Genomic DNA, 123,197 nt, shown 5'->3' on the forward strand with positions numbered 1-123,197 from the left:
AGTCACCATCATATCTAAACCTCTTTTTTTTTTCTTCCATGAGAAAAAGTTCTCATGGTCTATCAAAAAAGTTCTCATGGTCGAATGTACGTCCTATATTTGTCTCCACTAAACCCAAGGTCCAACAAGAGTCAGAACTGGTTGCTTCACCTCACCAAAATTTAGGGATACACCCACCACACCTTCTTTTACAAGGTGGGGTGAGTGTATCCTTTCTTTGTTTTTGTAGGACAGAAGGGTGTTGTGATCCTCTAATCGGTTCTACCCTTTTTGGAGCTGTAGGAAGACCCAAGACGTCAGGGAAGATAGATTGCAGAAGACATGATCTGGACCCTTCTTCAGAGAGATCATCTTTCGTAATACGTATGCCCTGGGTGAGTTACTTTGTGCCCTATATTTATGCATAGCTTCTAACAGATTGACGACTCATCTCCACCCCTGCCATGTTGGATAGTATTCATCTCAGGGGTTCTGCAGACAACCGGTAATTTGGCTTAATGTTGTGGCTGAGTGTTTGCCATTGTCATGGTCTTGCCTGACTCTTGAAGAAGAGGGATTAGGATTCTTCTCAAGAGTAAGACCATCTATAATAAGCTTCTGGATGGTGGACCTGGCTTCTCTATTGAAATTACCATGCAGAAAACCCCTATTGTAAGACGCTACAATCTTATGAATCTTAGCTCGGTCTTCAAAAATATCCACTTCCAATTCGCTCATTTATTAAACATGTTTTTCACTAATCTCTCTGCATCGTATATCTCCGAGGACTCCGGTGGGATAATTGTATTCAGAATTACGGGAATTTAATCCTCAATTAGGAAAAGAACAATGCGATTTACGGCTTCAAACACCTTAGGCTGCATAGACGTAAGAACGTAGAATATAATCTGGTCAATGAACTCGGGGCAACCTCAACTAAGTCTACTATTTTGGACAATGCCTTTAGAAAAACTATCATTCTCATTTCTTGACAGATGGGGCTAAAATAACCTGAATTTTAGACTTGGTGGTTAACGTTTAATGTGCATTTTGGGTAAAGTTTTTGAAATACTTTGAACCAGTTCTTCTTTGATATCCTACGTTGACTTCTACAAACCCTACAGTGTGGTAGACGTGTTGAATTTGGTGAGGATTTGTTTGACTTACACGGAGATGATATCCAAGGAATAAGTGCTGGGAATGTGGTTGGACCCATCACAGAGGACATTGTCGATGGTGCAATTGCAGGATGCTGGACACTTCCATCTCGGAGGTCTCTTTGCTCTCATCAAACATGAGGGAACGATTCCCAAGAAGAATATGAGGCCAACCGACAGGCAGATTGATAGTCTCATTGTTGGCTGGGTGTTCTGTGTGTCTTCCTTATGATCACATTGTATCTTCTCGCTATTAAGGCGTTTCTACCTTAGGTCCCATCTACTGTAGCATCCCACCTTCCATTGTCCGCTCTTATTTACATGCACGTCCCATAGTTTTGTGGTTCTGATTCTGTATATTTAGAAAACAGAAATGTTAAGTTACAAGATAAAATAGATGGTTATATAAGACCCTTTAGATGTAATGGCCCAGTAGGTGAACTGTATGATCAGGTCTCCTTACAAGAGACCAATGAGTAATGAGAGGTAACATGTAACAACGTGTAACATAATCTACTATATAATTGTCTAAGGGTCACTTCCGTCTGTCTGTCTGTCACGGAAATCCCGCGTCGCTGATTGGTCGCGGCCTGAGGCCCCTGCAGTCAGTTCCCCCTCCCTACTCCCCCCCCCAGTCAGCGCCCACATAGCGTTAACTGGACTGCCTTACACCGTGGCACCGTCACCAACTTTTTACTATTGATGCTGCCTATGCAGCATCAATAGTAAAAATATCTAATGTTAAAAATAATAAAAAAATAAAAAAATCATTAAATACTCACCCTTCGACGGTCCCTGGATCCAGCCCAGGCCTTTCCCGCTCCTCGCGCGCCGCTCCGGTCCCCAGAATGCATTGCGGCAATGACCGGAGATGACGTAGCGGTCTCGCGAGACATCATCACGTGTTATTGCCGTTTGGGACCGGAGCGGCGTGCGAGGAACGGGAAAGGCCTGGGCTGGATCCGGGGGCCGTTGGAGGGTGAGTATATTACTATTTTTTATTTTAATTCTTTTTTTTTTTTTTTTTTACAGGGATATGGTGCCCACATTGCTATATACTACGTGGGCTGTGTTATATACTACGTGGGCTGTGTTATATACTACGTGGGTAGTGTTATATACTGCGTGAGCTCTGCAATATACTGTGTGGGCCCTGCAATATAGTGCATCGGCTCTGTAATATACTGCGTCGGCTCTGCAATATTCTACATGGCTGTGCTATATACTACATGGGCTGTGCTATATACTACGTGGACTGTGCAATATACTACGTGGACTGTGCAATATACTACGCGGCTGTGCTATATACTACGTGGCTGTGCAATATACTACTTGGCTGTGCAATATACTACGTGGGACTACGTGGGCTGTGTTATATACTACGTCACTGTGCTATATACTACGTCGGCTGTGCAATATACTACATGGGCTGTGTAATATATTACGTGGCTGTAATATACTGCGTGGGCTGTACAATATACTACGTGGGCTGTGCTATATACTACGTGGCTGTGCAATATACTACTTGACTGCTATATACTACATGGACTGCAATATACTACGTGGACTGTGCAATATACTACGTGGCTGTGCAATATACTACTTGGCTGTGCTATATACTATGTGGGACTACGTGGCTGTGTTATATACTGCATGGGCTGTGTAAGGCCAGGATCTCACTGCATTAACAGCAGCCCGTTCAACACATGCTTTAACGGGCTGCTGTTAACGCAAGTGCCCGACTTGTCATACCACTAGCGCAGATAGAGCTAGCAGATGCTCTATCTGCGCTAGCAGTGACGGACCAGGAAATGCTGCAGCCCGCGTCCCAGGGTCCGTCACTCAATGACGGCACATCGCTAGCGCACGCCCACAATGGGCGTGCACTAGCGATGCATCCGACATTGAACTAAATGGTGGCGTTAACGGACTACGTTACACCGCATTATGCCACGGTGTAACGTAGTCCATCTAATGGATGACTAAAACGTAATGTGAACCTGGCCTTATATACTACATCGCTGTGCTTTATACTACGTGGGCTGTGTAATATACTACATTGCTGTGTAATATACTGTGTGGGCTGTGCTATATACTACGTGGGCTGTGTTATATACTACGTGGCTGTGTTATACACTACGTGGGCTGTGCTGTATACTACGTGGGCTGTGTAATATACTACGTGGCTGTGTAGTATACTGCGTGGGCTGTGCAATATACTATGTGGCTGTGCTATATACTATGTGGCTGTGCTATATACTATGTGGCTGTGCAATATACTATGTGGCTGTGCAATATACTATGTGGCTGTGCAATATACTACGTGGGCTGTGCAATATAATACGTGGCTGTGCAATTTACTGCGTGGGCTGTGCAATATACTATGTGGGCTGTGCAATTTACTACGTGGGCTGTGCAATATACTATGTGGGCTGTGCAATATGCTATGTGGGCTGTGCAATATACTACGTGGGCTGTTGTGAATTCTGTTTTTGGGCTCCCTCTGGTGGTTACTGGTGGTACTGGTTGACTGGTGTCTTGTTTTTTCCAGTGCACCTGTTTCCATTTGGAAATTGGGAGTCTCCTATTTAGTCTGGCTTCCCAGTCATTGCAGTGCCGGCAATCAATGTTATCAGAGCACCTTGTTGCTTGCTTCCTGCTCCAAGTCTGCAAGTCAGCTAAGTTGAATCTTTGGCTTTTGTGTTTGTTTTGTCCAGCATGCATTTTCATATCTCGTGCGGCTGGAAGCTCTAGTGATCTGGAATTGCTACTCCGGTGTCATGAGTTGACAACGGAGTTAAGGTAATTCCAGGATGGCTGTTCAGGGTTTTGAGGTGACCGCGAAGTCCTCTTTGGTATATTCCGCTATCTAGTCAGAGGGCCTCGCTTTGCTGAATCTATATTCATACTGCGTTTGTGTTTTCCTCTTACCTAACCGTTATTATATGTGAGGGGCTACTATAACCTTTGGGGTTTCCCTGGAGGCAAGTCAGGTCTGTGTATTCCTCTATTAGGGGTAGTTAGTTCTCCGGCTGGCGCGAGGTGTCTAGAGACAACGTAGGCACACCCCCTGGCTATTTTTAGTTGCGTGTTAGGTTCAGTATCGCGGTTACCTAAGATACCATCCTTCCTAGAGCTTGTCTGTTTTTTGCCTAAGTCCCTGCCATTGGGAATCATGACAGTATTGCCGGCCTAATGTATTAAGAGTATTGGCTGAAGAAAGAGAGTAAAAAGAAGTTTCTGACACTTTTTTTTTTTTTTTTGCTCAGAAGTTCTCCTAGCCATAATTGCAGTCTGCTGTTTTTTGTTTTTTTTTCTCTCCTCTTAACCCCTGAATGGCTCAGATCTCTGCTGTTGAAAAATGGATATCCAGAGTTTAGCTTCAAACCTAAATGCTCTCGCTTCTAAGGTTCAAAATATCCAAGAATATGTTATGCATGCTCCTGTGTCTGAACCCAAGATTCCTATACCTGAGTTCTTTTCTGGAGATAGATCTCGTTTTTTGAATTTTAAGCACAATTGTAAATTGTATCTTTCTCTGAGATCTCGCTCCGCTGGAGATTCCGCTCAGCAGGTTAAAATTATTATTTCCTTGTTGCGGGGTGACCCCCAGAATTGGGCATTTGCATTGGCACCAGGGGATCCTGTGCTGCTCAGTGTGGATGCGTTTTTTCTGGCACTGGGGTTGCTCTATGAGGAACCTAATTTGGAGATTCAGGCTGAAAAGGCCTTAATAGCCCTCTCTCAAGGGCATGATGAAGCTGAAATATATTGTCAAAAATTTCGAAAATGGTCTGTGCTTACTCAGTGGAATGAGTGCGCCCTGGCAGCGAATTTCAGAGAAGGTCTCTCTGACGCCGTTAAAGATGTCATGGTGGGGTTTCCTACGCCCACAGGTCTGAATGAATCCATGACTATGGCTATTCAGATTGATCGGCGTTTACGGGAGCGCAAACCTGTGCACCATTTGGCGGTGTCTTCTGAGCAGGCACCAGAGATTATGCAATGTGATAGAATTCTGTCCAGAGGTGAACGGCAGAATTATAGGCGCAAAAATGGGTTGTGCTTCTACTGTGGTGATTCTGCTCATGTTATATCAGCATGCTCTAAACGCACAAAAAAGGTTGATAAGTCTTTTTCAATTGGCACCTTACAATCTAAGTTTATTTTGTCTGTAACTTTGATTTGTTCATTGTCATCTATCACTGTGAATGCCTATGTGGATTCTGGCGCTTCCTTGAGTCTTATGGATTGGTCCTTTGCCAGACGTTGTGGGTTTAGCCTAGAGCCTTTGGAAGTTCCTATCCCTCTGAAGGGTATCGACTCCACACCTTTGGCTAGGAATAAACCACAATTCTGGACACAAGTGACTATGTGTATGACTCCTGACCATCGGGAGGTGATTCGCTTCCTTGTGTTGCATAACTTGCATGATGTCTTAGTGCTTGGATTGCCATGGTTGCAAACTCATAATCCAGTCCTTGACTGGAAAACAATGTCTGTGTTAAGCTGGGGATGTTGGGGGGCTCATGGGGAAGTACCTTTGGTTTCCATTGCTTCATCTACTCCCTCTGAAATTCCGGCATTTTTGTCTGATTTTTGTGATGTTTTTGAGGAGCCTAAACTTGGTTCTCTTCCCCCTCACCGGGATTGTGATTGCGCTATAGAATTGATTCCTGGCAGCAAGTTTCCCAAGGGTCGTTTGTTCAATCTGTCTGTGCCTGAGCATGCTGCTATGCGAGAGTATATTAAGGAGTCCTTGGAAAAGGGACATATCCGTCCATCCTCATCCCCTTTAGGAGCAGGTTTTTTTTTCGTGGGTAAAAAAGATGGCTCCCTGAGGCCCTGTATTGATTATCGCTTGTTGAATAAGATTACAGTCAAATATCAGTATCCTTTGCCACTATTGACTGATTTATTTGCTCGTATTAAAGGGGCAAAGTGGTTCTCTAAGGTTGATCTTCGGGGTGCGTATAATTTGGTGCGGATTAAGCAGGGAGATGAGTGGAAAACTGCATTTAATACGCCCGAGGGCCATTTTGAGTATTTGGTAATGCCTTTTGGTCTTTCTAATGCTCCTTCAGTTTTTCAGTCCTTTATGCACGATATTTTCCATAAATACCTGGATAAATTTATGATTGTGTATTTGTATGATATTTTGATTTTTTCGGATGACTGGGAGTCGCATGTTCAACAGGTTAGGAAGGTTTTTCAGGTTTTGCGGTCCAATTCTTTGTTTGTAAAGGGTTCAAAGTGCATTTTTGGGGTTCAGAAGATCTCCTTTTTGGGGTATATTTTTTCCCCTTCTTCTGTTGAGATGGATCCTGTCAAGGTTCGGGCTATTTGTGATTGGACGCAGCCTACTTCCCTGAAGAGTCTTCAGAAGTTCTTGGGCTTTGCTAATTTCTATCGTCGATTTATAACTGGGTTTTCAAGTGTGGTTAGACCTCTGACTGATTTGACTAAGAAGGGTGCTGATGTTGCCAATTGGTCCTCTGCGGCTGTGGAGGCCTTTCGGGAGCTTAAGCGCCGCTTTTCTTCTGCCCCTGTGTTGCGTCAGCCTGATGTTTCGCTCCCTTTTCAGGTTGAGGTTGATGCTTCCGAGATTGGAGCAGGGGCGGTTTTGTTGCAGAAAGGTCCCGATTGCTCAGTGATGAGACCATGTGCATTCTTCTCTCGAAAATTTTCGCCCGCCGAGCGAAATTATGATGTCGGTAATCGGGAGCTCTTGGCTATGAAGTGGGCATTTGAGGAGTGGCGTCATTGGCTTGAGGGTGCTAGACATCAGGTGGTGGTCTTGACTGATCACAAGAATCTGATTTACCTTGAGTCTGCCAGGCGTCTGAATCCTAGACAGGCGCGCTGGTCTTTGTTTTTCTCCCGGTTTAATTTTGTGGTTTCATACTTGCCGGGCTCGAAAAATGTGAAGGCAGATGCTCTTTCTAGGAGTTTTGAGCCTGACTCCTCTGGTGATTCTGAACCTACGGGTATCCTTAAGGATGGAGTGATTTTGTCTGCTGTCTCCCCAGACTTGCGGCGTGCTTTGCAGGAGTTTCAGACTGATAGGCCTGATCGTTGTCCGCCTGGGAGATTGTTCGTTCCAGATGAGTGGACCAGTAGAGTCATCTCAGAGGTTCATTCTTCTGTGTTGGCAGGCCACCCTGGAATTTTTGGTACCAGAGATTTGGTGGCCAGATCCTTCTGGTGGCCTTCCTTGTCTCGGGATGTGCGTACCTTTGTGCAGTCTTGTGATGTTTGTGCTCGGGCCAAGCCTTGCTGTTCTCGGGCTAGTGGATTATTGTTGTCCTTGCCTATTCCGAAGAGGCCGTGGACGCACATCTCTATGGACTTTATCTCGGATCTCCTGGTTTCTCAGAAAATGTCTGTCATTTGGGTGGTGTGTGACCGTTTTTCTAAGATGGTTCATTTGGTACCCTTGCCCAAATTGCCTTCTTCATCGGAGTTGGTTCCTTTGTTTTTTCAGAATGTGGTTCGTTTACATGGTATCCCGGAAAACATCGTTTCTGACAGGGGATCTCAATTTGTGTCCAGGTTCTGGCGAGCGTTCTGTGCCAGGATGGGCATTGATTTGTCTTTTTCATCTGCGTTCCATCCCCAGACTAATGGCCAGACGGAGCGAACTAATCAGACCTTGGAGACTTATTTGAGGTGTTTTGTGTCTGCTGATCAGGATGATTGGGTCGCCTTTTTGCCGTTGGCAGAGTTTGCCCTCAATAATCGGGCCAGTTCTGCCACTCTGGTTTCTCCTTTCTTTTGCAATTCAGGGTTTCACCCTCGTTTTTCATCTGGCCAGGTGGAATCTTCGGATTGTCCTGGAGTGGACACTGTGGTGGATAGACTGCACCAGATTTGGAGTCATGTGGTGGACAATTTGAAGCTGTCTCAGGAGAAGACTCAGCAGTTTGCTAATCGTCATCGTCGTGTGGGTCATCATCTCCGTGTTGGGGACTTGGTGTGGTTGTCTTCTCGTTTTGTCCCTATGAAGGTCTCCTCTCCTAAGTTTAAGCCTCGGTTTATAGGTCCTTATAAGATTTTGGAGATTCTTAATCCTGTATCTTTTCGTTTGGATCTACCAGCATCTTTCACCATTCATAATGTCTTCCATCAGTCGTTGTTGCGGAGGTACGAGGTACCGGTTGTTCCTTCTGTTGAGCCTCCTGCTCCTGTGCTGGTGGAGGGTGAATTGGAGTATGTTGTGGAGAAGATTTTGGACTCTCGCATTTCCAGACGGAGACTTCAGTATTTGGTTAAATGGAAGGGATACGGTCAGGAGGATAATTCTTGGGTGACTGCCTCTGATGTTCATGCTTCGGATTTGGTTCGCGCCTTTCATAGGGCGCATCCAGATCGCCCTGGTGGTTCTCATGAGGGTTCGGTGCCCCCTCCTTAAGGGGGGGGTACTGTTGTGAATTCTGTTTTTGGGCTCCCTCTGGTGGTTACTGGTGGTACTGGTTGACTGATGTCTTGTTTTTTTCCAGTGCACCTGTTTCCATTTGGAAATTGGGAGTCTCCTATTTAGTCTGGCTTCCCAGTCATTGCAGTGCCGGCAATCAATGTTATCAGAGCACCTTGTTGCTTGCTTCCTGCTCCAAGTCTGCAAGTCAGCTAAGTTGAATCTTTGGCTTTTGTGTTTGTTTTGTCCAGCATGCATTTTCATATCTCGTGCGGCTGGAAGCTCTAGTGATCTGGAATTGCTACTCCGGTGTCATGAGTTGACAACGGAGTTAAGGTAATTCCAGGATGGCTGTTCAGGGTTTTGAGGTGACTGCGAAGTCCTCTTTGGTATATTCCGCTATCTAGTCAGAGGGCCTCGCTTTGCTGAATCTATATTCATACTGCGTTTGTGTTTTCCTCTTACCTAACCGTTATTATATGTGGGGGGCTACTATAACCTTTGGGGTTTCCCTGGAGGCAAGTCAGGTCTGTGTATTCCTCTATTAGGGGTAGTTAGTTCTCCGGCTGGCGCGAGGTGTCTAGAGACAATGTAGGCACACCCCCTGGCTATTTTTAGTTGCGTGTTAGGTTCAGTATCGCGGTTACCTAAGATACCATCCTTCCTAGAGCTTGTCCGTTTTTTGCCTAAGTCCCTGCCATTGGGAATCATGACAGTGGGCTGTGCAATATACTATGTGGGCTGTGCAATATACTACGTGGGCTGTGCAATATACTATGTGGGCTGTGCTACATACTAAGTGGCTGTGCAATATACTATGTAGGCTGTGTTATACACTACGTGGGCTATGTTATATACTGCGTTGGCTGTGTTATATACTACGTGGCTGTGTTATATGCTATGTGGGCTGTTATATACTACGTGAGCTGTGTTATATACTATGTGGCTGTATTATATGCTATGTGGGCTGCTATATACTACGTAGCTTTGCTATATACTACGTGGCTGTGCTATATACTATGTGGCTGTGCTATATACTACGTGGCTGTGCTATATACTACGTGGCTGTGCTATATACTACGTGGCTCTGCTATATACTATGTGGCTGTATTATATGCTATGTGGGCTGCTATATACTACGTGGCTGTGCCATATATTACATTGCTGTGCTATATACTACGTGGCCGGCTGTGAACAATCAGCGACAGGCGCACTCCGGCCGCAAATTGGCGTGGGATTTGAACCATGCTTCGCTAGTTGGTCGCGCCCGGCCAGCCAAATTGTGTATTCATTGCATTATTCTAAAATCTTCATAAATAAATTACATATATATTCTAGAATACCCGGTGAGTTAGAATCGGGCCACCATCTAGTATACATATATTGTCCATAAATAGAAAATGGCAGCACTTGCCGCTCCTGGTGCAATCTTCTATTCAATAACGTACAGTCATGGCAGTGGGATACATGCGCGTGAACAAATGCGGACAACGGCTATTTCATGCTGTGTGACTTTCTACGGGTCCAAAGGTCACACACATATATGTATTTGTAAAGATTGCTGGCTGATGACTATCAATGTTGGGGAAAGATTACTGTTTTTCCAAAAACAGCACCACCCCAGCTACAGGTTGTGTGTGGTATTGCAGCTTAGTCGCTTTCAGTTCAATAGAGCAAAAATGAAATACCACTAACAGAGTCTGGAGGACAAAAGGGGTCTAGAGTGAAGAGGGGTCTGGAGGACAGAGGTGGGCGAAGGGCGAGTGGGTCTGGAGGACTGAGGAGGATGGAGGAGTCTTGAGGACAGAGGTGGGCGAAGGGTCTGGAGGATGGAGGAGGGCGAGTGGGTCTGGAGGACTGAGGAGGATGGAGGTGTCTTGAGGACAGAGGTGGGCCAAGGGTGGGGGGGATCTGGAGGACAGAGGGGTCTGGAGGATGGAGAAGGGCGAGTGGGTCTGGAGGACTGAAGAGGATGGAGGTGTCTTGAGGACAGAGGAGGGCCAAGGGTGGGGGATCTGGAGGACAGAGGGGTCTGGAGGATGGAGAAGGATGGAGGTGTCTTGACGACAGAGGAGGGCGAAGGGTGGGGGGATCTGGAGGACAGAGGGGTCTGGAGGATGGAAAAGGGCCAGTGGGTCTGGAGGACTGAGGAGGATGGAGGTGTCTTGAGGACAGAGGTGGGCCAAGGGGTCTGGATAACAGAGGAGGTGGGATCTGGAGGACAGAGGGGTCTGGAGAACAAAGGAGGGTGAGTGGGTCTGTGGGAAGGCGAAGGGGTCTGGCGGAGGGGTCTGGAGGACGGAGAAGGGTGGAGGCGTCTGGAGGACGGAGGGGTCAATTAATTTCAATTCAGTGGAGAAGATGCAATACCACTAGTAACCTGTGGACAGTTGTGGCGCTGTTTTGTTTTTTCGGCAAGAATGCAATCGTATTTTCGTAATCATTATAAACTTCTTACGACTGTATAGAGGAAAGGATCAGATCACACCTGGCCAAGACCACAACTTCAGTAATGGGACAGAGAACTCCACAGGAATGAAGTGAGTCACGCTTTATACACTTGGTATGGCCAGCCTCAGGCAGAAAGTGATAGACGTGCAGGTGGTTGGCAAGGTTTAATGAAAGCGACGGACTAAAATATCCAGGGACAGTCTTCAAACAAGTTTAAAAAAGAAAAACAAAGTTTGACTTTTTAACTCTGAATCCATCAGTCAGACCGGGTCTTAGGGCAATAGTCAGAACTCTCCCGCAAGGGGCCATAATTGAGATTTACTGCTCATGTGTGTTGAGTGATACCTAAAGCTCAAGAGCCATGAAAATAATCAGAACGTAAAGTGGTCGATTCAACAAAAGAGTGAAAATTGAGCTAACGTCAAATAACGCCTTAAATGTCAATAATAGAAAACAAAGAGAAATAGGAGAAATTGTTGAAATAGTCAAATAAAATTCTGCACAATTTTTGGTCATATACCGAGTATTGTCACATGTATCGATGGAAGTTTTCCAACATGTCCATTACTTCTTTGATAACTTCTTAAGGATTAGAACAATTGGAACAGTATCAAAAATTTCCAAAGAATCTCACTTACCACAAATGATGGGTCTGATCTTGTCTTAAACGTTCTCCGTCTTTCTTGGCATCTCTATCACATCTTCTGTTTCTTGAGAAGTCTCCTTGGTGGTTCTTCTCCTTCCCCCATATGTCCGCCGCCCTCCCTCTTTCGGGCCGTGCCCTTCCCTCCTTATATCTGGACTATTTTCGCACTTTTCCCCCTCGTCTATAGAGTGTTGGTGTCTTGCAGCCGCTGACACAATGTGTTGTTTGACAGATTCCTTGGGACGGCTCGGAAGGACGGGCCAGATGATGTGCGTTTGGAACATACTTGTGCCAATTTGCTCTTCTGTTTGTCGAAGCTTGTGGTTATATTGTTGTTGTTAATAACTGTTGAGTATGACGATTTGTCATAGTTCTGGAATTACTGCAAAAAAAAATAGAAATTTATAGTTATAATGTTTCCAGGATTAGAAATACACGTCTGCTTTCTTCCAAAAACACCAGGATGAACATCTAAGGGTTGTCCTCCCCGTTATCCTTATCTTTAATGAGGTCCTTGACTACTCAACGTGACCACAATCTCTTCTGGTGTACTGCTGATGACAGTGATTGGCTGCAGTGGTCATGTAGGTGGTCGGGGACATCATCGTGGAGAGCAGCGGAATGGAAATGCAACAACCTCAAAAAGACCATGCTGGTTGTGTGACGTCTTGGGTGAGCCACGTTTTGTCCCTCTTGGAAGGGTACACGGGGATGGAGCCAAAGCGATGGGGAAGACCTAGCCGTAGAATGTGCACCCTGGTACCAAAGGGGGGCTAAAGTCGCTTGTGCTACATACGAATACCCCCAATAACATAATCCATAGGATAAGGGGCTTTTTACAGATGTTGGTTACCACTCTCTATATATTTGTTTGCCCCTCGGCCACATTGTGTCCTGGGTGCCTAGAAGAGGAAGAGATAGGAGGACTTCTCTAATATCTTGTGGCTAGGAGAACGATCGTGGATTCAGAGGTCGTGACAGGCCTGTGCGGTCAACGCCAGTGCTTCCATCAGCTGGATGTGCACCCGAGGACGCACGTTCAGCTGAAGTGTATTGTGGAGCAGAGACCCGCCGACTCCCTGCACTGCAATACATGCCGGCAGCCAATCAGAGGCCAGCAGCTGATGTCAGCGTGCCTGTCACGAGTGGAGGAGCATGGCAGTGATGTCATGCACGGCCTATGGCTGCCATGCCGAAGTCAGCTGCAGGCTACAGAAGAGGACGCCACACGTTGTAGAAATGGAGTTAGGTAAGAAGAATCGTTTTATGTTTTTGTTTGTTATGTGTTGGAATAGAGCGGCAGAATGGACATTATACCAGGAAGGGGCCAGGATGGAGGACATTGTAAGAGGATGGGGGACATTATACTAGGAAAAGGTCAGGATGGAGGACATGGTAAGAGGATGGGGGATATAATACCAGAAAAGGCCCAGGATGGAGGACATTATACCAGGAAAGGTCCCAGGATGGGGGACTGTATACCATGATGCAGGACATTGTTATAGGATGGGGGATATTATACCAGAAAAGGCCCAGGATGGAGGACATAGTAAGAGGATAGGGATATAATACCAGAAAAGACCCAGAATGGAGGACATTAGTCTACGTTCACATTAGCGTTCGGCGCCGCAGCGTCGGGCGCCGCAGCGTCGCCGCATGCGTCATGCGCCCCTATATTTAACATGGGGGCGCATGGACATGCGTTGTGCTGCGTTTTGCGAAGCATGCGTTTTTTTGGCCGCAAGCATTCGGCGCAGAGAACGCAGCAAGTTGCATTTTTTTTGCGTCCAACTTTCGGCGAAAAAGGACGCATGCGTCGCAAAACGCAGTGTTTTAGCATGCGTTTTGTTGCGTTTTTGTTTGCGTTGTGCGTTGCGTCGCCGATGCAGCGGCGCACAACGCAAATGTGAACGTAGCCTAAGAGGATGGGGGCATTATACCAGGAAGGGGTCCAGGAAGGGGGACTGTATACTGTGATGTGGGACATTGTTATAAGATGGGGGATATTATACCAGAAAAGGCCCAGGATGGAGGTAATTTAAAGAGGGTGGAGGACAAGGTAAGAGGATGGGGGGACATTATATCATGAAGGAGCCCAGGATGGAGGAAAATGTAAGAACATGGAGGACATTATACCAGGAAGGAGCACAGGATGGAGGACATTGAAAGAGGATGGAGGACATGGTAAGAGGATGGGGGTCATTATACCAGGAAGGGGCCAGAATGGAGAATATTGTAAGAGGATGGGGATATTATACCAGGAAGGACCCAGAATAGGGGACATTGTTATAGGATCAGGGGGACATTATACCAGGAAGGGGCCCAGAATGGAGGATATTGTAAGAGGATGGGGGATATTATACCAGGAAGGACCCAGAATAGGGGACATTGTTATAGGATCAGGGGGACATTATACCAGGAAGGGGCCCAGAATGGAGGATATTGTAAGAGGATGGGGGATATTATACCAGGTAGGGGCCTAGGATGGGGACATTGTAAGAGGATGGGATACAATACACCAGGAAGGGCTCAGAATAGGGGATATTGTTATAGGATCTGGGACATTATACCAGGAAGAGCCCAGGATGGGGGACATTATAACAGGACGGAGCCTAGGATGAGACACATAATTACATAATGAGGTACATTATTACAGAAACAAGCCAGGATGGTGAACATTATTACAAGAAGGAGCCAGGACAGAGGTCATTATTACAAGAAGGAGCCAGGATGGGGGCATTATTATATACAGCAGAGGTGTCAAACTGCATTCCTCGAGGGCCGCAAACAGGTCATGTTTTCAGGATTTCCTTGTATTGCACAGGTGATAATTTAATCACCTGCACAGAATGATTCCAGCACCTTGTGGAATGCTAAGGAAATCTTGAAAACACTCATGGTTTGAGGCCCTCGAGGAATGCAGTTTGACACCTTTGATATACAGGATGAACACATATGTCTTTATAGGATCTAGATCACTACAAAGGCCTGTACCTCTGATCAACTGGGTGGAGGCCCAGGTACAAATTTTGCATGGAACCCCATTAGACTCTAGTTATGCCATTGCTTGTGGCTAGGTCTCGCATATAGGACAGCAGGATCTGGGGGTAGGGTCTTAAGGGGGAGAGGTAATCGTTAATTTCCGACTAACATGAAGAAACCTGGAACACCAAGCTGGAAAGTACCGAATACATCTGGCTGCTTGGAAGCCTCATCCGAGGAGATCACAGTGGAAGATGACCTGTGAAGACTTGTCACTTTAAAAGGAAATACTTTACGGACAATGGGGAATAAAATTACAAATTTGGAACAACAAAGTTACTTTTTTAGAACTTTTTGATGTTAAAAACTAATTAGAGGGAAAAGGATAAAAGGGAATAAAGTTGGAAAAAAGTTTCAAAAACTTCTGAGACATTTATAAAATACATCTCTATTGGGGGGGTCATAAAATTGTAAAAGTTGTGATAGGGTTAACAGAACTTTCCGAGGCACCGCCCCTTCCATTTTGCTCTATTCTTTAATCACATAAAGTGTCTCTTTGTTCCTGATCCATCTCTGCTCTGATCGGGTCAGCCATGGCCCCGGGCCAAGCTACGCTCCATCTAACGGCCTTTTCTTGTGCCCAAAACAAGTCGTCAGAGGAGGGAGAACATACACTGGGCTTTGTGTGCGATGGGCTCGCACAGCGAAGGGGTTAATGGTGCCAAGAGGGCGACATAGGAGGGAGGAGTGCAGAGACTTGGGGAAATTGGGGCATCGGGATTACTTAGGAGAAACTATCTTTTAAAGAAAAATTTTGGGAAATCTTGAGGTTTTGTCCACACCACAAATAATTCTTCCCCGTTGTAAAATAATAGGAAAACTGACAGCAGCGGGGGATGAGAGTGCTGAACTTGTGGCGGGCAGTGACCGGTCCTCATGTGTCATTATTGTATGTGACACAGGCAACAATGTGAAGAGATGAGGAGGACACAACTCTGAGCTAAACATTGGGCAGATCTGGGTCTCCAGCAGGACAGAGTATGTAGGAGGGGAGCGAGTCGTAAGACCTGTCCAATCCGGATGGTGTTAACAAGGGCAGAGTTGAGTTGGACACAAGGTGACGGAGGCTGAAAAGAAAGAAGATTGTGGCCTGATTGTTGCATAATGGAAGGTGCAGGATCTATAAGGCTATGTGCACACGTTCAGGATTTCTTGCAGAAATTTCCTGAGCAAAACCGAACATTTTCTGCAAGAAATCCGCATGCGTTTTTTTCGTGTTTTTGATGTGTTTTTTTTCCGGAGCTTTCCCAATGCATTAAATAGCTGGAAAAATGAACATGCTGCGTTATTTACCGCGATGCGTTTTTTTCTGCGAGAAAAAAACGCATCATGTGCACAAAAATTGCGGAATGCATTCTAAATGATGGGATGCTTATGAATGCGTTTTTTATGCATTTTTATAGCGTTGTTATAGCAAAAAACACAAAAAAATGCAAAAAACAGCCTAACAGCGCAGAGTATTTAAGGATAGGGGTATTCTGATCTCCTTGGAGAAGAGACCTCTCCACCAATGTGCTTATGTTGGCTGTTATGATCCAGTGACCCTGGAGCCGCATGAGACTATCTCTGGAGTAGGTGGTACCTGTACTGACCGCAATCCTAATACTGACACCGCAACTAGAAGTAGCCGTGGGATGTACCTAACCAGGCCTAGACACCTCGACACAGCCGGAGGACTAAATACCCCTAAAGATGGAAATGGGAAATCCTATCTTGCCTCAGAGCAGAGCCCCAAAGGATAGGCAGCCCCCCACAAATATTGACTGTGAGTTTAAGAGGAAATACGTACACAGGCAGAAAAAACAGAGTTTAGCAAAAGAGGCCCTTCTAGCTAGATAGAAAGGATAGGACAGAGTTCTAAGCGGTCAGTATTAAAACACTAGAAAATTCCACAGCAGAAAATACTATATACTACATCTAACTAAAGACATAGGATGTATATCTGCATCTCCAGAGAAACCAGCATGACAGAAAAATCCAAACAAGTCAAGCTGGACAAAAAACACAATAGATTGCACTGCACATAAAAGCACACTGCATGCATGCTACAGAGAACCAAAACAAGGCACTTATCTTAGCTGAAATGACAGCAGGGCAGTGGAGCCAGACAGATGCAATCCCTCCAAGATACAATGGACAACTGGCAGGGATTGATGGATCCTACAAACCTAAATACCTAATAGAGCTGCAATAAGCAGAAACACCTGCCCTGGCCAATAATCCAGAGACCACTGCACTACCACTAACAACCACCGGAGGGAGCCCAAGAGCAGAATTCACAACAGTTGGTAAAGGTCAAGACTGTGTTTGACAAGATGTAAACAAAAAAGGCCCCATTAGATAGCTCTCGCTCCTGACACCCCCATACACTTGGCCGAATGCTCCAGTGTCCTTTACGTGAGAGGCACTGCCAGATTCCTCAAGACCCCTCCGTCCTGATTCCTGACCCCTCCATCCTCCAGACTCTAGACTCCTCTTCATCCTTCTCTTCCAGACTCTTCTGTCCTCCAGACCCCTCAGTGAATCTCTTCCAGACTCTAGCCCCCTGCGTCTTCCTCCTCTTCCAGACTTTAGACCCTTCTGTCCTCCCCCAGACTGTAAATCCCTCCATCCTCCTTCAGACTTTAGACCTCTCCATCCTCCTCCTCAAGACAGTAGATCCCCTCCATCCTCCTCCAGATTCTAGATACTTCATCCTCCTCCAGACCCCTCTGTCTTCCAGACTCCTCTGTCCTCCTCCAGACCCCTCTGTCCTCCTCACCCAGTTCCCTTTGTCCTCCACCTCCAGTCCCCTCTCTGTCCTCCCACTCCAGTCCACTTTGTCCTCCTACTCCAATCTCCTCTTCCAGTGTGTAGACCCATTTGTCCTTCTCCTTCAGACCCCTTTGTCCTCCTCCTCCAGTGTCAAGACCCCTCTGTCGTCGTCCTCCAGTCTTCAGACCCTTCTCTGTCCTCCTCCGGTACCGTCTGACCTCCTCCTCCAGTCTCCAGACCCCTCTGTCCTCCAGAATCCCTCTGTTGTCCTCCACTAGACCAGTTCCTTCTCTTCCCAGACATCTTCTGTTGGTGGAGAGTCAGGAGTCTCCCATTCTCTTTACACTGATGGTCGAGCTCGACGTTGTCAGCAGGTTCAGTCCACTTTAGCCTAATGTGTATGGGGGCCTTATTGGAGGCTAAAAGGAAATCCTAGATTGATAGTTGCATAATGAGAACTTCAGGCCCATGGCAACACAGAGTATTTCAGTGGTGACATATGTTCATTGGGTAAGTGGTAGAGGTTCTCCAGAAGCACAGAGTATTTCAGAAAACCACATTGATGGGTACAGACTGGTACTTACATGATGAGATGATCGGGTTCTCCAGCAGCACCAAGAGTGTCCAGCAATGCAGAGTATTTCAGGAGAGCTTAGTAAAGCTTCTACTGGACCAAGCCTGGTTCACTATTGGTCTTCTTGGTGATGAAAATTAGGTTCTGTAGGACAGCTTTCATTCTGCAAAAAACTGAAATCTAATCATATATGCTAATTAGGCTGCTGGTGCACCCTGGGTGTGGCCAAGAGGTTCAGTGCATTGGTTTGGCAGGTCTCCCCTTCCTTCAGGAGTGAGTAGAGCCAGCTTTCTCTGTAGACATTGCACTAAACGAGCGCAGCGTCAATTATCAGTGAGGGGGACATGCAAAACGATCAATGTAATACTTCCCTGAGGCTTGTGGTCACCCCCAGGGGGTGCACCGAGCAGCCTATCTAACATATATGATTCAACTTCTCATGTATTTTGCCAATTTGTCAGGCACACCTTTATGAACACTTTTTCTAAAAAAAAATTGGCGTAACTGGTCTAAAAAAATTGCATGATTTTTGCACAACTTTGAGCAGTTTTAAGTAAAAAAAAAATAGTGAAAAAAAATCTTGATGGTTTGGGGCCTAAAGGTGAGATCTATAGCTCTTTAGCTGAGCGCCAGCTATGGAAATACCAATGTATGGCCTCCAGGGGGAGCTTGGATCTGCAATCCACAGTGCAGCAGTTCTCGCCATCACGCGTGGATCCGCATCGGCATCTCATCACACAACTTTCCTATAGTTTAGCTCTCCTCCATTCTACCCTTTCCACCTGTGCATCATCTGACATACAGGAACCCAGGAAAGCTGGATGGAACATTTATCAGCCATTTCTTTCCAAGATGCCTTTTATGATCTTCAGTGCATATAATCTCGGTACCAGGAGGTCCCTGTTCAACACAAGACTTTACATGGAATTCAGCATTTTTTTCTTAACCCTCATCCGATTATAATAAATAGATTAGCATTTAATCCTCAGAAAAATGTGGTTTCAACACGTTTTAGGAATCGGATAAATATACTCCGACCACGGACTCGAACAAAGGATTGAAGGAGAAAGAAGTCCTAGCGATAACCAAAGAGTTTACACTGTATTATAATAGGATTTTAAAAAGGGTGGCGCTGTCCCTTTAAATCTATCATCTGGGGTTATTTTGCAAATTTAGGAAAGTATATTTAAATATACCCCATTGCAAAAAGTTTTCACACCCCCAATAGTCACTAGCTCATTGGAAGCTGCATGATAGCGGGGACTGGTGTGCACAATGCCGAGGGTCAGCTAGAGAAGGGTAAAGCCACCGACACTGGTCCCTGGAGCTATGGAAGGAGTTCTCAGTCTGGGGCCACAACTACAATTACATGTAAGGTTTTACAAATATCACTATCTTTGCCAAATTATTGTAAAGGCCTGTAGAATTATTGGTTATATCCCTGGTGTCCTAGAGTAGTGAAGGGATAACTGGGCTCAGTACTGGTAGTCAGGGGTAGTAATGGAATTTCCTACATTGATACAACTGCTGAATATATACCTGTTGGACTAGGCTAAGTCAATTCCTAGTTTCACCCGAGTAGATTGCCCAGGGAGACTAAACTAGGTTATTACTCTGGTCATCTAGGCTTGGTTACTTCACTGGAGGACTGGAGTAAGTTACTGGCCTGGTAATTTATAGGAGTTTATGTCCCTGCTGGTCTAGGCTTAATTATTTATCTGCTGACTTATAACAGGATCTTTCCCTTCTTGACTATGCTACGCTATCTCCTTGGGATCTAAAATTGGATTTTATCCCAGTGGACTAGGCTAGGTTATTTCACTGGTAGATTAGGGTAGGTTTTGTCCCTGGAGGACTAGGCTAGGTTTTCTTTCCCTGGGAGATTAGGCTAGGCTTTCTTTCCCTGGGGGACTAGGCTAGGTTTTCTTTCCCTGGGGGACTAGGCTAGGTTTTCTTTCCCTGGGGGACTAGGCTATGTTTTCTTTCCCTGGGGGACTAGGCTAGGTTTTCTTTTCCTGGGGGACTAGGCTAGGTTTTCTTTCCCTGGGGGACTAGGCTAGGTTTTCTTTCCCTGGGGGACTAGGCTAGGTTTGGTCCGGGAAGGACTAGGCAAAATTTTGTAGAAAGGGGGGGAACAGGCTAGTTTTCTTTCCCTCTACTGGGCTAGGTTATGTCTCTGGTGATGTAGGTTTTCTTTTTATCCCACTGATCTAGACTAGCTTTTGACCCTAACTGACTTGACTAGTTTTTTTCCTGGTGGACTAAGTTAGGTTATTACTTTTGTGATCTAGGCTTGTCTATTTTCCTGGTGGACTAGGTTAGGTTTTTACCCTGGAGAACTAGGCTTGGTTTTGTCCATGGGGGACTAGGCTAGGCTATTTTTTTTTTTAATCTAGGCTGGCTTTTTATCCTAGTGATCTGGGCTAGGCTCTTTCATTGGTGGGCTAGGCTAGGATATTTCCCTGGAAGACATATATAGCCATGGTGGTTTATATTAGTCTATTTCTCTAATGGTCTAGATTAGTTTATTTCCATAGCGCAGGTCTTCTCCCTGGTGGACTAGTGTAGGTTATTTGTCCATTAGTAGATGTTTGGAAACTTCTCTGTTAATACAATGTGGATGATATACTTGGTGGTCTAGGATAGGTAATGTCCATGGTGTCCTACAGTAGATGTTTTCCTGGCGGTCTGTTGTAGAGTGTAATGGACATCTGGCGATCAGTTGGTTTCTCATCTCTACAGAGGACTGGATCCCTGACTGGGAGATCACGTGAGGTCGGCGCCGGCTGTATGGACTCCATTGCTTGTCAGAACTTAGTTTCACAACACATAGTCCTTGAAGGAGGAGGGTCCATGTCCATGTCATGTTCATGCTTGTTCTGTACATGGGATACATTGTTCGCTTGTTGTGTACTCTGAATAGAACGATACAAATATTTTCTAGTAACCTTCCACTGATAATGACAGGAATGAAGAACAATCCGAGTATTCTCAGGTTGCCATGGTAATGCGGAATCTTTGCAGTGAAGGCTGCGCTACACATTTATGCTCATTATATTTTTCTTCACCTAAAGTTCGAATGGAGACAAAAAAAAAATCTTCCATCAACTACAATACACGACCCAAACCTCATTCACTACAGCAAGGAACAAAAACATGTAGGAAATCTAAATTATAGACTGAATCATATCAAGCAGGTCACAAATACAATACACAGCGATGTCAATGTACATTAAAGATGAAGCTCATCTGCTGCAAAACATGAAAAAACACAATGCAGGAAAGTCTCATTAATATCGGTGATCTCCACGAGCGACAGCATAAAAGGACACCAGTGTAAGTTACATGAAGTCTCCATCAATACACCAAAATCTAACACCCTTATACGATTACGATACAGCAGTATAACTTCAAGAAAAAATACTATAATACTGTCCCTACATACTGTAATATGCTCTAACTACAATATCATGCATCTTACGCCCAAGAATATAACTACTGTAATACTGCCCCCTGTGTACAAGAATATAACTACTATAATATTGCCCCCTATGTACAACAATATAACTACTATAATACTGCCCCTATGTACAACAATATAACTACAATAATACTGCCCCTATGTACAAGAATATAACAACTATAATACTGCCTCTATGTACAAGAATATAACTACTATATTATTGCTCCTATGTACAAGAATATAACTACTATAATACTGCTCCTATGTACAAGAATATAACTACTATAATACTGCTCCTATGTACAAGAATATAACTACTATAATACTGCTCCTATGTACAAGAATATAACTACTATAATACTGCCCCTATGATGTACAAGAATATAACTACTATAATACTGCTCCTAAGTACAAGAATATAACTACTATAATACTGCTCCTATGTACAAGAATATAACTACTATAATACTGCTCCTATGTACAAGAATATAACTACTATAATACTGCCCCTATGTACAAGAATATAACTACTATAATACTGCTCCTATGTACAAGAATATAACTACTATAGTACTGCTCCTATATACAAGAATATAACTACTATAATACCGCCCCTATGTACAAGAATATAACTACTATAATACCACCCCTATGTACAAGAATATAACTACTATAGTACTGCTCCTATATACAAGAATATAACTGCTATAGCACTTCTCTTATGTACAAGAATATAACTACTATAATACTGCCCCTATGTACAAGAATACAACTACTATAATACTGCCCCTATGTACAAGAATATAACTACTATAATACTGCCCCCTGTGTACAAGAATATAACTACAATAATACTGCCCCTATGTACAAGAATATAACTACTAAAATATTGCTCCTATGTACAAGAATATAACTACTATAATACTGCTCCTATGTACAAGAATATAACTACTATAATACTGCTCCCATGTATAAGAATATAACTACTATAATACTGCCCCCTGTGTACAAGAATATAACTACAATAATACTGCCCCTATGTACAAGAATATAACTACTATAGTACTGCTCCTATATACAAGAATATAACTGCTATAGCACTTCTCTTATGTACAAGAATATAACTACTATAATACTGCCCCTATGTACAAGAATATAACTACTATAATACTGCCCCTATGTACAAGAATATAACTACTATAATACTGCCCCCTGTGTACAAGAATATAACTACAATAATACTGCCCCTATGTACAAGAATATAACTACTAAAATATTGCTCCTATGTACAAGAATATAACTACTATAATACTGCTCCTATGTACAAGAATATAACTACTATAATACTGCTCCCATGTATAAGAATATAACTACTATAATACTGCCCCCTGTGTACAAGAATATAACTACAATAATACTGCCCCTATGTACAAGAATATAACTACGATAATACTGCCTCTATGTACAAGAATATAACTACTATAATATTGCTCCTATGTACAAGAATATAACTACTATAATACTGCTCCTATGTACAAGAATGTAACTACTATAATACTGCTCCTATGTACAAGAATATAACTACTATAATACTGCTCCTATGTACAAGAATATAACTACTATAATACTGCTCCTATGTACAAGAATATAACTACTATAATACTGCTCCTATGTACAAGAATATAACTACTATAATACTGCTCCTATGTACAAGAATATAACTACTATAATACTGCCCCCTGTGTACAAGAATATAACTACAATAATACTGCCCCTATGTACAAGAATATAACAACTATAATACTGCCTCTATGTACAAGAATATAACTACTATATTATTGCTCCTATGTACAAGAATATAACTACTATAATACTGCTCCTATGTACAAGAATATAACTACTATAATACTGCTCCTATGTACAAGAATATAACTACTATAATACTGCTCCTATGTACAAGAATATAACTACTATAATACTGCCCCTATGATGTACAAGAATATAACTACTATAATACTGCTCCTATGTACAAGAATATAACTACTATAATACTGCTCCTATGTACAAGAATATAACTACTATAATACTGTCCCTATGATGTACAAGAATATAACTACTATAATACTGCTCCTAAGTACAAGAATATAACTACTATAATACTGCTCCTATGTACAAGAATATAACTACTATAATACTGCTCCTATGTACAAGAATATAACTACTATAATACTGCCCCTATGTACAAGAATATAACTACTATAATACTGCTCCTATGTACAAGAATATAACTACTATAGTACTGCTCCTATATACAAGAATATAACTACTATAATACCGCCCCTATGTACAAGAATATAACTACTATAATACCACCCCTATGTACAACAATATAACTACTATAATACTGCCCCTTGGGTACAAGAATATAACTGCTATAGCACTTCTCTTATGTACAAGAATATAACTACTATAATACTGCCCCTATGTACAAGAATATAACTACTATAATACTGCCCCTATGTACAAGAATATAACTACTATAATACTGCCCCCTGTGTACAAGAATATAACTACAATAATACTGCCCCTATGTACAAGAATATAACTACTAAAATATTGCTCCTATGTACAAGAATATAACTACTATAATACTGCTCCTATGTACAAGAATATAACTACTATAATACTGCTCCCATGTATAAGAATATAACTACTATAATACTGCCCCCTGTGTACAAGAATATAACTACAATAATACTGCCCCTATGTACAAGAATATAACTACGATAATACTGCCTCTATGTACAAGAATATAACTACTATAATATTGCTCCTATGTACAAGAATATAACTACTATAATACTGCTCCTATGTACAAGAATATAACTACTATAATACTGCTCCTATGTACAAGAATATAACTACTATAATACTGCTCCTATGTACAAGAATATAACTACTATAATACTGCTCCTATGTACAAGAATATAACTACTATAATACTGCTCCTATGTACAAGAATATAACTACTATAATACTGCTCCTATGTACAAGAATATAACTACTATAATACTGCCCCCTGTGTACAAGAATATAACTACAATAATACTGCCCCTATGTACAAGAATATAACAACTATAATACTGCCTCTATGTACAAGAATATAACTACTATATTATTGCTCCTATGTACAAGAATATAACTACTATAATACTGCTCCTATGTACAAGAATATAACTACTATAATACTGCTCCTATGTACAAGAATATAACTACTATAATACTGCTCCTATGTACAAGAATATAACTACTATAATACTGCCCCTATGATGTACAAGAATATAACTACTATAATACTGCTCCTAAGTACAAGAATATAACTACTATAATACTGCTCCTATGTACAAGAATATAACTACTATCATACTGCCCCTATGTACAAGAATATAACTACTATAATACTGCTCCTATGTACAAGAATATAACTACTATAGTACTGCTCCTATATACAAGAATATAACTACTATAATACCGCCCCTATGTACAAGAATATAACTACTATAATACCACCCCTATGTACAACAATATAACTACTATAATACTGCCTCTTGGGTACAAGAATATAACTGCTATAGCACTTCTCTTATGTACAAGAATATAACTACTATAATACTGCCCCTACGTACAAGAATATAACTACTATAATACTGCCCCTATGTACAAGAATATAACTGCTATAATACTGCCCCTATATACAAGAATATAACTACTATTATACTGCTCCTATGTACAGGAATATAACTACTATAATACTGCCCCTATGTACAAGAATATAACTACTATAATAGTGCTCCTATGTGCAAGAATATAACTACTATAATACTGCTCCTATGTACAAGAATATAACTACTATAATACTGCTCCTATGTACAGGAATATAACTACTATACTACTGCTCTTATGTACAAGAATATAACTACGATAATACTGCCCCTCTGTACAAGAATATAATTACTATAATACTGCTCCTATGTATAAGAATATAACTACTATAATACTGCCCCTATGTACAGGAATATAACTACCATAATACTGCCCCTTGGGTACAAGAATATAACTGCTATAGCACTTCTCCTATGTACAGGAATATAACTACTATAATACTGCCCCTTTGTACAGGAATATAACTACTATAATACTGCCCCCTATGTACAAGAATATAACTACTATAATACTGCTCCTATATACAAGAATATAACTACTATAATACTGCTCCTATTTACAAGAATATAACTACTATAATACTGCTCCTATGTACAAGAATATAACTACTATAATACTGCTCCTATGTACAGGAATATGACTTTGTTTCACACATGGGGTTGCATTATTTGATTCCTTTTATTCTCCTTTCTGGGGAGAAGGTATTTGAATACTAGTTTAGGTTTTATGGTTTCTATGTATATGATGTTTTTCCTTCGCTATATTACACATGTCTCTATAGGACGTTATTCTTTTCCGCAGACCGGGTGGAGGACGGATGGTCTTTGTGTGAGTCTGAGAGAGAAGCACCTGACACAATCACATCATCTATATATAGACTTTGGCCACATTTCTGGATCTTTACCAGATATCCAGGAGGGAAATATCAGCTGCAGCCAGGCACATTAAAGGCACATGAGACTGAAATCTCCGCCATAGAGCAGTATAACAGGGGCAGTGCAAGGATGCAGCGTGGCCCCTCACACTCTAGGTCAGTCTCATGGACCCATAGGAGACCCCAGTTACTTGTGATCTTGAAAAAAAGGATTAGAGCAGTACTGCACATCATGGACAGTTCTTTACAAAATGGACATCCCCTTTAAGGGGTTATTACATTTTTTTAATATATCAGGGTTTCAAGGATGTAGAGTTTTCCCACCAAGACATAAATAAAACCTTTCTCCATAATTTGTCTTTCGAATTAATGAATATATTCTCTTCCTTGAATAATAATCCTTTCAATGTGATTCATCCTCCATTATCACAACTCCTCAAACGTCAGCAACCGCGACTAATGACAGAGCCAAATCACGGCAGGTACAAGTCAAAAGCATTGTCTAGTGAGAGGTGGAAGAAAATAACACAACAACTTCATCACCGAGGAATAAAGTGCATCATAAAAAAGCAACACAATATGTGAAGAAAAAGAAAGTCACCAACAACAGCAGCGCTATAGTAGTTATATTCTTGTACATAGGAGCAGTATTATAGTAGTTATATTCTTGTACATAGGAGCAGTATTATAGTAGTTATATTCTTGTACATAGGAGCAGTATTATAGTAGTTATATTCCTGTACATAGGAGCAGTATTATAGTAGTTATATTCCTGTACATAGGAGCAGTATTATAGTAGTTATACTTTTACACACAGGAGCAGTATTATAGTAGTTACATTCTTGTACATAGGATCAGTATTATAGTAGTTATATTCTTGTATATAGGGGGCAGTATTATAGCAGTTATATTCTTGTACATAGGAGCAGTATTATAGTAGTTATATTCTTGTACATAGGGGCAGTATTATAGTAGTTATATTCTTGTACATAGGGAGCAGTATTAGAGTAGTTATATTCTTGTACATAGGGGGCAGTGTTATAGCGGTTATATTCTTGTACATAGGGAGCAGTATTATAGTAGTTATATTCTTGTACATAGGGCATTATTATCGTTGTTATATTCTTGTACATAGGGGCAGTATTATAGTGGATATATCCTTACATATTGGGGGCAGTATTATAGTAGTTATAGTCTTCTACATAGCGTCAGTATTAAAGAAGTTATATTCTTGTACATAGGAGCAGTATTATAGTAGTTATATTCGTGTACATAGGGGCAGTATTATAGTAGTTACATACTTGTTCATAGGGGCAGTATTATAGTAGTTATATTCTTGTACATAGTGGCAGTATTATAGTAGTTATATTCTTGTACATAGTGAGCAGTATTACAGTAGTTATATTCTTACACATAGGGGCAGTATTATAGTAGTCATATTCTTGTACATAGAGGGCAGTATTATAGTAGTTATATTCTTGTACAGAGGGGCAGTATTATAGTAGTTATATTCTTGTACATAGGAGCAATATTATAGTTATATTCTTGTACATAGGAGCAGTATTATAGTAGATATATTCTTGTATATAGGAGCAGTATTATAGTAGTTATATTCTTGTACATAGGGAGCAGTATTATATTAGTTATATTCTTGTACATAGGGAGCAGTATTATAGTAGTTATATTCTTGTACATAGGGAACAGCATACCTGTACCTAGGAGCAGTATTATAGTAGTTATATTCTTGTACATAGGGGCAGAATTATAGCCGTTATATTCTTGTACATAGAAGGCACTATTATAGTAGTTATATTGTTGTACAGAGGGGCAGTATTATAGTAGTTATATTCTTGTACATAGGGAGCAGTATTATAGTAGTTATATTCTTGTACATAGGGGCAGTATTATAGTAGTTATATTCTTGTACATAGAGGGCAGTGTTATAGCGGTTATATTCTTGTACATAGGGAGCAGTATTATAGTAGTTATACTCTTGTACAGAGGGGCAGTATTATTGTAGTTATATTCTTGTACATAGGAGCAGTATTATAATAGTTATATTCTTGTACATAGAGGGCAGTATTATAGTTGTTATATTCTTCTACATGAGGGCAGTATTATAGTAGTTATATTCTTGTACATAGGAGCAGTATTATAGTATTTATTTTCTTGTACATAAGGGCAGTATTATAGTAGTTATATTCTTGTACATAGAGGGCAGTGTTATAGCGGTTATATTCTTGTACATAGGGAGCAGTATTATAGTAGATATATTCTTGTATATAGGAGCAGTATTATAGTAGTTATATTCTTGTACATAGGGAGCAGTATTATATTAGTTATATTCTTGTACATAGGGAGCAGTATTATAGTAGTTATATTCTTGTACATAGGGAACAGCATACCTGTACCTAGGAGCAGTATTATAGTAGTTATATTCTTGTACATAGGGGCAGAATTATAGCAGTTATATTCTTGTACATAGAGGGCACTATTATAGTAGTTATATTGTTGTACAGAGGGGCAGTATTATAGTAGTTATATTCTTGTACATAGGGAGCAGTATTATAGTAGTTATATTCTTGTACATAGGGGCAGTATTATAGTAGTTATATTCTTGTACATAGAGGGCAGTGTTATAGCGGTTATATTCTTGTACATAGGGAGCAGTATTATAGTAGTTATATTCGTGTACATAGAGGGCAGTATTATAGTAGTTATACTCTTGTACAGAGAGGCAGTATTATTGTAGTTATATTCTTGTACATAGGAGCAGTATTATAATAGTTATATTCTTGTACATAGAGGGCAGTATTATAGTTGTTATATTCTTCTACATGAGGGCAGTATTATAGTAGTTATATTCTTGTACATAGGAGCAGTATTATAGTATTTATTTTCTTGTACATAAGGGCAGTATTATATTAGTTATATTCTTGTACATAGAGGGCAGTGTTATAGCGGTTATATTCTTGTACATAGGGAGCAGTATTATAGTAGTTGTATTCTTGCACATAGAGGGCAGTATTATAGTAGTTATATTCTTGTACAGAGGGGCAGTATTATAGTAGTTATATTCTTGTACATAGGAGCAGTATTATAGTAGTTATATTCTTGTACATAGGGGCAGTATTATAGTAGTTATATTCTTGTACATAGGGGCAGTATTATAGTAGTTATATTCTTGTACATAGGAGCAGTATTATAGTAATTATATTCTGGTACATAGGGGTTGTATTATAGTAGTTTTATTCTTGTACATAGGTGCAGTATTATAGTAGTTATATTCTTGTACATAGGGGCAGTATTATAGTAGTTATATTCTTGTACATAGGGAGCAGTTATATTTTCTTGTACATAGGAGCAGTATTATAATAGTTATATTCTTGCACAGAGGGAGCAGTATTAGTTATTTTCTTGTACATAGGAGCAGTGTTATAGTAGTTATATTCTTGCACATAGGGGCAGTATTATAGTAGTTATATACTTGTTCATAGGGGCAGTATTATAGTAGTTATATTCTTGTACATAGAGGGCAGTATTATAGTAGTTATATTCTTGTACAGAGGGGCAGTATTATAGTAGTTATATTCTTGTACATAGGAGCAATATTATAGTTATATTGTTGTACATAGGAGCAGTATTATAGTAGATATATTCTTGTATATAGGAGCAGTATTATAGTAGTTATATTCTTGTACATAGGGAACAGCATACCTGTACCTAGGAGCAGTATTATAGTAGTTATATTCTTGTACATTGGGGCAGAATTATAGCAGTTATATTCTTGTACATAGAGGGCACTATTATAGTAGTTATATTGTTGTACAGAGGGGCAGTATTATAGTAGTTATATTCTTGTACATAGGGAGCAGTATTATAGTAGTTATATTCCTGTACATAGGGGCAGTATTATGGTAGTTAAATTCTTGTACATAGAGGGCAGTGTTATAGCGGTTAGATTCTTGTTCATAGGGAGCAGTATTATAGTAGTTATATTCGTGTACATAGAGGGCAGTATTATAGTAGTTATATTCTTGTACAGAGGGGCAGTATTATAGTAGTTATATTCGTGTACATAGAGGGCAGTATTATAGTAGTTATATTCTTGTACATAGGAGCAGTATTATAGTAGTTATTTTCTTGTACATAGGGGCAGTATTATAGTAGTTATATTCTTGTACATAGAGGGCAGTGTTATAGCGGTTATATTCTTGTACATAGGGAGCAGTATTATAGTAGTTATATTCTTGTACATAGAGGGCAGTATTATAGTAGTTATATTCTTGTACAGAGGGGCAGTATTATAGTAGTTATATTCTTGTACATAGGAGCAGTATTATAGTAGTTATATTCTTGTACATAGGGGGCAGTATTATAGTAGTTATATTCTTGTACATAGGGAGCAGTTTTAGTTATTTTCTTGTACATATGAGCAGTATTATAGTAGTTATATTCATGCACATAGGGGCAGTATTATAGTAGTTATATTCTTGTACATAGGGGGTAGTATTATAGTAGTTATATTCTTGTACATAGGGAGCAGTTTTAGTTATTTTCTTGTACATAGGAGCAGTATTATAGTAGTTATATTCTTGCACATAGGGGCAGTATTATAGTAGTTATATACTTGTACATAGGGGCAATATTATAGTAGTTATATTCTTGCCCATAGAGGCGGTATTATAGTAGTTGTATTCTTGTACATAGGAGCAGTATTATCTACTATATAATTGTCTAAGGGGTACTCCCGTCTTTCTTTCTGTCCTTCTGTCGGCAACTTCCTTCACGGTTATTCATTCGCTGATTGGTCTCGCCAGCTGCCTGTCATGGCTGCCGCGACCAATCAGCGACGGGCACAGTCCGATTAGTCCCTCCCTACTCCCCTGCAGTCAGTGCCGGGCAGCCGCTTCTTACTCCCTGCAGTCACGGCTCACACAGGGTTAATGCCAGCAGTAACGGACCGCGTAATGCCGCGGGTAACTCAGTTGCCGCCGCTATTAACCCTGTGTGACCAAGTTTTTACCATTGACGCTGCCTATGCAGCGTCAATAGTAAAAGGATCTAATGTTAAAAATAATTTAAAAAAATTAAAAATCATTATATACTCACCTTCCGCCGCCTTTCTCGCTCCTCGCCACCCTCCGGTAACCGCTCTGTGCAAGCGGCAGGTTCCGGTAGCAAGGATCGTATGGCAGAAGGACCTGCCATGACGTCTTGGTCATGTGACCGCTACGTCATCAAACCCTGGGACCGGAAGCTGCCGCCTGTACCGCGCACAGGCGACAGAACTACAAGTATGGTGAGTATGTTAGAACTACAAGGGACCCTCGGATCGGAAGGTGAGTATGTTTATTTTTTAACCTGTGACATACGTGGCTGGGCAATCTACTACTTAGCTAGGCAAAATACTACGTGGCTGGGCAATATAGTACGTGGCTGGGCAATATACTACGTGGCTCTGTGCTGTATACTACGTCGCTGTGCAATATACTATGTGGCTCTGTGCTGTATACTACATCACTGGGCAATATACTACGTGGCTCTGTGCTGTATACTACGTCAATGGGCAATATACTATGTCACTGGGTAATATACTACATGGCTGGGCTATATACTACGTGGCTGGGCAATATACTATGTCACTGGGTAATATACTACATGGCTGGGCAATATACTACGTGGCTGGGCTATATACTACGTGGCTGGGCAATATACTACGTAACTGGCCAATATACTACGTGGGCATGCATATTCTAGAATACCCGATGCGTTAGAATCGGGCTACCATCTAGTAGTAGTTATATTCTTGTACATAGGTGCAGTATTATAGTAGTTATATTCTTGTACATAGGAGCAGTATTATAGTAGTTATATTCTTGCACATAGGGGCATTATTACATTAGTTATATTATTGTACATAGGGGGCAGTATTATAGTAGTTATATTCTTGTACATAGGGGCAGTATTATAGTAGTTATATTCTTGTACATAGGAGCAGTATTATAGTAGTTATATTCTTGTATATAGGGGCAGTATTATAGTAGTTTTATTCTTGTACATAGGGGCAGTATTATAGTAGTTATATTCTTGTACATAGGGAGCAGTATTATAGTAGTTATATTCTTATACATGGGGCAGTATTATAGTAGTTATATTCTTGTACATAGGAACAGTATTACAGTAGTTATATTCTTGTACATAGGGGCAGTATTATAGTAGTTATATTCTTGTGCATAAGAGCAGTATTATAGTAGTTATATTCTTGTACATAGGAGCAGTATTATAGTAGTTATATTCTTGTACATAGGGGTAGTATTATAGTAGTTATATTCTTGTACATAGGGGCAGTATTATAGTAGTTATATTTTTGTACATAGGGGCAGTATTATAGCACAGAAATAGTTAAACTTGTCTCTGGCCTCCCCTCCATCCTCTGGTAGCTTCAGTACAAGTGAGAATGGCTCCATGCCTGCATTCAGCAGCTGAGTTGAACTCATGGGTCAGGAGGAGAGTCCAAGGTCGCCCAGTGCAAATATTGGCTGCACTTGATAGAACTTGGAGGTGTGACAGAGCCCTGGTCCTGCAGAGAATCACATGTAGATAATCATTAGCCTTTATCCTTTATTCTCACTTCAAAACTGAGCAAGGACCAAAAATAATGTAAATCGTTGTGCATGTAAAATAGGAAGAAGGAAACATATTTCAAATTGTATCATATTGTCACTAGCAGGAGAAGCTTTGCATTGAATGTTATAGGGTTGTAGGTCTCAATCTGTCTTCACTCAGCGCCACCTAGTGGAAGCATTCGGAACAAGGATCATAATATATACATGTCACTATCAGACAAGAAGGATTTGGATACATCCCGCCATCAGACAGTATCACACATAATAGACTTAGATACACAAACACTATTCTCTCATGATAACACCGAGTATCACACTGGGTGGGCTTAGATACAGCTATATCACAATTTAGGTAATTTCTAGGATACAATGATTTTTTCAAGTGATTGATAGAGATGATCACTTCTTTCTCTACCAAATCTCCCGTCCCTTTGATCTGAGCAAAGAAACTTCTTCTATTCTGTCTTCTCAGCTTGAAATTGAATTTGGTAACAAACCTACAGAAAAGCTTCCAGCTCCTCCCACTACAGGGGTTCGGGCGTCAGGAATTTTAGGGATAATTAAAGCGAGGGAGTGTTGGAATCCTCAAATGTTCACAGAACAAATGGGTCATTTACGAATCGCTTGGAAGCGGCTACAAAACATTTTATTGCCAAAGAACGTTTGCCAGGAATCTATTGTTGTTCTTTCTGATTTTTTTTTTCTTCCATGTTTTGCAGCTGAAGATCATTTAGAGATGGGACTTGGCCCGAGAGTAAGAGGATGAAGACACAAGTAATGTTTTGAGCAGAACAATCCAAGTTGTTAAAGCTGCTATACCGAGTTACATCCTGTATTATACTCCAGAGCTGCGCTCACTATTCTGCTGGTGCAGTCACTGTGTACATACATTACATTACTGATCCTGAGTTACCTCCTGTATTATACTCCAGAGCTGCACTCACTATTCTGCAGGTGCAGTCACTGTGTACATACATTACATTACTGATCCTGAGTTACATCCTGTATTATACCCCAGAGCTGCACTCACTATTCTGCTGGTGCAGTCACTGTGTACATACATTACATTACAGATCCTGCGTTACCTGCTGTATTATACCCCAGAGCTGCACTCAATATTCTGCTGGTGCAGTCACCGTGTACATACATTACATTACTGATCCTGAGTTACATCCTGTATTATACCCCAGAGCTGCACTCACCACTCTGCTTGTGCAGTCACCGTATGCATACATTACATTACTGATATTGAGTTACCTCCTGTATTATACTCCTGAGCTGCACTCACTATTCTGCTGGTGCAGTCACTGTGTACATACATTACATTACTGATCCTGAGTTACATCCTGTATTATACCCCAGAGCTGCACTCACTATTCTGCTGGTGCAGACACTGTGTACATAGATTGCATTACTGATCCTGAGTTACATCCTGTATTATACTCCAGAGCTGCACTCACTATTCCGCTGGTGCAGTCACTGTGCACATACATTACATTACTGATACTGAGTTACCTCCTGTATTATACTCCAGAGCTGCACTCACTATTCTACGGGTGCAGTCACTGTGTGTATACATTACGTTACTGATCCTGAGTTATATCCTGTATTATACTCCAGAGCTGCACTCACTATTCTGCTGGTGCAGTCACTGTGTACATACAGTACATTACTGATCCTGAGTTACATCCTGTATTATACCCCAGAGCTGCACTCACTATTCTGCTGGTGCAGTCACTGTGTACATACATTACATTACTGATCCTGAGTTACATCCTGTATTATACTCCAGAGCTGCACTCGCTATTCTGCTGGTGCAGTCACTGTGTACATACAGTACATTACTGATCCTGAGTTACATCCTGTATTATACCCCATAGCGGCACTCACTATTCTGCTGGTGCAGTCACTGTGTACATACATTACATTACTGATCCTGAGTTACATCCTGTATTATACCCCAGAGCGGCACTCACTATTTTGCTGGTGCAGTCACTGTGTACATACATTACATTACTGATCCTGAGTTACATCCTGTATTATACCCCAGAGCGGCACTCACTATTCTGCTGGTGCAGTCACTGTGCACATACATTACATTACTGATCCTGAGTTACATCCTGTATTATACTCCAGAGCTACACTCACTATTCTGCTGGTGCAGTCACTGTGTACATACATTACATTTCTGATCCTGAGTTGCATCCTGTATTATACTCCAGAGCTGCACTCACTATTCTGCTGGTGCAGTCACTGTGTACATACATTACATTACTGATCCTGAGTTACATCCTGTATTATACTCCAGAGCTGCGCTCACTATTCTGCGGGTGCAGTCACTGTGTGTATACATTACATTACTGATCCTGAGTTACATCCTGTATTATACTCCAGAGCTGCACTCACTATTCTGCTGGTGCAGTCACTGTGTACATACATTACATTACTGATCCTGAGTTACATCCTGTATTATACTCCAGAGCTGCACTCACTATTCTGCTGGTGCAGTCACTGTGTACATACAGTACATTACTGATCCTGAGTTACATCCTGTATTATACTCCAGAGCTGCGCTCACTATTCTGCTGGTGCAGTCGCTGTGTACATGCATTACTGATCCTGAGTTACATCCTGTATTATACCCCAGAGCTGCGCTCACTATTCTGCTGGTGCAGTCACTGCGTACATACATTACATTACTGATCCTGAGTTCCATCCTGTAGATCTTTTATTATAAAAATGAAAAACATAACAACAATAATAGCAGAAAACATAACAAAAATATTAGCCAGAAAATAATCAGTATACTGAACACTGGTCCAGCAGCTCATTCTCTCCTCTCACACATATTATACAGTATATACAGAATAATAACTACTTTGACCTTCTGGTCCGGTCACCAAACAAAATAATAATAATAACAAATAAAATAAACAATGGCAAACAAAAACTATATACATGAACTTTTTTTTTTTTTCAGTTGTAAATAAAATAACCACAAATATATACAAAACTAAGCTATCCTCCATTCCCAACCCCCGCACTGACCTGAGAGCTGGTTCTGCATCTCATGCCTCAGTCCATGTCCAATGTCCATAGGCCAGATCAGGCAGTGCCAGTTTTCCCCCAAACAACCCAGTGTCCCATAGTCCCACAAGATAAACCCACCTCCCCCCCTTTCCCACAACCCAACCTAACACCTACACCCAAATCTATATCCCCATATACAATATGTACAATATATACAGCAGCACACACCACAATAATCACAAATCACGAAGCCCAAGTTCGGCGCCTGCAGCCCTACATCACTGTATAATGATCAAACAAAACAAAAATCTACAGTGTCAGCAGCAGCCCACCACCAGAAAAGGAGATGACCAGACTAGGGCACACTAAAAGAAAAGCCCCTCCAGAGGAGAGCGGCCCTCCGTGTGCCCAGTCTCCCATACTCCAGAGACCGCACCTTCACCAGGTCACCGAGTATGGTCCTAAACACATCGTCCACTGGGAGGATTTTTCGTTGCGTCGATACTAAGCACCGTGCGTTCCATGTGTGATACCTAACCCCTGCGCTAACTAGAAATAAGGTGCAGCGGTCCCGACCACCAAGGTCTCCGAATGCTCCATAGGCCCATTCTGCATAGGAGAGATCGGCCAGCCGAGACCAACCAATGAAGGCGCCCACCCTGTTGTACACCTCTGTGTTGAAGGGACAATGAAGCAGGAAGTGGTCCATGCTTAGCCTTTCCAGCAAGGTACCACAATGCTCCCAAGGACAATTCCTGTCCTCAGAGCTCCTACACTTCAGATTGTCCCTCACACACAGTTTCCCATGGAAGCAGCGCCAAGCCAAGTCCCAAAACTTCAAGGGGATCCTGATAGAATTTAAAAGATGCAAACCGACTCCAAGATCCCGACTCGGGCAGTCCCTGAGCGCCAGAGGCCTCTGGAAATGGGTCAACAGACCCCTATTGTCAAGGAGTTTCCTTGGCAGAGTCCTGATCTCCCACATTCCCAGACCCCACCGACGAATTATCTTCAGAACCAAGGTAGCGTAAGCCGGAAGATGTCCATGCGGTGTGCGAAGATCCTTCACTTGCCCTCCTGTCTCCCATTCCTGGAAGAAAAGCTGAAACCATCCCCTACAGGAGAATACGCATGGAGGAGCCCTCTCTTTCCAGAGGTTTGCAATATTGATCTTAATGAAGGTATCCACAAGGAATACCACAGGGTTGACCATACCCAACCCTCCTAGTCTCCTCGTAAGGTAAGTAACCTCCCTCTTGACCAGGTTCAGTCTGTTCCCCCATAACAGTTGGAAGAACAAACTGTAGACCCGAGTCCAGAGAGATTCCAGCAAGATGCACACACTGCCCGGATAAATCAGTAAAGGGAGCAGGTAAGTTTTGATCAGGTTTACCCTTTTCCTTAGGGTCAAAGACCAACCCTTCCATTGGTTCACCTTCTGAGTGGTGATCTCTAGCCTGCTGTCCCAATTTTGTTTGGGGTAATCCCCCTGGCCAAATTCGATGCCAAGGATTTTTGCAGAGACTTTGGGTCCTGGAAGGGTGTCCGGGAGATCAAAACCAGGATCTCCTCCTCCCAGCCAGAGACTCTCACACTTATCCCGTCAGCCACCCTGCCTCCTCGTGAGAGGAAACAAACACGGTGACATCATCGGCATACGCCACCACCCTCAGAGTGGCCTCTGGTGCTGCCTGGTCCATCCTGATCCCGGCCAGAGGTCCAAGGTCCACCCTCCTAACAAGAGGTTCAATCGCAAACACGTACAGCAGCGGGCTCAAGGGGCAACCCTGGCGAACACCGGACCCAACCTCAAAAGAGCTGCCAATTCAACCATTCACAAGCGGGAAACTCTCTGCCCCACTGTACAAGGTCTTAAGCCAATCAACAAACCCCCCCGGCAGGCCATATCTCAGAAGGACGGACCAGAGGTACTCGTGATTAACCCGATCAAACGCTTTTGCATGGTCCAGTGACAGCATGTACCCCTTCCAGTGACCAGCCCTACCCTGCTCCACTGCCTCTCGGACACAGAGCACAGCACTAAATGTGCTGCGGCCTGGAACAGAGCAATGCTGGGCCTCCGAAAGGCGTCGGGGTGCAAATTTCACCAGCCGATTAAACAGCACCTTTGCCAGAACCTTCCTGTCTGCATTGAGAAGCGCTATGGGACGCCAATTCTCAATGCAAGATGGGTCCTTACTCTTTGACAAGATGATCAGAGCAGACCTCCTCATTGACTTCGGCAGAGTGCCCGAGGAAAGACACTCATTGAATACCTCAGTCAAGAGGGGAACCAAAACGTCCTTAAAGGTCTTATAGAATTCAGATGTTAAGCCATCTGGACCAGGCGATTTTTTTTTGGGCAAGCCCTTCAATCGCCAACTGAACTTCCTCTTCCCTGATCATTTCTGTCAAAACGTCAAGAGAGGGGTCTACCCCTGGTTTGTGGGACGGCTTCAGCCAGGAAAGCTGACATCTCATACCAATCAAGATCCCTCCTCCCCAAGAGGTGCGAGTAGAAGGATCTGACAACCTCCAGGATCCCTGATCTGGATCGCCTCAGGGACCCCGTAGTGTCGACCAGTCCTGTAACTACTTTACTATTCACTGACATCTTGCAGTTTCTGTAAGGGTCGGGCGAGCGGTACTTCCCGTAATCCCTCTCAAAAACCAAAGATACGTGTCTATCGTACTGACACCTCATAAGCAAAGGACTGTCTTATCTCCACTTCTTCCAAGAGAGACGAATTGAGCCTCCAAAAGCCTCTTCCCATCTGGAGGGTCTCTGTAACATTCAGAGAAAACAAAATTAAACAGTGGTCGCAGAACTCCACCTCAACAACAGACACTGCTGAAGAGACAGCTTCCTCCTTTAAATAAAACCTATCTATTCTGGACCTACAGTTACCTCTATGATAGGTGAACCCCTCGTGGCCTGAGGTGTGCCGTATGTGGACATCCACCAGGCGAGCCTCACTAGCTATACTATTAAGGGCGACGCTATCATAAGTCAGCTTGTCTCTGGAACCTCCTCTATCTCGGGGCCTCGTGACAGCATTGAAGTCCCCTCCAAAGACAACCTGCTGACTTGTAAAAAGGTAGGGCTTGATCCTCATAAAGAGACACTTCCGGTCCCACTTAGATTGGGGACCATAGATGTTGATGAGCCGGAGCTCTTGTCCCTTCATGAGGACATCTAAGATCAGGCACCTCCCCATTTCTAACTTAATAACCCGTCGGCATTCCACCGGTGTGGTAAAAAGGACCGCCACTCCGCTATACGGCTCGGCCGCAAGAGACCAATAGGAGGGCCCGAGGCTCCACTCCCTCTTAGCTTTAAACACATCTGCCATGTTTGGCAACCTGGTCTCTTGCAAAAAGAAAATGTCAGCTTCAACCCGGCTGAGAAAATCAAAGGCCGCAAATCTAGCTGTATTTGACTTTATGCTGGCGACATTAATGGACGCCAGCGCCAATGGAGTGGGTTCCGCCATCATTGGTGATTGAGTTAGATGGCTTTCTTTTTCCCACTACCCTTATCCTCTGCCTCAGAGAAGGAATCCTTCCCCCTCTTTAATGACAATGAGGTATCCATTCCCACGTGTTTTTTATTTTTATCATCCTTGTCTCCTGACTCTGGGCCAGTCCCTCCCTCCAAGGATCTTACATTCCCCGAAGAAGGAGACTCGGCATCCCCTGTGAGCCCCGCCGAAGCCAGAAACTCACCCTCAGCTTCCTCCTCAGAGGAAGAGATGTTTTTAAGGGCTTGGAACCGGTTAGAAAGACCAACCAGAGGGGAGTCGGTTTTTCCTTCCTTAGGTACCTTGGTCAGAGCGGGAGAAGATTTTTTATCTCCATTCTTTCTCTTCTTTTTGGTGCCGAGCTTATGCTTGTCCTCTAGCCACTGCCTATTATCCTCATCCATACTTTCATAATGGGAGGACTCTGAGGCAGTGGCACTTTCCCCCCTGTGGATCCTCCTGACCTCCTCATCCAACTCATCATCCCTCGGGGCCTCAGCAGCAAGACTGGCGTCCACAACAGGGGCCAGCCCAGTAGCCCGAGGCTCACCCAGCTCCCTATCCTGTCTGCGCTTGTATAGACGCCTTAGCTGGGCAGTCGTCTTTTTATTGCTTTTCTTCCTTGGCCCCTCAGCTCCCTCACCCCTACTAGTCCCTTACCCAGCAGAATCAGCCTCACGGCTTTCTCCCACCGGGGTCACGACTGTGTTAGCAAAGGAGCGAGGACAACGGCTAAATGGGTGACCTAAATCACCACACGGGTGGCACCTAATCTCCACACAAGATGCAGCAAGATGGCCGATATCCCCACACAATGCACACTTCTGCACAGTGCAGTTTGCGCTGAAGTGTGTGGGGTCGCCGCACTTGTGACAGAGCTTCGGTTGCCCCTGTGTCAGGACTCTGAACATTTTTTACCTTTTGTGCATTACTGCCCTCTTCCAAGATAGCATCTTTGGTCTCATGTGCACTGTGTCTTCCTGCTATAAAACTCCACCCCAGCCTTCAGTCTGTGCTAGAGTATTCTGCCTTGCATCCAGCTCCTGACCTCTGATTACTCCCTGGCTATACACCTGCTCCTGTGAACCTGTGTGGTGATCCTGCTACTCTGCTCGGAGTTCCTGCTGCATACACAAGTTTCCAGTAATCCTCCTTCATCTGCTGCTCGTGTTTACTTCATCTGCATTTGCTGGACATATAAGCTGCTGCTGCTTTGCATTAACCTGAGACTATTAACCAGGCCTCCCTGGTTGAGCTAAGATATGATTTGAACTGCCTATAAGCATATCTATCTGTGTCTGGACTAAGGCAAGGATTTATTCTTGTCAAGTATCCTCAAGAATAACTGTGCTTCATAGACTTTCTGCTTGATTGCATTTTTCTCTGAAGACTGCTAAGCTGCGTTTATTATTTGCACCAAGTGTTGTGGACTTGAGTTTATCTCTGCACCTGTTTGAATCACTGTGTGATAATATAGATTTTACCACTTATAAAACAGTGTCCTGTAGTTGTCTTGTTCCACGCAAAGAGTCTCCTGAGTTATCCCCTATAATTATTACAGGATACTCTAGCCTAAGAAAAAAAAAAGGAGACTGCTGGAACAATGACTGCAGAAAGCAGATTAGAGCAGGTGTTTTCCATAATTAGATCACTGCAGAAAGATGTGGAAGGTCTGCAAAAGAAGTTTGGAAGCTTTGAACTCAATCATCAAGTGTTTGGACATACTTTTTTAGGACTTGAGCAACCGCATGGCAGCCCAGGAAAACAAACTTGCTGGCATAGAGTCCCAGTATAGACGGGCTTTTCAGGATATAAGCATGTAAATAGCTGCACAAGTGACTTTACCCTCTGGGCAACCGCCACCAGCTAGCCCACCTAAGTTGCCCCCATTCAAATTTAATGGTGATCGCGACAAATTTCATGGCTTTGTGAATCAATGTATGCTATATTTTGATGTGCATGCTGACCGTTTTCCTACTGATAGATCCAAAGTATTGTGTGTAATAATGCTACTGACCTCATGAGAGCTCACCAAGGCGAATCCGATGATTGAGTCTCGTGACCCACGGTTAAATGACTTGGATGATTTCTTGGCCGCTATGGCATTAATGTTTGATGACCCTAATCGCCGTGCAACCACTGAATCTGCTTTGTTGTCTTTACACCAGGCTAAACATTCTGTTGTTGAGTATGCCACTGAATTCAGGAGATTGGTGGTAGATATGCAGCGCCCCAGAGTCCTGGTCGTATTGTCGCTCTGCCGCTAAGGGGAGTGATGGTACGTCTGATTGTACTAAAAGAGTTCACCTGACCAGGTATCACAGTCACACATTACACTTCACACTCCGGCCACCAGGGGGAGCAAAAGGTGCTATGTATTAGGCCACTCCTCACACTCTGGTAAAACTGGGGGTTGGATAGGAAGTTAGTGAGAAGCTGACTGGGTTTTGCCCAGGTAACATCTAGTGAGAGGAGAGCATTACTTGGGAAGACCCAGGGGGGTCCCTGTCAGGGGTGGGATCCTGATAGTGGCCTAGCAAGAGACAGATCATTACGGAGCCGCGCCTGCACTTCATTGCGGCGGCATCCTAATAAAGGACAAGAAGCGAAGGATATTGTGGAGAAGTGAGAAATGAGATCACAGCACTAAGGAGATAATACCGGGAGGAGTCGTGCCCTAAGATCGAGGCAACATCCTTCTGAGGCGCATAGCCGGTGGCCGGAACACCGAGGGAGTACTGGCTCTACGCTTTACTTCAATCACGGCAGGGCAGTTGACTTTAGGTTGGCTGTCTCACCTTTTCACCTAAGCAGACAACGGAGGCAATTATGGGAGAGGGGCGTCTCTAGGGTCCCTATAAAATAACTCCAGGCCTACCCCGTCATACGGGTGCGTCCTATGCAAACTGGGGGACGGAGAGAAAGAACATCAGAAACAGATACAAGAGTTGTGAGGATTATCCCGTGGTGCTCAGCAGGGAGGTACTACAACACACAGGCGCAAGTAGGAAGACTACTGATTTCCACCTGCAAAGGGAACTCTGGATGTGCCTTCGGACCGGCCGGTCTCAGCCAGCCCTGTTAGCAGTGCTCTGGATTGTGGATGCTGAAGTCTACAGTAAAAGGTAAAGAGACTGCAACCCTGTGTCCTCGTTATTCATCGCGCCTCGCACCACTCACCATCACCTTTAATTGGACGCCCCTTAGCAGGGCCACGGACCGGGTCTAGCCACCGTGACATCCCCAGAACCGAGACAGAGGGAACCGGTACCGAGTACCCCATTGCCCTGCGTCTGGGGGCGCTCCAGATACCAATTGGGACAGTTATACACAATTGCCTATTTTTAAAAGGGGTCTGTCTAGTATTGTAAAAGATGAACTAGCCCGCTCTGAGTCACCACAAGAGCTAGAGACATTTATACAGCTTTGTGTGCGCATAGACATTCGCTTTACTGAGCGTAGGCAGGAGAAATTTGCTGCATATAACCGTGTTTCTAACTTTTCCCTTCCTTCCAAAGAGCCTGCAGGTAAAACCTCTCGGGAGGTAGAGGAGGTGCCCATGCAACTTGATTCCGTTCAGAGGCGCGAGATCAATGAGCGTCGGGAGCATCGCCTTCGTGAAAGTCTATGATTCTACTGCGGTCAGTCTGACCACTTATTGATCAATTGTCCTAAGTGTCCTAGATGGCCTAACAAGGTGCTAGCAGCAATAGGGGAGTATGACAACTGTGATGATGAATCAGACATCTCTGAATGTAGCCTGCCTTTAAACGCTGTATTCCATTCACTTTCTATGACTTCACCCCCCAAGGAGCTGAAGGAAAAGAACTCTCACTGTTCTCTCCCTATTAAGATCCTGTGTTCAGGACAGTGGATTTCCAGTTCAGCTATGATTGACTCTGGTGCAGGTGGCAATTTCATGGATATCGCATTTGCCAAGGAACATGGTATTAAAATTCAGCAAAGAGCCTCTCCAATTACCATGGAAACAGTGGATGGGTCACCTGTAATCTCTGGGCCTGTGGATCAGGAGACCGTACCCCTTGAAATTTTGTTGGAGCCTAATCATCAGGAGAAACTTTCTTTCTTGCTAATTTCGTCTCCTCATTTTCCTGTGATTTTAGGCATTCCTTGGTTGCGTTCTCAGAACCCAATTATCAACTGGGAGACCAAGGAGATTATCTTCCCAACAAGGAGCAACTCAGCGTTAACAGAAGCTGTCCCTGAGTCCACGACTACGGAACCACATGTACAGGTATTTTCTTTAACTCCAGCTTATAAAGTGTTCTCTGACATCTGTGACAAGAAGAATGCAGATCAGATTCCTCCACACAGGCATTATGACTGTCCCATTGAGCTGCTTCCCAGGGCAGCCATTCCTTTTGGTAACGTATACCCTTTGGCGGCACCTGAGCTTCAAGCCTTAAAAGAGTATATTGATGAAAATCTAGCCAAAGGCTTCATACGTCCTTCTTCCTCACCAGCAGGGGCACCTATCTTTTTTGTAAAGAAGGATGGGACCCTGAGACCCTGTGTTGACTATCGAGAACTCAATAAGGTAACCGTACCAAACCGTTACCCTTTGCCTCTGATTCCCGAATTACTGGAAAGAGTCCGCCATGCTAAGGTGTACTCTAAACTGGATCTTCGTGGGGCTTATAATTTGGTGCGTATTCGTCCAGGGGATGAGTGGAAGACAGCATTCAGATGCCGGTATGGACACTTTGAATCTCTTGTGATGCCCTTCGGGCTTTGTAACGCCCCTGCAACACTTCAACACCTTGCTAATGACATTTTCAGAGATTTGTTGGACCAGTTTGTAGTGATCTATTTGGACGATATGCTAATCTTTTCTGACTCTCTACAGGAACATGAAGAACATGTCAAAACTGTTTTAAGACGTCTGAAAGAGAACCATCTGTATATTAAGCCAGAGAAATGCGAATTCCATCGTTCTGAGATACAGTTCTTAGGTTATATCATCTCTGAACATGGAATCTGGTAAGATTCAGGCTATCCTTGACTGGCCGGTACCCAAGAACGCTAAGGAGGTCCAACGTTTTATTGGTTTTGCAAATTTCTACAGACGCTTCATTCGAAATTTTTCTGATATTGTCCGTCCCATTACTTCCTTGACAAAGAAGGAAAAGCCCTTTAAGTGGTCATCACAGGCTCAAGAAGCTTTTGATCGGCTTAAGATCTGTTTCACATCAGCACCACTGTTGATACACCCAGATCCAACACAACCCTTCATTGTGGAGGTGGACGCTTCTGATAATGCTTTGGGGGCTATTCTCTCCCAAAGAACTGGAGAGAAGGGTCTGCTACATCCTTCTGCTTTCTTTTCCCATAGACTAACCTCAGCAGAGAAGAATTATGACGTGGGAGACAAGGAATTGCTGGCTATTATTGCGGCTTTGAAAGAATGGAGGCATCATCTGCAAGGAGCTGCACAACAGATCATAGTACTAACTGACCATCGCAATTTAGAGTTCCTTAGATCCGCTAGATGTCTTTCTCCTCGTCAGGCTCATTGGAACTTATTTTTAAATCAATTTAACTTTGTTATCTCGTACCGTCCAGGTTCTCGTAATGGGAAGGCTGATGATTTATCCCGAATCCATGCTGCGGATTCCGTACCTGGAGCCCCGTCCAAGACCATTCTATCTGATGCCAATTTCATCGGAGTTATCCACGATCAGGACTTGTGGAAGGAGTGCAGGGAGGCCTATGAAGGTGATGTATTTCTGGCCAACCCACCTGTGGATATTAATCTTGTCTTTAAGGGTGGCATGTGGTTCAGAGATCGACGTACCTACGTCCCAGAGGTCATCCGTCTGCAGATCCTCAAGTTGGTACTTGACTCCAAGTTGGCTGGTCACAGGGGGGTACAGAAGACACAAGAGTTCCTGAGCAGATTCTTCTGGTGGCCAACTTGCCTGAAGGATACCAAGGACTATGTTCTCTCTTGCGAGGTATGTGCCCGTTACAAGACTCCTCATGTGGCACCTACGGGTCTTCTACAACCATTACCTGTTCCGTCCCGCCCTTGGGGGTCTATATCAATGGACTTTATTGTGGAGCTGCCTACATCAGGGGGCATGAATACAATCATGGTGGTAGTTGATCGTCTGACTAAAGCTGCTCATTTTGTTCCGTGCACCGGCCTCCCCTCAGCTAAAGATACAGTGAACTTGGTTATACAGAATGTCTTTCGGTTGCACGGGGTTCCGGATTAGATCATCTCTGACCGTGGAGTACAGTTCACTTCAAGATTCTGGAAGATGTTTTACTCTGCACTCAATATTAATGTCTGTCTCTCTTCTGCTTACCATCCCCAGACAAATGGTCAGACTGAGCGTACCAACCAGACGCTGGAACAATATCTAAGATGCTATGTCAGCCATCTCCAGGATGATTGGTTGGAGTTGTTGCCGTTAGCCGAATTTTCATATAATAATTCTCAGAGCGCCTCCACTAAATTTACACCTTTCTTTGCCAATCTGGGTTATGATCCGTGTATTTTACCTAGGTCTCCAATTAATTCTCCGGTTCCGGCAGTGGAGGAAAGGCTGACTGTGATGAGACAAAATCTGGAGGTTCTGAAGGAATCCCTGACCACAGCTCAAGAACGTTATAAGAGATCGGCTGATAGATTCCGTAAACCTGCACCCATGTTCAAGGTAGGAGATTCCGTGTGGTTAGCAACTAAGAATCTGAAGTTAAACGTTCCTTCACAAAAACTTGGACAGAAATTCATTGACCCTTTCAAGATCAACGGTATTGTGAGCTCTGTGGCCTGCCGGCTGAAGCTGCCTGGGACAATGAAGGTACACCCAGTTTTTCATGTATCTTTACTAAAGCCTGTATCTCCTAATACCTTCCAGGGACGTGTTGTGCCACCTCCACAGCCTGTGGTGATTGATGGGCAAGAACAATTTGTGGTGGAGGAAATTATTGATTCCAGGATTCGCAGGAATCGGCTCCAATATCTGATAAGATGGCAGGGATATCCCCCTGAGGAAGACTCTTGGGAACCTGTGGAAAACATCAATGCCCTACAGAAGATTTCTCATTTTCATCAGAGATTCCCTGAGAAACCAGGTCCAGGATCGTCCTGAGGCTGCTTCTAAGGAGGGAGTAATGTCAGGACTCTGAACATTTTTTACCTTTTGTGCATTACTGCCCTCTTCCAAGATGGCATCTTTGGTCTCATGTGCACTGTGTCTTCCTGCTATAAAACTCCACCCCAGCCTTCAGTCTGTGCTAGAGTATTCTGCCTTGCATCCAGCTCCTGACCTCTGATTACTCCTTGGCTATACACCTGCTCCTGTGAACCTGTATGGTGATCCTGCTACTCTGCTCTGAGTTCCTGCTGCATACACAAGTTTCCAGTAATCCTCCTTCATCTGCTGCTCGTGTTTACTTCATCTGCATTTGCGGGACATGTAAGTTGCTGCTGCTTTGCATTAACCTGAGACTATTAACCAGGCCTCCCTGTTTGAGCTAAGATATGATTTGAACTGCCTATAAAAATATCCATCTGTGTCTGGACTAAGACAAGGATTTATTCGTGTCAAGTATCCTCAAGAATAACTGTGCTTCATAGACTTTCTGCTTGATTGCATTTTTCTCTGAAGACTGCTAAGCTGCGTTTATTATTTGCACCAAGTGTTGTGGACTTGAGTTTCTCTCTGCACCAGTTTGAATCACCGTGTGATAATATAGACTTTACCACTTATAAAACTGTGTCCTGTAGTTGTCTTGTTCCACGCAAAGAGTCTCTTGAGTTATCCCCTATAATTATTACACCCTGGTTGAAGACCAGGATATGATCCCTACCCAGGAAGGCAGATGATGGTATGTGGGCAACCGTACCACCTGAACGCTTAAGTTTTACCATAAACGTCCAGGCCCCTGACCAGATACCAAACGCGTCACGGTTTTTCTTTGGCATTTCTACCACCTCTCCATACCGGCCAAGCCACGTCATGATGTCATAACAAGAAAGCGACTCTTTACAAGTCATCACGGTCACTTTCTTGACTTGATTTTGGCGAGACACCACCTGAACGGCAAAGTCTCGCCAGCCAGGCTCATTTTTTGCCTACTCATAGTTCGACCAGAAGAGCTCAAGCCCCTCCGGCCGAACAAAGCTGACATCAAACTCAGGTGTGGAATAGGGATGTATCAAGGCACAGATGTCAATAGCCCTGAAGCCCATCTTCAGCAGGAGCTCCACAACTTTAGACCTTGGAGGACACGCATCACTGCCCCTCCACCGAAGACAGACCACATTCCTACGCACACTACCAGGCCCAGCTGTTGGGAGGGACCACACTTTATCCCCTCCTCTTTGCTCTCGGAAGGCCCCAAGGCCATGCCTCTCTATCCAGAAGGATAGATCAACCTCTCGACCCTCTACCATTAGTGATCTCTCTCCCTTCTTTAGAGCCTCCAGGAGACGCCGTTGCAACATGCCGTCCCCAGAGTCCAGAGACGAGGAGGATGCCCCGGAGGTGACAGCGGCAAAACTCCTGACAGGTGCTGCCACCACCAGGGGGGCAACCGGACCAGTGACCACATCCACACCAACAGCATCACTATTACCCACCTCCATAACCCCCTCACCCTCCACCAAACCAGCAACCACACCACTAGACAAAGAATTTTCCTCATCCATACCCACCACCACATTCACTCCTGCTGGACCAGTGACAAGGGGTGACATTTTGACCTCCGCATCATCAGGCACAAGGGGCTGAGTCTCCTCCACAGAACTGGAGGCGACCTCACCCCTGGTCTTACGTGTGCCCTCCGCATCATCAGATGATATTTTCCGCTGCTTTACTGTTGATACCAGGCGTCGCTGATCTTTCGCCGCTGTAGGGCGCCGCTGATCCTTTATATCAGCATCTTGTTGACCAGCGGCGCCAACACAGAACAGGACTTTGGTGGGAGGACCGGAACTCCCAGCTCCAGCAACCCCCTCACACTGCCGCCGCTTCTCAACTAAGTGATCAGCGACAACAGCATTTGGGGGCACCGAGGCTACCGGAGCTGCCCCTGACACCAGGCCGCTCCCCCCTCCCACTGAGGAGCGCACCACAGTATCGTGGCCTGACCTTTTGCCCACCACTGGGCCGCCCTCACTGTCCAGCCTCTCGGCTGATGCACCTGCTGCTACATCCTCGCTACTACAAGCAGAGACGGAGCTCTGCGCCTCACTACCGTCCTTTATCTCCCTGCGCCTTTGCACTGGATCCACAGCAGAACCCGGGCTGGGCTGGGCAACGGGGCTTATATAGCGAGCTGACCCTCCTGCGACTCCTGGTGGAGCTTCTCACCCCCGATTGCTCTGATGTGCCGGCTGGTTGCTGGTTCCTTCTGCTCCCTGCCAGCCTGGTCCGGGAAGCAGAAGCCTGGGACTTGGCTCCTTCACTCATCCCAGGAAACCCACTCCCTCCCTGGGTAAGAGAGAGAGCAGGTCCCAGGGTGGAGAGGTGGTGGTTCTCAGGAGCTCAGGAGCAGACAGCAGGTGCAGTGGCGACCACACCCACAATCACCACAATGAGTAGCAGCTGAGCAGAGCTGCACCCACTATTCTGCTGGTGCAGTCACTGTGTACATACATTACTGATCCTGAGTTACCTCCTGTATTATACCCCAGAGCTGCACTCAGTATTCTGCTGGTGCAGTCACTGTGTACATACATTACATTACTGATCCTGAGTTACATCCTGTATTATACCCCAGAGCTGCACTCACTATTCTGCTGGTGCTGTCACTGTGTACATACATTATATTACTGATCATGAGTTATATCCTGTATTATACTCCAGAGCTGCACTCACTATTCTGCTGGTGCAGTCACTGTCTACATACAATACATTACTGATCCTGAGTTACATCCTGTATTATACCCCAGAGCTGCAATCACTATTCTGCTGGTGCAATCACTGTGTACATACATTACATTACTGATCCTGAGTTACCTCCTGTATTATACTGCAGAGGTGCACTCACTATCCTGCTGGTGCAGTCACTGTGTACATACATTACATTACTGATCCTGAGTTACATCCTGTATTATACTCCAGAGCTGCACTCACTATTCTGCTGGTGCAGTCACTGTGTACATACATTACATTACTGATCCTGAGTTACCTCCTGTATTATACCCCAGAGCTGCACTCACTATTCTGCAGGTGCAGTCACTGTGTACATACATTACATTACTGATACTGAGTTGTGATTGGGGCATTTTTTTTTGGGGGGTGCATATAATTGGACACAATCTTTCTTTGTTTGGAGCTGTAGCATGTGATTCCTTTGCTTCGTGTTAGCGGAGAAACACATCCAGGAACTGGAGAGAACGGAATAGAGATGGTAAAAAGGAGAGATAAACAGAAAACGACACGGCTGCGAAACGCAGATAACGCCAAATAGGGCGAAACAGGGACAGACTGACTCCAAAAGGGACAGACAGGCAGCCGGAGGGGCCTAAACCGCACATAAGAGGGGAGAGGGGCAGGGAGGGGATGTAGGGGGATAGAAGGAGGAGTCACAGGGGAGGGGGGAAACTTAGGAAAGTGTAAACAGAATCACTTGTGTGTCTCTTAGGGCAGAGACAGCTCAGGGCTGACAGTCACCCACTGACGCCCACCCAGAGACCACTGGCAGGAGACCCCTGGTGTTAGGCCGCCTCGGTGAGAAACTTATTTTGCAAAAATCTTATTAACGCCTAAGTGCACGGTGCTGGGAACAGAAACTTTGTTTAAACTTTTTCTATTTGTTTGTTTTGAACACGCAACATTGTTGCAAAATGATAAATACAAAGTCTGCAGCCTGCGGGCCATGCTGGGAGTTGTAGTGTCAGATTGCAGATCGCTGCATTGGGATCTGTAGGGTGTAAGATTCCGTCTGGGGGAGTTTTTGAGGGGGTTGTGCGCTATCACTATGGAAATGTTATATCTCGTTCCGTTATATGATACATTGGAGGATTGGGTCACGCGGATGCTGCAGAACTGAATTGGTTATTAATTGCATCTTCTTCTCCAATGTTCTTGAAGAAGAATTTATGGGGTAAAAGTGGACAATTGCATGCAAAATAATTCCCCAAAAAAGCTTTTATTTTCAGGTTGCAGAGCTATGTGGCCCTTTAGTCTGATGGGGCCCCTCTGGCTTACACAATACCCCAGTGATATGAGGGGCAAAGTATTTTAGGGGGCTGCGCAGGAGTTTTTCCATAATGCTCAACTTTTTCCTACTCATTTTTTCCATATGTGCGCAGCAGGTGGGGGAAGGGGTGAGAGTCATTTTAGGGAGCTAAAAACCTACTGTCCAATATTCGGAAGATGTAGCAGAGCTGAGTCTGTGTTTTGCAATATGTAACAGCACTGATTACATCGAGTCAATTATCACCCCTGATACATCCATGTGGTTATTTTTTGGGGCAGATTTTGCAATATTAGACAGAGAAGACATTGATTCATATCTTGACCCCAGGAATAGTGGATTTGCTGTCTGCAACACATCAGAGCTGTGCTGGAACTGATCTTACAGGGGGGAACATTGAGATGTGAGGCCCTGGCACCAGGCCAAGGCAGGAAATACCAGGAGGGGTACCACCTTGGTTAATCTTCACTCCAATCACAGCCAAAGCTGTCCTCATATTTCTGTTGTTTTGGTAAGACTTCATATATATCTGTACTGATGGAGCATATACACAACAGTGTTGAATTTGGAAGATTTACCCCACTCATTGGTGTTTAAATTATTAAAGGGGTGGCTGCATAGTGCAGCAGAATTGTGAGTGCAGCTTTGGATGTGACTGGAGACATGATAGATCAATTCTTCCAGGATTTTATGTGATTTCCAGGGAATGATTGGTTGTGTTTTTTAGGATTACTTAGGAGGTAGGAGAGATCCTTCTCTGGAGGAAGGTGGGCAGGGCAGACATTCTGTACAGGGAGAAGAGGAGATAAATATAAAAAGTGCAGCCACTGCCAATGTCTATATATATGCAGGACAGCCTGTACCAGTGTATCTAAGCCCACCGTGATACCGAGTGTAAAATGAAGTTTATAAAGCTACTATATGTGATACTGTCTGTTGGGTTGGTGTAGCTAAGCTTATCATAAGAGATACGAACAAATCAGATAAGTACCTAAGCCCATTATAAGTGGCACTGTGTATTGAGCATCTGTATCTAATGCTCCCATGTGTGATACGGTCTGCTGAGCTGTGTATCTAATCCTCTCGTGTGTGATACTGTCTGCTGAGCCGTGTATCTAATCCTATCCTGTGTGATACTGTCTACTGCGCCGTGTATCTAATCCTATCCCGTGTGATACTGTCTGCTGAGCCATGTATCTAATCCTATCCTGTGTGATACTGTCTGCTGAGCCGTGTATCTAATCTTATCCTGTGTGATACTGTCTGCTGAGCTGTGCATCTAATCCTCTCCTGTGTGATACTGTCTGCTGAGCCGTCTATCTAATCCTATCCTGTGTGATACTGTCTACTGCGCCGTGTATCTAATCCTATCCCGTGTGATACTGTCTGCTGAGCCATGTATCTAATCCTGTACTGTGTGATACTTTCTGCTGAGCCATGTATCTAATCCTGTACTGTGTGATACTGACTGCTGAGCCATGTATCTAATCCTATCCTGTGTGATACTGTCTGCTGAGCCATGTATCTAATCCTCTCCTGTGTGATACTGTCTGCTGAGCTGTGTATCTAATCCTCTTCTGTGTGATACTGTCTGCTGAGCTGTGTATCTAATACTAACCTGTATGATACTGTCTGCTGAGTTGTGTATCTAATCCTCTCCTGTGTGATACTGACTGCTGAGTTGTGTATCTAATCCTCTCCTGTGTGTTATCATGCAGAGAACAGATCAGCACTCGGATAATCAAGTCTTGGTTGTAAAGTTTGCTACAATTTAATGAAATATAGAGAAACTGCAACATAAATGTCTTTCCTGTTCCTGTTACAATGTATCAGTGCAGATTACAGACAGTCACACAGAAACAATTGTAACAATCCCTCAACTGTGAGATATATCAGGTAATGCAAAAAATACTTTTCTTATCCACTGAGCACAGAATCATTCAGAAAAGTTACAGTGACTAAACTTTCCTGACAATGAACAGAACCCGGATTGTGATATCTGAGGACAAGAGTCTGTGAACCTTTGACTTTAGACAAAGACAAATAAACGACACAACAGGGGAATTCTGGCAAATTACAGAAAACATTTCTACACCACAAAGATCACACACTGTATCCCCAGGGAAGATTAGAGTAAAACTACAGGAGGCCTGACACCGAGATATGAGCAAAAGCTGACACATTACTACCATAAGAGGCCTTATAAATAGCAGGGGGCCGTCTGCAGGCAGCAGCCAGAGTGTGTGAATAACTGCTATAAGAATATCACTGCTATACTACTGCCCCTATGTACAAGAATATAACTACTATAATACTGCCCCTATGTACAAGAATATAACTACTATAATACTGCCTCTATGTACAAGAATATAACTACTATAATACTGCCCCCTATGTACAAGAATATAACTACTATAATACTGCTCCTATGTACAAGAATATAACTACTATAATACTGCCCCTGTGTACAAGAATATAACTACTATAATACTGCCCCTATGTACAAGAATATAACTACTATAATACTGCCCCCTATGTACAAGAATATAACTACTATAATACTGCTCCTATGTACAAGAATATAACTACTATAATACTGCCCCTATGTACAAGAATATAACTACTATAATACTGCCCCTATGTACAAGAATATAACTACTATAATACTGCCTCTATGTACAAGAATACAACTACTATAATACTGCCCCTATGTACAAGAATATAACTACTATAATACTGCCCCTATGTACAAGAATATAACTACTATAATACTGCCCCTATGTACAAGAATATAACTACTATAATACTGCTCCCTATGTACAAGAATATAACTACTATAATACTGCCCCTATATACAAGAATATAACTACTATAATACTGCTCCCTATGTACAAGAATATAACTACTATAATACTGCCCCTATATACAAGAATATAGCTACTATAATACTGCCCCCTATGTACAGGAATATAACTACTATAATACTGCTCCTATGTACAAGAATATAACTACTATAATACTGCACCTATGTATAAGAATATAACTACTATAATACTGCTCCTATGTATAAGAATATAACTACTATAATACTGCCCCTATGTACAAGAATATAACTACTATAATAATGCTCCTATGTACAAGAATATAACTACTATAATACTGCCCCTATGTACAATATAACTACTATAATACTGCCCCTATATACAAGAATATAGCTACTATAATACTGCCCCCTATGTACAGGAATATAACTACTATAATACTGCTCCTATGTACAAGAATATAACTACTATAATACTGCTCCTATGTACAAGAATATAACTACTATAATACTGCCCCTATGTACAATATAACTACTATAATACTGCTCCTATGTACAAGAATATAACTACTATAATACTGCCTCTATGTACAAGAATATAACTACTATAATACTGCTCCTATGTACAAGAATAACACTACTATAATACTGCTCCTATGTACAAGAATACCTACTATAATACTGCCCCCTATGTACAAGAATATCACTGCTATACTACTGCCCCTATGTAAAGAGAATATAACTACTATAATACTGCCCCTATGTACAAGAATATAACTACTATAATACTGCCCCTATATACAAGAATATAACTACTATAATACTGCCACTGTGTACAAGAATATAACTACTATAATACTGCCCCTATGTATAAGAATATAACTACTATAATACTGCCCCTATGTACAAGAATATAACTACTATAATACTGCTCCTATATACAAGAATATAACTACTATAATACTGCCCCTATGTACAAGAATATAACTACTATAATACTGCTCCTATATACAAGAATATAACTACTATAATACTGCCCCTATATACAAGAATATAACTACTATAATACTGCTCCTATGTACAGGAATATAACTTCTATAATACTGCCCCTATCTACAAGAATATAACTACTATAATACTGCTCCTATGTACAGGAATATAACTTCTATAATACTGCCCCTATCTACAAGAATATAACTACCGTGTTTCCCCGATAGTAAGACAGCGTCCTACATTCTTTTACCACTCAAAAGTCCCACTATGTCTTACTTTCGGGGGGGTGTCTTACATTGGGAAAAAACCTGTGTGGTCGCTGGAGAGCTGTCACACAGACAGCTCTCCAGCGACCAACTATGCGAAGTCCCCTGGTAACCAGGGTAAACATCGGGTTACTAAGCTCAGGGCCGCGCTTAGTAACCCGATGTTTACCCTGGTTACCAGTGTAAATGTAAAAAAAAAAAGTGAGGTGTCATATCTTGTTTTTTCCAGAGGTGATTTTGGAGTTTTTGGGCTGTCGGGACAGAATACAGTGGCTCTTCCTTTGCCTTTTGGTGTTTTTAATCCTTCCGAATGATACTGTTGACTTCCATCTCCAAGTTCTAATCGTCGCTTCGCCGGAGGGCGCCCCAGTGCAGGCTGCAGTAGGCCGGCTCTGGCGGCGGGTCCATGCGGGGTTGGGTAGATGAAGCTGGCCGCTGCGTGCTGCTCCGGAGCACACAGTCCGTGCGGGGGATGGTTCACCGGGCCGGGGGAGGACAGGACGTGCAGGTATCTGCCGCCTTCTGCGCCAACCACAGCGCCGCCCCCGGCCACGAGCCCCCCAGAGAAGCTGGAGCATTTGTCGGGGAGCAGCAGCTGGTCGTGCCCGAGGTGGCTTCCCTTTCTCATGGTACGGAGCCGCCGCCTTCTCCGCTCTCCTCTTGAGGCGGATTGTACGGCTGTGTGTGCTCGGGGCCCCAGCTCCGACCTTCGCGCGTAAACCGCATCCCTTCATTCATTGTCCGCTTCCTGGAGCCATTTTTCAGCCGCGGCGGTGGCAGGGAGGTCGGAGCTGAGGCCCGAGCACACACAGCCGTACAATCCGCCTCCATCTGCCTCCCCCGGTGCTCGATAGCCCTCCGATGAGCTCACCTCAGCACCTGCTCTAACTGCAGCCCCGGCTATTTGTAGGGTGCAGGCCGGGCAGTGTGGATTACTGGGGTCACAAGGAGGAGAGCGGAGAAGGCGGCGGCTCCGTACCATGAGAAAGGGAAGCCACCTCGGGCACGACCAGCTGCTGCTCCCCGACAAATGCTCCACTGCTTCTCCGGGGGGTTCGTGGCTGGGGGCGGAGCTGGGGTTGGCGCAGGAGGCGGCGGATACCTGCACGTCCTGTCCTCCCCCGGCCCGGTGCACCATCCCCCGCACGGACTGTGCGCTACGGAGCAGCAAGCAGCGGCCAGCTTCATCTACTCCACCCCGCATGGACCCGCCGCCAGAGCCGGCCTACAGCAGCCTGCACTGGGGCGCCCTCCGGCGAAGCGACGATTAGAACTTGGAGATGGAAGTCAACAGTATCTTTCCGAAGGATTAAAAACACCAAAAGGCAAAGGAAGAGCCACTGTATTCTGTCCCGACAGCCCAAAAACTCCAAAATCACCTCTGGAAAAAACAAGATATGACACCTCACTTTTTTTTTTTTTTTTTAACATTTACACTGGTAACCAGGGTAAACATCGGGTTACTAAGCGCGGCCCTGCGCTTAGTAACCCGATGTTTACCCTGGTTACCAGTGGCTGAATCGTCCGCATCCCGCAGTTAATGCAGCAAAAGGTACCGGTACGGCTTATATTTTTACAACGTACAGTACTATGTCTTACTTTCGGGGGTGCGTCTTACATTAGCCGACCCCGCTAAAACCCCCACTACGTCTTACTATCGAGGGTGTCTTACTATCGGGGAAACACGCTACTATAATACTGCTCCTATGTACAAGAATATAACTACTATAATACTGCTCCTATTTACAGGAATATAACTACTATAATACTTCTATATATAAGAATATAACTGCTATAATACTGCTCCTATGTACAAGAATATAACTACTATAATACTGCTCCTATGTACAAGAATATAAGTACTATAATACTGCTCCTATGTACAAGAATATAACTACTATAATACTTCCCCTATGTACAAGAATATAACTACTATAATACTGCCTCTATGTACAAGAATATAACTACTATAATACTGCTCCTATGTACAAGAATATAACTACTATACTACTGCTCCTATGTACAAGAATATTACTACTATAATACTGCTCCTATGTACAAGAATATAACTACTTTAATACTGCCCCTATGTACAAGAATATAACTACTATAATACTGCTCCTATGTACAAGAATACAACTGCTATAATACTGCCCCTATGTACAAGAATATTACTACTATAATACTGCCCCCTATGTACAGGAATATAACTACTATAATACTGCTCCTATGTACAAGAATATAACTACTATAATACTGCACCTATGTATAAGAATATAACTACTATAATACTGCTCCTATGTATAAGAATATAACTACTATAATACTGCCCCTATGTACAAGAATATAACTACTATAATAATGCTCCTATGTACAAGAATATAACTACTATAATACTGCCCCTATGTACAATATAACTACTATAATACTGCCCCTATATACAAGAATATAGCTACTATAATACTGCCCCCTATGTACAGGAATATAACTACTATAATACTGCTCCTATGTACAAGAATATAACTACTATAATACTGCCCCTATGTACAATATAACTACTATAATACTGCTCCTATGTACAAGAATATAACTACTATAATACTGCCTCTATGTACAAGAATATAACTACTATAATACTGCTCCTATGTACAAGAATAACACTACTATAATACTGCTCCTATGTACAAGAATACCTACTATAATACTGCCCCCTATGTACAAGAATATCACTGCTATACTACTGCCCCTATGTAAAGAGAATATAACTACTATAATACTGCCCCTATGTACAAGAATATAACTACTATAATACTGCCCCTATATACAAGAATATAACTACTATAATACTGCCACTGTGTACAAGAATATAACTACTATAATACTGCCCCTATGTATAAGAATATAACTACTATAATACTGCCCCTATGTACAAGAATATAACTACTATAATACTGCTCCTATATACAAGAATATAACTACTATAATACTGCCCCTATGTACAAGAATATAACTACTATAATACTGCTCCTATATACAAGAATATAACTACTATAATACTGCCCCTATATACAAGAATATAACTACTATAATACTGCTCCTATGTACAGGAATATAACTTCTATAATACTGCCCCTATCTACAAGAATATAACTACTATAATACTGCTCCTATGTACAGGAATATAACTTCTATAATACTGCCCCTATCTACAAGAATATAACTACCGTGTTTCCCCGATAGTAAGACAGCGTCCTACATTCTTTTACCACTCAAAAGTCCCACTATGTCTTACTTTCGGGGGGGTGTCTTACATTGGGAAAAAACCTGTGTGGTCGCTGGAGAGCTGTCACACAGACAGCTCTCCAGCGACCAACTATGCGAAGTCCCCTGGTAACCAGGGTAAACATCGGGTTACTAAGCTCAGGGCCGCGCTTAGTAACCCGATGTTTACCCTGGTTACCAGTGTAAATGTAAAAAAAAAAAGTGAGGTGTCATATCTTGTTTTTTCCAGAGGTGATTTTGGAGTTTTTGGGCTGTCGGGACAGAATACAGTGGCTCTTCCTTTGCCTTTTGGTGTTTTTAATCCTTCCGAATGATACTGTTGACTTCCATCTCCAAGTTCTAATCGTCGCTTCGCCGGAGGGCGCCCCAGTGCAGGCTGCAGTAGGCCGGCTCTGGCGGCGGGTCCATGCGGGGTTGGGTAGATGAAGCTGGCCGCTGCGTGCTGCTCCGGAGCGCACAGTCCGTGCGGGGGATGGTTCACCGGGCCGGGGGAGGACAGGACGTGCAGGTATCTGCCGCCTTCTGCGCCAACCACAGCGCCGCCCCCGGCCACGAGCCCCCCAGAGAAGCTGGAGCATTTGTCAGGGAGCAGCAGCTGGTCGTGCCCGAGGTGGCTTCCCTTTCTCATGGTACGGAGCCGCCGCCTTCTCCGCTCTCCTCTTGAGGCGGATTGTACGGCTGTGTGTGCTCGGGGCCCCAGCTCCGACCTTCGCGCGTAAACCGCATCCCTTCATTCATTGTCCGCTTCCTGGAGCCATTTTTCAGCCGCGGCGGTGGCAGGGAGGTCGGAGCTGAGGCCCGAGCACACACAGCCGTACAATCCGCCTCCATCTGCCTCCCCCGGTGCTCGATAGCCCTCCGACGAGCTCACCTCAGCACCTGCTCTAACTGCAGCCCCGGCTATTTGTAGGGTGCAGGCCGGGCAGTGTGGATTACTGGGGTCACAAGGAGGAGAGCGGAGAAGGCGGCGGCTCCGTACCATGAGAAAGGGAAGCCACCTCGGGCACGACCAGCTGCTGCTCCCCGACAAATGCTCCAGCTTCTCCGGGGGGTTCGTGGCCGGGGGCGGCGCTGTGGTTGGCGCAGGAGGCGGCGGATACCTGCACGTCCTGTCCTCCCCCGGCCCGGTGCACCATCCCCCGCACGGACTGTGCGCTACGGAGCAGCAAGCAGCGGCCAGCTTCATCTACTCCACCCCGCATGGACCCGCCGCCAGAGCCGGCCTACAGCAGCCTGCACTGGGGCGCCCTCCGGCGAAGCGACGATTAGAACTTGGAGATGGAAGTCAACAGTATCTTTCCGAAGGATTAAAAACACCAAAAGGCAAAGGAAGAGCCACTGTATTCTGTCCCGACAGCCCAAAAACTCCAAAATCACCTCTGGAAAAAACAAGATATGACACCTCACTTTTTTTTTTTTTTTTTTTAACATTTACACTGGTAACCAGGGTAAACATCGGGTTACTAAGCGCGGCCCTGCGCTTAGTAACCCGATGTTTACCCTGGTTACCAGTGGCTGAATCGTCCGCATCCCGCAGTTAATGCAGCAAAAGGTACCGGTACGGCTTATATTTTTACAACGTACAGTACTATGTCTTACTTTCGGGGGTGCGTCTTACATTAGCCGACCCCGCTAAAACCCCCACTACGTCTTACTATCGAGGGTGTCTTACTATCGGGGAAACACGCTACTATAATACTGCTCCTATGTACAAGAATATAACTACTATAATACTGCTCCTATTTACAGGAATATAACTACTATAATACTTCTATATATAAGAATATAACTGCTATAATACTGCTCCTATGTACAAGAATATAACTACTATAATACTGCTCCTATGTACAAGAATATAAGTACTATAATACTGCTCCTATGTACAAGAATATAACTACTATAATACTTCCCCTATGTACAAGAATATAACTACTATAATACTGCCTCTATGTACAAGAATATAACTACTATAATACTGCTCCTATGTACAAGAATATAACTACTATACTACTGCTCCTATGTACAAGAATATTACTACTATAATACTGCTCCTATGTACAAGAATATAACTACTTTAATACTGCCCCTATGTACAAGAATATAACTACTATAATACTGCTCCTATGTACAAGAATACAACTGCTATAATACTGCCCCTATGTACAAGAATATTACTACTATAATACTGCTCCTATGTACAAGTATATTACTACTATAATACTGCTCCTATGTACAAGAATACAACTACTATAATACTGCCCCTATGTACAAGAATGTTACTACTATAATACTGCTCCTATGTACAAGAATATAACTACTGTAATACTTCTCCCTATATACAAGAATATAACTACCATAATACTGCCAAGGAGGACTCAATAGAATTCCATCACTGACTGCACTTCCCTTTTCTTTCTACAGGTTATCATGGAGGATTTCCTTTTTCTCTTTTGCTGTTCAGTTGTGATGGCAGCGGCTCTTGGTAAGCATTTTACTCACTTATATAGCGCCTTCATATGTCACAACTTTACACACATTATCATAGCTGTTTCCATGTGGGATCACCAACTTAATTCCCTATCAGTATTGTAGGGTTTCACACTCTCGGGTAAGTAGCATTCTGACAGGCACTGGATTTTTTTTAATCAAAACAATATGGTGTTTATTGCCACAGGTTGCACAGCAAAAAAACAAAACCATGAACACAAAATCCCTAGCCTTGTCCAGGTGCTAACTAAACAAAATAGACCCTGGCTACTCATACACGGCTGATCTAGTTCCAGATTGGTCCGATAAAATATCTATTATCCATATCAACCACTGATATTTGCAGTTTGGTGCACATGGCCCTGTGCAGACTCATTTCAGAGAGACTCTTGTTTGTCTCTCCCCAGATCTAAGGCAACCTACTTTGCTCAGCTTTCCCAGCTGACAAAGAAAGCAAGGTACACACAGGTCCAAGTTCTTAGTCAAAGCTAAACAGGTGCACCTAATCAAGAACTGCAGTGCTAGAATTTTACCAAGTCCTACCTTTCCTACATACCCTCCCCCTCTGCCCAGAGGAACCAAGGTGAACACATGTCCTGGTTTTTAGTCAAAGCTATCCAGGTGCACCCTGGTGCAGTGCTAGAATATCACCCAGTCCTACCTGACTTTCCTACATACCCTCCCCCTCTGCCCAAAGTCGAGTGCTAGGCACTGTCTGCTAACTCAAATTGCCTACAAGGTTTTAAACCGACTTGAGCTGGAGGCTCATGCTTGATCATACGAGTGTGACCTTGCACCTCCACGAACCTGCCACAATTTTGAGTACTCTTTTCCGACTGTGCTAAATCTTACACCTTTTTTGGGAAGGTGTAAGATTTCCTGCTATTTTGACACTCACAAAGTTGGCTTCTGATTGATCCAACCAGAAAGTGGTTTTGAGCTGGTCCCTACAATTCTAAAGTTTTAGTAGGTTGCCATAATATACCTAGAAGGACTTCCTTTTCCGTGGTCTGTGTACTTTAGAGTTGACCTCTCCCACTTTTTCTGCCACCCTATAAATTCCTCGCCACTGGGTAAGGAACATGCCCTCCACTGTGGGCACTAACACCAGTACCCAATCCCCAGGCTTAAATTATTCCACTCGACTAAACCGATTATACCCCCTGGATTTTTCCTTTTTTGCCTTGAGGAGGCGCTCTTTTACCTGACTCTTCACTTTGGTCCCTTGGAGATAGCAGATCATTATGCCTGGCCAATTGCAGAACACAGTTATTGGCTCCGTGCTCCTGGGGAGCACCACATTCATCACACTTACATTTTCCAGAATACCCTTTACTGCTTTGTCATTGATCCAGGAAATCCCAAATTGACCTGGGACACCTCAAGATCAGGGATATTGGCTTCAGGGGATGCTTCCTCATTCTCCTTTCTAGCCAGTACAGTGAAAGGATATCTTCAGTGTGCATCATGTGACCTTGTTACCATAGCCGACTCCTGGTGGCATATCATACTACTGGGTGCTACAGATTGGTGCCATACCAGTCTACTGGGTTCTACAGCTTGGCGCCATACCAGTCTACTGGGTTCTACAGCTTGGTGGCATTTCAGTCTATTGGGTGCTATAGATTTAGCCCACAAGTCCCAGAACAAAGGAAAATCTTGACTGAAAACAATAGCATGCAACAAGGCATTGACCACTCCCACTTTGTGGGACATGGAATGACAGTCATATGTTGACCTAGGCTTGGGATAGTTTTTGGCATCTCCATGAATATACCTTACTCCCATGCCTGTCCCAGGGATTAGCACATGCAGAAGTTTGGCCCTTACCAGGGTCAAACTAGCCAAGGACAGGAGTTCCGTCACTTGAACACTGTTCACAGTCACCTTGGCACGTGAGGTCCCTCGCTAGCATGAGGAACAGCACCACAGGCAAAGTAGGAGTAGCTCCAACCTACAGAGAAGTCCATTGATTCTGATACCAGTGGTCAATGGGCTGATATATGCCTCAGGGCATGACACCTCCAACAGACAATGGTATGAGAACTCGGCTAGGTCTTTGTGCACCCCTCAGACATGAATTTAGATCCCTTCTTTTGGGTATCCCAGAAAGGTGACCTCAGGCTCACTTGACTGCTCATGGTTTTCTCCACAGCCAAGGATCTTTCCACAAAGCTCATCTGTATTCTGGGGATCTCTTTCGGCAACCCAGCTTTGCACTGACTTAGGTAGTGAGTGGATAAATCGGTAGACTACAACTCTTTCCACCATCTTTGCCAGAGAGCTGGTCTACAGCCATTTGGACACCAGGTTTAACAGGTTAATCATTTGGGATGGGGTGGTTTGTCCCTTTGGTAGCACCGAAAGTGTGCCGTAACGTCTAAGTTTGCGTCCAGGAAAGCCTCAACGTTGTCCTCCAGAGACTTTTTCTGCAAAGACTCCCGTACTGTTTGCCGGTCATGGCTTGGCTCCAGATCTCGAGCCGGTGATCTCTGGCCATGGGTCGGCTTCTTTCTCTGTTTGACCACAGCCTGTTTTGTATCTTTCCAACTGCCGATGATGCGCTTGTCTTTGCTTTGCTGTTTTGCTTCTATGAAGGTTTTTTCACTTCCTCTTTTTAATTTGCCCGATCACATCTTGGGAGGGTCTATTTATACTCTCCGGACACATGAAGTCTTTGCTGGCTATTTTCCAAGTTAGATGGATGATTGTAGTCCCAGCTCCCCAGTGCAAGATTATCTTGCTATGGTTTTCGCTGTTGCTTCTCCTGCGGTTTGTTTGCGTATTAATCTTCTCAGCACTTTCCCCATTTTGATACATTCAGGGTCTGGGGGTTTACAGAAGTTCTCTGTGGGTTCTTTTCTTTTCCTTCCATCTTTAACTTACGACTGTGCGAACACGTCTTTACCCGTGTGTCTCAACCTTTGTCTGTCTATGGTTGTGGTTTTGGGTGTACAGTTGAGGGTGCAGTTAAGGACACTCAGAGTCGGATGACATTGAGAGAGGGTGCCATTGCGTAATTTTAGGGTGACAACCTCTGCGGTCAAACAGAGACAAATCATTGTCAGGCTAAAGATTGTCTAGTCTGAATGCAAACCTTTGGTGTGCATGTTTAACATCTCCCCTGGTTCATCCATCACTTTGGTTGGCAAAAAGTGCTGCTTCTGTCAAGACAGACATCTTCTGGTGGTGCTGCTGTTGTAGTTGCTGCTGATGTTAATGTTGCTGATTCTACGGTAAGTGCTGCTTATGTGGCTGCTGCTGTAACTTCTGCTTCTTTAACTCCTGCAGCTGTTGTTGAAACTGCTGGATCAGAAGTTTGTTAGTTTCTTGATGGATCTGCTGTTGCTGCTGCATATTGGCCTGGACCAGCTGCTTAACCAGCTCCTCCATGCTTTCAAGCTATATTTGCAATGCTGTAGCTGCCTTTTCCCAGGACATACAATCTTTACACTGTAATCACCTGTGCCCTTTGGTACACCAGTCGTAGGTATCACACTCAGCCGAAGGTGATAATTAAACAAAACAGACCCTGGCTTTTCACACAAGGCTGCGCTGGTCCCAGTTCGATAAAACAAAATGGCTATTGTCCACAGCAGCCACTGATACTTGCAGTTTGGTGCACATTGCCTTGAGCAGACTCCTTTAAGAGAGACTCTGGTTTGTTTCTCCCTTAGACACAATCCAAGCCATTCTGCTCAACTTCTGCTGATTCAGAGAGCAAGGAGAGCACATGTCCTGGTTCTTAGTCAAGGCTAGCCAGGTGCATCTATTCAAGACCTGCAGTGCTAGGACTTAATCCAGTCCTACTTGGCTTTCCTACAGTATGTTTTTGGATTGTGGGATGAAACCCACGCAAATACAGAGAGAACAGACAAACTCCTTGCAGATGTCCTTGGTGGGATTAGGACCCCAGCTCTGCAAAGACACCCTGCTGTCCAGATAGTACACAGCATTCTGTATGGACAGGTTGTTACTTTGTATCTTCCCAAATTGTTGCGTGACAAAATCTACTAACCATTTCAGATTGACATAGATCCAGAAAAAACTTTGCACAAAATTTGGAAAAAATACTCGACCCTCCTCGTGACCTGGTCGTGATAGATAAATTATAACAAGGGCTAAATACAGGATTCAATATGCAGCAATTAACATCAAGTCCACAGGGGTCGGGATCTGATGAATTCCTGCAGCTTTCTCCTCAATTCCTTTATTTTTTCCTTTCTTTTTGCTTAGAATCCGAGGATACAAGTCAGGAACGTGACCCATTCTATTATGGTAAGATTTCCCATTACTTCTCTGCTTCAATAACATACTTTTTCCATTTTGTTGTGTTATGCATTAAATACAAACGATGATAAGGTATTTTTTAATATTAGTCTATAAAACCACTATAAATTAATCTCTCCTGTAGAGTTTCAAATTATCCATTTTTTTGTTTTAAAAATTAATACTTTTAATTATTATACAATTTTTCTGTACTTATTTTTAGCTGGTTATGCCGGGGTCAGTGATCATTCAGTAAATATCACATCATTCATCTTATAAAATAATCTCCATCTCATGAGACCTGGGAGTCAGAGTTTAATCCACATCTGTAAAATCAGTGCATGGACAGATCTGCCAGAGGCGAATTTTCCAGAAATATAGAAATACATTTTATATATAGAATATTTGAGAAGCTTAAAAAATATCAGATCTGCAGCTTCCACCCCACAACAGAAAAGTTTCATTCAGTAAACAGCAAATACAATTATTACTTGGCTGGTGTTAATCAGCCACAAATTACCATATTGCCCCCTATATACAAAAACATAACTACTATAATAATGCCCCTATGTACAAGAATATAACTACTATAATACTGCCCCTATGTACAAGAATATAACTACTATAATACTGCCCCTATGTATAAGAATATAACTACTATAATACTGCCCCTATGTACAAGAATATAACTACTATAATACTGCTCCTATGTACAAGAATATAACTACTATAATACTGCTCCTATATTCAAGAATATATCTACTATACTACTGCCCCCTATGTACAAGAATATAACTACTATAATACTGCCCCTATGTACAAGACTATAACTACTATAATACTGCTCCTATGTACAGGAATATAGCTACTAAAATACTGCCTCCTATGTACACGAATATATCTACTATAATACTGCTCCCATGTACAAGAATATAACTACTATAATACTGCCCCTATGTACAAGAATATAACTACTATACTATAATACTGCCCCTATATACAAGAATATAACTACTATAATACTGCCTCTATGTACAAGAATATAACTACTATAATACTGCCCCCTATGTACAAAAATATAACTACTATAATACTGCTCCTATGTACAAGAATATAACTACTATAATACTGCCCCTATGTACAAGAATATAACTACTATAATACTGCCTCTATGTACAAGAATATAACTACTATAATACTGCTCCCTATGTACAAGAATATAACTACTATAATACTGCCCCTATGTACAAGAATATAACTACTATAATACTGCTTCTATGTACAAGAATATAACTACTATAATACTGTCCCTATATACAAGAATATAACTACTATAATACTGCCCATTTGTACAAGAATATAACTACTATACTGTCCCCTATGTACAAGACTATAACTACTATAATACTATAATACTGCTCCTATGTACAAGAATATAACTACTGTAATACTGCTCCCTATGCACAAGTATATAACTACTATAATACTGCTCCTATGTACACGAATATAACTACTATAATACTGCCCCCATGTACACGAATATAAGTACTATAATACTGCCTCTATGTACAAGAATATAACTACTATAATACTGTCCCTATGTACAAGAATATAACTAATATAATACTGCGACCTATGTACAAGAATATAACTAATATAATACTGCCCCCTATATACAAGAATAGGACTACTATTATACTGCCCCTATGTACAAGAATATAACTACTATAATACTGTCCCTATGTACAAGAATATAACTACTATCATACTGCGACCTATGTACAAGAATATAACTAATATAATACTGCCCCCTATATACAAGAATATAACTACTATAATACTGCTCCCTATGTACAAGAATATAACTACTATAATACTGCTCCTATGTACAAGAATATAACTACTATAATACTGTCCCCTATGTACAAGACTATAACTACCGTACTATAATACTGCCTCCTATGTACACGAATATAACTACTATAATACTGCCTCCTATGTACACGAATATAACTACTATAATACTGCCCCTATGTACAAGAATATAACTACTATAATACTGCCTCCTATGTACACGAATATAACTACTATAATACTGCCTCTATGTACAAGAATATAACTACTATAATACTGCTCCCTATGTACAAGAATATAACTAGTATAATACTGCTCCTGTGTTCAAGAATATAACTACTATAATACTGCTCCTATGTACAAGAATATTACTACTATAATACTGCTCCTATGTACAAGAATATAACTACTATAATACCGCTCCTATATACAAGAATATAACTACTATAATACTGCTCCTATGTGCAAGAATATAACTACTATAATACTGCTCCTATGTACAAGAATATAACTACTATAATACTGCCCCCTATGTACAAGAATATAACTACTATAATACTGCCCCTATGTACAATATAACTACTATAATACTGCCCCCTATGTACAAGAATATAACTACTATAATACTGCCCCCTATGTACAAGAATATATCTACTATAATACTGCTCCTATGTACAAGAATATAACTACTATAATACTGCTCCTATGTACAAGAATATAACTACTATAAAACTGCCCCTATGTACAAGAATATATCTACTATAATACTGCTCCTATGTACAAGAATATAACTGCTATAATACTGCTCCGAGGTACAAGAATATAACTACTATAATACTGCCCCCTATGTACAAGAATATAACTACTATAATACTGCCCCTATGTCACCGCTGTAATGTTATATTCTACTATATTGTAATTTGGGTACTATGTATTAGGTTTATCTTCGTTAAATGGATTAGTATAATCTTCTACTTTACTCATTTTTTATTGCCACGTTTTTATGTAAAGTGGACAGGCAAGGCCCAATAATGTCACCCTATTGGACGCAGTCTGACTAATACTGCCCTATGGACACTTTTAGAGTATACATTAGGATTCTCCCCGGGTACACATTAACTTGATGTGAATGTGACCTTATGTATTATATGCAGACACTTTACATTCTGTACATTGCATCCCCTGAGCCTCTGCTGCCGATACTGTATCTAATCTCTGGGTATTTCTGTCCTCACTGTATCACACATTCTTCTCTCCACAGATTATCACTCCCTGCGGATCGGTGGTCTCGTCTTTGCCGGAGTTCTGTTCATCCTGGGAATACTCATCATTTTGAGTGAGTGATGTGTTGACTGATCCCCCAGGGACAGAGGCCATGTAAACATCTCAATGTCTGTCAGCTGTGGATACGCAGTGACATGCTCCTGACTAACATAAAATATATTAAATATAGCTGCGAGAATGGCCGAAATATGCACCGATCCTGTATTAAAGTATCACATCTAGAAACTGAGCCCCCTTTATTATAACAGTGTATATCTATACATTACTGAGCAGGATGTATAATCAGACTGCCTTGTACATCTAGTCACTTACCCTGGCCCTCTCCTGGCATACCCTCACTTAAGGAAAACATGACATTAGCAGGGTCATCTCATTATCATTAGAGGGCAGGGACAACAGGGTCATCCCATTGTCATTAAAGGGCAGGGGCAGCAGGGTCATCTCATTGTCATTAGAGGACAGGGACAGCAGAGTCATTTCATAATCATTAGAGTGCAGGGTCAGCTGAGTCATCTCATTATTTTTAGAGGGCAGGATCAGCAGAGTCATTTAATTATCATTAGAGGGCAGGGTCACCTGAGTCATCTCATTGTCATTAGAGAGCAGGGACAGCAGAGTCATCTCATTATCATTAGAGGGCAGGGTCAGCAGAGTCATCTCATTATCATTAGAGGGTAGTGTCAGCAGAGTTATTGCATTATCATTAGAGGGCAGGGTCAGCAGAATCATCCCTATATTATTAGAGAGCAGGGACAGCAGAGTCATCTCATTGTCATTAGAGGACAGGGACAGCAGAGCAGAGTCAGCTCATTAGCATTAGAGGGCAGCATCAGCAGAGTCATCTCATTGTCAGAGGACAGGGACAGTAGGGTCATTTCATTATCATTAGAGGGCAGGGTCACCTGAGTTATCTCAATGTCATAAGAGGGCAGGGTCAGCAGAGTTATCACATTATCATTATAGGGCAGGGTCAGCAGAGTCATCCCATTATCATTAGAGGGCAGGGTCAGCAGAATCATCCCATTATCTTTAGAGCGGAGTGTCAGCAGAGTCATCTCATTGTCATTAGAGGGCAGGGTCAGCAGAGTCATCTCAATGTCATTAGAGGGCAGGGTCAGCAGAGTCATCTTATTGTCATTAGAGGGCAGAGACAACAGGGTCATCTCATTATCATTAGAGGGCAAGGACAGAAGGGACATCTCATTATCATTAGAGGGCAAGGACAGCAGGGACATCTTTTTATCATTAGAGGGCAGGGACACCAGGGTCATCTCATTGTCAGAGGGCAGGGTCAGCAGTTATCTCACTGTCATTAGCAAGTGGGGTCATCAGTGTCATCATATAGTCATTAGAGGACAGGGTAAGCAGAGTTATCTAATTATTGTGAGTCAACAAATAATTGTTAGAGAGCGGAGACAGCAAAGTCATTTCCGAGAGCCTTCCCTGAGAGCAGGGACAGCAGAGTCATATCAGAGAGCAGGAAAAGCACAATTACCTGATTATCTTTAGAGAGCAGGGACAGTCGAGAACAGGGTCAGCAGAGTCATCTTAGAGAGCACAGAAAGCAGAGTCATCTCAGAAAGCATGGTCAGCAGAGTCATCTAATTATCATTAGAGAGTAGGGACAGAGTTATCTCATTTTATTTAGACAGCAGGGTTATGATTGCATTATTATTAGAGGGCAGGGTCAGCAGAGTAATCTTCTCATTAGAGAACCAAGACAGAATCGTAATCTCATAATTACGGGGCAGTGTCCATCGTATTCATGATTAATAAAACTAAGATCAAATACCTGATACTTTTATTTTCAAGGGAATTATAGACAATATGATTACAGCACATCGTGTATTTATAATTAACGGCTTGTTTCTAATATTTTCCCTTAGGCAGAAAATGTCGTTGTAAATTCAATCAGCACCAAAGGTAAAATAGCAGATAACTTATAATGAAAACATGTTTATATAACACATATATTGTAACTGTGTATGGATTGTAAATATTAACACAATGAAGGTCTCAGCATGTAAGAAGCTCTATGACTGCCAGAAGCGTTGGTCAGCCACCTCCACAGTGCTAGCTTCTAATATGGTCATGGTCAGAAGAGGCTTCAGCTGTTACCTAGCGGGGACAATGGAAGATTTATCTCCAGAATTAGGGACATTTTTGGCAATTTTCTTTTGGCCTTTGAGTTAGTCTTTTAGTGTCCATCACCATCCTGCCAGAACTCCGTATCCCAAAGATACACTACAATATAAAAAAAAAAGTAGATTGGAAACTTTGAATATAATAGTAAACAATGGAAAGGAATAAATATTTACAAAAGTAACATTTTCTATACACAGAACTGGAGAACCTATAGAAGAGGAAGGATCTTTCCGAGCATCCATCAGACGTACGTACGACCCCAAATCATCATTAGTCGGACTGAGTGGGTACAAATGATTGTCGATAGTTGTGACCCGACCTCCGTTGGAGTTAGTTACAAGCTTTGTGGATGATTCTCAGTGTTGGCTTCTAACTTCTCCCCAACATTCTACTTTTATTTACGAAACAATGTATTTATTTTATCAACATTCTTACTGAAAAAATATTACATTTCCGAGAAGAAGTTACCTGCCTGTGTCTAGTCATCGCACTTGTGCCTTTAAATGGCCTTGGCATTCTTAAAGGGGTTCTACTTTATGACAAAGTTTTGCTTGTTGTAACCTTACAAGTGGTAACTTGACAGCTTCTAATTATTATTATTTTTTCTTTTAATTTAGGTTTATCCAGCAGAAGATTGTAGTTTACAGTAAGGTAAGTAGCGCTAACATTCCTCTATAGTCCTTAATATTGCTGCTTATCAGTAAGTGTTTTGTCTCACCTCAAAGCTGTAGTCACAGGTACACTGCTCAGTACCATTGTATATGTCTTCTATATTGCCTACATTCAACTTTTAATCCAGATTTTGTGAAGCTTTTCCATGAAATTGCTCCCAATCCCTTAGAATTAAAATATAACACGTCTTCAAATGTAACTTTTTTCTTTTTTTCTTCCTACAGAGTCAAAATTTCCCCCAAATTTTGCCCTTGCACTCGGTGACATATGCTGGTCTTGCTCAAGGAGAGCGGAGAGGGAAGACCAAGAGCGCCATTTCCATCATGCGAGCTTCTGAGCGCTACTATCACAGTGCTGCAAAGACCCATTATATCTGCCGAATGCTCCCCATGCGTTTTTGGCCACCCTTGACCAAACACTAAGCTTTACTAGTCTCCCGAAGATGCCTCTACAACCCCCTCCCCCACCTCTGCACTGCGTTATAATCATATTACAGTTCTGTTTATTATAAGCCAAATTGTTTTATATTGTATATAAGAAGAAGTCCTAAGATTTGGAGTAATATATAAATTTAATATTACACATCTGTATATAAAAACTATAGTAAAAATAACATTTTTTTGCCAATTTCGGATTCCGCAGACCAAATATTATCTCGAGCTTTATTATTAATCCACAATCCTGTAAGAATAAAAAACACTTTTTGGAATCTTTGGTTGTCACTTATTTGCTGATTTCGGGGCGCGACATTGAGATGTTACTGTGTCCGTTATTTTATTATAGCTTTAATATGCAGGCGGTCACTGTATGGCAGTATAATGTAGGAGTAGCTTAGTACTTTTATGTACACACTTTATGACACTATTATACAGGCACTGTATGCTAGTATATTGCAGGTCCAGTATGGTGCTAGTGTATTGGCCTTGTTACACAGGAGCGGTGGGATACTATTATGTACATAATATATTAGCACATTTGTATGGGCACTGGTATGTAGGTGTGATGGGATGCTAAAATGTATAACACCAGTGTATGGCATTATTATGCTGGCACTTTATGATGGTATATTGAAGGTCCAGTACTGTATGGGCACTGTGACATAAACCATGAAGCTGAACGAGTCCCAGGGAGCCGAGCATAGTGCATCTGCGGCATATAGGTCAGTGGGACGCAGCGAGACGGCACCGCCATCGTCACCAGCAGAGCCGACACGTAACACCCGCTATTCTCCATGTATCTCATATCCTGTCCTCATGGGGAGAAGTGTATAGATAATTATTACTGTAAGGTATGTGAAATGTGCATCCGAAGATCCCCCATAACAGTGCGTCATCCACAGATCCCCCATAACAGTGCGTCATCCACAGATCCCCCATAAAAGTGCGTCATCCACGGATCCCCCATAACAGTGCATCATCCACAGATCCCCCATAACAGTGCGTCATCCACAGATCCCCCATAACAGTGCGTCATCCACAGATACCCCATAACAGTGCATCATCCACAGATCCCCCATAACAGTGCGTCACCCACAGATGCTTCATAACAGTGTGTCACCCACAGATCCCCATAACAGTGCGTCATCCACAGATCCCCCATAACAGTGGGTCATCCATAGATCCCCCATAACAGCGCATCATCCACAGATCCCCCATAACAGTGCGTCATCCACAGATCCCCCATAACAGTGCGTCATCCACAGATCCCCCATAACAGTGCATCATCCACAGATCCCCCATAACAGTGCGTCATCCACGGATCCCCCATAACAGTGCATCATCCACAGATCCCCCATAACAGTGCGTCATCCACAGATCCCCCATAACAGTGCGTCATCCACAGATACCCCATAACAGTGCATCATCCACAGATCCCCATAACAGTGCGTCACCCACAGATGCTTCATAACAGTGTGTCACCCACAGATCCCCATAACAGTGCGTCATCCACAGATCCCCCATAACAGTGGGTCATCCATAGATCCTCCATAACAGCGCATCATCCACAGATCCCCCATAACAGTGCGTCATCCACAGATCCCCCATAACAGTGCGTCATCCACAGATCCCCCATAACAGTGCGTCATCCACAGATCCCCCATAACAGTGCGTCATCCATAGATCCCCCATAATAGTGCGTCATCCACAGATTCCCCATAACAGTGTGTCATCCCCAGATCCCCATAACAGTGCATCATCCACAGATCCCCCATAACAGTGCATCATTCACAGATCCCCCATAACAGTGCATCCTCCACAGATCCCCCATAACAGTGTGTCATCCCCAGATCCCCCATAACAGTGCATCATCCACAGATCCCCCATAACAGTGCATCATCCACAGATCCCCCATAACAGTGCGTCATCCACAGATCCCCCATAACAGTGCGTCATCCACAGATCCCCCATAACAGTGCATCATCCACAGATCCCCCATTACAGTGCGTCATCCACAGATCCCCCATAACAGTGCGTCATCCACAGATCCCCATAACAGTGAGTCATTCACAGATTCCCACAGCAATGCGTCATTCACAGATCTCCCATTACATTGCGTCATCCACAGATCCCCCATAACAGTGCGTCATCCACAGATTCCCACAAAAATGCGTCCTCCACAGATCCCCCATAACAGTGCATCCTCCACAGATCCCCATAACAGCGCGTCCTCCACAGATCCCCCATAACAGTGCGTCATCCACAGATCCCCCATAACAGTGCATCATCCACAGATCCCCCATTACAGTGCGTCATCCACAGATCCCCCATAACAGTGCGTCATCCACAGATCCCCATAACAGTGAGTCATTCACAGATTCCCACAGCAATGCGTCATTCACAGATCTCCCATTACATTGCGTCATCCACAGATCCCCCATAACAGTGCGTCATCCACAGATTCCCACAAAAATGCGTCCTCCACAGATCCCCCATAACAGTGCATCCTCCACAGGTCCCCCATAACAGTGCGTCATCCACAGATCCCCCATAACAGTGCGTCATCCACAGATCCCCCATAAAAGTGCGTCATCCACAGATCCCCGATAACAGTGTGTCATCCCCAAATCCCCCATAACGGTGCGTCATCCACAGATCCCCCATAACAGTGCGACATCCACAGATTCACCATAACAGTGTGTCATCCACAGATCCCTCTCATAAGAATTTTAAGCAGTTATAATTCCTTTACACAATAGTTTATTTGCTGGATAAAGATAATATTTAATGTCTCGATATCTGGTAAAATTGTTCCATTGTGTTTTGTGGTGAATTATTAATATGCTGCAACCTGGGACGTTCTTGACAGTGAGCAGAAGGGGGCAGTAGTGAGTCAGATTCCTAGCAGTGATTGGAGATCTCCTCTCCAGTGGAGGAAGTGATAGGATCGTCCCTGCTGCTGACTCCGCGCTCCCCGCACACATCTATAAGGACATCGAAGAAAGACATCTTACTCCAAGCCCTGAAATTCAATCTAAGGTATTAATGCTCCATAGGGAGAAGGGCAGCACTCAGGATAATGGCCGGTCATCCCGGGTGATCAGGAGAAAGCTCTGCATAACACAGCAGAATAGTGAGTGCAGCTCTGGGGTATAATACAGGATGTAACTCAGGATCAGTAATGTAATGTATGTACACAGTGACTGCACCAGCAGAATAGTGAGAGCAGCTTTGGGGTATAATACAGGATGTAACTCAGGATCAGTAATGTAATGTATGTACACAGTGACTGCACCAGCAGAATAGTGAGCGCAGCTCTGGAGTATAATACAGGAGGTAACTCAGGATCAGTAATGTAATGTATGTGCACAGTGACTGCACCAGCAGAATAGTGAGTGCAGCTCTGGGGTATAATACAGGAGGTAACTCAGGATCAGTATTGTAATGTATGTACACAGTGACTGCACCAGCAGAATAGTGAGTGCAGCTCTGGGGTATAATATAGGATGTAACTCAGGATCAGTAATGTATGTACACAGTGACTGCACCAGCAGAATAGTGAACGCAGCTCTGGGGTATAATACAAGATGTAACTCAGGATCAGTAATGTAATGTATGTACACAGTGACTGCACCAGCAGAATAGTGAGTGCAGCTCTGGGGTAGAATACAGGATGTAACTCAGGATCAGTAATGTAATGTATGTACACAGTGACTGCACCAGCGGAATATTGAGTGCAGCTCTGGGGTATAATACAGGATGTGACTCAGGATCAGTAATGTAATGTATGTACACAGTGACTGCACCAGCAGAATAGTGAGTGCAGCTCTGGGGTAGAATACAGGATGTAACTCAGGATCAGTAATGTAATGTATGCACCCAGTGACTGCACCAGCAGAATAGTGAGTGCAGCTCTGGAGGATAATATAGGATGTAACATTATATGCATTTTAATGTGACAGAGAGAAGCATTTGTAACAACCTGTTCAGAGTTTGACCATTTGACACTAGAAGTGATTCACTCCTGCAATCTCTTTATTGGACAAGATTTTGGCAAATTTTCAGCCACTGAATGTATACAATAAACCTCCCATTTCCTGATCCTTCATCTTCAGGTTCAGTACATTCTGCTCCATGTTTTTTGGCTTTTTAATCTGGATGTGAACATTCTTGTTAATCATTGCCGGATATCATGAAATGGTTCTTGTCCTAATAATCCAATTACCGTGGAGCAGGACAAGGACACATGAGAAGCCGACAGCCGATGAGAAGGTGATGAGCGGCCAGGACGTTTTCACTTAAACAATTTTTTGTATTACTTTATAGTTTCCTGTAGAGTTTTCATGGATGTTATCAACACCATGGATGGCAAGAAGTAAAAACAAACTAGTTTTGGAGCAAATCAAACCAGACATGTCACTGGAAGCAAGGATCACCAAGCTACGACTTGTGTACTGTGGTCACATCATACGGAGAGAGCGATCACTCGAGAAGGACATCATGGTCGGAAGAATAGAATGAACAAGGCGAAGAGGAAGACAAGCAACCCGATGGCTTGATACAATCAAGATAACTGCTGAGAAGACCCTGGTGGACCTATCTATGCTGCACAAGATCGATCTTCCTACAGAGCGTTCATCCATGAAGTCGCCATGGTTTGAGATTGAGCCAAAGGCTGTTAAGTAAATAAAATAAATATTTGATTTTGATGGATACTGCTATTAGTTTGAACAAAAAGTTACGGAGCCCAGATCTTCTGTGTATGAGGCTTGTGTGGATCCTTTTGTCTCTTCATGTGAGATCGGGGGTCTGGGGTCGATGATCACTTCCAGGGCTCCTCGAACTTAATGACATTGGGTAGGTGTTTTGGAACCCATCAGATACCTCCTGGTGGTATTACATGATGGATAATTGTCTTCCGTATTTCTCAGCATTGAATCCTGACCAAATCCTCCAACTCCAATTGCTGAAATTCAGCCGCAAACTTGCAGGACCCTCGACCGTGCATCACAGCTCCTGCAGACCCCCATTATTGCAGCCTCCGGGGAACAATCTGCTTCTGTTACAGCCGAATATTTCATATAATTGCAGGGCCGGCCCGAGAGATTAGGGCGCCCTAGGCTAAACTATTTTGTTGTGCCCCTACTACTTTTAACATACCTCCCAACTTTTGAAGATCGGAAAGAGGGACAAAGTTTGCGGCGCGCAAAGCGCGTTGCGGCAAATTTTAGGCCACGCCTCTGACCACACCCATTCATAACTAGCCACACCCATATCCACGTCCCAACCACACCCATTTAGCACTGCTGATCACACTGATTCATAAAGAATAATTCTAAACAAAAAAATATGGCCACACAGTGCTCCATGCTGTATAATGGCCACACATGATGCTCCATACTGTATAATGGCCACACAGTGCTCCATACTGTATAATGACCACACATGATGCTCCATATTGTATAATGACTCCACATGATGCTCCATACTGTATAATGGCCACACATGATGCTCCATACTGTATAATGGCCACACATGATGCTCCATACTATATAATGGCCACACATGATGCTCCATACTGTATAATGACCACACATGATGCTCCATATTGTATAATGACCCCACATGATGCTCCATACTGTATAATGACCACACAATGCTCCATACTGTATTATGGCCCCACATGATGCTCCATACTGTATAATGGCCACACATGATGCTCCATACTGTATTATGGCCACACATAATGCTCCATACTGTATAATGGCCACACATGATGCTCCATACTGTATAATGGCCACACATGATGCTCCATACTGTATATTGGCCGCACATGATACTTCATACCGTATAATGGCCACACATAGCTACTCCTACACACGCGGCTGCGCTCCGTACACACGCGCTCCGCTCCAAACACCTCGTACACACGCGGCTCCGCTCCATACACTTCGTACACATTTAGCTCCGCTCCATACACCTCATACACACACGACTCCGCTCCGTACACCTCATACACATTCAGCTCCACTCCATACACCTTTTGCCTTTTGAAAAGATTTTTTATAATTTTTTCTATTTTTTCTCTGGCGCCCCCTTAGGGTCGGCGCCCTAGGCGGCCGCCTAGTTCGCCTATACGTTCGGGCCGGCCCTGTATAATTGGTTACTCGTTCACCTGACTGTACTCCTACACAATCCCAGACTTTGTGCAAGTACCTAGAAGAAGAACTGACGCGGTTTTGAAAATAAAGATGGTTCTCCAATTACTGATTCAGATCTTTCATTTATTCATTCACTTTTTCATTTTGTTAATTGATGAAAATAAACTATCACTTCTCCTTTTGGAAGCTTCTTGCTTCTTCCTTACTTAGCAACATTGTTTACACCCCAGCCTAATTTGTACAGTATTGTATATACAAATACAGATACATTTATTTGTTATGTATTTCTGTGTTTTGTATCTTCTGACTCACAGGAGATAAACGTGGGGCGGAAAACCTAAAGACTAAATCTCGCCTCCTACACACTACAACCAGCGGCATTTTTTCCACTTATGATCCTGAACCATTTTCTCGATACGACGTAATTTATATTTTATGACATTCTGAGAATCACAGGAAAAGCAGATTGGGCACGTCTGAAGGTCAATCCCGCCTGGAACATAACTAGTTAATAGGAGAAATGGAGGAATTAACTTAAAAGAACACTCTGGAGAAAAGGTAAATATTGTATTCTGCTCAGTCTGGGGGCGGGGCTTGATAGAACACAATGTATCAATTTTCTGCTCAGTGTTCCTTAAAGGAGAATGTACTCAGAAATGTAAAAACTCAGATTTCTCTGACGGAATCGCTTCCTATCGGATGATTTATGGGATGTGCTGAATCCTCTATAGATTTGGGACATGGGAACATGGAGCTGTGGGCTGGTTCATCATGCAGCAATGTGATGGGGAGGGGAGATGCAGACAGGGGGTTGGTGCAAAGATGCTTTAAAGGGCTGGACCAGGGGGCATGGATGCGGCTGTACAGTCTGGATTTTGAGGAATGAGGAGATGCCAATGGAAGGAGCTGCAGGATGGGTCATATGAGGACACGTGGCAAGGGCTCAGGTGCAGCAGAGCTGACTTTGTTAATTTAGCGGGGTCGAGTGTGTCAGATGCAGCAGAGCTGAATATATTGATGGAGCAGAGCTGAATATATTGATGGAGCAGAGCTGAATATATTGAAGGAGCAGGGATGATATGGCCTGGTCATGCGTTTGCAGAGCATGATTTATTCATGTCAGGAACAGCACTTTACACATAGACGGATACAGCAGAGCGGAATATGCTACAGCAAAGACGAGTGTGGAGCTGAGTGTGTCAGGTGCAGGAGAGCCACATATTATGGAGGCAACTGAACACAAGTACAAAGCAGTGTAGCAGAGCCGAGTTTGTAAGACTTAGGTGCTGTAGGGATCCTAGTGGATCAGGTGCAGCTCATGCAGCAGAGTCTATTCAGCGTAGGATGACTATGTAGCAAGTAGGAGTTTGTCATTTTAACTAGAGCCAATAGCTGAGCTGTGAGCGCCAGATAGAGGCATCATGCCCTATATATAAGAAAAGGGTTTTTCAACTCTGGGGTCAATTTTAGTTTATTTAAAGGCATGTCAATCATTTTTGCCATTCAGTTTCATTAACAGTTTTGCACCCTTTGGCCTTGTTTCCCTCACATTCAGTTCTGACGTGGTGTGTGGTCATAAATCAGCTGAGAGGAGCTCAGACAAAGACAGATAAGGGAGTTAGAAACTCTCCCACTGGAGGGTCAGGATGAGCTCACTGACAGATTCTCAGTTAACCCGTTCTGCAGCCAGCAATGGACAGCGCATCCCAGAGTCTGGGTGCAAAACATTTAATGAAACAAAAAATGAATTTGAAAACATAGACTTTAATGTAGCAAAGCTAAGTATGTAATTTGGCAGAGCCCACCCTTATAGCAATGGATTAGGTGTGACCATTCTGAGGTCTAGGTGGTCGGTGGGGGGCGCTGCTCCTGGGATGGGGTCAGTTTATTTAATCCGCATCTTCTCCGCACTCTCAGCACTAAATCAGCTGCAGCCAGCCCCAGCATCTCTCCAATCCTGGGGCCAATGGCGGAGACGCTGGTGGTTTAGACTTGCAGTGATTGGTAGAGAGAGAGAGCCCCCTGGGAGAGAGGGATAAATGTAAGGACCCCCTCCTCTCCTCCCCACCTTAGCCAGCTGTGTGACTTCAGGTCTGCAGTGCTCCACTCTATAAGAGCAGGCAGATCCTACACTACATCCACTGTGCACACCGAGCTCTGCTACATGCACTGACTCCTGGCATCACCCATGCACACAGCATATAGGACATAGCACCCCACAGATTGGCACCGAACTCTGCACCCCAATACAGGGACAAGCAAACTAGTGTCTCTCCCTCTGCCACTGCAGTATGGCCACCCCAACCGAAAGAAGCGGAACAGGTAGGAAAAGAATGGAAAGAAATGTGTGTGGCCCTTAGGGGCCATTTGTTATAGAGATTGGGACTCTAGGGGGTTAATATGCCCAGGTGCATGCTTCTGGCTGCAAACCCCTTTATAAGGCATGCAAAGAGTTATTAGGGTCAGTTATGGATGATGTCTGGTCCGCATGGCACGTCTTATGGTCTCGGGTCCAGATTCTGCAGGGAGGACCGTCTTCTCTGCAGTATGTTCCTCCTCCATCCTTACTGCAGGTGCATTGCAGTGTCCCAGCTCTTCCTGTGTGCTGCTGCAAGCTGGAGCACATGGGGTTAAATAATGGACCGGGAGGGCTCACAGGAGGGGGACAGGATAAATTCTGGGGGTGACTGAACATAGAGAAGGTTTAGAGGAGATATATGCAATGATTGGGGTCATGGGAGGTGGATTCATGGAAAGTTCTCTGCAGTCATTAGGATCACACTTGAGGAGTCACATAGGGACATGCAGGGGGCACACATCGGCCATCCTAGAATATCCGGGCAGGGGGCCACATGGGCCATCCTAGAATATCCAGGCAGGAGGCAAACATCAGCCATCCTAGAATATCCAGGCAGGGGGCACACATCGACCATCCAAGAATATCAGGGCAGGGGAAACACATCGGCCATTCTAGAATATCCGGGCAGGGGGCACACATCGGCCATCCTAAAATATCCGGGCAGGGGGCACACATCAGGCATCCTAGAATATCAGGCAGGGGGCACACATCGGGCATCCTAGAATATCAGGGCAGCGGGAACACATTGGGCATCCTAGGATATCAGGGCTGGGGGCACAAATCGGCCATCCTAGAATATCCGAGCAGGGGGCACACATTGGGGAGCCTAGAATATCCGGGCAGGGGGAACACATCGAGCATCCTAGAATATCAGGGCAGGGGGGACAAATTGGCCATCCTAGAATATCCGAGCAGGGGGCACACATCGGGGAGCCTAGAATATCCCGGCAGGGGGAACACATTGGGCATCCTGGAATATCCGGGCAGGGGGCACACATCGGCCATCCTAGAATATCCAGGCAGGGGGCACACATCGGGCATCCTAGAATATCTGGGCAGGGGGCACACATCGGCCATCCCAGAATATCCGGGCAAGGGGCACACATCGGCCTTCCTAGAATATCTGGGCAGGGGGCACACATCGGGCATCCTAGAATATCCGGGCAGGGGGCACACATCGGCCATCCTAGAATATCTGGGCAGGGGGCACACGTAGAGTAGAGTGACAGATTGGGGCCGAGCTGCATTAAAGATTTAAGAATGGGCAGGAGCTGCTCGAGGAGACTTGGAGAAAGTGAAGAGGATGAATGGGGAATGGAGGAGGAGAGGAAGAGGTCAGGCTATAGGACCCCCGTCCCAATGGGAGTAATAGTAATGATTAGGATGATGGGGGTGATGAATGATGATGATGATTGTGCTAATACTTTTTTTTTGCAAATGTTACCTAATTGGCACAACATTGTGCCGGTGATCCCAAAATATTTGAAGACCTAAAATAAGTGCTAACCCCAACCTAAATGTATAATGGTAGACATTCTCATTGTAGAATTCAATAAAATCAATCATTTAGGGGTGCAAGAACTTGTTTTGGGGGCTCAGGAGGTATCAATGGATATGGGCTGTAGATGGTCCTCCTAAGACAAGTTGGTCTTGATATTGGTGACCCTCGATCAGCCCCCCTGGAAGCGACTCTATGGTGCAATTGCTCTCTTTTCCTATAGCACCTCTGCAGGTATCTTTGAGACTTACACAGCTCACGTTAGGACCAATGGCCACGCACTGATATGAATGGCCACCGGTGGTCCTCTAGAGGTCAGACTAGCATGGTAACTTGGGCACCCCTCCTAGAGGAAGCATGCACTTTTTATAGTTTTATATAATAGGTTAGTATGTCATAATAACAAAGATTAAAATACCAGATTGAGATTTGTTCCTTGTCCTGGGCCGAGCTTTCGGGAAGATCCATGGATTGGCCTGAAATGAATAATGAGGCAGACAGCGGCTAAGGTTTTCCCCAGTGGCTCCACTCGGGGGCTCCAGAAATAGGATCTCCTGAGCTTCCCTGATCTGTTCTCCAAGAATAAAAAGAATGCCCGCCACCCGTCCCGGTGCCACTCAGGGTGCCAGGTTGTGCAGATGCTTCAATGTATTCAGCAGTAATGAAGGCACTGAACCAAACTCCCGACCTATAAAAAGAAATCGCTTTACATGCAGTAGCGGCATCACCTAACTAATTGTCTCTGACTTCTGCAAGGCTTCTTTCCTCGCCTGGTCAGTCACTTAGCAACTGTTCAAGATCTTATATTCTTGGAAAATCTTATCTTGGCATCTCGTTCTTCCAACGCCAATTATACCTGACACTTGGAAATACAGGTCTATGGGGCAAACATTAGGCGAGGTCAATGGTGGCATCATAGAAGGCCTCATGGAAGGTCTAACTTGCATGTGGTCAGAGTTAAGGAACTGTTCAAGATCCTACATTCTTGGAAAATCTTATGTTGGCATCTTGCTCTTCAACGCCAATTATACCTGACACTTAGAAATACAGGTCTATGGGGCAAATATTAGGTGAGGTCAATGGTGGCACCATAGAAGGCCACATGGGAGGTCTAACTTGTATGTGGTCAGAGGAGGACCAGTCAGGAGGTTCTCAATCCAAGATCTCAAGCAAAATGGCCTCCAGATATCTACCAAGTAGGTACTGTCTTCCCTGCAGGAACTAATAGGAGTTCAACCTTGGAAGAAAACTAATAGGAGACTAGGATTTAGTTCCCTTAGGTTACTTAGTTCAAAATCGTCATTTAGGAGCCAAAGTTAAAAGCGGCCACATAAAGATCTACGTGTACGGGCATATCCGTGCATTTCACAGAAAGCCTAGTAATGGTTTACTGTCTTATTCCTCCTGAGGTTGCACTAATGGGTTATGTTTTTACATTTTCTCAATATCACCCGGGGTCATAAGGGAGCTTAGTTTACAGTGTTGATCTATCTTATTGTTACCAGTTGAACTCTTATTGCTATTTATTAAGTCCTGTGACTTTGATATTACTATATACAGTACAGACCCAAAGTTTGGACACATCTTCTCATTTAAAGATTTTTTTAATTTATTATTTTCTTGACTATAACAATTGTAAATTCACACTGAAGGCATCAAAACTATGAATTAACACATGTGGAATTATATACTTAACAAAAAAGTGTGAAACAACTTAAAATATGTCTTATATTCTAGGTTCTTCAAAGTAGCCACCTTTTGCTTTGATGACTGCGTTTCGAAGGGTATGCGCCCTTCTTCCTCCTCAAGGAGGAAGAAGGGCGCATACCCTTCGAAACGCGTCGGTTAGTCTTTTTGGTCTCAGCGAGACTCCATAGGCCCGTGACGTCACACGCTGATCTCTCAGCGGCGGCCATTTTTTCGTAGTGCATCCAGGGACGTCTCCGGCCGGGACGTTTCCTGGCGCTGCACTGAGTATCTGCACCACACGCTGGTCACGGCTTACCAGTGCACACCCGCTCATCCAAGCATTACTGTGTAGCGTCCAGCCCTACCCCTGCACGTGCCAACATCATCCGCTGTGGTCTGCATACCCCTTGTTGGACACGCACCAGGAGGCCATACAGGACAACATTCGGTAAGAGCTACAATCAGCATTTGCTTCTCAGACATTGATAGTGTTTTAATCAACTGTTTTATTAGTGACCGTGTGGTCCGTGGTGTTCGGACTATATAGGTACTAGGGAGTCGTACAGCTGGCCTAGCAGCGTACAATCTATTGCATTTCTGTGCACAGTGTGTGGTATGTTCCCTTAACCATTACACTCCAGTGTACGTTCAGTATCACCCTAGCACGGTATTATTTGGTAGTAAAGCTCTCTGATATCACTTAGGGTGATGGTGGAGCTTAGTTTAGTTGCATAGATTATCTACACTACCCAATGTAATTGCTAATTGTTGAGTCTTGTGAGTTGTATATTTTATGTAAATGGTCTAAAATACAGATATGATGATTTTTATATGTTTGTCAGTTTCACTTGTCGTTATACGGAGTTTAGTTTAGTGATGCAGTTGGCATACAGAGCATATAATACAGTTATTATTGATATTCATTGCCAAAATGGAGTTTGAGTATTTTATGCACATGACCCAAAATACAAATATTCTGTTTTTCACTTGTGGTTATAGGGGAGCTTAGTTAAGTTATGTAGATTATCTAGAGTTTAATAGCTATTGCTATTCTTTGAGCCCAATGACTTTAATTTTTTTGTATAAATTTGCATACAATACAAATATAAATAGGCTAAGTAAGAGATTCAACAGCTCTCTAATATCACCTGTGGTCATAGTGGAGCTTAGTTTAGTTACATAGATGATCTAAATTGCCCATTGTATTCGCTAATTGTTGAGTCTTGTAAGTCTAATACTTGTATTTTAATGGTCTAAAATACAGATATCATTAGGAGGATCTTTATATTTTAACATTATCACCTGTAGTCATAGGGAGCTTAGTTTAGTGATGTAGATGATATACACTGCACAAATAATTGATATTGATTGATTCAAGAGAGTTGATATTATATGTGCATGACCTAACGTACAAATAGTGTTAATATTAGGCTCTTTATGTTTCACAGCTCTATATGGTCACCTGTGGTTATAGGGGAGCTTAGTTATGTAAATTAGAGCACAGTTGCTATTGTTATATTTTGATGCCTAGGAGCTGAATTTTTATATATAAGGTGATTATAAATATATTTTATAAGGTGAGTTTGAGAATTTTCTGTACATGGCACAGGATACAAATAACATTATTTTCACCTGTGGTTATAGGGGAGCTTAGTTAAGTTAACTAGATAACCTTGTATGCAGGTGTCATTGCATTATGTTTGTCCTGTAAGTCTGTTTAATTGAGCATCTGTTTGCATGGCATGACATTTAGCTTTGTTACCACTCTATAGTTTCACCTATGATCATAGGGGAGATTATTTAAGTTGATGGTCAAGAATACAGCCATTATGGCTATTCATTTAGACCATTGAGTTGATAATTGTTTACGTATATGGCCTACAAATACAGAAACCAGTAGCATACACCATGGTGCATTAGTATCTCTACAGTGATGTTAAAAAAAAAATAGTGTTATAAGGGAACTTAGATTATGTAAATTGTCTAGAGAGTAGGTGTCATTGTTATGTTATATTTCGTTTTTTTCTGCCTCTATGTAAATAATCTTGAGAATTGTTTTCTTACAGCCTTGTAGTGTCATCTCTGGTCGCTAGGATGCCTAGTTAAGATATGTTGATGGCTTACAGTGGAGCAGTTATTGTTGCTTGGTGAATCCTGTGACTTTAAGCATTTAACCAGACCCTGTATATATAAGCTACAATGTAACTGTAGTTACTGCTTTTCTGTCACCTGTAGTCATTAGGGAGTTTAGGTGAATTTAGTGATGCAGATGGCTAAAATGTAACCACTTTGTTGTTTCACCTGTAGTCATTAGGGAACTTGGCTGAATATTGTGATGTAGATGATATTTGAGTAGATATTTTGAATTGTTATTTTGTACAACTCAAGTGTGAAAAAGAAAAGATGTATGAAAGACAAGAGGTATGGAAATAAACTGGAATATGTCAAAGCATCTACACATCCAAGAAGCTTCATGTCAGAAGCTCAAGGCAGCAAGTAATACAACTGAAACTATAAATGACCCACAGCAACAGCACAGAAAGTTACACTCCAAACTGTGCTACATAAAACCACAGTCACATCATGACCAAGCAAACCTAAGACATCTATAGTATAACAGTTCACGTACAGCTAGAAATTAGATAAGGAGCAGTATTATAGTAGTTATATTCTTGTACATAGGGGCAGCATTATAGTAGTTATATTCTTGTACATAGGGGCAGCATTATAGTAGTTATATTCTTGTACATAGGGACAGTATTATAGCAGTTATATTCTTGTACATAGGGACAGTATTATAGTAGTTATATTTTTGTATATAGTGGGCAGCATTATAGTAGTTATATTCTTGTATATAGGAGAAGTATTTTAGTAGTTATATTCTTGTACATAGGGGCAGTATTATAGTATTTATATTCTTGTACATATGAGCAGTATTATAGTAGTTATATTCTTGTACATAGGGGCAGTATTATAGTAGTTATATTCTTGTACATAGGGGGCAGTATTATAGTAGTTATATTCTTGTACATAGGGGGCAGTATTATAGTAGTTATTTTCTTGTACATAGAGGCAGTATTACAGTAGTTATATTCTTGTACATAGGAGCAGTATTATAGTAGTTATATTCTTGTACATGGGAGCAGTATTATAGTAGTTATATTCTTGTACATAGTAGCAGTATTATAGTAGTTATATTCTTGTACATAGGGGTCAGTATTATAGTAGTTATTTTCTTGTACATAGAGGCAGTATTACAGTAGTAATATTCTTGTACATAGGGGCAGTATTATAGTAGTTATATTCTTGTACATATGGGCAGCATTATAGTAGTTATATTCTTGTACATAGGGACAGTATTATAGCAGTTATATTCTTGTACATAGGGAGCAGTATTATAGTAGTTATATTCTTGTACATAGTGGGCAGCATTACAGTAGTTATATTCTTGTATATAGGAGCAGTATTATAGCAGTTATATTCTTGTACATAGGGGGCAGTATTATAGTAGTTATATTCTTGTACATAGGAGGCAGTATTATAGTAGTTATTTTCTTGTACATAGAGGCAGTATTATAGTAGTTATATTCTTGTACATAGGGGCAGTATTATAGTAGTTATATTCTTGTACATAGGAGCAGTATTATAGTAGGTATATTGTTGTACATAGGGGCAGTATTATAGTAGGTATATTGTTGTACATAGGGGGCAGTATTATAGTAGTTATATTCTTGTACATAGGAGGCAGTATTATAGTAGTTATTTTCTTGTACATAGAGGCAGTATTATAGTAGTTATATTCTTGTACATAGGGGCAGTATTATAGTAGTTATATTCTTGTACATAGGAGCAGTATTATAGTAGGTATATTGTTGTACATAGGGGCAGTATTATAGTAGTTATATTCTTGTACATAGAGGAAGTATTATAGTAGTTATATTCTTGTACATAGGGGGCAGTATTATAGTAGTTATATTCTTGTACATAGGGGGCGGTATTATAGTAGTTATTTTCTTGTACATAGGGACAGTATTATAGCAGTTATATTCTTGTACATAGGGACAGTATTATAGTAGTTATATTTTTATATATAGTGGGCAGCATTATAGTAGTTATATTCTTGTATATAGGAGCAGTATTTTAGTAGTTATATTCTTGTACATAGGGGCAGTATTATAGTATTTATATTCTTGTACATATGAGCAGTATTATAGTAGTTATATTCTTGTACATAGGGGCAGTATTATAGTAGTTATATTCTTGTACATAGGGGCAGTATTATAGTAGTTATATTCTTGTACATGGGAGCAGTATTATAGTAGTTATATTTTTGTACATAGTAGCAGTATTATAGTAGTTATATTCTTGTACATAGTAGCAGTATTATAGTAGTTATATTCTTGTACATAGGGGTCAGTATTATAGTAGTTATTTTCTTGTACATAGAGGCAGTATTACAGTAGTAATATTCGTGTACATAGGGGCAGTATTATAGTAGTTATATTCTTGTACATATGGGCAGCATTATAGTAGTTATATTCTTGTACATAGGGACAGTATTATAGCAGTTATATTCTTGTACATAGGGAGCAGTATTATAGTAGTTATATTCTTGTACATAGTGGGCAGCATTACAGTAGTTATATTTTTGTATATAGGAGCAGTATTATAGTAGTTATATTCTTGTACATAGGGGGCAGTATTATAGTAGTTATATTCTTGTACATAGTGGGCAGCATTACAGTAGTTATATTCTTGTATATAGGAGCAGTATTATAGTAGTTATATTCTTGTACATAGGGGCAGTATTATAGTAGTTATATTCTTGTACATAGGAGCAGTATTATAGTAGGTATATTGTTGTACATAGGGGCAGTATTATAGCAGTTATATTCTTGTACTTAGAGGCAGTATTATAGTAGTTATATTCTTGTACATAGGGGGCAGTATTATAGTAGTTATATTCTTGTACATAGGGGGCGGTATTATAGTAGTTATTTTCTTGTACATAGGGACAGTATTATAGCAGTTATATTCTTGTACATAGGGACAGTATTATAGTAGTTATATTTTTGTATATAGTGGGCAGCATTATAGTAGTTATATTCTTGTATATAGGAGCAGTATTTTAGTAGTTATATTCTTGTACATAGGGGCAGTATTATAGTATTTATATTCTTGTACATATGAGCAGTATTATAGTAGTTATATTCTTGTACATAGGGGCAGTATTATAGTAGTTATATTCTTGTACATAGGGGCAGTATTATAGTAGTTATATTCTTGTACATAGGGGGCAGTATTATAGTAGTTATTTTCTTGTACATAGAGGCAGTATTACAGTAGTTATATTCTTGTACATAGGAGCAGTATTATAGTAGTTATATTCTTGTACATGGGAGCAGTATTATAGTAGTTATATTCTTGTACATAGTAGCAGTATTATAGTAGTTATATTCTTGTACATAGTAGCAGTATTATAGTAGTTATATTCTTGTACATAGGGGTCAGTATTATAGTAGTTATTTTCTTGTACATAGAGGCAGTATTACAGTAGTAATATTCTTGTACATAGGGGCAGTATTATAGTAGTTATATTCTTGTACATATGGGCAGCATTATAGTAGTTATATTCTTGTACATAGGGACAGTATTATAGCAGTTATATTCTTGTACATAGGGAGCAGTATTATAGTAGTTATATTCTTGTACATAGTGGGCAGCATTACAGTAGTTATATTCTTGTATATAGGAGCAGTATTATAGTAGGTATATTGTTGTACATAGGGGCAGTATTATAGCAGTTATATTCTTGTACATAGAGGCAGTATTATAGTAGTTATATTCTTGTACATAGGGGGCAGTATTATAGTAGTTATATTCTTGTACATAGGGGGCGGTATTATAGTAGTTATTTTCTTGTACATAGAGGCAGTATTATAGTAGTTATATTCTTGTACATAGGGGCAGTATTATAGTACTTATATTCTTGTACATGGGAGCAGTATTATAGTAGTTATATTCTTGTACATAGGAGCAGTATTATAGTAGGTATATTGTTGTACATAGGGGCAGTATTATAGCAGTTATATTCTTGTACATAGAGGCAGTATTATAGTAGTTATTTTCTTGTACATAGAGGCAGTATTATAGTAGTTATATTCTTGTACATAGGGGCAGTATTAAAGTAGTTATATTCTTGTACATAGGAGCAGTATTATAGTAGGTATATTGTTGTACATAGGGGCAGTATTATAGCAGTTATATTCTTGTGCATAGAGGCAGTATTATAGTAGTTATATTCTTGTACATAGGGGGCAGTATTATAGTAGTTATATTCTTGTACATAGGGGGCGGTATTATAGTAGTTATTTTCTTGTACATAGAGGCAGTATTATAGTAGTTATATTCTTGTACATAGGGGCAGTATTATAGTACTTATATTCTTGTACATGGGAGCAGTATTATAGTAGTTATATTCTTGTACATAGGAGCAGTATTATAGTAGGTATATTGTTGTACATAGGGGCAGTATTATAGCAGTTATATTCTTGTACATAGAGGCAGTATTATAGTAGTTATATTCTTGTACATAGGGGGCAGTATTATAGTAGTTATATTCTTGTACATAGGGGGCGGTATTATAGTAGTTATTTTCTTGTACATAGAGGCAGTATTATAGTAGTTATATTCTTGTACATAGGGGCAGTATTATAGTAGTTATATTCTTGTACATGGGAGCAGTATTATAGTACTTATATTCTTGTACATAGGGGCAGTATTATAGTAGTTATATTCTTGTACATAGGAGCATTTTTATAGTAGTTATATTCTTGTACATAGGGGCAGTATTATAGTAGTTATATTCCTGTACATAGGATCAGTATTATAGGAGTTATATTCTTGTACATAGGGGGCAGTATTATAGTAGTTATATTTTTGTACATGGGAGCAGTATTATAGTAATTATATTCTTGTACATAGTAGCAGCATTATAGTAGTTATATTCTTGTACATAGTGGGCAGTATTATAGTAGTTATTTTCTTGCACATAGAGGCAGTATTATAGTAGTTATATTCTTGTACATATGGGCAGTATTATACTAGTTATATTCTTGTACATAGAGGCAGTATTATAGTAGTTATATTCTTGTACATAGTGGGCAGTATTATAGTAGTTATATTCTTGTACATAGGAGCAGTATTATAGTAGTTATATTCTTGTACATAGGAGCAGTATTATAGTAGTTATATTCTTGTACATAGGAGCAGTATTATAGTAGTTATATTCTTGTACATAGGGGCAGTATTATAGTAGTTATATTCTTGTACATAGGGGGCAGTATTATAATAGTTATTTTCTTGTACATAGAGGCAGTATTATAGTAGTTATATTCTTGTACATAGTGGGCAGTATTATAGTAGTTATATTCTTGTACATAGGAGCAGTATTATAGTAGTTATATTCTTGTACATAGGAGCAGTATTATAGTAGTTATATTCTTGTACATAGGAGCAGTATTATAGTAGTTATATTCTTGTACATAGGAGCAGTATTATAGTAGTTATATTCTTGTACATAGGGGCAGTATTATAGTAGTTATATTCTTGTACATAGGAGCAGTATTATAGTAGTTATATTCTTGTACATAGGAGCAGTATTATAGTAGTTATATTCTTGTACATAGGAGCAATATTATAGTAGTTATATTCTTGTACATAGGAGCAGTATTATAGTAGTTATATTCTTGTACATAGGGGCAGTATTATAGTAGTTATATTTTTGTACATAGGAGCAGTATTATAGTAGTTATATTCTTGTACATAGGAGCAGTATTATAGTAGTTATATTCTTGTACATAGAGGCAGTATTATAGTAGTTATATTCTTGTACATAGGAGCAGTATTATAGTAGTTATATTCTTGTACATAGGAGCAGTATTATAGTAGTTATATTCTTGTACATAGGAGCAGTATTATAGTAGTTATATTCTTGTACATAGGAGCAGTATTATAGTAGTTATATTCTTGTACATAGGAGCAGTATTATAGTCGTTATATTCTTGTACATAGGAGCAGTATTATAGTAGTTATATTCATGTACATATGGGCAGTATTATAGTAGTTATATTCTTGTACATAGGAGCAGAATTATAGTAGTTATATTCTTGTACATAAGTGCGGTATTTTAGCACTTTTCAGTTAAGTTTGATAAAGTTAAAGAGATATGATCTATATATAAATCGCTTTTGTTATTTGCATTATGTCACTGACAATTCATTGTGTAAATCTGCTGCCTCAGTGAAGTGTCCTTCCAGATCGCTGTAGTGACCTTCCGTTCCCTGTTGAGGACGCGCTGTGTTTCTTTGTTTCCTGCATGAATGTTACTTTAGGATAAGACATAAGCCCTCACAGTCTGTGATGCTATCTGTTAATAACACTGCTATAATACTGATACTTCTGGTGTAATATTGAGGTTACGTGACGTTTATACTCAGAGTGTCTCTTTCATTCATTTTACATTTAGGCTCAGAATTCGTTTTCCTCCTTAATTCGCGCTGATAGGTAGATGCGTCCCGGCCGCCGCCGATCACTTTGTGGCTAATGGACGGCTTTCCTCCGGCTCTTGTCGGGAGCAGTCGACTGTGAATGTGCTGACTCCATGTCTCCTTACAAGACGATGAATATGAGAATCTTCATGAGATGTGTAGAGGGTCCCTAAAGTGCCGTCCGACCCTCTCCAGCCCCTTCCACAGTTTTCCTGCTGACACATTTACTGTATTTCTCTAGGATTTATTCTTATATTGTTACATGCATGAAAAGTTTCTAAAAAATACTCCAAAGTGGCCGCTTTTATCTTCTAGGGCTTATTATTCCATCATGTCCATCCATCCCAGGGCCGAATCCCAGCATCGTCCCTCATGGGAAGAGTTCCCCTGGGATTGCTTGCTTTTTATAGGATAGGTACAGGTGGTCCGGCCCCCGTGGAGCCCGCTGCACTTTACTTCTCTCCGCTTAATCCATTAGATAAAAAAAGATTTGGCACCACATGGCAGTTGTATTTATTATAGCACCGCCATAGGATTCATACAATGTCACACGTGACATGGATTTTGCATTCGGCGCCTTAAATTAACGATGTCGTGATTTGGAACAAGACTGTTTTTATTTTGGGTATCATTACAAACGAACAGCACACAATGAGATGCACGATCTGCCAAGCAGCACGATCTGCCTCTTCATTCTATCTTCTGCTCTGGGTCTGATTCTAATTAACTTTGTTTTGCTGCACAATTTGCCTTTTCAGTAAACATCTTCCAACTCTTGCTCTCTTCTGCCTCCTGGTGGCCAGCAGTGGAGTTGCCCTCAATACTCTTCCAGCTCTTGCTCTCTTCTGCCTTCTAGTGGCCAGCAGTGGAGTTGCACTCAATACTCTTCTAGCTTTGAAAGACTCAGATCCTGGCTGTTAAACCCTACATAAAAATGTGCAACCATTACATTCCCAGCACGCGGCTCAAAGCAGACTCCTCAGCCACTTAGAAATAAAAATCAATCGCAGACTTTTAGCTCCCGGCCCCAGGAATTAATGCTTTTAAGGATCCTGAACTCACATTGCGCTCTTGCTGCAATTGTCCTAGCGATGTGCAAAATATAGACTGGGGGTCTCTACCATTAGATAGACCCTTTAATGTTTGGGTGTCTGAGACTCTACAAGGGTACCCGAAAAATTAAAGTGGCTCCAAGCCTAAAAATAAATCCTTATTCTTCTGGGCAAAAAATAAATCCTTATTCTTCTGGGCAATGGGGAAAATCTGCAAGTTGGTGTCTGGATTTTCCAATAAGCATCTTTCTGGTCGTTGCGGTATTATGGTGGAATCAATGCATTTTACTCTACATTTGTGGGTGGAAAGGAATGGGCTGTGTGGGGTTAATGCATAGACCATGTGATCGTTATAATTTGGACTTTTCTGTCTTTCTCGCAGTCAACATATACGGAAATGAAAATCCTTTTGTCTATGGTAAGTCCAGAGCAGATAATAGCATATTATTCAATATTCTGGGGATCGGGTACATTTATACCGCCAGTATTAGAAGGCGATCATTGGATACAGCTTCTTCAAAGATAACATACAAAACTGCTATCCAATGCCCATATTCTACACTAAATCCCCTAATAATATTCCTATACAACGCTAACATAAAATCATTATAATATCAATGAACACAATATTATAAATAATACACTGTGTTCACACCATCTTACTATATGATGCCCAAATAATCCCAATGTATACAGAATTATAAATAATGCCGCCATACAGTGGCCTAATAGTTTTCTATACAGCATTTATCATATTACTATAATAAGCCCATATAATACCAATACATAGTAATATAAATATTGCCAGACAGTGCCCAAATAGTATTGCTATACAGTGCTCACATCATATCACTATAGTCTACGCAAATAAAACCAATGTACACAATATAATAAATAATACCGCCATAAAATGGCCAAATAGTATTGCTATATAGCACGCACATCACATTAATATAGTCTGCATAAATAATACCAATATATACCATTATAAATAATACCGCCATACAGTGCTTAAATAGTATTGCTGTACAGTGCTAATATCATATCATAATCTCAAACAATTTCAAAGTACACAATAATATAGTAATACCACCACATAGTGCTCAAACAGTATTGTTATATAGCTCACATCATATCACTATAATATGCCCAAATAATACCAATATATACAGAATTATAAATGCCGCCATAAATTTCATTATTAATTCTCTATACAGCGCTCATCATAGCACTATAATATGCCCAAATAATAACAGTGCACACAGTAATATAAATATTGCCACCAGACAGTGCCAAGTAGTATTCTTATACAGAGCTCACGTCATATCATCATTATAGTACGCACAAATAATTCCATTGTACACAGTAGTAATATTCCTATACAGCGCTCACATCATATCATTATAGGGGCGGCACGGTGGCGTAGTGGTTAGCACTGCAGCGCTGGAGCCCTGGGTTCAAACCCCAACAAGGACAACATCTGCAAAGAGTTTGTATGTTCTCTCCGTGTTTGCGTGGGTTTCCTCCGGGTACTCCGGTTTCCTCCCACATTCCAAAGACATACTGATAGGGAATTTAGATTGTGAGCCCCATCGGGGACAGTGATGACAATGTGTGCAAACTGTAAAGTGCTGCGGAATATGTTAGCTCTATATAAAAATAAAGATTATTTATTATTATAATTTTTCCAAATACCAATGAATACAATATTATAAATAATACCGCCATATAGTGCTCAAATATTTTTGCTATAGTGTGTTTAGATCATCTCGCTATAATATGCACAAATAATCCCAATGTTCACAGAATTAGAACCATACACTGCCCTAATAGTGTTCTATACAGCACTCATATCACTATAGCATGTGTAAATAATACCAATGCACACAGTAATATAAAAGACAGTACCAAGTAGCATTCTATTACAGAACTGACATCACATCATTATAGGTCGCACAAATAATCCAATTGTATACAGAATTTTATATAATACCGCCAGTGCCCCAATAGTATCGCTATAAAATGCTCATAACACCACACACAAAGAATATCAGTGTAGCACAGTCAAATAATACTGTAATACTGTGCCCTAGTATTTTTGTATAACTTTTACATGTTAGCACTTTATGTCCAAATAATACCAATGTACACAGTACTATAAATAATGCTACCATACAGTGCCCTAATAGGATGAAAGGGCGATTACTGTTCGGCAATACAGTAGGGGCAATGTATGGCAGCATTATTTATAATACTGTGCACATTGGGATAATTTGTGAATATTATAGTGATATGATGTGAGCACTTTGTAGTAATACTACTATCAGTATAATCTGCCCAAACAATATCAAATACACAGTAACATAAATATGCTGCCATACAGTGCCCAAATAGTATTTCTATGCAGTGATCACACTGTAGCACTATACTATGCTCAAATAATACTAAGGTGCACATTATAAATAATGCTGAGAAACACTGTCCTATAGTATTTCTATAGCTTTTATACTATACCCTAATAACACCAATGCACGCAGTACAATAAAAATAATGCCGCCCTACAGTGATCACACTGTAGCACTATACTATGCTCAAATAATACCAAGATGAACATTATAAATAATGCTGAAATACACTGTCCTATAGTATTTCTATAGCTCTATACTATACCCTAATAACACCAATGTACACAGTGCAATAATGCCGCCACATAGTGATCGTATGAAAACTGCACATAATAGAAACTGTAATAGACTGAAAATAAGAAGCTCCGCCCTAGAGGATCGCACCGATCACTCCTGGAAAACGGAGCAGTAATCAGTGACTGACCCCATCTGAGGGCAGAGCAGAAATACCACCTGTAGTCACACAGATCCCGCCCCAGGGTGATATGTATAGCACAAGGCAGCAGGACAAGAAGCTCCATGTCCTTGTACCACCCCCGAGGATCCATCACTTCTCCGACCTTCTCTGATTTCAGATTATGAAACTGTACGGATGACTGGACTTATTCTTGCAATCGTCATGTTTGTATTGGGGATCATCACTGCTATTAGTAAGTATTGCCATCCCCCGGCCATAATTAAAGGGGTAGTTCCATGTAGAAGACCCCTGTCCATACGTCCCATTATGGCAGGAGTGGACACAAGAAGAAAAATATATGGGCCCTTCATTATAAACACACAATTTCACCTGTATTGGAAGTGTTAGTGGCCTGTGGCAAAACTAGAATCCAATGAACCCTGATGCAAAATGTGGCCCGGGCCCCTACCTCCACATTTGTCATATGTTTAGGCCTTTACAGTGTTCTAGATCCTATATGACATACACCTTCACTCCATGTAATAATGTCCCCATCCTGGTGCCTTCCTGGAGTAATATCACCCATCCTTGCTCCTTGCTGTAATGATGTCCCCAGTCCTGGCCCCTTCCTGTAATAACATCCATGTACTGGGCCTTTTCCTGTTATAATGTCAATAAATATGGGCCTCTTCCTGGTACAATGTCCCTCATCCAGAGCCCCTTCCTGGTATAATGTCACTTTTCTTGGTATAATGTTCCTCATCATGGGCCCCTTCCTGGTATAATGTCCCTTATCCTGAGCCCCTTCCTGGTATAATGTCCCTCATCCTGAGTCCCTTCCTGATATAATGTCCCCATCCTCAACCTCATTCTGGTATAATGTCCTCCATCCTGAGCCCCTTCCTTGTATAATGTCCCCCATTTTGGATTCATTCTGGTGTAATGTCCTCCATCCTGAGCCCCTTCCTTGTATAATGTCCCCCATCTTCGACCACATTCTGGTATAATGTCCCCCATCCTGAGCCCCTTCCTTGTATAATGTCCCCCATCGTTGACCTCATTCTGGTATAATGTCCTCCATCCTGAGCCCCTTCCTGGTATAATGTCCCCCATCCTCAACCTCATTCTGGTATAATGTCCTCCATTCTGAACCCCTTCCTCGTGTTAGGTTCTCCATCGTTGACCTCATTCTGGTATAATGTCCTCCATCCTGAGCCCCTTCCTTGTATCATGTCCCCCATCGTCGACCTCATTCTGTTACAATGTCCTCCATCCTGAGTCCCTTCCTGGTGTTATGTTCCCCATTGTCGACCTCATTCTGGTATCATGTCCCCATCCTGAGCCCCTTCCTGGTATAATGTCCCCCATCCTCAACCTCATTCTGGTATAATGTCCTCCATTCTGAACCCCTTCCTCGTGTTAGGTTCTCCATCGTTGACCTCATTCTGGTATAATGTCCTCCATTCTGAACCCCTTCCTCGTGTTAGGTTCTCCATCGTTGACCTCATTCTGGTATAATGTCCTCCATCCTGAGCCCCTTCCTTGTATCATGTCCCCCATCGTCGACCTCATTCTGTTACAATGTCCTCCATCCTGAGTCCCTTCCTGGTGTTATGTTCCCCATTGTCGACCTCATTCTGGTATCATGTCCCCATCCTGAGCCCCTTCCTTGTATAATGTCCCCCATCCTCGACCTCATTCTGGTGTAATTTTCTCCATCCTGAGCCCCTTTCTTGTATAATATTCCCCATCCTCAATCTCATTGTGGTATAATGTCTTCCATCCTGAGCTCCTTCCTTGTATAATGTTCCCCATCCTCGACCTCATTGTGGTATAATGTCTCCCATCCGGAGCCTCTTACTGGTAAAATATCCCCATCCTGGACCTCATTCAGGTATAATGTCCCCCCATTGTAAGACCCTTCTTGGAACAAATGTCCACCATCCTGAACCATATCCTTCTGTCGACCCCCAATGATCAATAATTAATTTTCTATTTTTCAACAGGTAATAAATTCAAATGCAAACAAAGGAATGCAAAGTAAGTGACAAGCCCCACCCTTGCCCAGACCCTTGTCCCCGCCCTCGCCCAGACCCTTGTCCCCACCCCCGCTTATATATCCTGACTCTTCTCTATCTTCACTTTAACTTCAGATTAAAACCATTTTTTTTTGGAAACTTTCTATGAGACTGAACATTCGGTCTCCTCTATGCGGCTCCTGCCGGGCAGGATGAATACACTGTATCGGCGCCAGTGTGACAAAATTCATAACAATAGCAGCTGTCAATCTGCCCCCAGCGAGAGGTCGGCTCTGGGTGAACCCGCTGCTATCAGAGGCATCGCACCTGCTGTGCCAGCTTCTATAATGAATTGCCCGATCTCTTTTATACCAGCCGCCGCCGCAGCTGAGGCTCAGACAGACATGTTATATTTATAGAGCCCCCCCACCTCTCCCACTCTGTCTGGTATTCATCAATAGCTCTTAAACCAGCATTAATCATTTATTAGATTTCAATGGCAATTATTGCATTCATCTAGTGGTCCATTTACTTGGAACCTTATTTTCAGTGCCCCACGCATTTACTATAACTATATACATTTTGAGAAGTAATTCACTTAAGAGGCCACAAGGGGGCATGAGCGTTCCAGCAAGGCTGAAATACTGGAATTCCTGTCATTCTCTACAGCTGCCACTGGGGGGGGGGGGGGGGGCAGCAGATTTTGTTTCAGAACTAATTAGTGAATCAAATATTTTAATATAAAATATAATTAATTAATTTATTTATTTTACTTTTCGACTTAGTGGATCCCAGTCTGATGGACGGCAGCCTCTACAAACTCAAAGTAAGTGGAATCGTTCAATGAATTCTCTACTTATCAATCCCTATTCGTGTTGTTGTTATGACTGATCACTGATTGTCCTCCGGCGATCATCCTGAATCTGCAGGTGCTTTATTCTTCTGCAGCACCACCACAGGAAATTCAACGTATTACACCAGTCTCATTGCTGGGTCCTCCAGACAGGGTCGCTATCGTATAGTAGCAAATTCTCCACTTTGGAAGATGGAAGGGGGAATTAAGTAAGGAAACCGCCCCACCTGTAATTTTTAGTAAATCCCCCAACTGGAAATGTCATAGAAGTGCCACATTGCTGCTCCTAGAACTATTGGGGAGTATTGTCTGATTTCTGGAAGGATGTGATGGTGGGGGCCAGAATTCTAAAAAGGAATGGGGATGGGGCCAGATTTCTAGAAAGGAATGGGGGTGGGGCCAGATTTCTAGAAAGGAATGGGGGTGGGGCCAGATTTCTAGAAAGGAATGGGGGTGGGGCCAGATTTCTAGAAAGGAATGGGGGTGGGGCCAGAATTCTAAAATAGAATGGGGGTGGGGCCAGATTTCTAAAATAGAATGGGGGTGGGGCCAGATTTCTAAAATAGAATGAGGGTGGGGCCAGATTTCTGGAATAGAATGGGGGTGGGGCCAGATTTCTAAAATAAAATGGGGGTGGGTCCAGATTTGTAGAATAAAATGGGGGTGGGGCCACATTTCTAGAAAGGAACAGGAGTGGGGCAATATTTCCTGATGGGATGGGGCTAGATTTCCTAAAAAGAATGGGGGTGGGGCCAAATTTCTAGAATGGACTGGGGGTGGGGCCAGATTTCTAGAATAGAATGGGGGTGGGGCCAGATTTCTAGAATAGAATGGGATTGGGGCAATATTTCCTAATGGGATGGGGCTAGATTTCCTAAAAAGAAGGTGGGTGGGACCAAATTTCTATTATGGACTGGGGGTGGGGCCAAATTTCTAGAATAGAATGGGGGTGGGGCCAGATTTCTAGAAAGGAACGGGAGTGGGGCAATATTTCCTGATGGGATGGGGCTAGATTTCCTAAAAAGAATGGGGGCGGGGCCAAATTTCTAGAATGGACTGGGGGTGGGGCCAGATTTCTAGAATAGAATGGGGGTGGGGCCAGATTTCTAGAATAGAATGGGATTGGGGCAATATTTCCTAATGGGATGGGGCAAGATTTCCTAAAAAGAAGGTGGGTGTGACCAAATTTCTATTATGGACTGGGGGTGGGGCCAAATTTCTAGAATAGAATGGGGGTGGGGCCAGAATTCTTAAAAGGAATGGAATGGGGTGGGGCCAGATTTCTAAAATAGAATGGGGGTGGGGCCAGATTTCTAAAATAAAATGGGGGTGGGCCAGATTTCTAGAATAGAATGGGGGTGGGGCCAGATTTCTAGAAAGGAACGGGAGTGGGGCAATATTTCCTGATGGGATGGGGCTAGATTTCCTAAAAAGAATGGGGGCGGGGCCAAATTTCTAGAATGGACTGGGGGTGGGGCCAGATTTCTAGAATAGAATGGGGGTGGAGCCAGATTTCTAGAATAGAATGGGATTGGGGCAATATTTCGTAATGGGATGGGGCTAGATTTCCTAAAAAGAAGGTGGGTGCGACCAAATTTCTATTATGGACTGGGGGTGGGGCCAAATTTCTAGAATAGAATGGGGGTGGGGCCAGAATTCTTAAAAGGAATGGAATGGGGTGGGGCCAGATTTCTAGAATAGAATCGGGGTGGGGCCAGATTTCTAAAATAAAATGGTGGTGGGGCCAGATTTTTATAATAGAATGGGGGTGGGGCCAGATTTGTAGAATAGAATGGGGGTGGGGCCAGATTTGTAGAATAGAATGGGGGTGGGGCCAGATTTCTAGAATAGAATGGGGTGGGGCCAGATTTCTAGATAGGAATGGGAGTAGGGCCAGATTTCCTAATAGGATGGGGGTAGATTTCCTAGAAAGAAGTTGGGTGGGGCCAAATTTCTAGAATAGAATGGGGTGGGGCCAGATTTCTAGAATAGAATGGGGGTGGGGCCAGATTTCTAGAATAGAATGGGGGTGGGGCCAGAATTCTAGTAAGGAATGGGAGCGGGTCAATATTTCCTGATGGGGTGGGGCTAGATTTCCTAAAAAAGAATGAGGGTGGGGCCAAATTTCTAGGATGGACTTGGGGTGGGGCCAAATTTCTAGAAAGGAATGGGGGTGGGGCAATATTTCCAGAAAGGAATGTAGGCTGGGCAAAATTTACTGATGGGGTGGGGCTAGATTTCCTGAAAAGAATGGGGGTTGGGCCAGATTTCTAGAACAGACTGAGGGTGGGACAACATTTCAAAAAATGAATGAGGGTGGGCCACATTTCCTGATGGGGTGGGGCTAGGTTTCATGAAAAGAATGAGGGTGGGTCAAAATTTCTAGAAAGGAATGGGGGGTGGGTCCAAATTTGTAGAATGGGGTGGGGCCATATTTCCTGATGGGATTTTTATAATTAATGAGGGTGTGGCCAGATGTCATTATGGGGGTGGAGCCAGATGCCTTGAAAGAGATTTTGAGGGAAGGGAGTGGTGGTGAGAGTTCGCAGTTGGGTGGTGGTGGGAGAAGTTGAGGAGCGGTGCCAGATTTCTCCGTGAGGACACTGCTACATTTTTTTAAATGGGACAGGGAAAGTGCAATTTATTTTTTGTGTTTTAAAAGGAGTCATGATCCATCTTCCAAAGAGGCAAAGTTCCTTTAAGGGGGAGAAGAGCGGTGCTACATTTCTTAAAAGAAGTGGTGAAAGAAGAGAGGTCCTAGACCTGGTCTTGTTAGAGGGGGGTGGACATCTTTTATGTAACGTATCAATCGTTTCCTTTTTGTATCCTTTCCCCCCTCAGCTCCTGCCGGAAGCGTATAGTCCACGGTCCTCCACCCTTAATTTCTGCTGCAGGATTCAGTCTCTGGACTTCCTCTCATGTAACGATGGGGGAAGGGATCAAAAAAAAGAATTTGCCCCCATCGATGTCAATGTCCCGGATAGCGTGTTCGATGCATGCGTGTCTCTCCCCTGCGTGACTCCCCCATTCCTACGGCCAAAAAGTGAAAAAAACACAGAGCTTCCATTTCTCCTCTGCCTAGACGATTGACTCCAAGATGCCTCCAACCGGAAACACAGAGCGAGATGCACAATGATTCAGACAGGGGGCGCTATTGGCTGAGCAGATCCATCCATCCAATGGGAATATCCACCCAAAATATCAAACCTTAGCACAAAGCTGCGGGCTGCCTCCTCCCCTCCCCCACCTAGAATGTAGGGTCCAAGCACCTACCCGAAAAATTGGATTCTAAATCTCTCCAAAACATAAGATCTAAGGGGTTAATGGGTAATACTGACCCCCTCTGCCCTCCACCAGGTCTGACGCTGATCGCCAAAGTCTGTCGCCGCTGCTCTCCTGCTCTCTTCCACGAATTAATGGGTTAAATCTGGTGGATGGGAAAAAGCAACTCCCCCCCTTCCCCCCAAATCATTTGTATATAGCATGTGACATAAATCTATATTAATAAATGGCTGTAAGAGGATAGATCTATATCTGATATATGCGCATGGATTATATATGCAAATTTGATTTTTTTTCGCTCTTCTTCCCCAGACGCGCCAATAAAACAAGTTATTTCTATAAATTCTTAGTCCTGTGTGATTCTTGTGTCTTGGGATTAATTACACATGTTACTGAATTCATTTAAAGGGGGCTGCTAACGAGTAATGTGGAGGTTTTGATGGACCCCCTATGTGCCGCTTCTCCCCTTCCCGTGAAATGTGGAGGTTTTGGTGGGCCCCCAATGTGCCATTTTCCGCTTCTCCCCTTGTAATATGGAGGTTTTGGTGGACCCCCTATGTGCCGTTTTCTGCTTCTCCCCTTCCCTTGTAATGTGGAGGTATTGGTGGACCCCCCATGTGCCGTTTTCCTCTTCTCCCCTTCCCTTGTAATGTGGAGGTTTTGGTGGACCCCCTATGTGCTGTTTTCTGCTTCTCACCTTCCTGTGTAATGTGGAGGTTTTGGTGTACCCCCCATGTGCCGTTTTCCTCTTCTCCCCTTCCCTTGTAATGTGGAGGTTTTGGTGGACCCCCCATGTGCCGTTTTCTGCTTCTTCCCTTCTCGAGTAATGTGGAGGTTTTGGTGGACCCCCTATGTGCCGTTTTCCGCTTCTCCCCTTGTAATGTAGAGGTTTTGGTGGACCCCCTATGTTCCGTTTTCCGCTTCTCCCCTTCCCTTGTAATGTGAAGGCTTTGGTGGACCCCCTATGTGCCGTTTTCTGCTTCTCCCCTTCCTGTTTAATGTGGAGGTTTTGGTGTACCCCCCATGTGCCGTTTTCCTCTTCTCCCCTTCCCTTGTAATGTGGAGGTTTTGGTGGACCCCCCATGTGCCGTTTTCTGCTTCTTCCCTTCTCGAGTAATGTGGAGATTTTGGTGGACCGCCTATGTGCCGTTTTCCGCTTCTCCTCTTCCGGTGTAATGTGGAGGTTTTAGTGGACCCCCTATGTGCCGTTTCTTCTCCCCTTCCTGTGTAATGTGGAGGTTTTAGTGGACCCCCTATGTGCCGTTTTCCACTTCTCCCCTTCCCGTGTAATCTGGAGGTTTTGGTGGACCCCCATGTGCAGTTTTCCTCTTCTCTCCTTCCCTTGTAATGTGGAGGTTTTGGTCGACCCCCTATGTGCCGTTTTCCACTTCTCCCCTTCCCTTGTAATGTGGAGATTTTGGTGGACCCCCTATGTGCCGTTTTCCTCTTCTCCCCTTCCTGTGTAATGTGGAGGTTTTGGTGGACCCCCTATGTGCCGTTTTCCTGTTCTCCCTTCCTGTGTAATGTGGAGGTTTTGATGGACCCCCTATGTGTCGTTTTCCGCTTCTTCCCTTCCTGTGTAATGTGGAGGTTTTGGTGGACCCCCTATGTGTCGTTTTCCGCTTCTTCCCTTCCCGTGTAATGTGGAGGTTTTGGTGGACCCCCTATGTGTCGTTTTCCACTTCTTACCTTCCCGTATAATGTGGAGGTTTTGGTGGACCCCCTATGTGTCGTTTTCCGCTTCTTCCCTTCCCGTGTAATGTGGAGGTTTTGGTGGACCCCCTATGTGTCGTTTTCCGCTTCTTCCCTTCCCTTGTAATGTGGAGGTTTTGGTGGACCCCCTATGTGCCATTTTCCTCTTCTCCCCTTCCTGTGTAATGTGGAGGTTTTGATGGACCCCCTATGTGTCGTTTTCCGCTTCTTCCCTTCCCTTGTAATGTGGAGGTTTTGGTGGACCCCCTATGTGCCATTTTCCTCTTCTCCCCTTCCTGTGTAATGTGGAGGTTTTGATGGACCCCCTATGTGTCGTTTTACGCTTCTTCCCTTCCCTTGTAATGTGGAGGTTTTTGTGGACCCCCTATGTGCCGTTTTCCTCCTCTCCCCTTCCTGTGTAATGTGGAGGTTTTGATGGACCCCCTATGTGTCGTTTTCCGCTTCTTCCCTTCCCGTGTAATGTGGAGGTTTTGGTGGACCCCCTATGTGCCGTTTTCCTGTTCTCCCCTTCCTGTGTAATGTGGAGGTTTTGGTGGACCCCTATGTGCCGTTTTCCTGTTCTCCATTCCTGTGTAATGTGGAGGTTTTGATGGACCCCCTATGTGTCGTTTTCAGCTTCTTCCCTTCCTGTGTAATGTGGAGGTTTTGGTGGACCCCCTATGTGCCGTTTTCCTGTTCTCCCCTTCCTGTGTAATGTGGAGATTTTGGTGGACCCCCTATGTGCTGTTTTCCTGTTCTCCCTTCCTGTGTAATGTGGAGGTTTTGATGGACCCCCTATGTGCCGTTTTCAGCTTCTTCCCTTCCTGTGTAATGTGGAGGTTTTGGTGGACCCCCTATGTGCCATTTTCCTCTTCTCCCCTTCCTGTGTAATGTGGAGGTTTTGATGGACCCCCTATGTGTCGTTTTCCTCTTCTTCCCTTCCCGTGTAATGTGGAGGTTTTGGTGGACACCCTATGTGTCGTTTTCCGCTTCTTCCCTTCCCTTGTAATGTGGAGGTTTTGGTGGACCCCCTATGTGCCATTTTCCTCTTCTCCCCTTCCTGTGTAATGTGGAGGTTTTGATGGACCCCCTATGTGTCGTTTTCCGCTTCTTCCCTTCCCGTGTAATGTGGAGGTTTTGGTGGACCCCCTATGTGCCGTTTTCCTGTTCTCCCCTTCCTGTGTAATGTGGAGGTTTTGGTGGACCCCCTATGTGCCGTTTTCCTCTTCTCCCCTTCCTGTGTAATGTGGAGGTTTTGATGGACCCCCTATGTGTCGTTTTCCGCTTCTTCCCTTCCCTTGTAATGTGGAGGTTTTGGTGGACCCCCTATGTGCCATTTTCCTCTTCTCCCCTTCCTGTGTAATGTGGAGGTTTTGATGGACCCCCTATGTGTCGTTTTCCGCTTCTTCCCTTCCCTTGTAATGTGGAGGTTTTGGTGGACCCCCTATGTGCCGTTTTCCTCTTCTCCCCTTCCTGTGTAATGTGGAGGTTTTGATGGACCCCCTATGTGTCGTTTTCCGCTTCTTCCCTTCCCGTGTAATGTGGAGGTTTTGGTGGACCCCCTATGTGCCGTTTTCCTGTTCTCCCCTTCCTGTGTAATGTGGAGGTTGTGGTGGACCCCTATGTGCCGTTTTCCTGTTCTCCCTTCCTGTGTAATGTGGAGGTTTTGATGGACCCCCTATGTGTCGTTTTCAGCTTCTTCCCTTCCTGTGTAATGTGGAGGTTTTGGTGGACCCCCTTTGTGCCGTTTTCCTGTTCTCCCCTTCCTGTGTAATGTGGAGATTTTGGTGGACCCCCTATGCGCTGTTTTCCTGTTCTCCCTTCCTGTGTAATGTGGAGGTTTTGATGGACCCCCTATGTGCCGTTTTCAGCTTCTTCCCTTCCTGTGTAATGTGGAGGTTTTGGTGGACCCCCTATGTGCCGTTTTCCTGTTCTCCCCTTCCTGTGTAATGTGGAGATTTTGGAGGACCCCCTATGTGCCGTTTTCCTGTTCTCCCCTTCCTGTGTAATGTGGAGATTTTGGAGGACCCCCTATGTGCCGTTTTCTGCTTCTCCCCTTCCCTTGTAATGTGGAGGTTTTGGTGGACCCCCTATGTGCTGTTTTCCTGTTCTCCCTTCCTGTGTAATGTGGAGATTTTGGTGGACCCCCTATGTGTTGTTTTCAGCTTCTTCCCTTCCTGTGTAATGTGGAGGTTTTGGTGGACCCCCTATGTGCCGTTTTCCTGTTCTCCCTTCCTGTGTAATGTGGAGGTTTTGATGGACCCCCTATGTGCTGTTTTCCTGTTCTCCCTTCCTGTGTAATGTGGAGGTTTTGATGGACCCCCTATGTGCCGTTTTCAGCTTCTTCCCTTCCTGTGTAATGTGGAGGTTTTGGTGGACCCCCTATGTGCCGTTTTCCTGTTCTCCCCTTCCTGTGTAATGTGGAGATTTTGGAGGACCCCCTATGTGCCGTTTTCCTCTTCTCCCCTTCCTGTGTAATGTGGAGGTTTTGATGGACCCCCTATGTGTCGTTTTCCGCTTCTTCCCTTCCCGTGTAATGTGGAGGTTTTGGTGGACCCCCTATGTGCCGTTTTCCTGTTCTCCCCTTCCTCTGTAATGTGGAGGTTGTGGTGGACCCCTATGTGCCGTTTTCCTGTTCTCCCTTCCTGTGTAATGTGGAGGTTTTGATGGACCCCCTATGTGTCGTTTTCAGCTTCTTCCCTTCCTGTGTAATGTGGAGGTTTTGGTGGACCCCCTATGTGTCGTTTTCCGCTTCTTCCCTTCCCTTGTAATGTGGAGGTTTTGGTGGACCCCCTATGTGCTGTTTTCCTGTTCTCCCTTCCTGTGTAATGTGGAGATTTTGGTGGACCCCCTATGTGTTGTTTTCAGCTTCTTCCATTCCTGTGTAATGTGGAGGTTTTGGTGGACCCCCTATGTGCCGTTTTCCTGTTCTCCCTTCCTGTGTAATGTGGAGGTTTTGATGGACCCCCTATGTGCTGTTTTCCTGTTCTCCCTTCCTGTGTAATGTGGAGGTTTTGATGGACCCCCTATGTGCCGTTTTCAGCTTCTTCCCTTCCTGTGTAATGTGGAGATTTTGGAGGACCCCCTATGTGCCGTTTTCCTGTTCTCCCCTTCCTGTGTAATGTGGAGATTTTGGTGGACCCCCTATGTGCCGTTTTCCTGTTCTCCCCTTCCTGTGTAATGTGGAGATTTTGGAGGACCCCCTATGTGCTGTTTTCAGCTTCTCCCCTTCCTGTGTAATGTGGAGATTTTGGAGGACCCCCTATGTGCCGTTTTCCTGTTCTCCCCTTCCTGTGTAATGTGGAGATTTTGGAGGACCCCCTATGTGCCGTTTTCCTGTTCTCCCCTTCCTGTGTAATGTGGAGATTTTGGAGGACCCCTATGTGACATTTTATTCCGGGAACATTAAGGCACTTGCTGCAATGTCTGATAATGATGATATAATCAATTAATAAAACCTGAAGCAGAGATCAGAGCCCACCGGAGCCCACCATGTGCCCCTCATTGAGCCTACATCCCTCTGTATTTCTGCACACAGGGCGGTGAATTATTAAATGAGGCTGATAAATAATGCAGCAGGGATTTCACTATTCTGTGCTCCGCCTGCAGCCCCTCGTACCCCTCACAGGGGCCCCTGCTCCCACTATTAACCCTGCAATGGCCGGACCCAAAAATGTACACGGTCTGTGCACCAAGAAGAGACCCTGCAATGTGCTGCAGTATCAACCCCTAAATCACCGGGGATCTGCAGTGCAATGCGGCACTGTCCTCACTGCAGCAGCACCGCGCAGGGAAGCACTGCACTATTAACCCTGCAATGGCCGAACATCGTCTGCATCAGATGTACAGTTGTGTGAAAAAGTGTTCACCTCCCTTCCTGATTTCTTATTCTTTTGCATGTTTGTCACACTTAAATGTTTCCAATCACTAAACAGATGTAAATATTAGACAAAGATAACACAAGTAATCACAACATTCAGTTAATAAATTAAAGTTTTTATTATTAAGGGAAAAAGAAATCCAAACCTACAGGGTCCTGTGTCAAAAAGTGATTGCCTTCCTTAACACATAAATTAAAGGGACACTGTCACCTGAATTTAGAGGGAACAATTTTCAGCCGCCGTAGGGGCGGGGTTTTCGGGTGTTTGATTCACCCTTTCCTTACCCGCTGGCTGCAATATTGGATTCAAGTTCATTCTCTGTCCTCCATAGTACACGCCTGCGTAAGGCAAGATTGCCTTGTACAGGCATGTACTACGGAGGACCGAGAATGAACTTCAATCCAATATTGCAGCCAGCGGGTAAGGAAAGGGTGAATCAAACACCCGAAAACCCCGCCCCTATGGCTGAAAATTGTTCCCTCCAAATTCAGGTGACAGTGTCCCTTTAACTGTGGTCTATCTCATCTTTGAGAAACAGAGTTCACATTCTCTAGCCACACACAGGCCTGATTACTGCCACACCTGTTCTCAATCAAGAAATCACTTAAATAGGACCTGCCTGACAAAGTTAAGTAGACCAAAAAAAATATCCTAAAAAGCTAGACATCATGCCATGATCCAAAGAAATTCTGGAACAAATGAGAACCAAAGTAATTGAGATCTATAAGTATAAAAAATGTTATAACGCTATTTCTAAAGCTGAGAGTCATTATCCGCGAATGGAACAGTGGAGAAAGAGACTGGGCAAAAATGGCCTGCATGGCAGAGTTCCAAGAGGAAAAGAAAAGCAACTCAGCAGACAGTATGGGTACGTGTCCACGTTCAGGAAACGCTGCGTGTTTGACGCAGATGTTCCAGCATAGTTGAGGGGATTTTATGAAATCCCGTGTCCACTATGCGTTGAAACACGCATCCGTCGGCCCTGCGACTCCGGACATGCTGCGCGTCTTTTAAGATCGCAGCATGTCCGTGATCCTTGCGGCGACGCTGCGCCACCACAAGTAATATCACAGGGCGCTATGCGAGGGGTGCGATGATGCCGGATGTGTGCAAAGAACACATCCGGCATCTTCGCGTCCCAGAAGGGGGCGGGGCTTAGCGCCGAGCGGGTTTGCCGCTACGACGATACCGCCGGCCATCCTGACCGTGGACACGTACCCTATCACACAGGGCAGGATTAGATACACAGCTCAGCAGTAAGTATCACACAGGAGAGGATTAGATACACAGCTCAGCAGTAAGTATCACACAGGGCAGGATTAGATGCACAGCTCAGCAGACAGTATCACACAAGAGAGTATTAGGGTATGTGCACACGTTGCGGATTCTGCTGCGGATTTTTCCACAGCATGTGCACAGCGTTTTTTTTTTCCCATAGGTTTACATGTACTGTAAACTTTGGGAAAACTGCTGCGGACCGCAGCGTCAAATCCGCTGCGGATCCGCAGCAAAAACCGCAGCGTGTGCACATACCCTTAGATACACGGCTCAGCAGTAAGTATCACACAGGAGAGGATTAGATACACGGCTCAGAAGACAGTATCACACGGGAGAGGATTAGATACACAGCTCAGCAGACAGTATCACACAGGAGAGGATTAGATACATGGCTCAGCAGACAGTATCACACAGGAGAGGATTAGATACACGTCTCAGCAGACAGTATCACACAGGATATGATTAGATACACGGCTCAGCAGACAGTATCACACTGGAGAGGATTAGATACACGGCTCAGCAGTCAGTATCACACAGGAGAGGATTAGAACCACAGCTCAGCAGTCAGTATCACAGAGGAGAGGATTAGATACACAGCTCAGCAAACAGTATCACACAGGATAGGATTAGATACACAGCTCAGCAGTCAGTATCACACGAGAGGATTAGATACACGGCTCAGCAAACAGTATCACACAGGATAGGATAAGATACACAGCTCAGCAAACAGTATCACACAGGAGAGGATTAGATACACGGCTCAGCAGACAGTATCACACAGGAGAGGATTAGATACACAGCTCAGCAGTCAGTATCACACAGGAGAGGATTAGATACACGGCTCAGCAGTCACTATCACACAGGATCGGATTAGATACACGGCTCAGCAGATGGTATCACACAGGATCGGATTAGATACACAGCTCAGCAGACAGTATCACACAGGAGAGGATTAGATGCACAGCTCAGCAGACAGTATCACACAGGAGAGGATTAGATGCACAGCTCAGCAGACAGTATCACACAGGAGAGGATTAGATGCACAGCTCAGCAGACAGTATCACACAGGAGAGGATTAGATACACGGCTCAGCAGTCAGTATCACACAGGACAGGATTAGATACACGGCTCAGCAGACAGTATCACACAGGAGAGGATTAGATGCACAGCTCAGCAGTCAGTATCACACAGGACAGGATTAGATACACGGCTCAGCAGTCAGTATCACACAGGATAGGATTGGATACACGGCTCAGCAGTCAGTATCACACAGGACAGGATTAGATACACAGCTCAGCAGACAGTATCACACTGGATAGGATTAGATACAAGGCTCAGCAGACAGTATCACACAGGATAGGATTAGATACACGGCTCATTAGTCAGTATCACACAGGATAGGACTGGATACATGGCTCAGCAGTCAGTATCACACAGGAGAGGATTAGATACACGGCTCAGCAGACAGTATCACATAGGATAGGATTAGATACATGGCTCAGCAGTCAGTATCACACAGGACAGGATTAGATACACGGCTCAGCAGTCAGTATCACACAGGAGAGGATTAGATACACAGCTCAGCAGTCAGTATCACACAGGACAGGATTAGATACACGGCTCAGCAGTCAGTATCACACAGGACAGGATTAGATACACGGCTCAGCAGACAGTATCACACAGGACAGGATTAGATGCACAGCTCAGCAGTCAGTATCACACAGGACAGGATTAGATACACGGCTCAGCAGTCAGTATCACACAGGACAGGATTAGATACATGGCTCAGCAGTCAGTATCACACAGGAGAGGATTAGATACATGGCTCAGCAGTCAGTATCACACAGGACAGGATTAGATGCACAGCTCAGCAGTCAGTATCACACAGGACAGGATTAGATACACGGCTCAGCAGTCAGTATCACACAGGATAGGATTGGATACACGGCTCAGCAGTCAGTATCACACAGGACAGGATTAGATACACAGCTCAGCAGACAGTATCACACTGGATAGGATTAGATACACGGCTCAGCAGACAGTATCACACAGGACAGGATTAGATACACGGCTCAGCCGTACACTGTCCCTGGCTACACTGTTGGTCTGGGCTTTGGTGGCTTTTCTGGCTCGCCGTGTTCCTCCTTCCTCACAGAGGATTAGTCATGAAGGATGTGGCGAGTGGAGGAAATTGCTCACGGCGGTACTTCCTCTAATGTTAGATGCACAAGTTTCACGTGTTCCGAGCTCATTCTTCTCATCCTCCCTGTATACCCCCCTCCGAGCGTTGACACCCCACTAATCCGCAGCTCTCCGGTTACTCGGGGCCCCGGCACATCTGGACGAGTCCATCATGATCTCCTACATGCAAAATCCATGCATCAATAAGGTAAGAAACCAACGGATGGAAACAAAGGAGACCGATACAAAGATGGAAACAATGGAACATCACTGCCCTTCTGCTTCTGCCTTAAAGGGAAACACAGAGAGGACCTTCAGGGGGCTGAAGAGGTGAGCTCCGCCTCCCTGACTCTTTACAAATGACATTTGTCGTTTGTCGGGTGTCAGGGTGCGGTGGCACGTACCACGCGATCTTCGGGAGTTTGGGTGTTTTATCGTGTCAGATTCCACGGTGTCGAATTTATAGTTGCTATTTCCAATATAGCCCCTTACCTGGATCCAAATAACCAATGGTGGCTAATAGATCCCACTGATATTCAACGGAGTCCGTCAGCAATGTGGACAGAACGTAAAAAGGAGGCTTTAAATGTAGGAATCCACAATGAGATCTGTCAACAGCAGCCCGCCTGATTGCTGATGGTTTCCATGTAACAAGTATTTACTAAATATATAGTGCTGATACTCATAAATGGCGGAGCGTCTCCTATCAACCTCAAGGAACGCAAGGGGTAAATCTGCCCCATAGTTGTAGCATTGGTGTAACTCTCTTCTTCCTCCTCAGAGCGTCCCCGGACTGCTGCTCCTTATTCTCATCCTCCCGGGATCACCAGGTAAGATGTCAGGAATGGATGTTCTTAAGGGAGTGAATAAAGTTTCTTACTTTAGTATCAAACTTTGTTTGAGCTTTTTCTAAGTGACGACAGATACAACTATAACAAACCCTCAGCTGTGAGATTTGCTTGGTTTACACATTGGTTTTAGCCTCAGGATGTAAAGAATAATAATAATAAACTTTATTTAGGTAGCGCCAACATATTCCGCAGTGCTTTACAATTTATGTCCTTGACAATGTATATTCACAAAGAAATGCCCAAAATAATGTTACCCATCACAACGTGGGTTATGTACTACTGTATTTAACATTTTATCACTTAAGGTGATCAATTAATGATAAGAAACAGATCTCCAAGTAGAACTTAAATAAAAAATCACTTTTATTATTAGTTTTCTTAAAAAACAAAAATACTTAAAACAAGGGTGCTAGGTCCTTTAATGAGGGACTACAATGCCATAGGGTATTCCTAACTATTAGCTGCATACATAATGGTACAAATCCCTATATGTTAGAGCAGAAATCACTTTTTCACATGGGATATATAACTACACTTTTTTTCACGCTCCTGAAGAAGCAGTGCGAAACGCGCGTCGGGGCAGAGGGACGCCGAGAAGATTCCACGTGGCTGCATATCAGGTATTGAAACAACTTGTTATTTATTATTATGGTTAAGCCCTTGCTATTGCACTACTGAGCACACATAGACACAGGGAGATTAATACAGCCATATCCCTCCTTTTGGGAATTCCAAGGAGGTTTACTAAAGGTCTATTAAAAGTGTAGTTATATATCCCATGTGAAAATGATTTCTGCTCTAACATATAGGGATTTGTACCATTATGTATGCAGCTAATAGTTAGGAATACCCTATGTCATTGTAGTCCCTCATTAAAGGACCTAGCACCCTTGTTTTATGCAAAAAAAGTATACACTGTATAATAATAATAATAATAATAATATGTCACTTTTCCTGCAGCTTCTGTTACCGTCACCAGCCCAGCAGGTAAGACCGGAGCCGAGGGAAGAGTCAACGGAGATTGGAATGTTTATTATCTGTGTAAACAAATACAGAAAAATAATAAACATTGTATCTACAATCATAGCCGGGTGTCGGCACCCTTGAAATAGTCCCAGAAATTGAAATATTTTTCTCCCAGAAAGTTATTGCCATTACACACGTTTATTTCCTTTGTATTAGAGCACAAAAAAACCCAGAAAAAAGCAAACTGGACATAATTTTGGTCTAAACCCCAAAAATGGAACAGATAAAATTGCTTGCACACAGGTTTGTTTCCAGCATGTGATGCTCGTTCACACTCACCTGTAGCAAGTAACATGTGTGGGCAATATGAGAATCACACCTGAAACCAGGTATAAAGGGGAGAAGTTGACTCAATCTTTTCATTGTGTGTCTGAGAACAGATTGAGGAGAAGAGAACTCTGTCTGAGGACTTGAGAACCAACATTGTTGAACAATATCACCAATCTCAAGGTTACAAGTCCATCTCTAGAGATCTTGATATTTCTTTGTTCACTGTTCATGACATAATCAAGAAGTTTACAACCCATAGCACTGTAGATAATCTCCCTGGATGTGGACGGCAGAGAAAAAATGATGAAAAGTTGCAACGCAGGATAGTCCGGATGGTGGGTAAGCCCCAATCAAGTTATCAAGAAATTTACCGTATATACTCGAGTATAAGCCGACCCGAGTATAAGCCGACCCCCCTAATTTTGCCACAAAAAACTGGGAAAACTTATTGACTCGAGTATAAGCCTAGGGTGGAAAATGCAGCAGCTACCGGTGAATTTCAAAAATAAAAATAGATGTTCCATACCATTCATTATTGCCCCATAGATGCTCCATATAAAGCTGTGCCATATATAATGCTCCATACCATTGATTATTGCCCCATATATTATCCATATATAGTTGTGCCATATAGAATGCTCTGCACCGTTCATTATGGCCCCATAGATGCTCCATATAAAGCTGTGCCCCATATACAATGCTCTGCACCATTCATTATGGCCCTATAGATGCTCCACATAAAGCTGTGCCATATATGCTCTGCACCGTTCAGTTTGGCCCCATAGATGCTCATTATAAAGCTGTGCCCTATATGCTCTGCACCGTTCAGTTTGGCCCCATAGATGCTCCTTATATAGCTGTGCCCTATCTGCTCTGCACCGTTCAGTTTGGCCCCATAGATGCTCCTTATAAAGCTGTGCCCTATATGCTCTGCACTGTTCAGTTTGGCCCCATAGATGCTCCTTATATAGCGGTGCCCTATATGCTCTGCACTGTTCAGTTTGGCCCCATAGATGCTCCTTATATCGCTGTGCCCTATATGCTCTGCACCGTTCATTATGGCCCCATAGATGCTCATTATAAAGCTGCCCCATATATAGTGCTCTGCACCGTTCAGTTTGGCCCCATAGATGCTCCTTATAAAGCTGTGCCCTATATGCTCTGCACTGTTCAGTTTGGCCCCATAGATGCTCCTTATATAGCGGTGCCCTATATGCTCTGCACTGTTCAGTTTGGCCCCATAGATGCTCATTATAAAGCTGCCCCATATATAGTGCTCTGCACCGTTCAGTTTGGCCCCATAGATGCTCCACATAAATCTGTGCCATATATAATGCTGCTGCTGCAATAAAAAAACAAAACACATACTCACCTCTCTTGCTTGCAGCTCCTCACGTCCCGTCCCGGCGTCTCTCCGCACTGACTGATCAGGCAGAGGACGCCACGCACACTATATGCGTCATCGCGCCCTCTGACCTGAACAGTCAGAGCGGAGAGACGCCGGGAAGATGGAGCGGCGCCCTGCGTGTGGATCGTGGACAGGTAAATATGCGATACTTACCTGCTCCCGGCGTCCCGCTCCTTCCCCCGGACAGCTGGTCTCCGGGTGCCGCAGCCTCTTCCTCTATCAGCGTTCACCGGCACCGCTGATTAGAGAAATTAATATGCGGCTCCACCCCTATGGGAGTGGAGTCCATATTCATAAGTTTAATGAGCGGTCCCACGTGACCGCTGTACAGGGGAAGAGCTGCGGCACCCGAAGACAGTGTGACGGGCAGGAGGAGCGTCAGGATAGCCGGGACTAGGTAAGTATGCCTCAGCGCCCTCTCCCCCTCACCCGCCGACCCTGCCGCCGACCGTGACTCAAGTATAAGCCGAGAGGGGCACTTTCAGCCCAAAAATTTGGGCTGAAAATCTCGGCTTATACTCGAGTATATACGGTAAGTTGTCCTGCAGGCTCAGGGTGCATCAGTGTCAGCATGAACTATCCCTCCACATGTGAATGAAATGAAACGCCATGGCAGGAGACTCTGGAGGACCCCACTGCTGACTCAGAGACATGAAAAGCTAAACTGCAGTTTGCCAAAATGGACGAGAGTAAGCCAAAATCCTTCCGGGAAAGCGTCTTGCGGACAGATGAGACCAAGATAGAGCTTTTTGGTAAATCACATCATTCTACTGTTTGCCGAAAATGGAATGAGGAAAAGAACACAATACCTACAGTTAAATATGGTGGAGCTTCAAAGATGTTTTGAGGTTGTTTTGCTGCCTCTGGCACTAGGTGTCTTGACTGTGTGCAAGGCATCATGAAATCTGAAGATTACCAAACTATATTGGGTGGCAATGCAGTGCCCAGTGTCAGAAAGCGGGGTTTGCGTCCTAAGTCATGGGTCCTCCACTAGGACAATGACACAAACATACACGAAGAACCCAGAAATGGATGGAAACAAAGCGCTGGAGAGTTCTGAAGTGGCAGCAATGAGTCCGGATCCAAATCCCATTGATCACCTGTGGAGAGATCTTACAATTGCTGTTGGGAAAAGGCGCCTTCACATATGAGACCGGGAGCAGATTGTAGGAAGAGTCATCCAAAATTCCAGCTGAGAGGAGGAAGGAGCTTATTGATGGTTATAGGAAGCGATTTATTGCAGACATTTATACCAAAGGGGGTGACCAAATATTAAGTGGAGGGTGCCAACAATTTTGCTCTGTCCATTTTTGGTGTTTTGTTTGGTGAAATGATGTCCTCAGTTTTCTTTGTTTTGTTCCAATACACAAAGGAAATAAACACGTGTATATAACAAAGGTGGGGAATTGTGATAATGTTCTGGGAGAAATAATTTATTTTCTGGATCAATTTTAAGGGTGCCAACACTTTTAGCCATGGCTGTATATACAGATTGTGCACTGGCTGTGACATGATGTTAAAAGAGGGTCAACTTATGTCTCCTGCATTTAAGTCCAGGACTCAAGGCTGAAATCTACATTGGTGCACAGTGCCCTCTGGTGGCTAGTTGATAGAAAATGCCAGAAAATGCACAATTTCCTGCAAATATTCCATGGCCAGGGGTGCAACCCAACATTGGCAGCACCAGGGGGTGAATCCCAGCAATAACAGCACTAGCAGTGCAACCTCAGGATTTCAGGTCCAGGGGGTGCAACCTCAGGATTTCAGGTCCAGGGGGTGCAACCTCAGGATTTCAGGACCAGTGGGTGCAACCTCAGGCTTTCAGGACCAGTGGGTGCAACCTCAGGCTTTCAGGACCAGGGGGTACAACCTCAGGATTTCAGGACCAGTGGGTGGAACCTCAGGATTTCAGGACCAGGGGGTACAACCTCAGGATTTCAGAACCAGGTAGTGCAACCTCAGGATTTCAGGACCAGTGGGTGCTTCCTCAGGATTTCAGGACCAGGGGGTGCAACCACAGGATTTCAGGACCAGGGGGTGCAAGAATCACGGATAATATTGATGGTAGGAAGTCATCTGAATATGACAATGGTGTCGATATATGATAATAAACATAATAATAATGAATAAATATATAATATATTGGAATAAAGCAGATACACGGTGTGGCAAAGTCCTACCACAAAAGTATGTAGGTATACAAAGAGTCCAAATAAGGATGAGCATAGTATAATCACCAAAGCCGTTGTCTGCGGAGCCAAATATCAGAGGATCACATAGATTAGAATGAGGCAAATTGCCTAAATAAAGAATCTGTCATGCTGCTGCAATGCAGGTAAGTGCAGGCTCCACTAGTTGGTAGTAGAGAGGAAGCAGGTCTGCACCTAAACAATGCTGGCCTGCAGTGCAGCAGTGAGGCTACCACGAGAGGTAGCAGAATAGTCAAAACAAGCCGGGTCAAATCCTAGACTGTAGAGCAGTACCAAAGGAATAAGCAAACTCGAGGTCAGAGACAAGCCAGGGGGTCCGTAACACTCAGGAGCGGATAAGCCCAAAGACAAAGGATGGAACAGGTCAGGGTACAAGCCAAGTCAAAGCCAGGGAGTCAGCACACTAAAGGGAAACAGGGAGTCAAGACAGGAATTGGGGAAAACAGAGACACGGGTTCAGACAGCAAATGCAGCAGGACAAATCAGAGTAATCAGAGTCAGCTACAGCAGCACTAGGCAAAAACTACAACTGACATGATCTGCAGGAAGGAGTGGCCATAAATAGCCAACCTGAACCCAGACAGAGACTGAGAAAGGTTAACTCTTGACATGACCAGACTGGGAAAAAAGGACTCAAAACTCGGTCTGGATCATGACAGAATCTAGCCACAATGAGGCATAAAGAATAAATACAGGCAGCACCAGGTACAAGAAGGCGGAAAAACCAAAGAAGTGAACTGATGTGTAATAAAGAGAAGGTAAAATAGACATGTGTGGCAGGCAAAGGAGCACCCCGACGCGCGTTTCGCATATAGCTTATTCCGAGGGGTGGTGTGAAAGTCTCATAGGGTCTTTTTTTATACAAGGGCTCACCAATAGCAACTGAGCATATGGAGGGTTTTGAAGCATTTTTGTAGCAGGTTCTCTTTTTAAAAACACTTATAAGAATGCATGAAAGACTTGTGCTATTATTGTTTGATTGTAAAAACACTTTGCGGTTCATATGAGTTTTTTTTTCCCACTGGTGAAAATTGCTTCAAACTGTGATTAGTCCGGTCAAAAGGCTTCAGGGAAAACAAAAACTTCCCTAAGGTTATGTTCACACGTTGCGATTTTGCAGCAAAAATGTGACGTGTGAACACTAGAAAGCGTGTCGCTTTTGTCCACCTAAAAAAAAAACAAAAAAACCCTCTGTGTGCACAATCCCCAAGGACCCTGGCGGTAAGACTGGAACGATCAGGGTCCATTTCTTTTATTAATCTGATTTCTATCATTTTTATATTCAGCGTTTGCAGTGTCAACGTTACCAGAAAGTTCCAGGCCGAGCGCGGAGGATTTGGGAGCGCAGAGGACGACACTGGGTAATAAATGCAAAAATCGCTAATAAGTAACAAAAAGGGAAATAACTGTTCCAATAGCTAAACCAGCCCGCTTCTCTGTGTGTGCAGACTGAAGGGGGCTGGCTTAGCTGTTCAAACGAACAGTCGTCAGCCAGTACAGAGAAAGGCCGTTACTACACAGTGGATGATGGGTGATGAAAATAAAAATACATTATTTATAATCATATAATAAACACTAGTAAAATATTTTTTTTTGGGGGGTGAGGGAACTTCCCCTTTAAGTGGTGAAATGCCTATACAAACATATCAGGAATGCAACGCAATCAATAACCGCAAGTTAAATGTAGGTGATGGATTTATTTTGTGCAGTTTATCCAGACCGGTCACAAAACAGCAGCAGCGATGACACTACAGACACTACAGCAGGTACAGGTAAGACAGATATGAAGTCGTCATGGACACTAATAAAACGTTCCAAAACTTTTTAAAACTTTTACCTCTGTTTAACTTTTTACAAGCCCGTCCTTTCTGTTTATGGATAGAAACATTCTTATTTGTACAATAAAGAACTAAAACTTCTTGACAATGAGATCAACATTCTGAACTCCGGACTGATACATTGTTGCAAACAGGAGAGGACAGAGATCTGTGCTAATAGCACACAGAGGATTGTCCTGTAGGCAATTGTAACAAACCTTCAGCTTTACGTAGTATCTGATATTAGTGGGTTTTTAATCTTAACGTGCTAATAAGTTAACTGACAGCAAGAAGAGATCTTAAAATTTGACCCAAAATAAAACGATTGATTTAATTGGACAGTACTAATGATTTGAAGCCTTTTATCAGGATTATTAATTTTATATTTGATAACCAAGGTGAATTGAGTAAGTTATAAGGACCCCGCTGGTCATCGCATGGTTAATGTGTTCTCGTTAATTACAGACACCTCTACAATGTTCACGTCCCCGGATGGAGGCAGGAGCACAAAATTTACCATGACCACCAGGATCCCAGGTGAGCTTTGTACTCTGCACCCCCATCCAGAGATTCGGATGCTCCACATTCGCTCCATTCATTGTCTATGGGACTGATGGAAATACTGGAGCTCTGTATTCTGCTGCCCCATTCAGAGATTTGGATGCTCACCCTTAGCTCCATTCATTATCTATGGGACTGGTAGAAATAGCAGAGCTCTGAACTCTGTGGCCCCATCCAGAGATTCGGATGCTCAACCTTAGCTCCATTCATTGTATATGGGACTGGTGGAAATAGCGGCGCTCTGTACTCTACAGTCCCATAGATAATGAATGGAGCGGAAGTCGAGCCCTGTTTTCCTAGGGGTTCGGGAAGTTATCGCCCATCGTGTGGATATGGAATAACTCCAAAATAATGATTGATCATGTGACAAGTTAGCAGAATTAATAGGTATAATTAATAGGTTCATCTTACCTCTCTGCATGATGTGGTTTGGACGATCAATTACTGCAGTAAATGAACTATATGACGGCAGAAAGGAAAATAATTAGGAGCCATTTACAAAAATAAATCTATTACATTTCAGATGAGAAATTAAGAACAGAACATGATGAGAATTTCTCCTACAGTGAGTAAAATTAATTAATCTCTAATGTAGCAAAATATTATTACAAAGTAATTAAAACCTGACATAATATTATAGTAATAGTACAGATATTATTATGTGAGGGGTCGTCCCTCCTCGGGCATTTATGGTGTATACTCAGGAGGAGAGGACGCCGGCTGCACATGTGCAGCTTCTTCTTTCCTTTCTAAAAAAATAAATAAAAAGAAACCATAAATATTTCATTACTTCAAGCACGGATATGTCAGTGTTAACCCCTTGGAAACCTCCGGAGTTAAACTGTAGAATGTGGATTGATGATTGATTGTTACATTGTTTCCACATCGCAGATGACCGTAGTCTGAGAACGTGGGGTCTGATCTGTGCGCTGATCCTCTCCGTGATCGGGATCCTGGTGCTGACATGTGAGTATATGTAAGGGGAGCAGGGCGGTAGTCATGGATGGGGGGGGCTGTGTTTCCCAAAAATAAATGGGGTCCCAGTTCCCATGTTCCCACATTTCGACCGCTGTCTCCACGATATTGGATCCAGGAATCAGCCGCACATTCAATAGGGAACACCCGATTCATTGCAACAAATTTGTCTTTACTGAACAGTTGAAGTACGACCATATTTGAGACGTAGCGCCCTTCGCCACTTGCTTCCTCCACATAGAACTTCTCACGTCCATCACTGATTACCCCTATTGCCTGATCCTCCTGTCAGCCACAGGGTTTCCCAATCCGGCTCTGCAACGTTTCCATGCCTATCTGCCCCTGCACGAAAGGGTTGTCCGTGCTCTTCATAGCCCCAAACTCAACCCCTACTCTCCGGATGTTACAGGAACTTCGTGTCCATGCCCTGCTTAGCCCACAGCATCTTGAACTCACCCTAGCAGCAAACCAGGATATTGTTGCCTTTTACTGGCCCTAACCCTTCCCACTTTGGGCTTGGACCAATTACCAACTGTCTTCTTTCTGTGTCTGCCCCAGCAGTCAGTTGCTGGGCAGACATCACCTTTCACCTATTTAACTTTAGTCACTACCTCCTAACTTCCTGTACCTAACGTGCCTCCAACTAAGTCTTCCCCCTTTCCAGGTCCTATTCTATGCTTTATATACTATAAACGTAACAATGAATAATATTATTGCTTAAACACAATACAATAACCTAACCTCGGACATTAGTGCCCATGAAACTCTATGCAGAATCACATATTAATAGTCACAAAAAATGCAATAAAACCATACACTTGGTACAAACCCTGTTTAGAGAGGGGGCGGCATAGGCCGCCCCCGTCACACCCTCACATATACAGGATGGGTATGCCCTTTGGGTATGCGGCTGACCGCAGGAACGCTTCATTGCAAAGACACAATCTAAAATCGGGTTACAAACAAAGCAAAGATGAAACTATGAGATGACACAAAGGAGCAACAATATACAAGTATTGTGGGAACAGGTCTGTCTACTCATAACAAAAGGAAATATCTGGTTTTATTTACAGGTGGAAGATGTCGAGGAACGTCCTGCCGAAAACGACAAAAGCGGTAAGATTCCATTTATAATAATAATAATAATATCCATTAATAATAATAATAATAATAATACAATAATTTGTCTATATTGAAAGATTTAGCCTCACTCTGAATAATCTTTCACTTTCTGCTGTTTTAATAAGAACATTCATCGTCTATTTTTTTTTTTTACTGGCCACGGCATTTTTCTAAAGTGTTAAATTTCCTGAAAATATCTTTTTATTTACTTCCAGGAGATACAATGTATCAGGGATCTAGCATCTCGGGTATGGAGTGATAACGCCACATTTCTTGCGAAAGAGGAAAAAGAAAAAAAACAAAAACAAAAACAATATTTGTTTCTTTTTACAGGACTGTACAATAAAACTACATTTATTTTACGTCACTGACTTATTGTTCTCTGGCGCCACCTGCTGTTTATAAGTATAAATACAAGTTACCTTGGAGGGGATCAGTGAGCGATTTTCAGTTTTGCAGTTTTCGGCATCCAGTAACTTTCCAATGATTGCAAAAAAAACTACAATTCCCAGCAAGGCTGCAGTTAATGGGGCCCCCCCAAATCTTCACACTAATGTTTTTGGTGTATAGGTGACATACCATTTCATACAAGACCTGTGCAAAGTTAACACAACAGTGCACTCTCCTTAGTTAGGCTCCTCACATTCCTCTTTAAAAAAAGTCAAAACAGCTTTCCATGCATTTTCAAGCAGTGCTATAGTGTAAAGTATAGAGGAGAGATAAAAGGACCACGAATTAGGGAACGTGCACACAGTTGTTTTTTTAGCAAGTTTTGGAGCACAAACTATTCAAAAATTGAGGTTCTGCTCCAAAAACTCTTTAAAAAAGCCCAACACCGTCTGCACACTTAAAAAAAAAAAGTAAAAACAGCTTTCCATGAATTTTCAAGCAATGCTGCAGTGTAAAGTATAGAGGACAGATAAAATGACCAAGAGTTGGGAAATGTGCACACAGTTGTTTTTCAGCAAGTTTTGGAGCACAAACTAAGCAAAAACTATTCAAAAATTGAGGTTCTGCTCCAAAAACTCTTTTAAGAAAAACCCAACCCCATCTGCACATTTTAAAAAAGTCAAAACAGCTTTCCATGCATTTTCAAGCAATGCTGCAGTGTAAAGTATAGAGGACAGATAAAAGGACCAGGAATAGGGGTATGTGCACACAGTTGTTTTTTAGCAAGTTTTGGAGCACAAACTAAGCAAAAACTATTCAAAAATTGAGGTTCTGCTCCAAAAATTATTTAAAAAACCCGTCTGTACACAGCCTTAAATCGACAATTTGTCTGAATGTGATTGCAATTAAATCAGTTTTAAATAATCTTGCAATGTATACTAAGTTATAGGGGTATAGCAAAAATAAAATGATAGCAAAATGTCTGGGTTTTTCTACAATTTTGTGAATAAAATTGATACATTTTGCTTTTTTTTACATTTTTTGCAACATTTAATGCCGAAAAAAATATGATTAAAAACAATAAAAAAAATAAAGCTAATAAACAGCAAATAATATAACGGCAGGAAGGAAACAACTCACATGAAGTGAAGTAGATGAGACTTGGGTCAAACAAGGGAAAGGAAAGCTGGGATCAGAATCCAGGGGCAGCACAGGTGCGAGGAATCCAGATCTTAACTCCATCCTGACCTGAAACTACTTCTGGCAGCAGACATTCAAAGGAAAACTCCAGGCAGAAATGATACATCGTATTCAACGGGATATACAGGATTAGAAACACATGGCTGCTTTCTATCAGAAACAGCGCCACCCCTAATTGTAGGTTAAGTCTGGTATTGCAACTCAGCTTCATGCACTTTAATAGGTCTGAGTTGCAATACCAGACCCAACCTATAGTTAGTGGTGGCGCTATTGCTAAGGGAAAGGAGCTTTTGATTTCTTAGAAAACACCTTGAAGCCTGGTGTATTTAATCTAATGTTTTCCTCACTTCCCACAGACAGCAAAAATATTTAACAAAGGCTAGGAAGGTAAAAAAAGGGGAAACATATTTATAACTGTGATTAAAGGGCACAGGATGGTGTACACTGTATTATTTCAGCACAAAAGTAAAAAAAAAACCTGTTTTTCATTTTTGTCTTTGACCAGTTTAGTGACTTTTTTAGCAATAAAAGTAAGAAAAAAAACTTCTTTAAAAAGGGCACCAAATTGAAAAAGTCTGAAAAATCCTTAATCCGAGTTGTCTGAATAATACAATTACTGAATAAAATCCACTCTGGAAAGACTAATAATGCCGCCATACAGTGACCATGTAGTGGTAGATACCAGTTATGCAGATGATATAACTGATTACAGTATTTTTTCTTAAGTTCATTATCAGCCAGTGAAATTCTTTCTATACTTATGTTTTCCACCTGGCCCTGACCGCCATGAACACTTCTCTCCGGTACGCCTTGTGTCTGCAGAATTTACAACACCCAAGTCTTTGGTGCTTCACTTTTTTAGCTTATCGCCAGCTCCTCCTGATCCTAGTAATCTCATGCTGCAACAATGATGAAACGCAAGGCCTACAAAGCCAAAGAGGCGCCAGCTAGAAGGTGGCTCGAGTGCTCCTATCTGGCGGCCATGAAATACAGATGTTGCTATTGGTCCAGGAACCTGCATCTCAATCATCTCATGAGAGGATCATTCACTTCAGCAAATGTTGACCATAGTCATACCTCTTTTTCAAAGTCACTTACACTGCACACGTCTCCAAACCCTGTTCCCC

General features: G+C 42.9%; 4 protein-coding genes across 5 annotated transcripts in view; 3 read left to right on the forward strand and 1 right to left on the reverse strand.

Moving 5' to 3' along the window:
• The window catches only part of LOC143770520 (leucine-rich glioma-inactivated protein 1-like), a 27,248-nt gene extending 15,274 nt beyond the window's left edge, over positions 1-11,974 (reverse strand). Inside the window, exons 1-2 of the mRNA XM_077260201.1 lie at positions 11,640-11,974; positions 1,147-1,488 (exon numbers count right to left, since the gene is read on the reverse strand). Coding sequence (XP_077116316.1) covers positions 1,147-1,334 — 188 coding nt within the window. The 5' untranslated portion in view covers positions 1,335-1,488; positions 11,640-11,974. The remainder of the gene's footprint in view (positions 1-1,146; positions 1,489-11,639) is intronic.
• A 37,861-nt stretch (positions 11,975-49,835) lies between these two features.
• FXYD1 (FXYD domain containing ion transport regulator 1) lies at positions 49,836-71,215 on the forward strand. The gene is made up of 8 exons (XM_077257392.1): positions 49,836-49,966; positions 60,219-60,279; positions 64,521-64,562; positions 67,669-67,743; positions 69,578-69,614; positions 70,034-70,083; positions 70,454-70,487; positions 70,733-71,215. The coding sequence occupies exons 2-7, from the start codon at positions 60,225-60,227 to the stop codon at positions 70,474-70,476; spliced, it is 282 nt and encodes a 93-aa protein (XP_077113507.1). The 5' UTR covers positions 49,836-49,966; positions 60,219-60,224; the 3' UTR covers positions 70,477-70,487; positions 70,733-71,215.
• A 6,692-nt stretch (positions 71,216-77,907) lies between these two features.
• LOC143770523 (sodium/potassium-transporting ATPase subunit gamma-like) lies at positions 77,908-101,557 on the forward strand. Of its 2 annotated transcripts, none has more exons than XM_077260204.1 (6): positions 77,908-79,428; positions 92,636-92,671; positions 95,234-95,308; positions 97,062-97,095; positions 97,859-97,899; positions 100,768-101,557. In XM_077260204.1, the coding sequence occupies exons 1-6, from the start codon at positions 79,398-79,400 to the stop codon at positions 100,785-100,787; spliced, it is 237 nt and encodes a 78-aa protein (XP_077116319.1). In that variant the 5' UTR covers positions 77,908-79,397; the 3' UTR covers positions 100,788-101,557. The 2 variants fall into 2 exon arrangements, with proteins under 2 accessions (XP_077116319.1, XP_077116318.1); XM_077260203.1 differs by having other exon boundaries at positions 77,931-78,053.
• Positions 101,558-110,244: 8,687 nt separating this feature from the next.
• On the forward strand, positions 110,245-120,853 carry LOC143768743 (uncharacterized). The gene is made up of 10 exons (XM_077257393.1): positions 110,245-110,448; positions 111,022-111,070; positions 112,052-112,078; positions 117,292-117,366; positions 117,715-117,777; positions 118,288-118,359; positions 118,907-118,948; positions 119,275-119,349; positions 120,432-120,474; positions 120,696-120,853. The coding sequence occupies exons 1-10, from the start codon at positions 110,413-110,415 to the stop codon at positions 120,718-120,720; spliced, it is 507 nt and encodes a 168-aa protein (XP_077113508.1). The 5' UTR covers positions 110,245-110,412; the 3' UTR covers positions 120,721-120,853.
• The last annotated feature ends 2,344 nt before the right edge of the window (positions 120,854-123,197 follow it).

Source organism: Ranitomeya variabilis, chromosome 4, assembly GCF_051348905.1.
Source record: "Ranitomeya variabilis isolate aRanVar5 chromosome 4, aRanVar5.hap1, whole genome shotgun sequence".
Lineage (NCBI taxonomy): Eukaryota > Metazoa > Chordata > Amphibia > Anura > Dendrobatidae > Ranitomeya > Ranitomeya variabilis.

What these genes read in the sequence shown, in the direction of transcription:
- FXYD1 (XM_077257392.1), top strand. Translation starts at nt 60,225, where the DNA reads ATGGAGGATTTCCTTTTTCTCTTTTGCTGTTCAGTTGTGATGGCAGCG. An exon ending in TGTGATGGCAGCGGCTCTTG is followed by an intron (nt 60,280 to 64,520) that starts GTAAGCATTTTA and finishes CTTTTTGCTTAG; the next exon opens with AATCCGAGGATACAAGTCAG. An exon ending in ACGTGACCCATTCTATTATG is followed by an intron (nt 64,563 to 67,668) that starts GTAAGATTTCCC and finishes TTCTCTCCACAG; the next exon opens with ATTATCACTCCCTGCGGATC.
- LOC143770523 (XM_077260203.1), top strand. Translation starts at nt 78,020, where the DNA reads ATGGGTCATATGAGGACACGTGGCAAGGGCTCAG. An exon ending in TGAAAATCCTTTTGTCTATG is followed by an intron (nt 92,672 to 95,233) that starts GTAAGTCCAGAG and finishes CTCTGATTTCAG; the next exon opens with ATTATGAAACTGTACGGATG. An exon ending in TGCAAACAAAGGAATGCAAA is followed by an intron (nt 97,096 to 97,858) that starts GTAAGTGACAAG and finishes TTTTCGACTTAG; the next exon opens with TGGATCCCAGTCTGATGGAC.
- LOC143768743 (XM_077257393.1), top strand. Translation starts at nt 110,413, where the DNA reads ATGATCTCCTACATGCAAAATCCATGCATCAATAAG. An exon ending in CATCCTCCCGGGATCACCAG is followed by an intron (nt 111,071 to 112,051) that starts GTAAGATGTCAG and finishes CTTTTCCTGCAG; the next exon opens with CTTCTGTTACCGTCACCAGC. An exon ending in TACCGTCACCAGCCCAGCAG is followed by an intron (nt 112,079 to 117,291) that starts GTAAGACCGGAG and finishes TTTTATATTCAG; the next exon opens with CGTTTGCAGTGTCAACGTTA.